A 119,413-nucleotide genomic window follows, 5' to 3' on the forward strand; every position below is an offset into this window, starting at 1 on the left:
CCTGTGGCACCTTATAGACTAACAGACGTTTTGCAGCATGAGCTTTCGTGGGTGAATACCCACTTCTTCGGACGCAAGCAGACGTCCGAAGAAGTGGGTATTCACCCACGAAAGCTCAGACGTCCACTGCTTGCGTCCGAAGAAGTGGGTATTCACCCACGAAAGCTCATGCTGCAAAACATCTGTTAGTCTATAAGGTGCCACAGGATTCTTTGCGGGTAAAAGAAGGTAAATTTGGGTCTAAAGTCAGGAACAGCTGAAGCAGGGTGCCACTATACTGAATGTTACTCAGGACCAAACGGAGCAAGATGCCCGCGAGCACACAGTTACTGTTATTGGAAGCTTTCCGTGTATTAAATCAGAGTTGTTGACATTCCTCTTCTATGGAGCAATATCTGCTCAGAGGATGAGAGCAACACTAATGCTGACTTCTGCACAACAAACCGTCAAGCAAACCACAGTTCTCTTGGTCCAATTCCATCTGACAAGCAATCCAGCGACACAACAAAGACACATCAGCACCACTACATAACTGTACACAAGCCATGTCAAACCACACAAGCAGAAAACAGGTATTTATAGCTAGGCATTTACGACCATGGTGTCTACTCCTAATTCATTAGTAAATCCTCAATAAGCCCAGCTGCATCATTTTGCAAAGAGACCACTCTCTCCCTTCACTAGATAAATTATTTACAATGAAAGAAAATTAAGGTGACCCATGCGGGAGAGCTAGTTAGAATAAGGGAGATCATGGGGATAGACATTTCTGCAAGATTGCATTTCAGCTTTCACATGCATCCTCTACTCAACTGCTAAAAAGGTATAATCAGGAATCCTATTTACTACCAAAAACAGATGGAGACGCCAAACCTTGATCCCTCTACCAGTAATTATTTACTTTACATTTTTATTTCCCCTCTGCATCTCTTTCTTCTTGTTAATTTACATTTTACAACCCATCATAGGTTGTAATTGTGAAACTTTAAAATACACACTAGAAACAACAGAATTACAACCCTTTTAAAGTTTTTCACAACAAAATTTATTAGAAGAATAGTGGTTTTGAAAAGTCTAGCATCCAGTGAAAACTACCATACACAACGTTACAGCTGGGAATGTGTTTCCAAAATGACATGGTCAAATAATACAATGGAGCCATTAAATCTTACACATGCACAACAAGAGAATTAGCGCTTCTGACATACAATGCAAAAAAAAAAAATGGACCACATGAATTAAAAATTTAAAAGTACTTATCACATACATTAAGACACAGCTTATTTAGTCCAGTCAAAAAATCAGAACTGCATTAAAAAAATTAATGTAGTGCAATCAAACCAAAAACCTTAATTTGTGATCATAAGTGCTCTACTACATAAACGTTGATCATAGCAAGGAACAAAAGTTCAAATCACACAGTACAAAAAAATCTGTAAATAAATATAAACTACAGTACAAGAGAAATATTAAATTATACAATTCCGTCAAACTGTAAACAGTATATTGAAATGAGGTCCATAAGAGTAAAGGGGGGGTTCCTGTTTTTTTTCCCATGACACTTGAACTTCTAGAGGTCAGAGAGAAATGCCATTTTCCATACTCGTCAAAGACGATGGGTCACATAAATAGAAAGAGAACTCTTTTCAGATGTAAAGTATCAAATAATAAAGCAGAGGTGTTGCTGACTTGCAACTGCAGCCAGATTACTACAGGTGCAGAGAAGCAGATTTGTTTCTTAAAATTTCACCCCCGGTGCAGATACAGCAGACAGGCCCATCACTACAGCTGTTAAGCGCCAACACATTCTGAATTCGTGCTCAGCATTAGAAAAGAGACACCTGTCAGGGGCTTAGTCTTTCCAATTATGTGGTAGTGATTATATAGACTATTATAGACTTGTACCTCTGCTGATTATCTGACAGGTTTACATGCTTGTCATACAACACCGACTTTGGCAGAACAATTACTAATAAACTCAAAGCACTTCTGGCCCATTGGTTTCCATCACAGTGGCCAGTGCACAGAATTCTCTAAAGACATTGCATAACTAGAATGTAGAGGTCAGACACCCAAGGACCGGTGCTTGAATTTAGAAGTAGTTACGGTGAAAGAGAAGCAAGAGCCACATTAAGGAAATGCTTCTGTAGAGTTTACAGAAGCAGCTGGGAATGTATTTTACTTTAGCTGCACTGGCTAGTAGTGGCATTTTAAAATATATACGTTTAAGATTACATATATAATATATATGTATATAATATAATACATATTATATAATATATAGAGAGAAATTTCTTACAATACATCGTTAACAGGAACCCCCATGCGATCTGCTCAGTAGTAACTGAATATACAGAATGCCACTCTAAGTGTCTGAGGCACTGTGTGCTGGAGAGTAATATGCAGCTTTAAAATCCGTTTGGCTGAGTTATACCTGGATACCTGAACTGAGTTTTAAGTTGACATTCATCAAAGATGTGCTATCAGCACGTCAAAAGAAAAGCAAAACAAAAGACAAGTCACTGCTAGGTTTAAGAATAGAGTACAAGTACCTGAATTGAGTGAGGATAGTGTGTAAACTGTCCCTGAGGGTTTTTAAACAGTGTGTACAAGCTGGATTCCTAAGAACATTAGTTTAACTTACATTGCGGACTGATCAAATACCAACATCTGACAATTTAACAAGTGGAGGTTAGAAAGAGTTATGAGCAAACACTCCAAACATATTTGATACATTTTTTAAAGCAGCAGTAAGCTGCTGTAAGCATACATCCCATCAGTACAAGCAACACATGGGACTCAGATAAAGGTTTCTATTTGCAAAAAGCCCATCACATATCAATAAGTAAAGAATAGTCACCTGCTAAATTAGAATGCACCTAATTACAGACTAGCAATTCAAGATTAGGTTTTTAATCAAATACTTTGCTATTACATACTAAAATTCCTTAAGCACACGAATGCTGGTATTCTAATCTAGTTAGTATTTTTAAAATGTTCCCCCTTCATTTAAGAAATAGACCATTCCACAACTTAAACATTAAGATCCATTTTCAGTCCTCAGACGTAAAAATCATGTCAGTGAGTTTATATTAAAAATTTACATGGTAAAAAGGCTTGAATTTCAGCCAAAAGATTCTAAACACTGCTCATTCCCTGAAGGTGTAAGGGAGAGAGAATCCCTACCCATTTTTCTAGTGATATATTTTTCAAACTGAACACTACACAATGGTTTAAAATGATTTTTCGTTTTGGGAAATTTCCCTCCTTCCTCTCCGTTACCCCAGATTCCAAATCTCAAGCCCTGAAATGGTCTGTGGAAATGATTTGTTAAAATATCAAGCATATACATTTAGAAGTTGCCTGAACATTATAAAATATTGTAGTAGTATTATTTAAAGACAGATTAGTATCTCAAGAGAACTTGTGATCTGACATGAAAAGTGGTTAATAATAATCCTAGATTGTAACATTTACAGTATCTAAGACTCTGAAGACCAGATAAATTAAGACTTTAGTATTATACACAAAAAAGTGCTGATGTATCCCTTTCCCGGTATTGTACAATAGGTCAGACAAGTGCTTTCAGAATGACTGTAAAGTTTACTGTACTTGCTTCCACCAAGCATAAAAATATCACCTGCAAAAACATTTGAGATGTAGCACCAAGTATTTGATAAACTGTATTAGTAACTCTAGTGGTGTCTTCATTATTTTAGGTGGATAAAATATCTAGATCTGATTTCATTTGGCTAGAGACCACAGAAAATTCTCTTCTGATGGATCTGTCTGTATCCTAACCCCAGCCACCATCATATTCACCCAGACAGACATATCTGCAAATATATTATCTTAAGAATCTTGCTAAATTCTACTCACCCATTCAATACAGACAAGTAAAATATATTTTTAGAAAGAGAATGAAATTTTCTGGACAGAATTTAAAAAAATCCTTAATTGTTGTAAAAAGAGTGGGGAAATCGATTTTGCAACTGGGCTAGGAAATTTTCATGAGGCTACTATAAGGCTATTTTAAAATGAATGTTTTCAGGACATTACCTGAGTAAGGGTATAATTTTGTAGGACATGAAATCCAAGACGGCTGTAATACTGGTACACAGATTTTGCCTAAGTCAAACCCCGAATCTGTGAAAGACAGATGTTGGAATGTATGCATGTAACTGCTTGTGGGTTTTTTTGGTATATGTGTAGTGTACCTGTGGATCATTTTTTGTGTCTACAATATTTCTGTTTAGTGATCATCAAGATATGATGAAAAATTCAATTATATATTACATACTTAAAGAGTAAATATAGTGATTACAATATATGATAGTTCCAAATGAACTTGCAACTAACTAACAGTGCATACGTTTAAGCTTCTGCAGGATCTAATTTTGAGTTTTCAGTACAATTCAAAAGCAGTGGAAACCTTAACAGTACCAAAACTAGTCACAAAAAGAGAATTTGATAGATATAATTTGTATACTAGCATTAGTCAATATAATCTTATTTGGGAAAAAAAAGGTGGGTTTACTTAAACCAGCATAAATCTCACTGCTGAAATTTCTATTAAGGATAGATATTCCTGATCCTCATGAAAATGTAGGCAACATACCAATGTTACCACTGTGTTTTGGCAGAGAATTTAAAACAAAACTCATTTTGTGACAAATAAAGCTTTCTGTACAGTGTGATAAATTCTCCTTCATACAGTTTGGACTTGCAGCTAGTGTACATCATCTTTAAACCAAAGCGTTAAGCATCTGTCTTTATTTAAACAAAAAACAGACCGCTCCATGTTATAGTTCTGGTAACACTGCATTTTGGGTAAGACAAGGGAATTGCACAGCATTCCCTTCACTCACAGGCCACATTCATCTACCACTCCTAAAACTCGAGGACAGCCAAGGAGAGAGACTTAATCCTAAAGAAACTGAAGAGAAAGACTTGGGAATTTGCTCTTCCACCTTTCACCAGTATAACTATCCTTTTCAGTACAGTTTGAAAAACAATTTGATATGAACAAATAAGTTATTACGGCTTGTACAGAGTTTAGTAAACCCCAGGACTGGGGGATCATTTTGCCAGTTATCTTCACAAAACCCTAAACAATTTCTTTAGGAAGCCAACCTACTCTTTAGCACTCCCCTGAAGGAAATGTTTACAGACTCTTTTAAATGCAGATCTGCCATGAAACACAGCACAAACCATAAGCGCTGGAACGAGGGGTTTTTGGGTGCAGCCACACCCCCTGGCTTGCAGTAGTAATAAGAGCCCATATACATGGTTTCCATGTGCAGCACCCCTACCACAAAAACTGTTCCAGGACCACTGGCAAAAATAATTCTTTGTCTGCTCCTGAACAATCTAAATGTATATGTGCAGCTAGCTACCTCTTGTGTGACAGGAGTGTCCTCAGGCATGTGACACAGGAAAGAACCACAAACAAAAGGGTACATAATAGTTACATCAAGACTGAGCAGCTGAATTTGTTACCACGCAAGAGGCACCAATCATATACATGTATTAAGAATCATTTCTGTTCTGAAATGGGAAATATCAGAGCTGGACTTCAGGTCTAGTGGCAGGCAGCATGGGCCAGTCAAAGTTTGGGTCCTGGGGCCAGTGAGAAGTAAGAGCACATTTTTTGTGTTGCTATTTAGGAACTTCACCTGACTAATGCAGAATTAACAAGGAGTGATTCCAAAGGAAGCTGTGACTTGAGCTTTTAATGGACTGCATTGGGCTCTGAGGACCTTCTCTCTACACCAGAAATAAAATAAGCCCAAATACTACATGCCCCTACAATATATAATTGGAATGTTCCATTCTTTATAGCTGGAGTCAAGTGTAACAGCCACAATAAGAATGCCTACTACATTGTGGAATGAGGATCCAACTGGCTGAAAGTGAGGTAATAATTTGTAATAGGTCACTAGAGTTCTAAAAAAGCACTTTTACATTTTACAGGTCCAAATAAAAAACGGATACATTTCATACATGTCGGGCTTGCTCACCAGAACTGTACGATAATTAACTCCACACCAGGACCCCTACCACATCTTCATTATATGCTGCAGCAAAGATTTACCAAGCAACATCTAAACTTCAGTACAATATGAAAATTGATTCTTAAAACTTTATACACACAAAATATAACATTACTTTTCTAGGATGGGAATAGGGAGAGGGATTCTCCTTCATGATAGTTGGACTGAAAAACTAGTTTTCAGAGACTGCCACAAATATGATTCACAGTTTCTTGCTGTCATCAGCCTCTTTCAGCTAAGTGAAAACTACATCATCAGTGTGCTATACAACAATACTGCTGAATCCAATGACTATATCTGATGGTTACCCTTGGGAACAAGAGAAAACTAGTGACTGAAAATACCTGAAAGGCCGCCTCCTACAGACTCCCTGATTTTCACAGGGTAGCAGTTTGTCTGTGTTCTGTTAACATTGTGCTCCCACAAAAGCACCAGGAGGAACAAGGTCTAAGCCCTATCTCCTGTCCAACTGATCCAAATAACAGATATCAGAAATAACATGAGAAACAAAGCCTTTGTTATAAAGACAGCAGCGAACCACCACATCTTCCCACACCAAAATATGGTCAACTGGGAATGCTGGCCATGCAAACTGCTAGTCAGCAGAAAATTAAGCATGCTAATGGACAAACATTAATTCCAATTATATATTTAAAATGATCCCAAATACTACAAAGATAGCTACACTGAAAACGCCTGTAAAGAATATGTAGTGAAGGAAAGAAATTGAACATCAGTGGATCACTGCAGCACTAGAGCGATACCAGTCATGTGATCAATCACCTCAGAGAAAATACGTTAGATAGGACTTTGAAACAAAATTTAACATTAAAAGGTGCACCTGAATATTACAGACTAAATTTACAAAACCTACAATAAGGTAAAATATATATCTTTTGAATATTCAGCAGCTTTTTTTTAATTGTTTTTATTTTTTTGAGAGGCTCATGAAATTTTAAAAGGGACCACTAACTAATCTCAATCATGCTTCACAAAACGATAATGGCTATTTTATATTGCAGTTACCAATGTAATGCAATTAGTGCTTAAAAAATAATCTACACTTTTTTTTTCCTTTTTTCTTTTTAAACAGAGACCTTTGGAGGAAATATGGTTGTTCAAAAGCTTCTCAGAAAAGAAAGATTACCTGAATATTAAATGATCACAGATCTCAAGTGTAATGTTTAAAAGCTTCGCAGACGTGAATATTACAATCTTCAGGTCTCAGGACATTTAATCTGAGAAAGATGCGCGTTTGGTTTGTTTTTTAAAATTCACTTGCTAACCAAAGCAAATAATAAGAGGACTTCACTTTTCACTATCTATTTACAATTCTTAGCCTACAGTCTGAACTGATGCAAGACAAGTTTGCTTTTTAAACTGCAGCATTCAAGGGTAGGCACACCATTCTTCTGCTGCACGATTGTCATCCACTTCAACAGACACACACAAAATATTGAGGTGAGTAAATGAGCACTCCATGTGCACTGCAATAAAACTCAACTCATACACCACTTAAATAAAGACAACAGCAAAAGGTTAAACCTCTCTGAACAGTAAAACTCTATGCAAGTGTAACATTTTTAGCTTGCAGCAAACTTTCCACTATAACCTCCAACAGCAGATGAAATCACACATTTAACAGTGCACTTTTATTGCAATCCCCAGATAAACTGGACTATATTGCAGAGTTTATATACTGCTACTGAGCTTACAACTGCTTTAAATGGCGAGATGGCAGCTAGATCTCTATGAGGAACCAGCCTTTTGAGTTTTGACATTAAGTAAAAAACAAAAACAAAGCCCAGCTGGGCCAAAAGCCCAGCCCATCTCAAGAATGAGCAGTGCATATTTCAAATGACAGCAATGGTGTGCCTAACCTTTGAACGGCATAGGTTGCTGGAAAAAATATATATATAAACAAAAGAAGGCTAATTGAATTAACTGCTCCAGAATTCATTCAGTAGCCCTGGGGCTACGGAGGCCATCTTCCCATGAACTTTTAGTATCCAATTTAAATCAATAACAGTGCTTAATGCTCTCTCACACACAAATTCCAACACTTCTTTTGGTTGTGCAACTGGGGACATGGTGGTCCTGCAAACCTTTTGCACAAGTTTAAATTAAGACTAAATTGTTTCCACCTGAAAAACCAGCAATTCTGATTTTGTCAAATTGTAATAAGTCCAGTGAGCTTTATCTGGTGACTGATCACTCCAGCAGAACCGATCAAAGACAAGGGTATTGTACAAAACATATCCTGAATCTATATAATGATAAAAATATCACCACAATAAAAACGATTGGACTTGTGGTTTATGGAGTGTTTATATGAGGTTTAACTGCTAACACTAGTGTGTGTTAAACCACTATCAATCAACACCAGGTAAAAGTAAAAAAAGAAATGCAGGATATGACAGAACATTTCCTGCTACTGGCAACTGTAGTATTTAAAAAGGAAACACTCATTGGGTGTTCAACTCTGACAGTATTACAGCTAGATATGATGTGGAGCCTAAATCAGATCAGGCTACCTGTGTGTTTTTATTTCTTCCCTGAACATTAACACAGATCCTTCATTAATGTGGATATTTGGGCAGACTAGAGAGGTTGTAAAGTTCATGAGATCACTGTTTTGTTTTACGCAAGATCACAGTAATTTGTTACGTGTACCCCCACTCCCCAGTTTAGAGTCATTTAACCTAGTTGTTGGAACCGCAGTTTAGTAAACTTGGAATCAAGTCTGTAAAAAGTGACAGGTTACAAAGAACCATAGTTTTGTTAAAATGAGGCATACCCCAATACATCATTTAGTGTACCCTGACTGCTCCCGACTAAAAGGAGCTTGTCTTCCGTGAGATAAGGCTACATCCTCAAACAGGTGAGTCTAAATCTCACCTTTGTAAAATATCAAACAAAATTACAGCGAAGGTAGTGTTACAAAGTGGTTAACCAGAGTATTCTGAAGGTAGTGTATGTAAGTTTCCCCATCCCTCCCCTCTGGGTGAGCACTAAGCAGACTTCTAATGGTAAATTAATTTAGAAAGAAAATGGCAAAAGCCTTATTAGACCCAATTGATTACCCATCTCCAAGTTCAAGAGATTTGCCATTCCTAAAGAGCTTGTGTTAGTTTAATCCTTCAATCAACTGGATCCAAGAAGGGGGGAAAAAGAGTTCTCAAGAATTTGTGAAGCTTTTCAAATTATTATAAAAAATAGTTTGATTCTCATTCAAAAATGTCTGGCATTAGAAAGAATCAGTTTCACAAAGTGGACTTGGTTTTGAAAGGCAAATAAGAAGGAAAAAAAAAAAGTCCAGGCTCCACAAGCAAGGAGTCTACTTCCACATGTCTGCATTCTTTGTGAGGTAACTCAATTCTCCATGAACAATAGAGAAACATGCAAAAGAAAGAAAGAAAGAAAGAAAAAAAAAGATCTGAGCCATACTGGGCCAGAAAATTTACAACTATGCAACATTCGGAGCACACCTTTCACCTGTGCCCACAAGAGTCTTATGCTAAACTGCAAAGGAGCAAGTGTCACAGTAAACAGAGGGGAGTCAGGTGCACTCAGTAGTAGCTGAACAATGCAGTAGTGCTCACCCAGTCTGTAAAGTAATTGGCACTCTACAACACCCCTACTCATCTTTTGATTCATTCGCACTTTGTGCTGCCTCTCCCTGGGGATCTAATTCCATCTTTATTGAAACATCCTGCCCCTCCGACCTCATTAATTTCATTTTTTTCTTTGGAGGGTTTTTCAAAGTGCCCAGCCTCTCTTTCACTTTGTACTCCAGTGTACTGTGGGGAATCCCATAAATACTCTGAGCTTTGGAAACACTCATTTTCCCACTCATAACCACAGAGATTGCTTCCTCCAGTATCTCGCTGTTGTACTGTCTGTATCTCCCTCTTTTCTTCCTAGGTTGCTTGGAGCCAGGATCTCCCTCTTGATCAGAGGTGGGATATGGCTGTCCAGAGGTAGACTGCTCAGCATCTGAGCCCCAGGAATCTGGTCCAGCATCCAGCAAACTTCTCCTGTTTTGTTTTGGAAGGATAGCCCTTAACTTTTTACTAAGCGCGCTCTCCGTTTGTGAACCCATTACCAAAGAGCTATAGCTGTACTGGTCACCAGTGCGGGACTCCCATGAAAGGTCCATGCCTCGAACTTGTGGTATCTTTAAATCCACAGGAGATGAATGGCTCACATCCTTTTTCCCATCCTGTTTAGTATGAAGTGCCATTTTTTGAAAGGCAGAGTTTTCTGTAAGAAAAGGAAGGTCACTGATGTTGTTGAGTGCACCATTTCCCCTGAATTTCATGCGGCTGAAATTGAATTCATAGTGTGGTTTTGCCCAAGAAGCCTCCCTGGATAATATTAAGTGCTGTCCATGATTCTGCAGTCCAGATGGCCCATGGCTGGCAGCTGTAGAAAACTGGTTTCTGCTCAGCAGTTCTTCGCTAATCTGTAGTGATCGAGCCAGTGGAACTTTAAGAGATGTGGAGTGGCCATAAGCTTCCCTGGTTCCATCTTGCAAGCTTCTTGGAGGTACCCCATCACCACTCCGAAGTCCCTCTGGATGGTGCTGGCTGGGTCTCCCAGGTCGCCTAATTGGATGGAAGGAAACTGATGTGAGCAGGACTTGCACAGGTAGGGAGGGATGGGTGAGGGGGCCACTCCTTTATTAGAAGGCCTTGCTTGGGTAACATCACTTTTTGTGTTATTTATTTTTGTCTCTATTTTTTTTTTTTTTTTTTTTTTTAAGTCTCAGCATCAGTCAGTTTTAAAACTTGTTCGCAAAAAAAGAGAAGCTTTTTGGGCAAAGAAAAATGAAAGCTGCTGCCTGGTCTCTGGTTGGGTTCACAAATTCTCGGAGTAGAAAAGGCTTCGCGCGCAAGCGTCTGAAAATAGCACCTTAATTATAAATTACAAAGTAATAGTCAGTCTTCATAGATCTATACACGACTGTGTTACTATTGTGACGTTACCACTAAACAAGTACAGTAATAAAAGAGTGATACAAAAGTGATACCAAATGCAACATATTCAACACACACAAACCCCAGCCACCTGCAGTATCTACACATTGGAGGAACCTTGGAAGTTGTTTGCTTACACCACATACAAGCAAGAGTAGCTGCTCAATGTAAAAACACTTAGCAGGACTCCAAGGAATTTGCTTAACTTGCAGTAAACACTAAATGTAAGAACTGGGATATTGCAGATCACAAAGAAAAACCCTACATTACACCAGACTTACCACACTGATTCCTTTTAAATACACCTCTACCTCGATACAACGCTGTCCTCAGGAGCCAAAAAATCTTACCGCGTTATAGGTGAAACCAAGTTATATCGAACTTGCTTTGATCCGCCGGAGTGCGCAGCCCCGCCCCCCCAGAGCACTGCTTTACCGCGTTATATCCAAATTTGTGTTATATCGGGTCGCGTTATATCGGGGTAGAGGTGTACAACTAGCTGCATAAATACATGTTCCTGATTCTCTGTTTGATATACATCAAGGCGAGAAGAAATGGTCTTTTCTTACCTCCAGAACAGTTATTCAGGTTCATGCTCTACAAATTTTAGTCCAGATCAGGGGTTAGTGATAGGAAAATCAGTGTTTTTTAAATATAAACGTGTTAATTTAGAATATCAAATCAAAACATTTGTTTTTGTTTTTAAATGCTTTTTTTCAAAGAGCATTCCTGTAGCAATGAATGCTTATTTAAGGTCATTTTTAGAATATTGTAAACCAAATTATATTGGTCCACGATAAAGTATCTAAACAAACACACAAACCCTAAAACCTTTCCATATTCAAGACAGATATTAGTTGAAACAAGAGACTGCAAAAGCATGTCAGGAGGAAGCAATTACATTTGGAAGCTCTGGGATATTAACGTGGTGTGAAGCCATCCAGGTTCAGAGCAAGAATGGCTTATTCAAGGACAGGAAATTCTATAGAAAAGCTGCACTAATACTTTTGGAACGTTGCATTTTAGATTGTCCTTACTCTAAATATCTCTTACGTTATTCCCTTTTAGCTGACAATTGCAACCCACATGGTGCTTAAAAGGTATACTGCGAATCTCCTTCCAGAATCTGACAGGCCTTAAAAATTATAATCAGGTAACAAGAGTCCACATGGATTCTGAGTAAAATCCATCACTCTCAAAGAACTGAAGAAGATACAGCCACTATTTCTGATGGACCTTCAGATAAACAACGTGCGCTCCCCACTGGCTCTGTAGCAATGAACTAGTAGTAAACCACCCCTGGAGATGCCCCAAACGTTTCCCAAAGTTAAGAAAGCATTGGCAGCTTGCTAAGGAGACAGAGCTAATTTGCATTAAACAATGCAGACTGCACTCACCCTCATTTGCAACACAAACGTTCAGGAAACTATAGGTGTCAGTATGCAATGCTGCTTCTTGATTCCAATAGCTCTGACCAGGACACAGCATGGGATGTTGGGGCCTACAGTCTCCACATGCTGTATTCTGGCTACCCTTTGACGCACAACAAGGAAGCAGGCGGTCAGAGCCATATTGGCTTCTGATGCCTTCAAAATAGGAGAACAGAGATTGAAATAATCTTTTCTGAATTGAAACAGACGAGTTGCTGAGAGAGATTTATTTTAGAGTTAGAAAAAAGTTTAAAACTACTAACATGGTAAATGGGGAACTATACAAGCAAGTACTTAAGATTATTCCTTTTAATACCTAGTAATAAGTCGTTAAGAGGAAACACTGTAAATGCAACCTTCATCGAATGACACAGTTTAGGAGGTTAGTCACGACGATGGCTGCCAGTACTAGTTTTTTTAGTAATTAAAAATCCAGCAACTTTCATAAAGCTAAATCCAACAATTAAGTATTCTTTAGGCAAACTGGCTAAAATACTTGTTTCTATATTCCACTATGTAAGTGTTCCCTGCTCATGGCAAGTTCTCGAGGCAAAATCCCATTGTTAACACCCTGTATCCCCCCTTTGACTCCCAGCCTACCACCTAGTGCAAGTGCCTGGTTCCTATCTGAGCATACAGGGTCACTAGACATATACAGCCATAATCATGAGAAATCTGGAGTTTAAAACTAGATTTGCTGATAGAATATTTTCTGGTATCTAGAACTAATTTCTGCAAGAGTGCTGTTTAAACTGACTTTCTGGGTGTCCTCATGTAAACTGCACTAATGCTAGCAGCATTGTAGCCCTCTTTGGTCTCAGGATATCAGAGAGACCAGGTGGGTGAGGTAATAGCTTTTATTGACAAACTTCTGTGGGGGAAAGAGACAAGCTTTTGAGCTATGCACAGCTCTTCTTCAGGTCTGGGAATGGTACTCAGAGCGTCCAGCTAAATACAAGACAGAACAGATTGTTTAGCGTAAGTCGTTAACACATTCTAAGAGACCATTTAAGGTGAAGTAGCCCATTAAACAATTAAAACCCATACTTCCTGGGGACCACTCCCTGAGAGAAATCTTTCCCAAATCCCCTCTTCTGGCCTTCAAGCAATGCCCCCAACCTGACCAAAGGAATGATCATCATCCGAAGCAAGCTCCTCACAGACCAGGAGACACCAACTTCAATGCAGCACCAGACCCTGCCAGAACAACAGATGAAACACTTGCAGCCATATCGTCACTATACCCCCAACAACAACTATGTGCATGAAACCAGACAGACAATCACTATGCTCTCCAATGAAATCACACAGAAAAATGATAAAAACAGAAACACCCTATCACGTGTGGGCGAACAATTTTCACAAAACCATCACTCCATAACTCACCTCCCAGGCCTCATCCTCAGAGGAAACCTAAACTACACCTTCAAAAGACGAGCTTGGGAGCTTAAATTCATAACTTTTTTAGACACCAAAAATCATGGTTTTAATAAAGACACTATAACCCACTAACCCCACTTTTTTTGTCCTATGACAACAGTGGTGTTAACAGGCCACTTCACCTTGAATGGCCTCTTAGAATATGTGTTAACTACTTATGCTAAACAATCAGTTCTATTTTGTATTTAGCTGCCACTCTCTGAGTACCATTCCCAGACCTGAAGAAAAGTTGTGTGTCACTCAAAAGCAAGTCTCTTTCACCAACAGAAGCTTGTCCAATAAAAGATATTGCCTCATCCAGCTTGTCTCTCTCATACTATAAGGCAGTTACAAGTTACCTCTCCATAAGACGTATCAACAATAACTAATGACCCACAATTTATGTCTTCTAAACTGCTAAACATTTTTAGTGCTGTGACAGCAATTTGTGCTAGAAGAAAGTACCAAAAAAAAAGAAAAATGTAGTAAGTCTTGTCTAATAAAGTTCAGTTTCATTCACTATCCAAAAAACTCCCCCCCCCAAAAAAAAAACTTTCAAGATTGTTGTGTTAAAAGCTCCAATCCCTAAATTATACTGCAAAAATGCAGAGTCTTCCTAGCTTCAGGGGAGAGTGAGTTTGCACCTACACTCACACTGCTAGCCACTGAACCCAACAAGAAGGTGAGGGGAAATCTTTCGTCAGATATTAAATTGGCCAAAAGAACCAGCAGTACTGAATTCTAAAATTAAATCTTTTTTTTTTTAAACCTGTCCTGGTTAACAATCAAGCTTTTATTTGGCAGGTGGGAAGAAGGTATATTTTTGCAAAAGGCCCATAATAAAATACTAGTTACTCCAAAAGGTTAAAACCAAAATTAATCGGTAGCAGTTACCAGGAGGCAACTGGTATAAATTTATGCTAAATCAAATAAAATCAATTATTTTAAAAAATGGTAGTAAGTTGTTTTCCCTTACCCATTCCCTGCAGTACTGGAGCTGGCTGGAGAATGGCTCAGAGAGGTGCTGCCGGCACAAGGACTTTTCTTAGTGGACAGATCAAGCACTCCGTCTGCAGAGACATAAGAATCACTTGAGGAGGAAAAGAAACAGGAGCAAGCTGTGATTTCTCTTAGGTAAAATAAACATGTTGGGGAACTAGACAGTACAGTGGCTTAACACACTGGCTTTTCATCACTGGAGAGTTGGAGTCACTTCCCAATTTGTTTACATATGGTGGCTTCCTTTTAGTCCTCATCGCAGTCACTACACAGACGGGCAGAGTTTGGCAGAACTGACTTCTCTTTGCTAGAAGAGGAAAAGGACTAGAGCACCAGATAATGTTAACAGTCAGATGCATACTGCAGCATCACCAAACACAAAAGGTTCCAAAATCAAGAATAAGACTCCCAAAAAATCATATCGGCTTCAAAATAAAGGTTAAAAATTCTTTGCTTTTTGGTCTGACTCTGGATTTCCGGCCCATGGGGAATTTGCATGGGCTAATTCAATCTCAAATGAACACCCAGAAATGCAAGCTCCCTGTTCCACTGCTCCCAATGCAACTTTACCTTTCTCTCCTACTCCATGATGAAGTGTCCCAGTGGTGAAGCTGTCAGCCTCTCCCTCCACATGCTCCATGCCCCAGAACAGTTTCCTGCTACAACCACATTCTTCTTCCTTCCCACTCCCAGGCCTCCCTCCATATTCTCTTGCCCTCCCACCTCAATCTCCCTCTCTGTTCCCCCACTAGCCGTACACATTTCCTGACCAGTTCCCAGACCACAGAGAATGGGGAAGCCATCTTTGCTAAGGAAAGCCTGACCTCAATCCCATTGGAAACAATGGGAGACTCTGGCCAATTGTAATAAAAACAACTTTTTGTGAGACAAGCCCAGATGCCAGAGGTTACTGGCAACTCTGAAACACGGGGTTTCTGGGCAAGGCAAAGAGGAGAGTTACCAAGCTTCTTGCCCATGCTATGTCTAGCTTGAATAAGTACCATCAATTCTTATGTTCATGATGAAACATATTAATATGCAGGGGAGTTCTCAGGTTGTCTCCAACTGCCCATGTGACATACATGTATTTTGATTTATTTCCCAACCCCCCCTCTTTCAGCACACTGTTCTATACACTCTGCTTGGAAATGTAGCATAATCCAAATTTAAGTAAACAGGCTTCTAGTTTTAAATGCAGCAATACCCAGACACAATGTGTTTATAGAAGTACACTAACATAATGAAACTGCATTCCCTTCTCAAGCAAATATACTACGGGCTGGTCTACACTGGGAATTTACATCGGCATAACTGCGTTTCTCAGGGGTGTGAAAAATCCCCTCCCCAGAGAGATGTAGCTATACTGATCTATCCCCCCATGTAGGCAGTGCTAGGTCAATGGAAGAATTCTTAGCTACCACCTCTCGGGGAAGTGGCTTCCCAGCAATGACAGGAGAACCCTCCCATCGGTGTAAGTTGTGTCTACACTGAAGTGCTACAACACTGCAGCTGCACCACTGTCGTGTTTTAAGTGTAGTCATGGAGCATGACTGCTTCAAAGGAAGCCACATCCACCCCCGCTCTGCCAGGACGGTCACCACGACATGAGGAGCCTTTGAGAGTGAGGGGGATCCTTCAGAGTGTTCCCGTTCATTAGCCACAGGGGGATAGCAATGAATAATCTAATTTCCCCCTACACTCCTTCAAAACAAAGATATACCAAAATGGCACCACTGGAACTGCTCCAAGAGAGTCTGTTAAATACATCATTACAACAGGGTTTTTTACCACATTCATTATCTGTCATGTAGCAATGTAAACTATAATACATACTTGTATGGATTAATCACATAACTGCAAATAATTATGGAATTACAACATGCATGCACACAGTAAAAGCGTTATGAACATTTATAAATTCACTTGAAGTTTTTCTATATCTTGGCAGATAAAACAAACAACAAAAACAATTCATCCATTTTCTGAACAACCTATCAATAAATACTTTTGTTTTTCAGCACACATTTCTGTAATTAAAAGAGCTAAGACAAAAAACCCTCTGTAACAGTCTTTTAGGAGAGGGACTAGTGGGAAAAACAGACCTTGTAATGACCTGAATAGTTGAACTCATTTCTCTATAATTTTGCAAGACGATCCATTCACGTGATTGAGATTTTTATACCAAATTTAGCCCAGAGCAAACTTCTGTTGGCTGAGTTACAATGTATTGGCACTACCACAATCTTCATTACAGCAGCTCTTTGCTGCCATGTTTAACTTAAGAAGTGACGTGATCATTTACAGTAAGTGACATTAATGGTATTTGTTCATGACACTGTTTCCAGGATGTGTTTTGTTTTAACCTTCTTACCAAAACCTCCATAAACGTCTCTCTCACAATGAATATTAGAAAGATGTCTGCAGTACCCAAAATTAATTGTACATAAAAATAGCTAGGCTTTAAACATGAATCCTTTTTAGCAGGTGTATTTAAAGGCAGTGATTTTCAAAATAACCTTTCCCAATATGGAGTACCCAGGCCTACTCTATTTTTCATGCGATCATTTCAGACATCTTTTATTAACACATTCGCACGAAGTTCAAAGGGTTAATCTGAATCCTATCAGTCCTGTTAAAAGCTCCTTTGCATTGGACACAAAGATCCCCTCTATTCAATACAGTTTCAGGAACGAAGAGACAAAATGTTCAGATATTACAATGCTGTGCAGAGAATTTGTTCTTTAAAAGCAGTTTGACGGAAAGCAAGGTTATCCATTTAACACAAGCTCTGCAGCACTGCACTATAGAAGAGATTCAGTCTGTACTCTGCAAAGTATTTTTTATGTACAAAAATAAACTTCTGCTAAATACATAAACAAGGAAACCATTGTATAATTCAGGGGTTCCATTTTTTTATCCTGCATTCACCAAGGAACGTGCCATACAGTAACTAGCATTTCAAAAAAATACTGCTTCTAATCCAAGCCAAACACGATTCAGGACTACTGTTCTGACCAAATAAAATAAGATAACATTATACATAAAGCTTCCTAACTCTCTGATCTTGCCTTATCAGCAGGTACATATACAAACACACTACACATGTTCACAGCAGAGCTCTCCTTGTAACAGTACCCTTGTTGCCAGAGACAGTTGGGAGCCTTGTCAACTCCTCTCCTCCTCTTGCATTAAACGCACGTAGATTTTTATAGCCTCCAATTTTTCAGCAACTCCCTTCTCCCACCCCATCACATCCAATTAGTCACTACATTATGCACTGCATTATGGGGTCTACAACTTTGCCATTCTGTGTTTCATTTAACAGTTTCCACTTCTAATTCTTCCCTGCTTTGTGCCAACAATACCTCTAGCATATTGGAACTGAATGCAAGCTACTTTTGGTAATAGTCATACCTTGTTCACTAGGTTCTGACTGAGACTTTCTGACAGTAAGGTCCAGAGGTGAGTCTTGGTCAGCCATGAGAAGTTTGCTGAGCACAGGGTTCTGAGCAGTTGCAGCCGTGGGAGAGGAGGCGACCAGAGATGCTTTCAGCAGGCTTTGGTTCTTTGTGCTATTGGGCTGGCTGGAGTCCTGAGTAGAGCTATTTTTTGAGGTATATTCAGCAGCAAACTGTCGGATCATTCGCTGCATGATCTCCCGGGCCACTAGGGGAATATTGGGGTCAGAGACCCCAGGACTGTCTGTAAACATTAGAGAATTTTTTTAAAGGAAGAATTTTACAAGTAAAACTTTGAAATCAAAACATTACATTCATTCTCTAGATTTTCTTAACAATGCAATACTTCCTTCAAGGAGACACAACTTATTCTTAAGATACCTAAATAACAAAGTGTTGCTATTTATAACATAGGTCCTCAATATAACAACATTCCTACAAGATTTAAGTAATATTTCCTAAACTTTTTTTTCCAATAAGTATATCCCACGGACCTTTGAGAGGGCTTGGGGGTGGAAGGAGAACCAGAATCATGAAGGAAAATGTACAGTAATAATTTTAAACAGAAGTTTGTTACAAAAAACAGAACAGGTTTACAGTGGAAGAGTGGAGTAACTTACCTGGTTACCTGGAGTATGTTAGAATACAGATATTCAGGCCTGTATTTTTATCACTTAGCTAGTTACAGGGGTATAAAAACAAAGAATCAAAATCACAGTCTGCCTGTGTCTGGGCCTTCTCTCACGAGGCCTTGTTCTTAGGCTAAGGCCTTTGGCTAAGCAGCAGGGGCAGCCATAAGCTGGGAAGTGAACGGTCACATCCTCACATCCCAAACCCGTCACACTGAAATAAGGTGGGGTTGGGCTGTTAGAAAACGATCCTGTCCTGATAGTGCCCATCACCACCAGATAAAGAAACAGATCTGAGGATGGTTAAAGAAACCCTAGTTTGATAGCAGCCTGTCTGGCAAGAAATCATTTATTAGTGGTTGTGAAACCCTCATTTCTGTATGTTTCATCTTTATGGCCCCCACTTTTCTATTGTTAATCTGTCTGGTTCGCTAATTGTTTCTGTCTGCTGTATAATTAATTTTTCTAGGTGTAAGTTAATTAAGGTAGTGGGATATAAATGGTTAGAGAATTATGTTACATTAGGATTGGTTAGTTAAATTTCAGTAAAATTATTGGTTAAGGTATAGCTGAGAATATTACTATATAAACTGGGGTCAAACAGGAAGTGGGGGAAGGGAAATTGGAATCATGCTTGCTGCGGGGGGGAAGGGAACAGGGACAAAGGCAAGGCTCTGCGGGGTCGGAGCCGGGAGGGGGACGGGGTAAAGGCTCTGCGGGTCGGGAGGGGGACGCGGGTAAAGGCTCTGCGGGTCGGAGCCGGGAGGGGGACGCGGGTAAAGGCTCTGCGGGTCGGGAGGGGGACGCGGGTAAAGGCTCTGGCGCGCCGGGCCGGGAGGGGGACGCGGGTAAAGGCTCTGCGCGCCGGGCCGGGAGGGGGACGCGGTAAAGGCTCCGCGGGTCGGGGCCGGGAGGGGGACGCTGCAAAGGCCCGCGGGTCGGGGCCGGGAGGGGGACGCTGCAAGGCTCCGCGCGCCGGGGCCGGGAGGGGGGACGTAAAGGCTCCGCGCGCCGGGCCGGGAGGGGGACGCGGGTAAAGGCCCGCGCGCCGGGCCGGGAGGGGACGCGGGTAAGGCTCCGCGCGCCGGGCCGGGAGGGGACGCGGCAAAGGCTCCGCGCGCCGGCGCCGGGAGGGGGACGGGGGTAAAAGGCCCGCGGGTCGGAGCCGGGAGGGGGACGCGGGTAAAGGCTCTGCGCGCCGGGGCCGGGAGGGGGACGCGGGTAAAGGCTCTGCGCGCCGGGCCGGGAGGGGACGCGGGTAAAGGCTCTGGCGCGCCGGGGCCGGGAGGGGGACGCGGGTAAAGGCTCTGCGGCGCCGGGCGAGGGGGACGCGGGTAAAGGCTCCGCGCGCCGGGGCCGGGGAGGGGGACGCGGGGTAAAGGCTCTGAGGCGTCGGGGCCGGGGAGGGGGACGCGGATAAAGGCTCTGGCGGCGCCGGGAGGGGGACGCTGCAAGGCTCCGCGCGCCGGGCCGGGAGGGGACGCGACGGGTAAAGGCTCTGGCGCGCCGGGCCGGGAGGGGGACGCGGGTAAAGGCTCTGCGGGTCGGGGCCGGGAGGGGACGCAGGGTAAAGGCTCTGGCGCGCCGGGAGGGGAGGGGGGACGCGGGTAAAGGCTCTGCGCGCCGGGGCCGGGGTAAAGGCTCTGGCGGGTCGGGAGGGGGACGCGGGTAAAGGCTCTGGCGCGCCGGGCCGGGAGGGGGACGCGGGTAAAGGCTCTGCGCGCCGGGCCGGGAGGGGGACGCGGGTAAAGGCTCTGCGCGCCGGGGCCGGGAGGGGGGACGCGGGGTAAAGGCTCTGCGGCGTCGGGGCCGGGGAGGGGGGACGCGGGGTAAAGGCTCTGCGGCGTCGGGGCCGGGGAGGGGGACGCGGGGTAAAGGCTCTGCGGCGTCGGGGCCGGGGAGGGGACCCTGGGGAACAGACCCTATCAGCATATAGAGATAAGCCCGAGTGGTGTGAAGGGCTTTGGAATATGCTTGTTTGGAAACTAATCCCAACAAACATCGCATTGTTTGCACTTCAGACTTCTGCTTTCTGTCTGCATGACAAGAACCAGGGGAGAGGGTGAAGGGAAAGCCCTCTCACAGAGTAACTTCCCCAAAAGCACAGTGGTACCCAATAAATATCCCCACGAGTGGGGCCTTATTTCTCTGAGCCACAGACTCCCAACTGATTCCATCTAAAAAGCCAAGCAAAGTTCTAGGAATCCTTTCCACTCCTTCCTACACAGTCACCGCAGCATGAGGTTCAATACTGAGTGAAGTCCTCTAATACAAAAGGTGCTGAATAAAAACTAAACACTATTTTTAAAATAGGTGCTAAGCAACTAATAAGGAATGTGATATTGGGAAAATCAGGAACACATTTTATTTATTTATATTAAAAACACTAGTGTTTCTACAGGGCATATCACAACAAAGCCCCAGTTCTGTCTGGGGGTTTGGGGACTAGTTCAATACAGATACATTTTAAAATATTATTACTGTTTTAGATTAGTCATGCTTTGTGGACAGGCAGCAGATCCACAACTACTGCATCAGCGAAACTAAGTCGTCCTGCTACCCCAGCTCGCAGACAGCTCCTTGTGTTCAATTTGGCCACAGAACAAGTACTCCTGGTGATTTCTGAAGCTTTTAAGACTTGATTTTCATTATATTATCGTATGTAATATTCAGATAAGTCTGTGCAATAGAAAAACAAGGTTTTAAAACTTCAAAAAGGGCTACTTGTAGCCAATGTAATGAATCTTCAAATGGAGAAAAAAATAAAAATAAAACAGTAAGTGCTCATTTCCCCTTAATAGCTGCAATCTGTTTTAGTTGTCAGCCTAGGTTAAAATGTTTTTGTTCTAGAGAAAAAGGAGAGGGGGGAAATATTATGTGCTGCATATTTCAATGAATAGACTGTTGCAAGCTTTCCTCTTCCACTACCTTTTCTTATCATCTCTTGTATTAACAGTAAAAGATTCATGGGGCAAGAACCTGCCATTTTATTTGTCTGTAAAATACCAGTATGTGGACCTGAACCAGGGTGGATAAAAATCATTGATTTAAAAATAAATAAATAAATAATATATTTTTTTAAAATTTAAATCAGATTTTTTCTGATAAAATGCTTTTTGAGGAAAAAGCCTGTCTAAAGATAGTTTGAATTAAGATACATTATAGCTCAAAAGAGATCTCATCATGGAATAGGGATTATAAATTCTAGTTCTATAGTCTGAGACAATATATTCATGTCATGTTTAAGAAAAGTTTTGCAAACGAGTTCCAGTAGTTCATGGATTAGGGACCCAATCTTATGGGGTTCCAGGGGCTTCTGTATCGACTATTTAGGTTAATCTTTCTATCTACTCCATGGGACTCAGTGCTCAGTCTAGAACAGGGGTTCTCAAACTGGGGGTCAGGACCCCTCAAGGGGCCGTGAGGTTATTACAGGGGGATCGCAAGCTGTCAGCCTCCACCCCAAACCTCGCTTTGCCTCCAGCATTTATAATGGTGTTAAATATATGAAAAAGTGTTTTTAAATGTATACGGGGGAGTCACACTCAGAGGCTTGCTGTGTGAAAGGGGTCACCAGTACAAAAGTCTGAGAACCCCTGGTCTAGAAGATACCATCAGAGATGCTTAATTTTGCAGTTCTCAAACTGTGGATTTGTGTCTCCAGAAGTAACATGCTTGTTAACAGCAAAAATGTTTTAAAATAAATAAATAATATATAGAGGTGAGAAATAACAGACCTCACACCTATTGTCCCTCTGCACATTTGTGTACACAGAGTCAATCCCTTACCTTCTCTAAAAGTGCAAAGTTTCAAAAAGTTCACTAAATAGAAGATTGTTGGGGGCGGAATAGATCTGGACAAGGAGAAGTAGTCTGGGGATAAATGTGAGAAGGGAGGGACAGGCAGTAGAAACAAAAGTGAAACTGTTTGAGCAGCATATTCCAGAAGTCTTGAGGTCTTTCTGAGTGAAGCCTTCATTGATTTGAGATCTACCATACCGTTCTCTCACTAGAAGAGAAAACCTATAATGGCAATAGGCCATAAAAGAGACCCAGGGTATGTCTACACTATGGGATTATTCCGATTTTACATAAACCGTTTTTTTAAAACAGATTGTATAAAGTCAAGTGCATGCGGCCACACTAAGCACATAAATTCGGCGGTATGCGTCCATGTACCGAGGCTAGCGTCGATTTCCAGAGCGTTGCATTGTGGGTAGCTATCCCATAGTTCCCGCAGTCTCCCCCGCCCATTGGAATTCTGGGTTGAGATCACAATGCATGATGGAGCAAAAACAGTGTCGCAGGTGATTCTGGGTAAATGTCATCACTCAATCCTTCCTCCATGAAAGCAACGGCAGACAATCATTTTGCGCCCTTTTTCTCTGGATTGCCCTTGCAGACACCATAGCATGGTAACCATGGAGCCTGTTTAGCCTTTTTTCACTGTCACCGTATGTGTACTGGATGCTGCTGACAGACGCGGTACTGCAGTGCTACACAGCAGCATTCATTTGCCTTTGCAAGGTAGCAGAGACAGTTACCAGCCCTATTGCACCGTCTGCTGCTTTGGAAATTGGCGATGACGGTTACCAGTCATATTGTACCATCTGCTGCTGTCATGGGTGCTCCTGGCTGGCCTCACTGAGGTCGGCCGGGGGCGCATGGACAAAAATGGAAATGACTTCCCAGGTCATTCTCTTCTTTATGTTTTGTCTAAAAATAGAGTCAGTCTTGCCTAGAATATGGGGCAAGTCTACTAGAGAACCAGAGAGCACAGACGCTCCGGGTCAGAGCCCCAGAGATCCCGCAGAAATGATGAGCTGCATGACATTCTAGGGGGTGCCCCTGCAACAACCCCACCCATTGCTTCCCTCCTTCCACACCCCTCCTGGGCTACCGTGGCAGTTATCCCCCCATTTGTATGATGAAGTAATGAAGAATGCAGGAATAAGAAACACTGACTTTTTAGTGAGATAAAATGAGGGGGAGGCAGCCTCCAGCTGCTATGATATTCCAGGCAGGACATCTCCATTACTCATTAAAGGGGGGGAAGGGGGGGAGGAGCACAGCCTCCCGCTGCTATGATAGTCCAGAATCTCCATTAGACATGAAAGGGGGGGGGGGGAGAGGAGCTCAGCCTCCAGCTGCTATGATGAGGACGGTTACCAGCCCTATTGCACCATCTGCCAGGACTGAATCTCCAGGACACAAAGCTTAAAGAAGGGAATGACCGGGAGTCATTCCCATTTTTGCCCAGGCGCCCTCGGCCAACCTCACCGAGGCCAGCCAGGAGCACTCACAGGATGATGACGAGGATGGCTATCGGTCATTTTATATCGTACCATCTGCAACCGGGGAGGGGAGGGGAGAGGATGCTACTGTTTAGCGCTGCAGCACCCCATCTACCAGCAGCATCCAGTAGACATATGGTGACATTGAAAAGAGTTGAGAAACGATTTTTTTCCCTTTTCTTTGAAGGGGGGGGGCGGTAAATTGACGACATATTCCCTGAACCACTGGCGACGAATTGCGGCCATACTAACCCTAACCCGACATGGCAATACCGATTTCGGTGCTACTCCCCTCGTCGGGGAGGAGTACAGAAATCGGTTTTAAGAGCCCTTTATATCGATATAAAGGGCTTCGTTGTGTGGACGGGTGCAGGGTTAAATCGGTTTAACTCTGCTAAATTCGGTATAAACGCGTAGTGTAGACCAGGCCCCTGTTTGGGAATATTTTAATGAAGTTCCTCTACTATGTAAAAGCAACAAAGAATCCTGTGGCACCTTATAGACTAACAGACGTTTTGCAGCAAGAGCTTTCGTGGGTGAATACCCACTTCTTCGGACGTATTCACCCACGAAAGCTCTTGCTGCAAAACGTCTGTTAGTCTATAAGGTGCCACAGGATTCTTTGCTGCTTTTACAGATCCAGACTAACACGGCTACCCCTCTGATACTCTACTATGTAAGACAGGCATGCGTGCAAAATGCAAACAGTGCAACAAAGAAATGCAAGGCCTGGTTGCCCGAATGAAATAACATCATGAGAAGTGTTCTTTCTCAGGAGGAAGCTGCTTGAAGATGATGAAAGGAACATGTCTGAACATGCAGGATCTTCAGGTTGGTAAACTTTTTTATTTCATACTTCTTTCTTAAGGACTGCCTGTCTTCCTTCTGGACTATTCTTGAATTCTCATGTTTGAGCAAAAAATATAGTTGTTACTCTATGGTACTATCATTTTAGATTAAGTTGTGAGGAAAAAATAAACAGCTGAAATAGGCAGATCTTCCTTTTACAATTTCACCTTTAAAGTAGTACTGAGTGTCAGTGAATGCAATGAGTAATACTAAATGAGCAGTGTGGTAATAATAATAATTAAATAACTGCACTGACATATTTTGTTTATGAGAATCCATCCTCAACATACAGAATTCTGAAGACTATCCACCTTCAAGATCACCATCATTTTCTATAGTTTCAGAGTTATCTGCCAATGATAGAGTTTCAGTCACATCATGTATGTCACATAGCCACAATATATCACCTGTAGCAAAAAGAAAAAAAATCTCCATCATCCAGAAACAACCTAAGTTTGTGATAAGAACCAGCATATTACAAAAAGAGGCAACTGATGAAAATATTGCCTGGTTTGTTTATGCAACAAATTCTCCTTTCCGTATGATTGAGAACCCACACTTCATTAACATGGTTCAGTCATTAAGACCAGGACGACAGTCCACCCAACAGAGCAGGGTCACAGGCAAATTCCTGGATAAAGTGTATGAAAGAGAAATTGAGCAGTGTGCAAAAGGTCTAGAGGGTGAAATTGTTAACCTGAGTCTTGATGAGTGGAGCAATGTCCACAATGATCCTGTTATATGTGCTTGTGTGACAATAGAAGAAGGGAATGTCTTCCTTACAGAAACAACTGATACATCAGGAAATGCACATGCAGCAGAATACTTACAAGAAGTAGCAGTAAAAGCTATAACAAATTGTGAAAAAAATTCAAATGTCTAGTACGCAAATGTATCCAAGATGAGAAGAAATTATTTAGAAGAGAGTGAAGAGAGTCCCAAGCTAATAGCATACGGTTGCAGTGCTCATCTGATGCACCTCCTAGTCAAAGACTTCAGTGTTCCAGAAATAAAGACTAATGTTGTTGAAATTGCAAAATACTTCCATAACAACCACTTTGCAGCTCCTGCTCTGAAAAAAAGTGGGAGGAACCAAGCTAACTCTCCCACAAGATGTGCAATGGAACTCAGTAGTGGACTGTTTTGAGCACTATATCAAGAACTGGCCTAATCTGATGACAGTTTGTGAACAAAATTGTGAAAAAATAGATGGCACTATCACAGCCAAAGTTCTCAACATTGGGCTTAAGAGAAATGTTGAACACATGCTGAGTACCCTGAAGCCTATTTCTGTAGCCTTGAACAAAATGCAGGGAAATAGCTGTTTTATTGCTGATGCTGTTGAAATTTGGAAGGAATTGAGTGAGATGTTAAAAAGAGAAATATGCAATGAGAGAGTTAAATTACAAGCATTAAAAAAACGAATGGGACAAGCACTATCTCCAGCTCATTTTCTTGAAAATATTCTCAATACTCCATAGCAGGGTCAAACCTTAACTTCTGAAGAAGAGGAGTCGGCTATGACATGGACATTCAGCAACAACCCCTCCATAATGCCAACTATAATAAACTTCAGAGCTAAGGGTGAACCATTCAAGAAACGTATGTTTGCTGATGACGTTTTAAAGAAAGTCACACCAGTGACCTGGTGGAAGTCATTTAAGCACTTGGATTCAGAGACTGTTGAAGTGATAATCTCACTTTTAACAGCAGTAGCTTCTTCTGCCAGTGTAGAAAGAATATTTTCTTCCTTTGGACAATTCATTCCAAACTGAGAAATCGTTTGGGACCTGAAAAAGCAGGAAAGCTTGTTTTTCTTTTCCAGATTATGAACAAACAGTAAAAACGAAGGTGAAGACGACTGAGTTAGCTGCAGAAACCAATATTTTAAGTTTCTCATGTTGACCTGGCTGAAATCGTCGATTTAAATTTTTTTTTAATAGTTCATTTAACTATTTTAATTAAAAACAATTTTAACAAAACAAACCTGATTTTAAAAAACTTGAATGTTTAACTAAATTCAAAAAATCATATGCTTGTTTTATTAAAATATTATAAGTCTGCTGTTGAGGAAAAAAATCCACAATACATAATGTTGTTTTAGTTAAATAAAACAATGTAAATGTCTGTCTGGTGATGTTCTCCTCCTAATACAACATGGCAAGAAAATCCTCCAAATATTAATGATTAACCTGTTGAATTGGGGATAGTTCACCTCCCAATGACTTCATAAACATCTGCTTCAATTACCTTTGGCAAATGAAATAACCAAACAATCATTCATTTTCTGATATAGCTGTAAAACTAATCTGAAAAGTTTTCAAAATAAATCACTTTAAAAATGTATAGTGTGTACCTTCTAAAAATGAAACCTACATCGACTTCTGAGTTGTGAAAAATATGTATTAAGGTTATAACAACCAACAAGAATGCACTTTTATGTAGAAATCCATGATTAAATCAAGTCTTCCTGATTAGTGATTTAAATAATAATTTAAATCTCCTTCTTTAGAGGTTTTTAAAGTCAGGCTTGACAAAGCCCTGGCTGGGATGATTTAGTTGGGGTTGGTCCTGCTTTGAGCAGGGGGTTGGACTAGAACCTCCTGAGGTCCCTTCCAACCCTGAGATTCTATGATTCTATGATGCATATAGCAAGCCACAATCTAACTCTAAATAAATAATACCAACATCATCTTACTCCCTGTGAAGTTTAGGTCACTATACAATCACATTTCATAATCTTATACTGGTATAACAGTCAAACTTCTGAAAGATTTATGTAAATATTTAATGAATTTCTATACATTATACTAGCCCTTCATGGAAGTTTTCCTGTTAAGGGTAGGGCACAACCCGAGTTTATCTTTTAAATAATTGTTTACAGTAGAAGCACACCTCTAACAAAAGCCTAGAATGGTCTCAAATAGAAAGGAAAATGCTAGAGCCTGGTGCACTACAGAAATGCTCTAAAGCACAGTCCATGAGTAAGGCTAAGTTGTTAACATGGTTATTTTTAGTAAAAGTCACGAACAGGTCACGGGCAATAAACAAAACTTCACGGCGCCTATGACTTGTCCGTGACTTTACTAACAATAACCAGGGGGCAGGGCTAGGGAGGGGGAGGAATGTAGTCCCCTTGGGAGCTGCGGGGGAACTGACAGCCCCAGCTCCAGTGGCCGCAGCAGGGGTGTAGCCACAAGGGGTACACAGCCCCCGTTCCAGAACTGGCCGCAGCTGTGGGACAGGGGTGCATGGTCCCAACTCCAGTCCCCGCTAAGCCTCAGCCACGGCAGGGGGCATATGGCCCTGGGAAGCTGCAAGGCGGGCACATGGCCCTCAGTGCAGCAGCCGGGCAGGGTGCGTGGCCCCAGCTGCAGCCCTTGGCAAAAGCCGCAGGGCTGGAACGCACGGCCCCTGCTGCAAACCCCACCAAGCCCAAGATGCTGCGGGGTGGGGAGCAGCCCCTGCCAAACCCAGAACACCATGGGGCTAGGGCGCATGGCCCAGCTGCAGCCCCCGCCAAGCCCAGGACGCTGCCAAGCCGGGATGCACAGTCCCTGCTGCAGCCCCCAGCGGAAGCTGCGGGGTTGAGGTGTGCAGCCCCGGCTACAGCCCCTGGTGGAAGCTGCGGGGCAGAGGCATTCAGCCCCGGCTGCAGGCCCTGCCAAGCCCAGGATGCTGCCAGGCAGGGAAGCAGGCTGTTACTGTCATGTAGCTCAACAAACCAAACACAAACAAACACTAAACAAAGGCCAAGACAGACAATGAGCTGCATTCTTCAGTCTGCTTGAGCTACAAGTTGACTGTGGCAAATTCTCTTTGCACAGGGGACCTCTTTCTCTCTCCTCACTATAGGGGAGCCCAGGTGCTCAGAGCTCTGCCACACCTCTCCTCCACTAGTGTGGAGGTCCAACGGTAGCTTATGGCAGTGGTGTAAGTTAGAGCAGCCCCTCTGGCAATGTTACTAGGACTTGGCAGTTCAGTATCAGAGAACTACAGGTCAGATGCAGGGAAGAACTAAGCCCTCTATCAGTAAATACATCTCAGTGGATACTTTCACGTCTATTTGGATATCCACACTCTGTCTATTTAAATCTGTTACCAAAAAAAAAAAAAGTATTGCACATACAGAGCACATTATTTTCAGTGGCTAATATTTTATTGTATTAGCCAATCGTTTTTTCAAAATTAGGAGGTGCTCATTCTTCATTGAAACCTATGTGCATGCCACATTTGAAGTTTTCAATTCAATCTTACTTATCTAAGTGCAAAGCACTTGAAAAAATACCTGTTTCCATCCCAGTATAACTCAGAAGGGGGTTAATAGGTTTCCTCCAGGCTAATTTTTTTAAATTATTTCTGGATTGAGAATGAACATGAGAAATTTAAACCCAAAAAGCAATTTTTGCCTTTAACAAAAAAGTCAAAGCCACTGAAAAGAGGAGCTTGGAATTAAACTTTATCTCAACTGTGTCTTTGGTAATGCAATAGCCAACCTTCATATCATCCTACAAGACTTCTGTATTTTATGCGATAGATCATTATATACAATTCATATTTATTCATCTTTGGTAATAGTCATAAAACAGAGGCTAAAATACGGTTATCTATTTCAAATGCCTTAAACAGATGGTTAATAGAAGGGTAGGATGTTGACTGGCGACAGCAACTTCTAATTTGGTTATTTTAAACATAGGCCCTGTATTGTCAGCCACCCAGAGCCAATGTGGAATTATTGATTTGGCAGATATTTGCACACATGGGTTATGCTGAGAAGTACATTCAAGACATGTTTAGAGGCACCTTCTGGCCTCCTGTTTCCCAGGTTGGCAGAGGATGTGGAAGTGAGTTTCCAGCCTTCCAGGGAGAACAGCATAATCTGAATACCTCTTTTACCACAGTGATTCTTCATCTCTTACTGTGCTGATCACTACATGGTTCTCAAAGCATTTAATACTGTGGATCCCTGGGAAAGTCACCACAGACCACAGTTAGAGAACCACTGCTTTAACAATGCTGACTGCAGAACAGAGACAGCACTAGAATGGATCGAATGACCACTTATTTTCCATCAAACTCCCCACTCACTCTGGCATTGAGCAAATATTGAACACGGCTCCCTCAAAACACAAAAAACCCAAAACACCCCAGTGCTCCTGCCGGGGTGGCTTTACGGCTTGTAATAGGTGTCCCTCCCAGCCCTTCAGAGAGAAGACAGTTTTCTCTTTACCCCTTTCTAAAATGAAACACATTAAAGGGGTAAAGTAACTGAAAACACTGAATGAATGTACAGCCCGTCTTTGAGACACTGGTACTGCATGCAAAGGGCCAAGTCGGAGGTGCCATTCTTTCACTAAGACCAACCTTTTCTGTAAAAGACCGCATTGAGGAACTCTTCTGCTTGCCTCTCAAACCGAATGATTTTTGCTTGCTCTTGTCTGAGTAGAGCTTCTTGCCCAGCTTCTGAAGCTGGCTCATCCAGACTGAGTAGGTGTTCCTGAAAAAAAAATAATGAAATGAAATGTTTGTAAGCTCTCCCCACACCCACATTAATAAATCACTCACAGCTATCAAGCACTCTTTAAACCAGCACCATTATAAAAAGAGGTTTTTCAACAAAAACTTTTAGTTATGCCATGACTGCCTACCCCATAGACCCATCTTGATAATTAAGGTTTAAACCTTAAGTCACATCAACAACAACAACAGCATGAAATGCAGTACGTTGGAAAGGCCAAAATATTAAATATAAACCTAGCGGGTAACTAGGTGCTTTTCCCAGTATGACAGCAGTAGCGGAAATGAGGATACCTAGGAAGGAGAAAAGGCTGAATATTTCACCTTGCATTTGGCCAAGAAATTGGCTTCAAACTCTTAATCTTCATTGAGGACTTTTAGTTCTCTATGAAATATAAGATGACAGAATACACAGAAAATAATTCTCATCCCACCCCCACATTTTGCACAGCTTCCAGGCAAACTGAGCATGGACTGAGCACTGTCCGCTGCAAGACACATAACACCAACTTTTAAATGGAGAATAACCTTCTAGATTCACAATATTGCCATTGGAATGAACAGAAGAATCACAAGCTCTTGAAATCCTTCTCACAACTCAACTGAGAGCAACTGGTTGGTTTCAAGAACATTCCAAACCAAAAAGCTTCACTACGATAGAGAGAGAGAGGGGTGTGCACACGTCACTACAATTTTTATTTAAAAAAAAAAAAAAAGAAAACTGTAGAAAACCTAAAGTCAAAAGTCCAGAAGTGTATTTGTTCGTTTATTTTTAAAAGTGCAGTTGGTATGAATTATTTGGCAAATCTTAATTCTATCAGTTGTAATATAGTATAGTCTATTAAATCTTTGCTATAAAATGGGTGGAGACCACTGGATTTTGCAAATTACCAGGTTTTCAGTTTAGCAAAGTAGGAATTAGCTAGGTTCTCCTATAAATAACAATGTTCTCTACTTTGTCTGAGTAGGTTGGCTGAGTTGGAAAGGCGTAGTCCCTTTTGTGTACATCCGTGTGCGTGGCGTGTATAAGACAGTGGGGTAGCTCTTTTTAAATGTCAGTTTTGCAGATTGTAAATTTGAGTTGATATTTGTTCATGTTATATTTTACATTGTTTGGTGCAAGGAAGGTGTTATGACAAATTAATTTTAAAAAGTGTGAAGTGCTATACAAATTAGGTGCTACTCTTTGGATTCTGGGAAGCTGCCACTGCCAAAGATTTTGGAAGACCTTTCCCAGTTATCTCCACTATATACAATGGCACTTTAAACAAAAGAGGCAGTGCAGCTTAGTGGATAGCGCACTGGAGAGGCACTCTGGAGACCTGGGTTCCAGTCCCAGGTCTGCCACTGGCTTGCTGGGTAACTTTAGGCAAATCACTTCATCTGTGTGTGCTTCAGTTTCCCACTCTGTAAAATGGGGATAAAGATACTGACTTCCTTTGTAAAGTACTTTGAGATCTACTGATGAACTGTGCTATATACAAGCTAGGTATTATTATATTTGTGTATTTCATTATTCCTTCCAAATGACTCATTTGTACATTTCATTATTTCAGGCCATTTCTCCAATTTAACAAGATTGTTTTATTTTTGAATGTTCTCATCCAATGCATTTGCTATCCCCCTATGAACATCATGTAATTCTCAAATTTCTGTAGCGTACTCGTCACTCCATCCTCCAAAACAACTGCTACAAATACATTAAACTTTTCAGTATACTTCAGTTAGAAAGATTGTTTTCTCTCCTTTTAAAAAATGTGTGTGAATCTGACTGCTTGTGAAAGCAAGACACTCAGCACAGACTAGAGCCAAGAGCAAGGGCGGCATTTCCCCTAAATAGCTCTGCTAAGGCACCTCAATCTTATTTTATTTATTGTCCCATCTAGTCCCCCAGACAGAAACAGTAAGGAACCATAGTGATGGGAGATGAGTGAGGGCTTGGAAAGGGGAAGACGGTACTGACCAACACCATAAAGCTGGACAGTGTTTGCAATTGTTTCCTCCAGGCTGCAATTTCAATTACACAACTCTAATTCTGTAACTACACCAAAACAGCACCAACTGAATCCACCCTGTGCTGCCCAGCTCCCTTCCTAACACCGTCAAAAGGAAAGATGTGAACTGAAGGAATAGAACTACTGTGTAAAGCAGTCAGGCAGTACAGGGAGCATTCAAGCTGACTGAAATCTCATATCTGTGACAGAAGTACAGAATAATTACAGCACTGTTACGGAAATTGTAACCTAGAACTTCCTAAAAGAAGCCAGATAAAGATACAGTTGAAGTAGTTTATTAGAAGGAAGAGAGTTCAAACAAACCAGTACTATTCATAATTAAACTCTGTCCTTCCACTGAAGACATACACACATGCGCCATTGAAATGGCATCCTTTAAAATTTAATTAACAATGTAATCTCCAGGGAGTTTTTACCTGAAGTAATATAATGTATATGGTTATATACCACACTGTCTGCAGCCCCCTCAAAAATATCCCACTTGGTGTTACCTATGGAGCTAAGCACACCAGCAAGGGTTGGAATAGATCCATATTTCCATGGGAAAGAAAGCCCTTCACATTGCTCACGTCATTTCTCTGGAGTGGCGTTGCCCTACCACATCCATCTCACCTCCAGAGGGATGATCTTCATGACACACAGCCATCAGGAAAGGAAGGGAGGGATAAGCGGGAAATCCCAAGGGTTCCAAAAGAGGCTCTAATGTTTAAACCCACAGTGGGCAGGGGGAGGAGGAGAACCTACTAACAGGATTATTTTTACTGCATTAACAGGAAAGTTAAAAGTATGATCAGACTGATTCCTTTGACACTGTGGGAGAGACAGCAAGAGCTACTTTTTAAGAAACACAGCAGGTACAGGGAGCCTTCCCAGCGGCCTCCCGTTATTGCACTACCAGTTATGAATTCATACCCATGTGAAGGTCAGACTAGATCAGGGGTTCTCAGGACACATTCTTTGGTGGTCTCAGAGTGCGGCCACCAACTCTTGCTGGTGGCCACTCTATCACTTGTTCCTAAAATACTTAATTAGCTTGAAGAAAAACAAATAAATATGCATATATACACATCCAAATTATTGTAATTTATTGCTAGCTAGTAAATCTGTTGTGAAAAGTGATAGTAACAAACATATAAGTATCACTTTTTGTAGCAGACTTACTCAGCCCCAACAAGCCTGGGGACAAATTAAGCCCTGGATGGGGGGGCCAGGGGAGGCAGCAGGGGGCTAGAGCCTGAAGCCCCACCACCAGAGTCTGACGCCTGCTGCTGCACAGCCGGAGCCTGGGACTGGAGCCTGAAGCCAGAGCCTGCCACCCCACCACCCCAGGACTAAAGCCCAAAGCCTGAGCCCCACTGCCCTGGGAAGGTGGAGAACCCACTGGGTGCCTGCTTCTCCAGCGTTGTGCCCCACGGGTCTCCAGAGGGTGGCAGGGCCCAACACCTGCTGGTGGCCCCAGCAACCAACACCAAGGCAAGGCATCCAAGAGCAACAGGGAGTGGGAGTGGCCACTACTTTGCCCCCACCCCCAGCCCAGGAGGCTGTGGCTGCAAGAAAAGTCCATGGTGGCCGCATTTGAGAAACGCTGGACTAGATGACCATAATGATCTCTTCTGGCCTTGGCATCTACACATTTCTGTTACTGCAGCCACTCTCGCCTTCTTCCATCTGTTTAACTCTTTTGATAAATAAAGTCTGTCTAATTCTATGATGACTGACACTCAGCTTAGCCTTGGCACATCTCTCCTCTCCATCATATTCAGAATCTTAAATCAAATCCTCCTTGAGCCTAACATGTTTGGATAATGAGGAGCCTCATGTCCCTACGTTCTTTCGAGTGTTCTTTTGCTGTATTCCCCTCCTGCGTGCGTACTTCTAAAATTTCCTTTGACCAGTGAGAGCAGAACTCCACCCAACAGTCCAAATGTGGCCTGTCCTGCATTTTTCCTACTCATTTGTTTAAAAATGCCACACAGTATAAGGGATACAGTAAGTGCAGAGCTTAATTTGTAATGGAAGAGGTGCCAGGGCTCAAACAATTTTTTACTTTCACAACAGACATGCAAGCCCAGAGATGCTGGGGCTATGAACTGCCAGGCCCAGAGATGCCGGGGCTATGAACTGCCAAGCCTGGAGGTGCCAGGATTCAGCCCTGGCACAAATTAAGCACAGAGTAAAATGACCCTAAAGAGTTAACATTTGCTGCATGTTAACATCTATACTTTAAGGTTTATCTCACTCAATGTACATGGCAGTCAAGTCCTGTGCACAACTGAAACCATGTGTTGATACTAGGAAGACAAAGCTAGCATGCTATATTCACAATACAGCAGGGACAGCCCAGCTTTCGGCTAAGGGCTCTATTAGCAATGGGACAGGAACAAGAGGACCACACCTAATTTGCACAAAATGGACCAAATTGCAGATGCTCTTGTCTTAGATTTTTGCCCTGCACCTAGCAATACCAGACCTTTCAGTACCTTTATTTTCAGTGGGACTGTTTGTCTAAATAGGCAATTCGGATTCACCCAAATCCTTCTCAAATCTGCCTATCTGCCATCTGATTCCACTTGCACAGGTGGGGCCTCCCAGCCTTGTATCAGTTCCTGACAACACAGCCAAGCTCATCCTTGATGTAAATCCATTGGCTTCAATGGAGCTACACCAAGGATGAATTTGATTCACGGAGTTTGCATTTAGTGCGTTTTTGGAACAAATTGATAAATTAAACAGTACTAAGTCACCAGGAGCAGATGGGATGCACCAAAGAGTACTAAAGCAACTCACACATGAAATTGTAGGACTACTAAATGGGATATGTAACCTATTGCTTAAATCAGCCTCGGTACCAGGTGACCGGAGGATAGCCAATGTGACACCGATTTTATAAAAAGGCTCCAGCGGCAATCCTGGCAATTACAGGTGGTAACTCTACCATCAGTACCAGGAAAACTGGTTGAAACTACAGCAAAGAACAGAATTATCAGACACATAGATGAACATGATTTGTTGGGGAAGAGTTAATACAGCTTTTGTAAAAGGGAAATCATGCCTCATAACCTATTAGAATCCTTGGGGGAGGGGGGAGGGAAATCAAAAAGCATGTGGCCAAGGGGGATCCAGTGGATAAGGTGTACTTGGACTTTCAGAAAGCCTTTCACAAGATCCCTCACCAAAGGCTCTTAAGCAAAGTAAGAGGGAAGGTACCTCTCATGGATCAGTGACTGGTTAAAAGATAGGAAACAAAGGGTAGGAATAAATGGTCTGTTTTCACAGTGGAGAGCAATAAATAGCAAGGTCCCCCAAAATCTATACTGAAGCCAGTTTCTGTTCAATGATCTGGAAAAAGGGATAAACAGTGAGAGGGCAAAATTTGCAGATGATACAAAATTACTCAAGATAGTTAAGTCCAAAGCAGACTGTGAAGAGCTACAAAGGAATCTCACAAAACCAGGTGACTGGGCAAGAAAATGGGAGATGAAAGTCAATGTTGATAAATACAAAGTAATGCAAATTGGAAAACACAATCCCAACTACACATACAAATGATGGGATCTAAATTAGCTGAAACCACTCAAGAAAGGTCTGGGAGTCACTGTGGATAGTTCTCTAAAAACATCTACTAACATGCAGCAACAGTCAAAAAAGCGAACAGAATGTTAGTAACCAGTAGCAAAGGGATAGATAATAAAAGAGAAAATATCATAATGCCCCTACAGAAATCTACAGTACACTCACACCTTGAATTCTGAGTACAGTTCTGGTCACCCCATCTCAAAAAGAAACTGGATAAGTTCATGCAGGATAGGTCCATCAATGGCTATTAGCCAGGAAGGGCAGGGATGGTGTCCCTGGCCTCTATTTGCCAGAGGCTGAGAATGGGCGACGAGGGAAGGATCACTTCACGATTACCTGTTCTGTTCATTCCCTCTGGGGCACCTGGCATTGGCCATTGTCGGCAGACAGGATACTGGGCTAGATGGACCTTTCGTCTTACCCAGTCTGGCCGCTCTTATGTTCTTAAAAAAAGATATATTAGAATTGGAAAAGGTACAGAGAAGGACAACAAAAATGAGGAGTATGGAACAGCTTCCACCTGAGGTCAGATTAAAAAGACTTGGACTGTTCAGCCTGGAAAAGAGATGACTGAAGGGCAATAGAGGTCTATAACATCTTGACTGGTGTGGAGAAAATGAATATGGAAATGTTATTTACCCCTCGACATAGCACCAAAACTAAGGGTCACCCAATGAAATTAATAAGCAGCAGTTTGAAACAAACATAAGGAAGTACTTCTTCACGCAACATACAGCTAACCTGTGGAACTCATTGCCAGGGGATATTGTGAAGGGCAAAAAAAATAACTGGGTTCAAAAAAGAATTAGATAAATTCATGGAAGATAGGGCCATCAATGACTATAAGCCAAGACAGACAGGGATGCAATCCAATGCTCAGGGTATCCCTAAACCTTTAACTGCTAGAAGCCAGGACTGGATGACAGAGGATGGATCACTCAATAATTGCCCTGTTCAGTTCACTCCCTCTGAAGCTAGATGGACCATTGATCTGACCCAGTATGGCCAGATACTGTTCTTATAATAGCAGCTAGCACAATAGTACAGCATTACTCTAACAAAGAAGATCATATTCAGAACTCACTGTGTTGGTCAGGGGGGTCTCTTAAAGGAAGACAAGGTTCCCCTCGCAAAACAGTTCTGCGGCTGTTCTCCCCCTTCTCTCCCCCCCACCCCCTGAGAGCCTTAATAAAAACCTTAATATAAAAATAAGTGGAAGGTGGCAATGTCATGCGCATTGTGGCTGACAGCAGCTAGGAGCCAGCAACATACAACAGTAAGGCACTTCCTGTCTGCACAAGCCACATTGCCTTGAGCTGTTGCACAGAAGGCTTTGTCATTTTTTTTTGAAGTGTGCTGGGAGAACCTGCTAATAGACCACATGGTATATTACATTATGTGATCACTTCCTGCAGAAAGAAGTCGGAGCCGAGAGGACCAGCTAGCCAGATTTCACTGAGGCAGTTCAGCCCTCCTGTCTACATTACAGAACCACATTTCTGCACATGGACTGAGCAGTGACCATGTGCTAGCACTTGTTGCAAGCATGGCTACAGTCTGGTTACAAAACTTGTGTGTGGACACAACTGTGCTCCTCCACATCCAGGCTGTGACTTGGTTACAAATGTGGCAAAAAAAAACTACTATGTAGATGAGCCTTTTTATTCAGAGAAAAGCAGGTCCCGGGATATGGAACAAGACTGCATGCTGGAGCTCTGCATCTCTATGCCAAAGAGGAGGGCAGTCACTGACTGCAGTGTAGATGTGCAAGCCGCAATGCTTACAACGGAGCATGTGAACCATACTTTCTTTCCTAATAGTCCTTTAAAACAAAAACAAACAAACAAACCACACAACATACACCACACACAGAGAGAAGTTACACAGAAGAGAGAAATCTTTGCCCATTAACTTGTATTAGGTTTACCAATGGAGAAAAATTTTAAGAGGGAAAGGGGAGTGTTAGGGTAATGACAGATCCTCCTCCAGTTACATAATTATATTTCTATATAACTGGGACAAGTGGGAAAAAAGCACAACCTACTAGCTTTACACATCTGCATTGTTACCTTCACTTTTTCTCTTCTCAAGCAGCAGAAAAGACAATTTTCATCAAAAGACCAATCAGAAACACCTTCGGGCTCACAGTCTGTAAATCAGAGGAATAGCAAATTACTTCATATTCATAAACCACAACTTGCTGATGCCAAAAGACAAACCAATAAATACCTGTTTCACAACATTCTTCCCTAGATTCTGCAGATGCAGATTTGGTTTCTGACATGTTTTAAATCCCAGAATATTACAAAACTATATACAGTTGATCTACGCACAATGAACCTGTTTTTTTCTAAGCAACGCCAAACACACTGCCAGCTACATAAAGATGAACGCACATTCATTAGTAATTTTAGCCAATATGAAACTAACTGTGAGCACTGCCTGGGGGGAGGGAAAAAAAGCACAAATCACCACGGTAACACACATTTTCTAGAGGCAGAGCTGAAATTGCTTCTGTGGTTAGAAATGCAGAACAAGACACAAAAATAAAGACTGAATACCTTTAAACAAACTGAGATCTTTTAATAATCCAGGTCCAAACAGCCCTTCTAGAATACTTTCAAACCCTAAAAGCAAAGAAAAGAATTGTTAGCTTTCTAGATTAAGTACGTCACTACCAGAATATTTACAATAGCAGTTCTATTCCAAGAACAGATGTGAACGTGTTTTCTCCTAGTATTCCCAAGATCTATAGGTCAATTGAAATGACTGAACTACCAAAAAAATCATAACAGAACCTAGAGTCCAGTTTCATTATGGTACTTTTACAGATAATTGGATTATAATATAAAACCATGTTAGATATAATGGAAATGATTTTGGAAAGATAATGTGAAGTTTTAGTTTCTACAATGTACCTCTCAATTCAAGGCACTTTCCCAAAATATTCATTCCTTAAGCATCAAAATTCAATTTCAAAGGATGTATATTTTCCCAGTGAAAAGTCCTTTGGCCGCTTCATCACAAATGATTTTGTTCTAAATCTCAACATTCTGAATTTCAACATAGGCTAGAGTCAATTTTCAAACTTCCCCCTTGTAACTTCTTGGGGAGGAGGAATCCTAAAAGGAAGAGAATTTCAGCAATCCTATACCACATAAGAAACAAATTCAAATAATTATATATTCAATGTCACAGGCCTACATCTTATAGATATAGTCCGATTTACCCTCATGCAAGGTTCTATGCCTCCCTTAAGTGCTAATCAATTTTAGCTCCCTCAGAAAAAGATTAACCCTCCCTCCGAAATTAGTGCCATTATGTAAAGTCAATATTAATCTAAATCCTATCTAGCAGCAGAGTCTTCAGAGGCATTAACTACCCAATATTGACCAGAAGACAAGTTAAAAGGGAGTGAATACTGAAAGGGCAAAGAGTCAAAAAGGGACACTGTCAACTCAATCCTATTTCTGTATGAAAATGTTTTGCCCACTGCTGCCAGAAGTGACACCTGAGATTATAACAGGAAAAAACAAAAAACAAAGAAAAAATATTTATCTAAGTATGGTTACTCTGTGCATTTGATAGCACTTCCTGTACAGGCAGTTCATCAGTTTCTCCTGTCTTCTCAGTTTCTCCTGTGGGTCTTTCAAACACAGCAATAGAAGAGAGAGAGAAAGAATCATTTTTGCTACAGAGGAGAAAATGTGATTGTAAAACCAAAGAAACTGGCAGGTGGTTTCAGGCTTGAAACTACTTTCAGTTTTGTTTTTAAAATGGCTAGAATTCAAGTTGATGGTATCCCTTTAAAGAAACCAAGCTTAACGTTGGAAAATAGCAGAGTTATTTTGGAAGGCAGCACTGTTCCCTGTGCGTACAGAATCCTGACCTGATGTCACATGTCTTATCCTTTGGACAGCATGGTCGGTGTGTCAGTGGAGACCACCAACAGCACTACTCCCCTATTTGATGCTAGCTACAGTTCTTGTGCAACAACATTAGACATCAGATCTAAGACCCTGGAAGCACTTCTAGCATTTAATGCCATTTAGATGCTAAAAGCACTGCCAAGGCGTGATCTCAATGGCGGTAGTACATCTAGCATGAACACGGGGACTGATGCTAATATTTACTGCTACAGTGCTGGGGAGGAAAGCCAAAGTGAAAAAATGGCAACCGTGAAGAGGAAGAGGGAAGAGATGAGAGAACATAAGAGGAAGGATTATTTAAAAAAAAAAAAAAAGCAGAGGAGATAAAGAAAAAAGATCCCATCAAACAGCACTTTGTCAGGCAGACAAGCAGCACTGCCTCCAAAAAGGCCAATTCAGGCTTCAGGAAGTGGCAGGAACAATGGGGAAGGGCCAACCCAACTTATCTAAGAGAAGAAAAATGGAAGAATCAGGGTATTGACCCTTATGTTCCAAATTTTGACCCCTTTACTATTATTCATGGGACAATGACCCATAACAATTCACTTCTGAAATAAATCCTAAAATAATACGGCCAATCAACCTCACATCTTTTAACTTTTTTGTTGTTTAAAAAAAAAAAAATCAATGGAGCACAGAGATTTAACTCAAACTCACCATTCTTAAAATAGTAACTCACGATGACTCATGCCCCAGTTTGTCATGCATGCAACAGCATATTGAAATCACTGCCGAGTTTTACAGCCTGGATATCGTACAATCGTAGTTCGCTAGCCCACTGTTCTTACTGATGTTAATGCCACTCAGTTTTTATTAATATTAAATATTGGATTTAGCAGTTGCATAGCAACGGCAGAACATCTTATGTGCAATGCTTGACATTAAAAATGGCAAATAAGGGAAGAATGAATGTATTCAAAAATTATACTAAGGACCTGGCAGAAGAGCCCTGTAGCCCAACAACAAAACAATAAAAAATGTAGAGTGCAACATAGCAAAGGTGGAATAAGACTTGCCATGTTATGTTCAATCACTCAGGACTTCAAAAAAGCATTTGTGCAGAATGAATCATGCATAATACACTAAAAACAAAATTTTGAAAAAGGAACTGCCTACTTTTTATAGTATTTTTTCTCTCCATTGTCACTGCTCTTAGAAGCTTGAAAAGAACATTTCTTTTCCCACCGATTTTGTCCTTTTCCATTTGGAAGATGATTTTTTCCCTGCATTTCAAATGGAATAAAAATTAACATGGCTGCCTTTGTTAAATTCCTTGTGTGTATACTTTCATCATCTACCTCAGTATTTGATAGTTCACAGCAGCTAAAGAGCAGGGCCAGTGGAAAAATCACAGAAGTCACAGACAATGAGAGGAGAGGGAGGGGAACGAAGATCACATGATTTTGGAGGGTTCTGCAGTTTTTAACATTTTCCACAGAATCTAAGCTTCTGTACTGTTTAAAGCTTTGTCTATTGTTTAAAATGACCTGCAGAGAGAAGATAGGGAAAAACAAACAGAATTTGTCTTTTTATTCTTTACAATGTATTAATAATGCTCAAAGAAGTGCTGGGGGGGGTTTAGGGGGTTAGGAGGATTTTTTTTGCTTGCACATTAGAAGTTGGACCTTGTTCACTCTAGAAGGCTCTATGATGTCTGGAGAATTAGTCAAAAACCACAACCACTGACAGGGGAATGTATTTCTATATTCAGACTATTAAATAGTTTTCAATATTGTTAACACCCATTTCCCTCAATACCTAAAAAATGGTACTTTAGGTGCAAGAGTTAACAACATGTCCTCCAAGAAGTCCCTAGCAAAACCTGGGGAGAGGAGACTTCACATTGACCTTCCTGATGTTTGTTTGTGAGGTTAAAAACCCACACACATATGCATGTCAGGCCTTCTTTGTCAATCATAAAGAAACTATAGGTAAAAATCCCAATTAAAACAAAACCAAACACAAACTTTTGTAGGTCATCCCTGAGACCCTACCCAACATACACCTACAAGCTGCTGCCCCATTACCCCAGCCTTGGAAAAGAGTGTGAATTCTCTTCTCCACAACTATGTTCACCTTCATGAAGTGCTGGCTTCAAAATCTGGATGTGCCATTTACCCGCTAACAGTAGCGGGCTCAATAAAGCAGGTTGATTATCCAGGTTTTCATACCATGTTCACATAGTACCAGAGTGCCTTTGCAACTGTAAAAAGAGAATGGACACTTTGTCTTCCCCCCTCAACATATGAGCTGGCAAAGAGGTATTGTGGAGCAATGATGCTACAAACAGTTTTCCTGGCCCATATTCAACAAAATGGTGGCTCAATACTTCAAGCTTTGCAAAAGATCTAATTAGGATGTAAGCACCTCAGGTCTTCTTTGAGACCCAATAGCTAACAACATTTGCAGTGCTTAACCAATAATAGGGCTGTTTAAAATATTCATGATGAAAAAAAATATTAGTGAGGCCGGTAAAGGGGGAAAGCCTCACCAAACTCAGGAAGTGCATACTGGTTTGGCTGTGGCCATTTCTCCTCTCCTACTCCTGCTTCCCCAAGGTTGGTCACTAACCCAGGTGCAGACAAGATCACTCAGACTTCAGCCCGATGATCTCATTCTCACACCCTCACAAATCACAAGGACTCCCACTAAAGTCAATAAATGGGGCTCTACATGGGCACAGGGATTCACTCATGCAGGTTGCAGGATTGAAGCCTGTGATTATTTTAAGGCAAACAGTGGGCACTGGATCAAGAACACCACATTTAATTAATGTGTAGAGCACTGTGTATACAGTTATGACAGAAGTAACACTGCAAGTCTGTAGCACGGTGGTCACCCGCTCCTGCCCGGAGGGGGCCATGGCTGGCAGCAAGCAGCTCCCAGGCTGATTGGGGAAGCAGGCACAGCTGCTGCCACGCCCCAAACAGACCTCAGCTAGTCCTTATAAAAAGGCTGTGAGCCAGAGCGTCTCCTCTAGCTGTGGAGGGAGACAGGCCTGGCTGCTGGGGAGTGTACCTGAGGTGGAGCAGGGCTGGGGAGCTCCTGCCTGGCAACTGCCCAGACTGCTGGCCTTGTGCAAGGCCAAACAGGTCCTGGGGTTGCAGGGGGCAGCCCAAGGGTAGGTGGAGGCAGCAGATCCAAACCCCCTTGCCTGTGATGAGTGGCTTGTACACTGCAGTCTGCCCCAGTGAACAGGGGCTAGATGGTGACTGGCAGTAGCCTGATACTGAGGCAAGGTGGGGATAGTGGATGGTGTTGGAGAAAAACTTAGTTTTTGCTTTTCGTTTGGGTGCAGCAAAATTAAATACTTTATTTATTTTTTTTTAGTAATTACAACAGAGGGAGGGAGTGCCCTAGGACACAGGGTCGCCCCAGTCCCGGACAGGTCTCTCAACTGGTAAACAATTACAGCAAGCCTTTATACCTTTGTTACAGACAATAACTAGCAATAATACAGACGATAATGAGCAACAACTGCATTTTGTTTATACATAAGTGTAGCAGGGTGGACCCTGCTCCTGCCCTGAGGGGTTTAAAAGCAGCCTGGCAGGGCTTGAGAGCTGCTGCTCTAGGCTGGGCTGATTGGGGAAGTGGCTGCAGCTGGGGCCACGCCCCAAACTGAGCCAAGGGCCTTATAAGAAGGCCAGGGAAGCTAGACGCCAGGACAGTCTTCCTCTGCCTGAAGAGGAAGAAGGGCCTGGCTGCAGGGGCTATAGGCAAGGTACCTAGGGTGAAGCAGGGCTGGGGAAAGGCTGGGGAGCTCCAGCCTAGAAAGCCCCAGGCTGCGGCCTAGTGAAGGGCCAACTGGTACTGGGGGTTGCAGAGGGCAGCCCAGGGGTAGGCCAAGGCAGCAGGTCCAAACCCTCCTTGCCAGTGATGAGTGGCTGACACTGCAGTCTGCCCCAGAGTGTGGGGATGGACAATGATTGGCAGTAGCCAATACTGAGGCAAGGTGGGGATAGAGGGTGGGGGTTCCCTGAGGAGGGGAGACCCTAAGAGAAAGGGGTTACTGCCAGGGGGCAGCATCCCATGTCAAAGGGCACCGGGTCCAAGGAGGGACACGGGGCCCAGAGGACAGGCGGATCACCAGCCTGCAGAGGGCGCTCCAGCGCTGGAAAAGAGCTAATTCCCGAAGTCACCAGCAGGAGGCGCCGCAGGGGTGAGTCCGACCCATCTACAATAAGCCATTCTGCTATTTTATTTTTTTTACTTTTAGAAGACACCAGTCTGCATATTTGGTTATCAGTTACAAGGTCGTAATAACTTTTTACAGGGTTTTTTTTTTGCCTTACACTATCCTTGCTTTTACAAGTTTCACGTTATTAGGGTTACAGCTGGCCTAACTTTTTTGCTAACTAACTAACATGCATTAAAATTTCCTTTAAATTCTTGTTAATTCTTTTCCTGCTTCCACAATGGGGAGACCCAGAAACTGTGGGGGTACTGCCAGGGGTCAGCCCCCAAGAGAAAGGGGCACTGGGGTCTGGGAGGGAAATGGCAGCCAGCAAAAGGTAAGACACCAGCCAACAGAGGGCGCTCTGGAGGATAGAAAGCTAATTCCCTGGATAACCATCAGGAGGCGCTGCAGCAGTAAGTCTCGCGCACCCTTACAAGGTCAAACAACCAAGATAACCAGCCTTCTTAAAACTGCTACTTTCCTTAATTGTGTACCATGGAGACGACTATGATAACTGCAAGGTTTGGGTCTCACTTCACTGCTTAACATAGGTAAACAAGAAACATCTTCTTGCTGCTTAGCCAGGCAAGTTTTTGCCTGTAACAGCTTAGGCATTTTAAGAAAAACTGTAACACATCAAACTACTCTAAGAAAGTAAATTTGTTCCAGTCTGAATTACCATAACATCTTAGTTAAAAACAAAACCTTACAAAGGATCCAAATGATAGGAATGCACCCACCATTTATTTACAGGGGCCCTAAACCTTTGTCTCAGGCATTTGGGAAGAGCCCATCGTTATTGTGTTGGGCCAACCCCTGAAGTGCCACTAAAGGGAGCACAAAAAACCACACACAAGCACTTGGGGTAGAACCCGAAAAGTGTTTCTTAGTTGTGTTTTTTTTTTTTAAACTTTCTGCAGGTTTTTTGAAAGTAGTATAGTTTGTTTATATTGGGTTAATGTAGGGGCCTACTCAATGGTCTGGTTGCAATATAAAACAATGTAACGTACAAAGAGTTGGGGAAGGAGAGATCAGCTCATTCAATGACCAAAAAAAGTTAATGCAGAGTTACAGTTGTGTGGTGGTATGTCGTCTCCTTGCAGTTGGAGTTGAGCAAAACTCAAACTTCTGAAAATCAGGAAAAGCAGTTCATGTTGGCCATGTAACCTTAACTCTGCCCACCTTCAGCAATGCCCCACTAGCCCCTGTTAACACATATACCTTTTACACTGCCAACCCCACAGTTGCTGAACTGCATCAGCAGTTCACCTCCTTTTACAACCCATTCACTCTCACCCATTACAGATAACAATTTCCTAATTCAAAAAGTGTTACAGCCAAGACGGGGGAATTTTATATTACACTTCATCTGTCAAGATGAAGCACTGATCCTAGAACTAAAAATTAATGGCAGTTTAGGTACAAGTGATTGTGACTTGATCATATGTATGATGTGCAAACAGAATAAAGTCCAGACCAGTAAAATATATAATTGGTGCTTTAAAAAGGGCCAATTTCATAAAACTGAAAGCAATTATGAGCCAATTCAGTTGGGAGAAAGAACTTAGAGAAAGATCTGAATGATGCTTGGGAACTCTTAAAGAGCATTTTACTAGATGCCCAGAAAGCCCCAATCCAGAAAGAAGGTTGTGCTGGTTATAACAGCAACCTGGCTTACGGGGGAAGTGATAGCAGCTATAAAGTATTATACATGTGTGTAGAATCCATTACTATATGCAAAGAGTAGAACTGTCAATAACACAGAAAAAAGACAAGTGTTCAATAATTATTTCTGTTCTATATATAGAAAAAAGCAGGATTATGTATCATATCAGATTATGCTGTATTTTTTTGGTCACTGAATGAATGATCTGATCTCTCCTTCCCCAACTCTTCCCAAATGTTACATTGTTTTATATTGCAACCAGACCATTGAGTAGGCCCCTACGTTAACCCAATACAAACTAACTATACTACTGTAAAAAAACAAACCTGCAGAAAGTTTTAAAAATCAACTAACCACTTTTCGGGTTCTACCCAAAGTGCTTGTGCTCGGTTTTGTGCTCCCTTTAATGACACTTCAGGGGCTGGCCCAATACAATAACGATGGACTCTTCCCAGTAACTAAGGAGGATGCTGAACAGCTACTCAAGTAAGACAGCTTCAAATCAGCTGGTTTGGATAACTTGGATGCAAGAGTATTTAACAAGCTGGATGAGGAGCTCACTGGACTGTTAATTTTTTAGTAAATTTTGGAATGCTGGGAAGGTTAGGACATTAGGACAGACATCAGGAAAAACTTCCTAGCTGTCAGGGTAGTTAAGCACTGGAATAAATTGCCCAGGGAGGTTGTGATTGAAGGTTTTTAAGAACAGGTTAGACAAACACTTGTCAGGGATGGTCTAGTTATTACTTCCTCCTGCCTTGAGTGCAGAGGACTGGACTAGATCAGCAGTTCTCAACCAGGGATGTGGGGCCCTCAGGGGGGCCACGAGGAGGTTATAAGGGATAGACTCACTAGGGCTCAGGGCAGGAAGACAAAGCCTTGCCATGCAGGGCTGACGCCCAGCACCCTGAGCCCTGCCACCTGGGCCTGAAGCCAAGGCTTGAGCAACTTAACTTTGTGGGGCTCTCTGTGGCATGTGCTCCGAGCCAACTGCCCTGCTTGCTATCCCTTAGCACTGGCTTTGATATGCACAAAACCAGTTGTTGTGGAACAGGTGGGGCGTAGTTCTTGTAGCACATTGAGAGGGCCTCAGAATGAGAGAGAACCTCTGGACTAAATGACCTATTGAGATCCCTTCCGGTCTAACACTTCTATGATTCCACAACAGCCAGGTGCTCTCTCATGCCAATAGCGCTACAACCCCCAATGTCTCCAACACCCTAACATACACAACAGAACCCCCCTGCAGAATCCCCCCCGGGAGGTGGATAGGCAATTACCCAGTACAACTCTCTAGAATCTAGACATATTAGGTACTTATATGGCCCCCATTACAATAGTATCTGAATGCCTCATAATCTAACGTACATATCTTCATAACAGCCCACGAGGAATGGAAGCACCACTAGCCACACCTTACAGATGGGTAACTAAGGCACAGAGACACTAAGTAACTACGGGAGCCTGTGACAGAGCAAGGACTCAAACTCAGTCTCCTAAATCCCAGCACCATAACTACTTAGCTAGCCTTCCTGTCCAGGCAGAAAACGCATCGGATCCAGTGTGAACTCATCAATTCTGCTAGAGTCCACAGTAAAATTGACTCCCAAGGTGGTACTAATAGTGTCAAAGATTATGGGTAGATTCTTAAGTCTGGACAGTTTTGTCTAGAGGAGACTCAACCACTAGTCAACACCATGTAGTCTCCATGCCATCTCCAGACGAAAAACCTGATAGAAATAAAAAATATCCAAGGATTGCATCAAAGTGGCAGTTACCTCATAATCTTCTCATGAAGTGGCAATTGCTCTGGCTGACTGAGCTTAAATATTTTAGGGGTTTGGAGAGGATGGGGGTAGGAAGGAGAGTCTGCCTTTATATGTTACCTCTCTTTTTAATCTGCCTTGCTGCTGATGCTTTATATCAGGATTTCACAAAGCTTTTAATAGTATGGACCACATACCTCCCCTTCCTTTGTGACCCTTCTCTTCCATTCATGAGGACATAACATCTTTGCAGCAATTGTTTACTTAGAAACGCAGTATTAGGAAAGTGACATTTTATCTACTGTAATGCATCTTAGCATCTGGAAACCAAGACAAGCTGGCCCCATGTGACCAACCAGCATCAGCTAGTGCTCCACCGACCAGACTCTGGGACCTTCTTCTTAGCTGTTCCCTCACACCAACCCCCCAAAACGCAGGATGGTAAAGAATGAAAACAGCAGAGAGATTTTCTGTAACTGTCTATTTACTACATGTAAATCTTTACCTTTAAATGGGTCATTCCATCTTGGGGGAAGGGGGTTGGTTTAAAAAAAAAAAACTGTCACTCACCCTCTCGTAACTGTTGTTCTTCGAGGTGTGGTGTTCATGTCCATTCCAATCAGGTATGTGCACGCGCACATGCACGACTGCTAGAAGATTTTTCCCTTAGCAGCATCCACCGGGTCGGCCTGGGGGCCCCCTGGAGTCACACCCTCATGGCGCCTAATACATAGCCCTGCTGACCCACCATCCCTTCAGTTCCTTCTTGCTGGCTACTCCGACAGAGGGCTACTCCGACAGAGGAGGATTGGTATTGGAATGGACATGAACAACACATCTCTAAGAACAACAGTTACGAGAAGGTGAGTAACAGTTTTTTCTTCGAGAGCTTGTTCATGTCAATTCCAATCAGGTGACTCCCGAACAAATTTAGGAGGTGGGGTTGGAGCTGTCCACTGACTGGAGTACTGCTCTACCAAAGGCCACATCATCTCTGGCCTGCCTAGTAATTGCACAGTGTGGCGAAGGTGTGCATTCATGACCACATTGCCGCCCTGCAGATTTCCTGGGTGGGGACTTGAGCCAGGAAAGCTGCTGATGAAGCTTGCACCCTCTTAGTGTGCGCCATTATCGGGGATGCTGGGATTCCTGCTAGACTGTAGCACTCGGTAATGCAGGCCACAGTCCATGATATGTGCTGTGTCAAAACAAGCTGGCCCTTCATCCTGTCTGCTACTGTGACAAAGCTGTACCGGCTTCCTGAACAGCTTTGTCCTTTCAATGTGAAAGGCCAGCGCTCTGCGGACGTCTAGTGCAGAGTCTCTTCTCCCTGCTACTCGCATGAGACTTGGGGTAGAAAACCAGGAGGAAAATGTCCTGGTTGAGGAGGAACTGTGATACCACCTTTGGGAGGAAGGCAGGATGGGGCTGGAGCTGAACCTTGTCCTTAAACACTTTGTGTAGGGCGGTTCGGACATTAGAGCTCTGAGCTCAGACACCCTCTGGGCTGAAGTGGTTGCCACCAGGAACGTGACCTTGTAGGAGAGGCAGAGCATGTTGCTAGAGGCTCAAAGGGATGCCCCCGAGCCTAGGGAGGATCAAGTTAAGGTCCCAAGCAGGAACCGGTTCGCGGACATGCAGGTGCAACCTGTTGAGGCCCTTCAGGAAGCAACTGACCAAGAGGTTAGCAAAAACCGAGTGGCCTTGTACCCCACGTTGGATAAGCCAAGATGGCAGCCAGGTGTACCTTATAGAAGACCAGGAGAGCCCTTCCTGCTTTAGGTGGAAAAGGCAATCCAAAATCTGGGGCACTGAGGCTAGCGCCAGGGGAAAGTCGCTCTGAGCTGACCAGAGTGAAAATCTCTTCCACTTGGCCAGGTACGTGGCCCTAGTGGAGGGTTTCCTACTGCCTAAGAGAACCTGTCTGACTTGTTCGAGCTCTCCTGTTCAGAACGTATTCAGCCATGGAGCCTCCAGGCTGTGAGTGCAGCGACTGCAGGCTCAGGTGCTGGAGCCGCCTGTGATCCTGCATGAGAAGATCCAGGAAAAGCAGCAAGGTAATGGGGGATCCAACTGACATATCTAGGGGAGACGTGTGCCAATGCTGGAGGGGCCAGGCTGGCGCAATGAGAATGACCCAAGCCCAGTTTCTGCAAATCTTGAGCAGGACGTTGTGGACGAGTGGTATGGGTGGAAAGACATACAGAAGCCCTCCCCGCAATGGAGGAGGAACGCATCCCCTGTGGAGCCCAGACTGTGATTCTGTAAGGAGCAGAACTACTGACACTTCCTGTTGTGTCACGTGGCAAAGAGGTCAATCAGGGGACAGCCCCACCTCTGGAAGAGCGAAGATGCGATGTCCGGGCAAAGAGACCACTCATGTCTGTGAAAAGACCTGCTGAGGCAGTCCACCCGCTTGTTCTGGACCCCGGAAGGTACGACGCCTGTAGATGGACAGAGTGCTCTATACAAAAGTCCCATAACTTGAGGGCTTCCTGGCACAGGGGAGAGGAGCGTGCACCCCGTTTGTTGATATAGATCATCATGGTTGTATTGTCCATCATGACCGATACACATCGACCCGCTAGATACGGGCGGAATGACTGACGCTAGGTGCACGGCCCTGAGCTCCCTGACACTGATCTGAAGACAGAAATCAGTCTGTGACCAGAAGCCCTGCATCCTGCGGTCCCCCAGATAAGCTCCCCACCCCAAGTCTGACACGTCCATCACTAGCATCACAGATGGTTGTGGGGCAGCGAAGGGGACTCCTGAGCACACCTGCTGAGTGTCCGTCCACCACAGGAGCGAGTCGAGGATAGAGCGAGGCAGGGTCACAGTCCTGGCCAAGCTGTCCCTGGCAGGTCTGTACACTGATGCAAGCCACGACTGAAGCAGCCAAAGCCTGAGTCTGGCGTGCTGAACCACATATGTACAGGCTGCCATGTGGCCAAGAAGTTTGAGACAATTTCTCGTGGTGGTGGTGGTGGGGAACTGCCTGAGACCCTGGATCATGGCATCGAGGGTCTGGAATCTTGCCTGCGGGAAAAATGCTCTGGCTTGGGAACCAGAACTGCCCCTATGAACTCTGTTCCTGGTCCAGAGGATAGAGTTGATTTTTGTCTCGTTCAGTAGGAGGCCCAGATTCTCGAAGGTGGCTCTGATGAATGCTGCCAGCAGGTTGAGCAGGGCCAGCAGCTGGACCCCAGACCGGCAGCAGGCTGAGCAGGGCTGGTGGCTGGAACCCCAGACAAAGATCCCAGGCCCTGCTCAGCCTGCTGCCAGCTCATGTCACCCGGGATCCTGACCACCGGCCCCCCTCAGCCCGCTACCAGCCTGCGGTTCTACTCACCCAGGCCGGCAGGAGGCTGAGCGGGGCCAGCAGACAGAACCCTAGACTGGCAAGCAGGCTTAATGCTGCCAGTACCCCAGACTGGCAGTGGACTGAGCCACTCAGCCCACCACCGGCTGAGTGAATGGAACCCCAAGCCGGCAGCGGGTTGAGCGGCTCGGCCCACCGCCGCTCTGGGGTTCCGGCTGCTGGCTCCTGCCAGCCGGGGTCTCAGCTGCCGGCCTGATCAGCCCACTTCCAGCCTGGGGTTCCCTGAGGGTCCCCAGGCCAGCAGCGGGCGCTGAGTGGGACTGGCAGCCAGGACCCCGGCTGGCAACGGGGCAGCAGCCGGAACCCCCAAGCGGCGGTGGGCTGAGCCGCTCAACCCGCCGCTGCATGCCATCAACAATCGGCACGTGTGCTGTAGGTTGCCAAGCCCTGCACTAGACTAGAACTGGAGTAACTATAGACACGGAATAGTGAAGAAACTTGCTGAGCAAGAGCCAAGGGACGCACCAGCCACCGTCACTGGCGGTAAGAAGGAACTGAAGGGGTGGTGGGTCAGCAGGGCCATATAAGGTGCCATGAGGGCGCGACTCCAGGGGGTACCCAGGCCGACCTGACGGATGCTGCTACGGGAAAAATCTTCCGGCCATCATGCATGTGCATGCACACACACCTGATTGGAATCAACATGAACAAGCGCTGGAAGAAGAATGTGTATCACACTTTGAAATGAAAGTGGGGTTTGATTTTTAGTATTGCATTATACAGATGTAAGCTGAGGCCAGAACTCACAAGATACAACTTTAGATGTACTAGAAAAAATAGAACCTCCTAGAAAGCCGCCAACAAGAAAAGACGGTTACTCACCTTTGTAACTGTTGTTCTTCGAGATGTGTTGCTCATATCCATTCCAATTAGGTGTGCGCGCGCCGCGTGCACGTTCGTCGGAAGATTTTTACCCTAGCAACACTCGGTGGGTCAGCTCGGTCGCCCCCTGGAGTGGTGTCGCTATAGCGCCGAATATATACCCCTGCCGACCCCTCCGCTCCTCAGTTCCTTCTTGCCGGCTACTCCGACAGAGGAGAAGGAGGGCGGGTTTGGAATGGATATGAGCAACACATCTTGAAGAACGACAGTTACAAAGGTGAGTAACTGTCTTTTCTTCTTCGAGTGCTTGCTCATATCGATTCCAATTAGGTGATTCCCAAGCTTTACCTAGGCGGTGGGGGTTGGAGTGAGATGTCGCAGAATGCAAAACTGCTGAGCCAAAGGCTGCATCATCTCTGGACTGTTGTACCAATGCGTAATGTGAGGCAAGGGTGTGGACCGAGGACCAGGTAGCTGCGCAACATATCTCCTGGATAGGTACACGAGCCAGGAAGGCAGCGGAAGAAGCCTGAGCCCTGGTGGAATGTGCAGTGAGGTGGCTCGATGGAACATGGGCCAAGTCATAGCAGGTGCGGATGCACGACGTCATCCAAGAAGAAATCCCCTGCGAGGAGACAGGTAGGCCCTTCATTCGGTCTACCACTGTGACGAAGAGTTGGGGCGTTTTACGAAAGGTCTTTGTCCACTCAATATAAAATGCGAGCGCCCTACGGACGTCTAGGGAGTGCAATTGTTGCTCCCTTCGCGATTAGTGTGGCTTCGGAAAGAAGACTGAAAGGAAGATATCCTGGTTGATATGAAAGGCCGACACCACCTTACGGAGGAAGGCCAGATGTGGTCGCAACTGCACCTTGTCCTTGTGAAACACAGTAACGGTGGGTCAACCGTGAGAGCCCGAAGCTCGGAGACTCGTCTGGCCGATGTAATGGCTACGAGGAAAGCTGTCTTCCAGGACAGGTATAGCAGCGAGCAGGTTGCCAGTGGCTCGAATAGGGCAGTCATAAGTCTGGTTAGAACCAGGTTGAGGACCCAGGTTTGGGCGGGGCGGTGAACTTGGGGGTATAAGCGCTCCAAGCCCTTGAGGAACCTAGAAGCCATAGGGTGCGAGAAAACGGAGCGGCCACTCTCTCCTGGGTGGAAGGTAGAGATGGCTGCCAAGTGCACCCTCAATGATGACACCGCCAGGCCCTGCTGTTTGAGAGACCAGAGGGAGTCCAAGATGGAATGGATCGGGACCTCGCTGCGAGTAACATTGTGCGTTTTGCACCAGCTGGAGAAACGCTTCCACTTGGCCAGATATGTTAACCGAGTGGAAGGTTTCCTACTACCCAGGAGTACCTGTTGTACCGAGGCAGAGCAACGTAACTCGGATCGGTTTAGCCACGCAGCAGCCATGCTGTGAGGTGCAGGGATTGCAGGTCTGGGTGGTGAAGTCTGCCGTGATCCTGCATTATGAGGTCTGGGCGAAGAGGCAGGGGAATCGGGTTGGCTATCGACAGGTCTAGCAACATGGTGTACTAGTGCTGCCTGGGCCACGCTAGAACGATCATGACCAGGTGCGCTCTGTCCCTGTGGAGTTTTAGCAGGACCCTGTGAACCAGCGGGAACGGTGGAAAAGCGTACAGCAGATGGCTCGTCCACGGCATCACAAAAGCGTCCGAGATCGAGCCCGGGGAAAGGCCTTGGAATGAGCAGAACATCTGGCACTTCCTGTTCTCGCGAGACGCGAAGAGGTCTCTGCGGGGAAAGCCCCACTTCCGGAAAACGGAATGGATAACGTCCGGACGAATCGACCACTCGTGAGACAGGAAGGATTTGCTGAGGCGATCCGCCAGAGTGTTCCGGACCCCTGGGAGAAAGGACGCTACCAGGTCTATCGATTGGGCTACGCAGAAGTCCCAGAGCTGGATGGCTTCCTGGCAAAGAGGGGTGGACCGTGCTCCTCCCTGCTTGTTTATGTAATACATGGGCGTTGTGTTGTCTGTGAACACTGAGACACAATGGCCTTGTAGGTGCTGCTGAACGCCTGGCACGCAAGGCGGACTGCTCTCAGCTCTCTGACATTGATGTGGAAGGCCAGCTCTTGAGCTGACCAAAGGCCCTGAGTGCGAAACTGACCAAGGTGAGCACCCCACCCGAGAAACGAGGCGTCCGTCATCAGTGACACCGAGTGGTGAGGCGGATGGAACGGCATCCCTGCACACACCAGGGAGGGTGTCGACCACCAGTCGAGGGAGCCTAGGATGCTCGGGGAATCGTGACGATCATGTCTATGCTGTCTCTGCTCGGGTGGTACAATGAGGTGAGCCACGATTGGAGTGGACCAAGGCGAAGCCTGGCATGTTTGGTTACAAAAGTGCAGACAGCCATGTGACCCAGGAGACCTAGGCAAGTGCGAGCCGAAGTTGTTGGGAAGTTCCGTAGACTTTGTATAATTGTTGCCCTCGCCTGAACCCGAGGCTGAGGTAAGCAGGCTCTGGCAAGATTGGCGTCCAGGATGGCCCCAATGAAGTCTATTCTCTGTGTGGGAATCAGTGGATTTCTCTATATTGATCATCAGGCCTAGACGCAGGAATAGGTCCTTGACGATGCCCACATGATGGGTAACTTGGGCCTCGGAGGTCCCTCAAATGAGCCAATCGTCTAGCTATGGAAAAACATGTATCTGGCGGCGGAAGGAGGCGGCGACTACAGCCATGCACTTTGTGAATACTCTTGGGGCTGTAGAGAGGCCAAACGGAAGGACCGTAAACTGGAAATGTTGACGGTTGGCCACAAACCGGAGGTACCTTCTGTATGGAGGATAAATGGTGACGTGAAAATACGCGTCCTTCATATCAAGGGCTGCATACCAGTCTCCGGGATCCAAGGATGGGATGATGGTCCCCAGGGATACCATGCAGAACTTCAGCTTTAACATGAACTTGTTGTGTTCCCGCAGGTCTAGGATAGGTCTCTGATACCTCCCTTCACCTTGGGGATTAGGAAATAGCGGGAGTAGAACCCCTTTCGTCCTTTGGTGGTACCTCTATAGCTCTGATGGCGAGGAGCGTCCGCACCTCTTGCAAGAGGAATTGCTTGTGAGAGGGGTCCCTGAAGAGGGACGAGGATGGAGGGTGGGACGCGAAATAAACTGGAGGCGGCACCCAAGTTCCACCATGCGTAGGACCCAACGATCTGAGGTTAGATGGGCCCACGCAGGGAGGAAAGAGGAGAGGCGGTTGTAAAAGAGAGGGAACAGATCCTGGGTAATAACTGGTACACCGTCCTCGGGTGTGCCTTTGAAAGTTTGGCTTTGGCCCCGCTGGTGGTTTAGAGGGACCCTGATTTTGGCCCCCTTCGGGCCCTGACTAACGCCTACAATCGCCTCGGCCACGCCTGCTGCCAAAGTCCTGTCTTTGTCTAGGCGCAGGGTAAGGGCGGTGGGGCTGGGGATGGAAAGGCCGGCACTGAGTCACCGGCGTGTGCACGCCAAGAGAACGCATAGTGACCCTGCTGTCCTTTAGGCTTTGCAGCCCAGGGTCAGTTTTTCCAGAGAACAGGCCTTTGCCATTGAAGGGCAAGTCCTGTATAGTATGCTGCAGCTCCGGGGGAAGGCCCGACACCTGGAGCCATGAAATGCGCCTCATGGCAACACCCGAGGCCAGAGTCCTGGCAGCGGAGTCAGCTCCATCCAACAAGGCCTGGAAGAAGGTTCTCGCCATTTTCTTCCCTTCTTCCAGGAGGGCAGCAAACTCTTGACAGGAGTCCTGAGGACCTAACTCTGTAAATTTGCCCACCGCAGCCCAGGTGTTGTAATTGTAGCGGCTAAGCAGTGCTTGCTGGTTTGCTACGCGGAGTTGCAGGGCCCCTGCCGAGTACACCTTACGGCCCAGTAAGTCCATTTGCCTAGCCTCCTTCGATTTAGGGGCTGGTGCCTGCTGGCCATGGCGTTCCCTCTCATTGACGGACTGGACGACAAGGGAGCAAGGGAGAGGATGTACATATAGGTACTCGTACCCCCTGGAGGGTACCATGTACTTGTGTTCGACTCCCCTGGCCGTGGGCAGGATAGAGGCTGGAGACTGCCAGATGGTATCCACATTGGCTTGGATCGTCCGAATGAACGGTAGGGCTACTCTAGTGGGGGCGCCAGCCGACAGAATATCTACGACCGGATCCTCTATCTCCGAGACTTCCTCCACTTGAGTTTCATATTGAGTGCCACCCATCTCAGGAGGTCCTGATGGGCCCTGAAGTCGATTGGAGGAGGGCCCGAGGAGGACATTCCTGCCACCGCCTCATCTGGGGAGGAGGAAGAAGAAAGGCTGGAGACAAGCGGGTCCTGTGTGGGCTCGTGCTCCTGGACGACCTCCTGTTCCGGTGGGATCTGGGAGTCCGGTGGCTGAACCGGGGCTTCCTCCGTACCGATCGGAGGGGGACGGTTAACTGTCGCCTCTGGCACCCGGTGCTCTGATGGAACAGAGCGGGATGGGATCACAGGTACGCCTTGGGCCTGGAGGTATGCCCAAGGTGTCCAGAATGACCACTGATGGGGGCCAGGGTCCTGGGCCTGGGCCTCCTGGAAGACTCTGGTGGGCACATCCGAATCACAGTCCTGCGCGTATGAACTGCCCGCGTAGGACGACACTGATACATGTCTGGATGGCCATGGAGGAGCTGAAAAGCCCTGGGCAGTCTCCCTCTCTAGCTGGCGTTGCTCAATGCGGCACCGGGGATCGGTACCGGGAGGTATACCGGTACCGGGAGGAGATCGGGACCTGCGACTGGAGCAGGGCCGGGAGGTCGAATGAGATCTCAAGGCTCGACGACGGGCGTGGCTATGAGAGTCACGGTGCCTGGAGCTGGATCGGTGCCGAGTGTATTGGGCCAGCGAACAGGACGCTGACCGGTGCCGCGAGTACAACCGGTACCAAAATGGAGAACGGTGCCGGGACTGCGAGCGGCGTCAGGACCTGGATCGGCGACGGGACCTGGATCGTGAACGGTGCCGCTCTGCAATGCCGACGGAGGGTGGTCTGATCAAGGCAGGCTTGCCGATCGACTGTATAACCCGCACCGGCGGTGCCGGGGGTTGAGGCAGCGCAGACTCCGTCATTGCAATCAACTCCCTCGCCGTGGAAAACGTCTCTGGCATGGAGGGAATAGTGAGCTCAACCATGGCTCGCATCAGGGAGCTTTCAGGCACCGGACTCGACGGCTCTTGCGTGGCCAGAATCGACGGTGCCGATATTGTCGGTGCCACAGCAGGTATCGGTGCCAGGCGGCCCGACTTAGTAGAGTGCTCGGGCTGTGGAGCAGGCGGCGCGGATGCAGCAGGAGTCTTGTGCCTCTTCGCCCTCAGGGAGAGGGATCAGTGCCGAACGGACGTCGGTGCCAGCGACGGCCGGTGCCAAGAGGCCTTGGCGGTACCGGCGCGATCCAGTGCCGAGCGCTTCTTGAAGACTGTCCAGCGCTCGGTGCTGAGGGCAGAGGAGTGAGAGCTGCCTCCATCAGGAGTTGCTTGAGACGAAAGTCCTGCTCCTTTTTTGTTCTCGGCTTAAAGGCCTTACAAATGCGGCACTTATCTGTTAGGTGAGATTCCCCGAGGCACTTAAGACAGGAGTCGTGGGGCTCTCCTGTCGGCATCAGCTTGTGACAGGCCGAGCACGGTTTGAAACCTGGTGAACCAGGCATAGGCCCCGGCACCGGGTGCGGGGAAGGGGATAATCCCTGAACCCCTCTGAACTATATACGTTAACTATACTATAAACGAATAAAGCTAACTACAACTATATAAATCTGAACTATATACACAAGAATTAATGAGAGAACTACGAGTAGCTAGGGAAGTGGTCAGCTAAGCCGCGCTCCACTGTTCCAAATACCGACACGGGCGGTAAGAAGGAACTGAGGGGCCGTTGGGTCGGCAGGGGTATATATTCGGCGCTATAGTGGCACCAATCCAGGGGTCGACCCAGCCGACCCACCGAGTGTTGCTAGGGTAAAAATCTTCCGACGAACGTGCACGCAGCGCACGCACACCTAATTGGAATCGATATGAGCAAGCACTCGAAGAACCTATGTGTTGGCAAGTGGAATTGAAGCCTGGTTTACGATTTCCTACAATGCTCACTTTTATAGAAACGTGCTTCTTCAGCATGACTACTTTCCATCTGAGACAGAACCTAACCAAAAGACATTCTAGAGTGTTTGACACACACCTTGTGAAAGCAGTATCTGCATTAGTTCCAAATGCCATTTTGCTAGTGAATTTTTGACAAGTAGCTAAATATCTTTAACTCTAGAAGACCACGCTAATGATTCAATTTCCAAACTAACAGTGTGGCTATGCTGAATTTAGGTGCATGACTAGATACAGACTGGAACTGCCCTTTGGCAACAGCAGGAACACCGAGGATATGTACTGCATCTGGGTGAGATCCATGAAACACAGCACATGTCTGAGGTGCTATTATTGAATTCCCAAATAAAAACTACATTACAGTGGAGTTAAGTTTGAAAGTACATATTGGTAATTTAAGGTAAACTATATTACAGGGATGTTATAATTATCTCAAAACTAAGCATTCTATATCCAGGAAATTCACAGTTGGGGTTAAATTTAAAGACATCCAAAACAGGTTAAGGAATGTAAATACATAATCAGAGCATTCAAACCACCATAGTGCTGTCATGGGGCTTGTCTATACAGTGGGGTAATGTGCACTATAGGGGTGTTCCAAATTAACAGGATCATGCTGGTGTGTTCTCAAGGTTCTCTAGTGCACTTTAATGTACCTTTAGTGAGCATCAGTAGGGCCTGCATGGACTAATGTGCAACATGAGTGCACTTTAAAAATCACACCCCCACATGTGCACATTACTCCCATCGTGTAGACACGCCCATAATCTCTATCGGTGTGCTGTTGGCCACTGTTAGGCAAGGAGCATCTAGGACAGGGGTCAGCAACCTTTCAGAAGTGGTGTGCCGGGTCTTCATTTATTCACTCTAATTTAAGGTTTCGCATGCCAGTCATACATTTGAACGTTTTTAGAAGGTCTTTTTCTATAAGTCTACATACAACAATAGTTTAGTTATATATTATAAAGTAAATAAGGTTTTTAAAATGTTTAAGAAGCTTTATTTAAAATTAAATTAAAATGCAGAGCCCCCCAGACCGGTGGCCAGGACCCAGGGAGTGTGAATGCCACTGAAAATCAGCTCGTGTGCTGCCTTTGGCACACGTGCCATAGGTTGCCTACCCCTGATCTAGGAGCTAAGCTGAGTAGGCCTTTCTGCCTCAAATTCATGTGTTGTTTTTGTTTTTGGATGCAAACAAGTACAGAACTAGTTCTCTGAACTTTAAGGTAAATTTTATTGAACGCAGACTGACTCAAGCTTATTCCACTCATCTTATCTTGACCCGATTCAACCAACTGGCATTGAAATGAAAGTTTAATACAAAATGCTCAGAAAAAATATTTGAGACGTTTAATAATTTCAATAGGAACATAAGATTTTATTCTTTTTCATTGGCCTTGTATTGCTGATCATAAAAAACGGTTACTTACCTTTGTAACTGTTGTTCTTCGAGATGTGTTGCTCATATCCATTCCAGTTAGGTGTGTGCGTGCCGTGTGCACTTTCGTCGGAAGACTTTTACCCTAGCAACCCCAGTGGGTGCTGGCGCCCTGGGGTGTGCACACGCGCGCATGCATATATATACCCACCCCGACCCACCTCCCTTCTTGCTTGCCGGCTCCTCTGTGTGGGGGGGGGGGGGGGTGTGGAATGGATATGAGCAAACACATCTCGAGAAACAACAGTTACAAGGTGGAGTGATTGCTCATATCCATTCCAGTTAGGTGATTCCCAAGCCTTACCTAGGCGGTGGGGTCGGAGTGAGACGTGGCGGTATGCAGGACCGCAGAGCCAAAGGCTGCGTCACCTCTCGACTGTTGGACCAGGGCGTAGTGTGAGGCGAAAGTATGGACGGACGACCAGGTCGCCGCTCGGCATATCTCTTGTATAGGTACTTGCGCCAGAAAGGCAGCAGAGGACGCCTGGGCCCTGGTAGAGTGGGCGGTGAGATGGCTCAAAGGGACATTAGCCAAATTATAGCAGGTGCGAATGCACTCTATGAGCCACGAGGAGATTCGCTGCGACGAGACAGGAAGACCTCGCATCCGGTCAGCAATTGCCACAAACAGTTGCGGGGATTTGCGGCACGGTCTTGTCCGATCAACATAGAAAGCCAACGCTCTGTGAACATTGAGGGAGTGAAGTCGTTGCTCTCGCGGAGATGCGTGAGGCTTCGGAAAGAAAACTGGCAGGAAGATATCCTGGTTATTGTGGAACGCGGACACTACCTTCAGGAGAAACGCCGGATGTGGACGTAGCTGCACCTTGTCCTTATGAAAAACGGTGTACGGAGGGTCCACCATGAGCGCTTTGAACTCAGAGACCCGCCTGGCGGATGTGATAGCCACGAGAAAAACAGTCTTCCATGAGAGGTACAGCAAGGAACAGGTGGCCAGCGGCTCAAAGGGCGGAGACATGAGCCTGTTGAGGACCAGATTGAGGTCCCAGGTGGGAGTCGGATGACGCACCTGGGGGTAGAGACGATCAAGGCCCTTTCTGAAGCGAGTAGTCAGCGGATGAGAGAACAGCGTATATCCCCCCTCACCGGGGTGGAAAGCGGAGATGGCCGCTAAGTGCACTTTGATGGAGGACAGTGCAAGACCTTGCTGTTTCAGCGACCAGAGATAGTCAAGGACCATCGGAAGCGGGAGTTCCGAAGGAATAGCGTCACGCGCTTGAGCCCAGCAAGCGAAGCGCTTCCACTTGGCCAGGTAGGTAGATCGAGTGGAAGGCTTTCTGCTGCTCAATAAAACGTGCTGCACGGGAGCAGAGCAGCACAACTCCGTCTGGTCTAGCCACTCAGGAGCCACGCCGTGAGGTGGAGGGCTGGCAGGTCCGGGTGACGGAGAATGCCGTGATCTTGTGTTATAAGATCTGGGTGAAGCGGCAGAGGAATTGGGCTGGCTACCGATAGATGGAGCAACGTGGTGAACCAGTGTTCCCTGCGCCACGCTGGTGCAATTAAGATGAGACAGGCCTTGTCCCGTCAGAGCTTCAGCAGGACCTTGTGTATGAGGGGAAACTGAGGAAAGGCGTAGAACAGGTGACAAGTCCATGGAAGGAGAAACCCGTCCGACATAGAGCCCGGTGCCAGGCCTTGAAAGGAGCAAAACTCCTGGCATTTGCGGTTCAATCGGGACGCAAACAAGTCTACATGGGGAAATCCCCACTGTTGGAAAATGGCATGAGCGATGTCTGCTCTCAGCGACCACTCGTGGCAGAGAAAGAACCTGCTCAGGCGATCCGCGATGGTGTTCTTGACGCCAGGAAGGAACAACGCCACCAGATGTATCGAGTGGGCTATGCAGAATTCCCACAGTAGCATCGCCTCGTCGCAGAGGGGGGATGAGCGGGTCCTGCCTTGCTTGTTGATATAGTACATGGCCGTTGTGTTGTCCGTAAAGACTGAGACACAACGGCCATGGAGGCGAGTTTGGAATGCCAGGTGTACTGCCCGGAGCTCCCTGACGTTGATGTGCATGTTCAATTCCTGCAGCGACCAAAGGCCTTGAGTCCGAAGATTGCCGAGATGGGCTCCCCATCCAAGGGACGAGGCGTCCGTTGTCAGGGACAGGGAAGGTTGAGGAGCCTGGAATGGGACCCCCGCACATACGTGGGAAGGGGTCAGCCACCAATCCAGGGATTGAAGGACACCCGCTGGGATGATGAGTAGGGTATCCAGAGGGTCCCTGTGTGGGCGGTATCTGGAGTGGAGCCACAGCTGAAGCGGGCGGAAACGGAGCCTGGCAAACAGAGTGACGTGTGTGCAAGCCACCATGTGACCGAGGAGGCGGAGACAAGCACGGGCCGAGGTCATCCGAGAGGCCTGTAGGTCGCGGATTAGCTGCGTAAGGGCCTGGAACCGGAGCTGCGGAAGGAAGGCTCTGGCTAGAGAGGAGTCCAGGGTCGCGCCAATAAAATCCAACCTCTGAGTTGGAACTAAGGTAGACTTTTCTATGTTGAGAACTAGGCCCAGGCTCGTGAATAAGTTCCTGATCTCTGCAACCTGATGCTGGACCGTGGCCTGCGAGTCCCCCCTGATAAGCCAGTTGTCCAGGTAGGGAAAAACGGAGATGCCGTGTCGACGGAGGTGGGCGGCGACAACGGCCATGCACTTTGTGAACACCCTTGGGGCCGTGGAGAGGCCGAAGGGGAGTACGGCAAACTGGAAGTGTAGGTGAGCGATTGTGAAGCGGAGAAAGCATCTGTGCGGTGGGAAGATGGCGATATGAAAATAAGCGTCCTTCATATCGAGGGCGGCATACCAGTCTCCCGGATCCAAAGTAGGGATAATGATCCCGAGGGATACCATGCGGAACTTCAGCACGTATGCGTTGAGGTCTCGCAGGTCGAGGATGGCTCGAAGGCCTCCTTTGGACTTGGGAATCAAAAAATTAACGGGAATAAAACCTCTTGCCCCGTTCCGCGTCCGGAACCTTCTCGACCGCTCCGATGGCTAGGAGCGAGTGCACCTCTTGTAAGAGGAGTTGCTCGTGAGAGGGGTCCCTGAAGAGGGACCGGGAAGGAGGGTGGAAAGATGGAGGTGAAACGAATTGGAGTTGGTAACCACGTTCCACAGTGCACAGGACCCAGGCATTGGTGGTCAGCCGAGCCCACGCTGGGAGGAAATAGGAGAGGCGGTTGGAAAAGGGTAGGGAGGGATCTGGAGAGAGATCCGGTATGTCGCCCCCGGGCGCATCTTCAAAAGGATGGTTTAGGACCCGATGGCTTAGAAGGGGTTCGCCCTTGGGACGGTTGGTTGCCAGGCCGTCACCCACGGCCCCCGCGACCGACCAGAGTCTTGCCTGTAGCGAGGCATATAGTAAGGGCGGTTAAACTGGGGACGGAACGGACGCTTCTGGGTAGCCGGGGTATGCATCCCCAAAGTACGGATGATAACCCTGTTGTCCTTCAGATTTTGAAGCTTGGAGTCCGTCTTTTCTGAGAAGAGCTCCTTCGAATCAAAAGGAAGGTCCTGAATGGTGTATTGAACTTCAGGAGGAAGCGTCGAACTCTGGAGCCAAGAGATCCGGCGCATGGTAACACCCGAGGCTACAGTACGTGCTGCCGAGTCAGCCGTGTCTAAGGAGGCCTGTAACGAGGTGCGTGCTACCTTTTTACCTTCCTCTATGAAGGCTGCAAACTCCTGTCGGGAATCCTGAGGCAGGAGATCTTTTTATTTCTCTACTTCAGCCCAGGTGTCATGGCCGTAACGGCTTAGCAAGGCCTGCTGGTAAGCCACACGGATCTGTAGGGCACCGGCAGAGTAGACCTTGTGACCAAGCAAGTCCATGCGCTTGGCCTCCTTCGACTTAGGAGCCGGGCCTTGCTGGCCGTGCCGCTCTTTGTCATTGACAGACTGCACCACCAAGGACGAGGGGGCAGGGTGCACATACAAATGCTCGTATCCCCTGGAAGGGACCATGTATCTGCGTTCCACCCCTCGGGCTGTGGGCGCAATAGACGACGGAGTCTGCCATAAGGTATCAGCGTTCGCCTGGATGGTCCTTATGAAGGGGAGAGCTATGCGGGTTGGAGCGTCCGCAGACAAAATGGTCACTATCGGATCACTCACTTCCGATACCTCCTCAGCCTGCAGATCCATTCGCAGTGCCACCCTGCGAAGGAGCTCTTGGTGCGCCTGTAAGTCAATTGGCGGGGGACCCGCTGATGACGAGCCTGCCACCGCCTCATCTGGGGGAGAGGAGGAGGAAGAAGTGCCGGGCAGGATAGTAGCCTCTGGGATGCGTGACTCGTACGGTACGCATAGGAGGCACAGGAGGCCCTTGGCTTTGGTGGTAGGCCCAAGGGGTCCAATAACCCCACTGATTTGGGTCCTGGTCCGCGGGATGGGACTGCCGGAAAACTCCCAAAGGGACCTGAGAGTCATGGTCATCAACATAGTAGCTGCCGGCGTGTGAAGAGGCCGAGGCGTGTCGAGAGGGCCAAGGAGGAGCAGATAAGCCTTCCGCCGAAGTGCCCACGGATCTCATTTCCCGCCTTTGTGGCAAACAGTGCCAGGAGGCATCTCGATATCGAGAGCAGGAGCGAGAATGGGACCTGCGACCGGCGCGGTGCCGGGAGGTCGACCGGGATCTCCATAATCGGTGCCGGGAACGACTCTGCGAGCAGCGGCGGCCATATCGGTACCGAGAGCTTGATCGGTGCCGGGAGTGATGAGTCGGAGAGCGAGAGAATGACCGGTGCCGCGAGTCTGATCGGTGCCGCGTGGTTGAGCGGTGCCGGGACTGCGAGCGGCGGTGCGATCGGCGCCCAGATCGGGATCGGCGCCGAGAGTGGGAGCGGGTTCGGTGCCGGTCAGAGTCGGTGCCGGCAGGTGGCTTAAACATGGACGGCTTGCCCATGGAGCGGGGCGCCCGCACCGGCAGCGCCGGGGGCGGTGGCACAGCCGGTTCTGTCATCACGATGAGGTCCCGTGCCGCCTCGAAGGTCTCCAGAGTCGATGGCAGTGGCATCTCTACCGCGGCCGGAGCCGGGGAGGTTACAGGTGCCAGGCTCGACGGCCTCTCAGGGGCTGGAGTCGCCGGTGCCGGCAGAAGCATCTGCGGCAGAGGAACCGGTACCGCGGCAGGTTTCGGTGCCGGGCGGTCCGGACGGGGCACACTCTGGTGCTTTGGAGCCGGCGGTGCCGTGGAGGCAGCGGCCTTTCCCTTCTTCGCCTTTGGCGAGAGAGAGCGTCTTTGGGCCGGTTTCGGTGCCGATGGCGCATTCAGTGGCACATCACAGTGGCCCGGCGCCGTGGCACCGCTGCGAGAGTCCGTCGGGACAGCGGCCGGTGCCGCGGCCGGAGGGGTTAAGGCTGCCTCCATTAGGAGCTGTTTAAGCCTAATGTCTCTTTCCCTCTTAGTGCGAGGCTTGAAAGCCTAGCAAATTGGGCACTTAGTAGATAAGTGCGACTCTCCTAAACACTTCAAACAGGAGCTATGAGGATCTCCTGTAGGCATAGGCCTGCGGCAGGCCGAGCATGGCTTGAAACCCGGGGAGCCGGGCATACGCTCCAGTCCCGGGTGCGGGTGGGACTAACCGCCGAACCCGCTAACTATCTAACACTAAACTGATTTTAAACTATCAAAACCAAGAAAACTTAAGATAAGAACTATGTACACATTTTAACAGAGAAACTATGAGGAAGCTAGGGAAGCGGAGGTCAGACAAGCTGCACTCTGCTGTTCCAACGACCGACATGGGCAGTAAGAAGGAACTGAGGGTCGGGTGGGTCGGCTGAGGTATATATGCGGTGCCGTTATGGCGCCACTCCAGGGGGCGCTCAGCCGACCCACTGGGGTTGCTAGAGTAAAAGTCTTCCGACGAAAGTGCACGCGGCGTGCACACACCTAACTGGAATGGATATGAGCAATCACTCGAAGAAGAACAAGTGTTTTTGCCCTGAATATTATCATTCTTGTTGGAAACTAAATTCCACACAGGAATTCAGAGAAATACGCTTAACTGACACTTCTGGAATTTTTCTTGTTTCACTTTGAATAAGAAAATTCCCAAAACACAGGAACTTTCATCAGCTCACTTTGGCTCCCACATGGGATATCACTCTGTGAACCTGTTAGAATAATCTCCTGGTCAGTGACAGGGCTTCTGTTTTGGATACCAAGAGATCGATCTTTGGCCATCTGAAGTTCTTTGCTAAGGATGGAGGGGATCTGTTGCTGGCTTACTCAGTCTATTGTGCAGCTGAGTTTCCCCTTGCTATAGAGAATATAGAAGGTAGGTGTTTTTGAGATCCTGTTAGGAAGGTGTGTGGTTCCATGTAACAGAGAACCCAACCTAGTTCTTCCACATCCCTTGGTCTACAGCATAGTTCTCATGGTGCCCAATGAATACAATGTGATGGGCCTCTACGAACTGATGTAGATCTTTGAAAAGTCCATTCAGTGTTCCTCACTTGAGAGGCTGATGGTGTGTAAAGATGCTCACTCCAATTTAAACAGAGAACAGATTATTTTATTATGGTATGGTGCTTCCCTAAACAAAAGCTCACTGTTGTAATAATATTTGTCTCTGATAGTTACAGGGCAAGGATTTGCAAACCTGTTAACTTATTAAATAAATAGAGACGCTTATGCTTTGGTGGCTCAGGGAGACAAGGTACCAGGTTCTCTGGATGAACTGCAAAGAGCTTTTCAGGCTGTAATTTGTGATCGCCAGAGATCCTCACCCTCGGAGAACCTGTTCTTAGTAGCCCATCAGTTGACTAGTCTCGTGAAAAATGGAATATATCCTTCAGTCTCCAGGTAGCTAGCAGTGCCCTGAAACATGTTACAATGATGTATGGGAAGGTATCTTAGCTAGGTCAAATGCTAAAGGCATTAGGTCACCACTGCTATGAGCAAATCTTAATTTTATGTGAAAGACCATGAGGCAGCCTATTAAAAAGGAGGCTGCCAAGGATCTCTAAAGAGACATCTGCTTATTGTATAATTTATGCTCTACCGGTACATAACCTACCTGCTTCCATATTTGTATGTTCAGAATTGCAAACTCTCAAGCCACCTAGTATCAGGTATTTTTTTTCCCCATGTGCAAGTGCTTATAGATAGGAATCAAGTCCACTCTTAAAATAAGAGGAGACTTCACCCTCTTGCTTTTGGTGCAATATCTCGACACAAGGTGGTTCTGGTGAAACAGAGAAGCTGTTGAAACTCAGGAATGAGTCTATTACAATGATCTACATACTTATATGGCCCCCTCACTTAGTACTGAAACACTCAAACAGTGGTTTGTTTGTTTTTTTTTGTTTTTAGGAACAAGTCCCCTTCTGACAGGATAACTGTCCTTACAGTAGGCCACAGCTGTCTCTCTCAGACAAGACCCCATATTTGTATATTATAAAACTCTGTACTGTCTAAACAGATATTGGATTTAATGGGTTCCTCACATCTGGATCTTATGATGTTCTCTCATGCTGAATGGGAGGGAGGGCTGGAGGTACTGGATAGTTCATTGACTTTAAGGTCAGAAGGGACCATCATGATTGTCTAGTCTGACCTCCTGCACATCGCAGGCCACACAACCTCATCCGCCCACTCCTATAATAGACCCACAACCTCTGGCTAAATTACTGAAGTCCCCAAATCATGATTGTAAGACTTCAAGTTACACAGACTCCACCATTTACACAAGTTTAAACCTACAAGTGACCCATGATACAGAGGAAGGCCAAAAAAATCCAGGGTCTCTGCCAATCTGACCTTGGAAAAAATTCCCAGGTGATCTGCAAAACCATTTGTGGAAAAGACCCAGGAAGTCTCAGCAACTACCTCTCCTTCCAGAACCAGTCACAACAGCTAGGAATGTCCAGCACGTGGTGACCCACGGAGCTCTGGGATAAACTTTTGCAAGCCAGTGGCAGAGCCTTCTTGATCAGGGCCGCCCAAAGGATTCAGGGGGCCTGGGGCAAAGCAATTTGGGGGGCCCCTTCCATTAAAAAAAATTGCAATACTATAGAATACTATATTCTCGTGGGGGCCCCTGTGGTTTCTACCTGAAACAACTTACAGGTGGCCCAGCTCCTCTTTTGAGAGAATCCCTCATTCCGGTAATCATCCTGAGGAAAGCCCAGGATCTGGCTTTCATGGCTAGACAGGGCTTTAGCCATTTTGAAGGAAAATGTTTATATTTGTCTCTGATATGACCCCCTCCTTTTTTTTTCCACCCCTCCAATCATACTACAGTAGCCACTGTTTCCATTTTTTATGAATCAGAGCATTGGGCAACATTCTTCTGTTCTGCCTTCCCCCTTTTTCCATTATTTTGCAAAGAGGAAAACAGAGCTCTTTCCCATTTAGCCCCATTCTCAAAGAAACCTCTTGAGAATATGGAAAAATATTTCCAGGTCACTGACACGGAGGGAGAATCTATATGGACTAAGTCTAAATTCTGCAGGTGAAAGTGTCTAATTTCTTTTCCTCTTATCTTTAAAATATTAAATGACCTCATTTTAATAACTTGAGTCTTTATATTTATGCTTGAGTTATGGGTTCCTAGTGACCTTACAGCAGGTCTTCTTACCACAGAATGAATCTGCTTCCTCATCACCCTCTTCTAAAGGAATCAGAGCTGTAGAACAGGGTGCTGGAGCATGGGGGTGGAAAGGAAGTATTCCAAACTACAGAGTTTCATTTGTAGGACTGAGTCAGTAAGAAAAATGGACAATTTCTGTTAGGAAGAATTACCCCTTAATATTCACTAGATTACTTTACTTTATTTTAGTCTTTCCTTTGAGCGGTGGGCCTTCCAGTCTCTTGTAACAAGGGAGGGTGGTCTGGGGAAGGAATGATCCTAAGGGTTCAGAAAGGATGCAGAATATTCAAAAGTGGAGTGGGTAATTGGGGGATGAACTGGAGTTGCTCATAGTAGATGATGAGGTGGTCTTCCTACCGAGAAGCATCCACTAAGTATACAGAGCACAGCATCTGCCCGGGCATGCAGACATACCCCTGGACAGGGGTGTACAGCAACATGTGATAGTTCTTTGTAAAAGTGTAGGTTGAGCTGCAGGGCAGCCGTGCTATGGCAGGACCAAGTAAACCTAGACCATCCCCGAGGAGTGTTTGTCCAACCCCTTTCAAAAATTTCCAATGATGGAGATTCCCCAACCTCCCTTGGAAGCCTATTCCAGAGCTCAACTACCCTTACATTGGGAGGTTTTTATTAATATCTAGTCTAATCTACAGTAAGAGAGACTTAAGCCCATTACTTCTTGGCTACCTTCAGCAGACATTGAGAACTGATCACCGTCCTCTTTTTATAAGAGCCCTTAGCATAGTGAAAGACTGTTTTTCAGGTCCCCCTCAGTCTTCTTTTCTCAAGAACAACCAGTTTTCTGATGGTTCATCAGAGGACAATTTTTTCTAAATCTTTTACCATTTTTGTTGCTTTTCTCTGTACTTTTCCCAATTTGTCCATATCTTTCCTAACACATGGCACCCAGAGCTGGACACAGTACTCCAGTGCCAAGTAAAGTGGGACAATTACTTCCTGTGTCTTCCATGACATTCCTGTTAATACACCCTAGAATATTAGCCTTTCACAGCTGCATCATATTGATTCATATTCAGTTTGTAGTGGATCACAATCTACAGCAATATCACCTAGCCAGTTATTCTCCAGGTAGTAGTTCCTAAGTGTAGTATCTTGCACTTGTCTTTATTGAATTTCATCTTGTTGAATTCAGATCAATTGTCCCATTTGTCAAGGGCATTTTGAATTCTAATACTGTCCCAACAAAGTGCTTACAACCCTCCCAATTTATAAGCACACTCTCCATCTATTATCCAAATAATAAATGAAAATACTGAATAGTATCAGACCCCAGGACTGACCCCTGCAGAACCCCACTACATATGCCTTCCTAGGTTGACAGCAAACCATTCATAACTGAGTACAGTCTTGCAATCAGTTATGCAACTACCTTATAGTAATTTAATCTAGACATTTCCCTAGTTTGTTTGGGACTGTGTCAAAAACCTTATCAAAAAAAAAATCAAGATATCGCATCTACTGCTTCCCCCATTTGTAGGCCAGTAACCCACTCACAGAAGGAAATTAGGCTGGTTTGACATTTGTTCTTCATGCTGGCTATTCCTTACAACCCTATTAGATTTAGATTTTTTTTCTACATTTTCATATATAGATTAACAGAATACAAACTAATCAAATGTAATACAAAGTGAGCACTGTACAATGACAAACAATAGTATTTTTCAATTCCTCATACACATACTGTAGTGCAATCTCTATCCTGAAAGTGTAACTTACAAATGTAGATATTTCGTTACATAACTGCACTCCATAACAAAACAATGTAAAACTTTCAAACCTACAAGTCCACTCAGTCCTACTTCTTGTTCAGCCAATCACTAAGAGAAACAAGTTCGTTTACATTTATGGGAGATAACGATGCCTATTTCTTATTTACAATGTCACCTGAAACTGAGAAAACGCGTTTGCCTGGCACTTTTGTAGCCGGCCTTACAAGGTATTTACAGGCCAGATACACTAAAGATTCGTATGTGTCAGCCACCATTTCAGATGACAGGCTTCCATGCTGATGATGCCTGTTTAAAAGAAAAAAAAAAAGTTAGTTTAAATTTGACTGAACCACTTGGAGGAGAACTGTATGTTTCCTGCTCCATGGTTTTACCCGCATTCTGCCATATATTTGTGTTTATGGTAGGCTTGGATGACGACCCAGCATATGTTTGACTTAACAATTTTCACTGCAGATTTGACAAAACACAAAGGTTCTAATACAAGATTTCTAAAGACAGCTCCAGCACTTGACGCTAAGTTTAAAAAATCTGAAGTACCTTCCAAAATCTGAGAGGGACGAGGTGTGGAGCATGCTTTCAGAAGTCTTAAAAGACCAACACACTAATGCAGAAACTACAGAACCCAAACCACCAAAAAAGAAAATCAACCTTCTGCTGATGGCATCTGACTCAGATGATGATGATGATGAATATGCATCAGTCCACACTGCTTTCGATCATTATCGAGCAGAACCTATCATCGGCATGGACGCATGTCCCCTGGAATAGTGGCTGAAGCATGAAGTGACATAACTAACATCTGGCACGTAAATATCTTGCGACACCAGCTACAACAATGCCATGCAAAGAGCTATTGTCACTTTCAGATGACACTGTAAACAAGAAGCAGGCAGCATTATCTCCTGCAAATGTAAACAAACTTGTTTGTTTGAGCAACCGGCCAAACAGGAAGTAAGACTGAGTAGACTTGTAGGCTTTAAAGTTTGATATTTTATTTTTGAATGCAGTCTTTTGTACATAATTCTACATTTGCAAGTTCAACTTTCATGATAGAGATTGTACTACAGTATTTGTATTAGGTAAATTGAAATACTATTTCTTTATAGCACAAATATTTGTAATAAAAAATATAAAGTGAGCACTGTACATTTTGTATTGTAATTGAAATCAATATATTTGAAAATAAAGAAAACATCCAAAAATATTTAAACGGTATTCTATTATTTAATCACATGATTATCATGATTACTTTTAATTGCTTGACAGCACTAACGTAAACTTATCTAAATATACTTTAACCTATTCCTTCCCTATTTTGGCTTTCCCTGTATTCCTTCCTCATTATTATTAATCGTGTTAAGTATCTGGTCACCATCAACCTTTTTAGTTACCTTCACTATTAAAAATTTACACCTCGTTTCCAGTCTGGATTTGTTTTCCTTCAGCTTCCACTGGATGACATTATACCTTTGTCTGCTAGACTAAAGAGCACATCATCAAATATTTGTTATCCATGTTGGTACTTATGTAGACTGTAATTAAGTTGTCCGTTTAGTCTTCTCTTTGCTAAGCAAAACAGATTAAGTTCCTCAAGTCTATCATTATAAGGTAGGCTTTCTAGTCCTTCAATCATGCATCAGGCTCTTCTCTGAACCTTCTCCAATTTATCAACATCGTTCAAGAACAATGGACATCAGAACTGGATGAAATTTTCCAGTATCACCCACACAAATAGAATAACCTCTCTATTCTTACTCAAGGATTTCCCTGTTTATCCATCCCAGGATCACATTAGCTCTCTTAGCATACTGGGAGCTCATTTAGCTGGTTACCTATACATCCCCAATCTTTTCAGAGTCACTGCTTCCCAGAATAGAGTCCCCCAATCCTGTAAGCAGGGCCTACACACACACACACAGATTGCTTGCACCCAGCTTACCACGTGATCCAGATCACACTGAATCAGTGAGCTATCCTCCTCATTATTTACTATTTCCCCAATTTTTGGATCACCTGCAAGTGTCATCATTGATGACATTATGTTTTCTTCCAGGTCATTGATAAAAATGTTAAATAGCATAGGGCCAAGAACCGATCCCTGCAAGACCTCCACTAAAAATACCTGCTTAATTACAATTCCTTGTTTACAATTACAGCTTGAGACCTATCAGTCAGCTGGCTCTTATTTCATTTAATGTGTGCCATGTTGATTTTGTATCATTCTAGGTTTTTTAAACCAAAATCATGTGGAACCAAGTCAAATGCTGTTCAGAAGTCTAAATTTATTACATCAATACTAGTACCTTTCTCACCCAAAAAACCTCTTCAAAAATATCAATCTGTTTTCCATAAACCCACGTTGATTTTACTTCATATTACCCTCCTTTAATTCTTTATTAATCAGCTACTGTATCAGCCACTCCATTATTCTGAGGATAAAAGAACCCTCATTAACAGGCTGAAATCTGTTGTTTCAATTTCACTAGATGTCATTTCTTAGGAGTATAAATGAAAAGGCATCCAATTTACTTTCACCTTGTTTATTTTGTGTACCTCTTATTTGCCTCCAACTAAAAAGTCCCACTTTTATTCAAACTCACCTCATACTTTTGCTGGCAAGTGCTTTGGCTATACGTAGACAAATCACTATATTTAAGAGGAGGTGATCAGAACTGAAGACCATATTCAAGGTCTCCATTTGCAAACTGATGGTTACTCACCGTTGTAACTGTTGTTCTTTGAGATGTGTTGCTCCTATCCATTCCAGTTAGGTGTGCGCGCCGCGCGTGCACGGCTCTTCGGAAGATTTTTACCCTAGCAACACTGGCGGGCCGGCTGGGCGCCCCCTGGAGTGGCGCCGCTATAGCGCTAGATATATACCCCAGCCGGCCCGTCCGCTCCTCAGTTCCTTCTTGCCGGCTACTCCGACAGTGGGGAAGGAGGGCGGGTCTGGAATGGATAGGAGCAACACATCTCGAAGAACAACAGTTACAACGGTGAGTAACCGTCTTTTCTTCTTCAAGTGATTGCTCCTATGCATTCCAGTTAGGTGATTCCCAAGCCTTACCTAGGCAGTGGGGTCGGAGTGAGACGTGGCAGAGTGCAAGACTGCTGAGCCGAAGGCTGCATCGTCTCTGGATTGCTGCACCAGTGCGTAGTGGGTAGCGAAGGTGTGGACAGAAGACCAGGTGGCCGCTCTACAGATATCCTGGATGGGTACATGGGCCAGAAAGGCGGCAGACGAGGCTTGCACTCTTGTAGAGTGAGCGGTGAGGTGGCTAGCTGGAACATGAGCAAGCTCGTAACATGTTCGGATATAAGATGTTACCCAGGAGGAAATCCTCTGAGAGGAGACCGGCTCGCCTTTCATGCGATCAGCAACCACTACGAACAGCTGGGGCGAACGCCGGAAGGGCTTCGTCCGCTCTATATAAAAAGCGAGGGCTCAGCGGATGTCCAGGGTGTGAAGCTGTTGCTCACGACTTGAGGCGTGCGGCTTCGGGAAAAAGACCGGAAGGAAAATGTCCTGGTTTAGGTGGAAGGCCGACACCATCTTAGGGAGGAAGGCCAGGTGTGGTCGAAGCTGCACCTTGTCGCCGTGGAAGACTGTATACGGTGGACCAACCATTAGGGCACGGAGCTCGGAATCTCGTCTCGCTGAAGTTATAGCGACGAGAAAGGCCGTTTTCCATGAGAGATAGAGCAGGGAACACGTGGCCAAGGGCTCGAAGAGGGCTCCCATAAGCTTGGCCAGAACTAGGTTCAAATCTCAGGATGAGGCAGGATGCCGTATCAGCGGGTACAAGCGGTCTAGGCCCTTAAGGAAGCGGGAAACCATCTGGTTGGAAAAGATGGACCATCCTCCTATGGATGGACGAAAGGCGGACACGGCTGCCAGGTGTACCTTCAAGCGAGACCGCGAGTCCTTGTTCCTTAAGGGACCAGAGGTATTCCAGGATCGTAGGAATAGGGACCAGGAAAGGATTAAGGCCTCTCTGATCGCACCAGAGCACGAAACGCTTCCATTTCGCGAGGTAGGTTGAGCGAGTGGAAGGCTTCCTGCTTTCCATCAGGACTTGCTGCACCGCCGCCGAACAGCCACGCTCCGCGTGGGTCAACCACGCAGGTACCAAGCTGTAAGATGGAGGGACTGTAGGTCCGGGTGGCGGAGCCTGCCGAAGTCCTGCGTTATGAGGTCCAGCCATAACGGAAGGGGAATGGGATCCCGAACGGAGAGCTCGAGCAGCAGGGTGTACCAGTGCTGCCGTGGCCAGGCCGGAGCGACGAGTATGAGGCGGGCCCTGTCCCTCCGAAGCTTGAGTAGCACCCGGTGTACGAGTGGGAACAGAGGGAAGGCATAGAGGAGGTGATCTGTCCAGGAGCAGAGGAATGCGTCCGACAGGGAGCCTCGGGAGCGACCCTGGTAAGAACAAAACTGGTGGCACTTCCTGTTCTCCTTGGAGGCAAACAGGTCTATCTGGGGAAACCCCCACCTTCGGAAAATTGTGTGCACCACATCTGGACGAAGGGACCACTCGTAGGAGAGCAACGACCTGCTGAGATGGTCGGCCAGCGTATTCTGCACTCCTGGAAGAAAGAACGCTGCCAGGTGAATCGAGTGGGTTACGCAGAAGTCCCACAGGAGCATCGCTTCCGTGCACAGCAGGGAGGAGCGAGCCCCGCCCTGCTTGTTGACATAAAACATCGCCGTCATGTTGTCCGTGAACACCGCCACACAGCGCCCTTGAAGATGGGCATGGAAGGTCTGACACGCCAAGCGGATTGCTCGCAGCTCCCTGACGTTGATATGTAGGGAGAGCTCTCGGGGCGACCAGAGACCCTGGGTGTGTGGTGTGCCCCCCATCCCAATGCCGAGGCATCCGTGGTCAGGGTGACGGATGGGCGAGGAGGGCGGAACGGGATTCCTGCACACACGACCTCTGGGTCCAGCCACCAGCTGAGCAAACCGAGGATTGGTTTCGTGACCTTGACCATCATGTCCAGGGGTCGCGGTGCGGACGGTACACCGACGCAAGCCAAGTTTGAAACGGGCGAAGGCGCAGCCTCGCGTACGTGGTCACGAACGTGCAGGACGCCACGTGGCCCAGGAGGCGTAGGTGGTCGATGGGACTCTCCGAGGCAGCGCAGGCAGGAGTCGTGAGGGTCACCAATCGGCATGTGCCGCTGGCAAGCCGAACAGGGCTTAAACCCCGGTGCCTTGGGCATGAGCCCGCACCGGTTGTGGAAAAAGAGGGGCTAGCCCCCCTAATTCCCCTTAATACACTAACAAAATTATTTAACTATCTTAACTAACTATGTACACTTATAGAAGGAGATACACTAGGGTTGTGGAGGTCAGTGGAGCACTCCACTGTTCCAACGGCCGTCACGGGCGGTAAGAAGGAACTGAGGAGCAGACGGGTCGGCTGGGATATATATCTAGCGCTATAGCGGCGCCACTCCAGGGGGCGCCCAGCCGGCCTGCCGGAGTTGCTAAGGTAAAAATCTTCTGAAGAGCCCGGCGCGCACACCTAACTGGAATGCATAGGAGCAATCACTCGAAGAAGAACTCAGTATTTTCTATCCCATTCTTTATACATTGTTTAATTTGACCATGTGTGTACACGGTGCACGTTTTTATTAACGTCAAATTATGCCTAGGTCTCTTTCATAAATTGATAGTTAATTTAGAATCACCGTATCTGTGCAGTTCAAATTATACCTTCCGGTGTACATTACTCAACTTGCATCTCCACTCATTTACCTGCTAGGTACCCTTTTGAAAGTCTAAGTAATTAACTTCAAGTTTATCACTTCATGAGAAGAAGAAGGGGGTGAACAGCTCACACCAGACATACTATAAATGCCCTGGATACATTACAATTAACCCTCTGAAGCTCTGAAAAGTGACCAGTCAGTCCTACTTTGCTTGAGTGGAGCCCATACTTTCCCCTGGGAGTAGTCCCATTTTGAGTCTGGTAGGAGCGCTCTCCCTGGAAGCAATGGAAGCAGCTCTGGACAGGGATGGTACAGAACAGAAGACTGCTATACAGCGCTAGGTTTCTTCTAGGGTTACCTTGCCACATGCGCCTCATCATGGTGGAGCATGATTAGCTGCTGCAGGGCCTCAAATGTTTTATCAAAGCCAAGCACGTAACTCTCTCCATCTGGGAACTTAAAACTATTAGGAAGACAAGTGCTCACAGCTCTTGAGCCTTCTGAGACAGCTGTCAAAGTGGGGAAAAAAAAAAACTGGCTGGCACCTCAGAAAGAGGGCTTCCTACTAATCAGCAGAGCTGGTTTTGCCCCAGATGTTCCTTGGAGACTGAAGGAACACGGAGGATTAGTGGGCCCAAAACTGAACAGCAGGATTTTCTCCTTCCTTGCCAGGAAGGTATCAACAAGGTAACAAACACTGCCCAAGCCCTCCGTTAAAGTCTGCTTGACACAGACTCTTTGGCTTGAAGTCTGAATTTTAGATTTTCCCTGACCTTTCCCACTGAAGAGTGTATCCTATAAATGTGACGCAGGAGCTACCATTGACCACAGGAAGGCTCAACTTCCACTGAAACTGCCTGTGTATGACTGAGCCAGTAGTGAGCACTATAGCCACTGAGTTGTACTATGCAAGAAAAGCTTGTTTGAGACCTGGTGCAATGCTACTTCCTGTCTCCACAACAACTCTGTACACTAGCTCCCAGCAGAATTACAGGAGCCTTACAAGAGCTATTGCAAATCAGAATGTGCATAATAGAATGGGAGACAGTCAGCAGCACCACACAGGGTGGAAGAAACAGACTCAAGCAGCTGGACCTACAAATGGTAGAGGCTGAAGTACCACTGCCGCCCCTTGCCTAGTCAGACACAAGTGATAATATTACCACTATGTATGTGTGCACAAATGCCCTTGACTTTATGTAAGCCTTCTTTTCCTTACACCCACACATATGTTGGTCATTTCTCCCTAATACAATTCTTACCAGAGTAAGCTCTTTGGGACAGGACCATGTCAAGCTGTCCATAAAATGCCCCACACACCTATTGAATCAATACTGGCACAGAATTTTGAATTTTAAAAGACCATATAGGTAAGTTTGTACAGCAAGCCTACACAGCACCACCTGACTCACTGTTCTCAGTGCTAAAAGATTTATTTTGTAAACTACAGGGCATAATACAGGGCAGTTTAGGCTACGCTAACTTTTACTAAGTAATTTGTAACCATTGTTAACAAGAGTTTCAAAAGCTCGGTTTAATACCTCTGAACCAGTACCCAAGTGTTCCAATCTATCAGAGTTTGGTAACAAGAGAGCTAGACTGTCTATCCCCAATGAGCTCAAAATCAGGAAGGCCCAAGGAGTCTTCCATGCATAGCTCTGCAGTGAGGTGTGTGGGGGTGGAGCTCTCGCTCTCTCTAAATCCTGGTTTTCCACAAGGACAAAGGAAGCAACAGCAACAAGGACACTAGAAAGAGTGTGTCTATTCCCTGCAAAGAATGTAGCAGGAGAGACACACATCCAGGATCATTATGATTTTCTAGCCCAAGTCCTTGGGGAATGCTGATGCATGAGGAGGTGCAATGGATGTTGCAGACCCTCTTCAACTTAACCACAATTTTACCAAACTCATTACCCATGTATGGCTGTTCAATGGAAAGTGTAAAGTAAGTTTTAGGATGGGGCTAAACCTAGTTATTAATAAATAAAAAAATGTGCATCTTTGTTAGCAATCTCAGCAACGAGAAAAAAAAGTTTCATGTACCATTTACTAACATGATACTTCAAAAAGTGACTAGATGCTGAATACTCATTTTAGCATAGTAGGAATTTCATTGACCTTAACATTGACCTTTAGATTTGCACATCCAATGACTCAGTTGTCAGCCAACTGCTTTCCTAGCAGATGATGTGGTTATTCTTGGTACTTATTGCAAAGAAGATAACACAACTCAGAACACAATTTAGAAGAATTTACAAGCCACTGCTGTAGTTTGATAAGGCACAAGTTATAGCGTAGGCTATAACAGTGATTAGAAAGGTATTTCTTTTAAGAAGATGGAACAATATACTGCCATGAACTGCAGGGGTGCAGAATAAGCTCTAACATACATAACTAGTTTAGAACTAGCTGAAATCATGCTAAAAACTAGATGCCAATATGTCCATAAAACATTTCACAATTTAAAATATTTGAAGTCTCTACAGACCAGAACCTCATGCATAACCATGCACTTAGATGTTTAAAATGATTTGTAAAAGTATCCTGAACACAATCCAAAGATTTTGGATGATATTGGATTAATCTATAGTTGACTGTACTCAGAACAAAGGGCTAAGATTTTCAAAAAAAGGGGCCTAAAGCACCTACCATTGTAGCAGCTCAGGATACTTAGTATTTTTTAACACAAGCCAAAAATATTTAGGAGCATAGCTTTAGGCAACTGCTTTTGAAAATCCTGGCTATACTATTACAGCTCTACAAAGTCATTGCTGCTTCATGGTTAGCATTCTAAACTTGTACAATGCTAATGTAGCCAATTACAATCTAACAACCCATGTGCAAATAAACTGGCAACATTTTTAAGCAAATAAAATTATATAGGTATACTAACATCCTAGTCTTGGGATATCCAGTCAAGCTACGCAAGGAGATGTGTTTGTCCCTTGCATACTCCCAAATGTGGAAGTAGGATCAGAAACTGGATCTGGAAGAAAGGGTAAACAGCATGTTAGTTAAATTCACAGATGACACTACATGAGGAGAGGCTGCAAACATCAGTGAGGACAAAAATACAAATGGACCTAGACAGGTTATAGATACAGCAGGAACACAGCATGGACAGTGTAACTACATGAGAAAAATAATTGGAAACATTCAACGATCGGGATATAGAGTGGAAAGGAGTAAGTTGAAAGAAACCTAGGAGTGACAGTACACAGCTAGTTGGATACAGGCATTGCAAGAGGATTTTGAAGTACAGGGGCATCAAAAAGAGAGCAGGGTAGTGAAAATTCTTCCTTACGTGACCATTGAGCCACTAAAGCCATCAACTTGCACCACACCAGAGATCAAAAAATTCACTCACGCACAGCAAATAAAAAGCTTTCCTCAACAAATGCCATGGTGTTCTGAGGAACTGATTAAATTGCTAGCTATTATGATTCTGAAGATAGTCTGCATTTGTCAGGGTGAGCATTACTCAATGAAGCGGCGACCTCCAGTGCCGCCTAGCTTCAACTAGCAGCAGAGTGAAATTAACAAGATCGGTCAGTTTCATGGCAGCACTCTGAGGACACCTGTTAAACTAGCAAGAACCACATCAGCTTTAACAGCTGCTTTTGGGGAAAGCTCTGAGCAGCAACCAAAGTAGGTACTTCAGCTATTTACAGGGGAGAATAGGATAATTTCTCTGCACCTTGCCTGAAAGTTTTCTTTCTTGAAGTAATGTGATCCACGGACCCCCTCATAAGACAGGGTCTCTGCTCTGCTCTGTGCAGCCTTGGAGACAGATGAGACACCTGTCAGTCTATGGCCAGGGAGATGTGCCTCCTCCACCTCTGAGAAGCCCACACCATTCGAGAGACGTTCACAGCAGAGGAAATCTATAACCATAGTGTGTCCATGAGGAACATTAAGGATTAAGCACTAAGACTGAATACTAACAATTCTCCTGCAGAGCAAGGAATTTCAGTGAAGAACAAACTTGAGTGCCAGTTAATAATCCCATTTCTTTCCCAAGTTTAAAGCCCATTCAAGGTTGGTTGGATTTGTGGACCTCATTACCTCAAGCAAATATTTTTTCAGATAATGCACAGATACAGATAAAAATAAGGAAACATAAGGAGGTCCACAGATCCAGAGACACTAGGAATTTCATAGCAGTGATCTTTCTGCCTATGAAGTTGCCACACCTAGGAAGGAGTACGGCAGAAAGGGATCTAGGGGTTATAGTGGACCATAAGCTAAATATGAGTCAACAGTGTGATGCCGTTGCAAAAAAAGCAAACGTGATTCTGGGATGCATTAACAGGTGTGTTGTAAGCAAGACACAAGAAGTCATTCTTCCGCTCTACTCTGCGCTGGTTAGGCCTCAACTGGAGTAGTGTGTCCAGTTCTTGGCACCGCATTTCAAGAAAGATGTGGAGAAACTGGAGAGGGTCCAGAGAAGAGCAACAAGAATGATTAAAGGTCTTGAGAACATGACCTATGAAGGAAGGCTGAAAGAATTGGGTTTGTTTAGTTTGGAAAAGAGAAGACTGAGAGGGGACATGATAGCATTTTTCAGGTATCTAAAAGGGTGTCATAAGGAGGAGGGAGAAAACTTGTTCACCTTAGCCTCTAAGGATAGAGCAAGAAGCAATGAGCTTAAACTCCAGCAAAGGAGGTTTAAGTTGGGACATTAGAAAAAAGTTCCTAACTGTCAGGCTGGTTAAACACTGGAATAAATTGCCTAGGGAGGCTGTGGAATCTCCATCTCTGGAGATATTTAAGAGTAGGTTAGATAAATGTCTATCAGGGATGGTCTAGACAGTATTTGGTCCTGCCATGAGGGCAGGGGACTGGACTCGATTACCTCTCGAGGTCCCTTCCACTCCTAGAATCTTTGAATCTATGAATTTATATTTTGAGAGCTCTGTTGAAGGACAGTTTCCTGAGCTCTATGGAACCTCAAGATAATATTTGGCATGAAGGACGTTAGTTCTGAATACCTCTATCTTTACGGAAGATACTGTACTGGAGAATCCCTGTAGAGAGAGCTTCCAACTCAGAACCTTCAAGCTGAAGAGACTGCTTTAAAAAAAATGCCACTTCAATTGGTTAGGAAGTATTGAGAGAGACTTTCCTGACTGGTTCAAATGGAAAGCCAGTAAAGCACTGAGAACCAGATGTATAGGCCATGGAAAAACTCTTGTGTACTTCAGGACCAGATGCAGAAAAGACTTCTTTCCAAATACAACATTGGAAATCTGGATAAGATTACATCCACATCTTGCCTGCTGCATGAAGGACACTAGACAAAAGCAGCTACTTGACCTCAGTGTCTGAATCACCACAACTGGCCTGAGTCCAATTTGAAGTCAAGAATCTGTGGTACTGATGCAGATATTGGGGGATGAGACAGGACTGGGAAGAGATCCTTGTCCTGCCAGCTATGGGAAAACCTCAGCCAAGCTCATGAATTAGCTTGACTTAGAAGAATTCTTTCTGGAAGCTAGAAGCAAGGATATTACCTCTTGACTTGAGACTGTTCAAGAGCCAGGCACCCCCAGTCTGTCCAGATTCTTATGCATTATTGGCTGCTTTAAAAGCAGATTCCTTCTGGATAGAAAGCTGATGGAAGGTCTTTGTGCTACATCGAGGAGGTTGGAGAACCAAGGCCTCCTTGGCCAGAATGGGCTACCAGAAAATGCATATAGAAATCCCTCTGGCCACTTGGTCAACAGGGCCTCGGCTTTGTAATCCTGCTGGCAAGAAAAGAACCCTGGAGCTGTATGTTTCAGATGGGAGGCCCAAATCTATTGCTGGGAGACGAAATTCCTTTACCAGGAGATGGAACCCTCTGGATGTAATTCCCATTCTGAATGTTCTTTCTTGCCTGCTGAGCCAGTCTTAACATTCATTCTTCCTGGAATGTTAAGGAAGCAGACTGGCAGCAGATTCTCCTCTACTCAAATCCTCAGGAGGGAAGTTTCTCTTTGAAGGATTGTGGACTTAGAAAGGGGGGGGGGGGGAGAGTAACAATCAAAATATGGAATGACTGAGGGGTTGTCTGTTATGATCAATGCATGAGGGAAATCCAGATATGGTTCAGAGCCTTGAAACCATATCAGATTGCCCTCTAGCCAGTTTATGCTATGTTTATTTTTGTTTGGACCAGATCCCATAGACCAGGGGTTCTCAAACTGGGGGTTGGGAACCCTCAGGGGGTCACGAGGTTATTATATGGGGGGTTGCGAGCTGTCAGCCTCCACCCCAAACCCTGCTTTGCCTCCAGCATTTATAATAGTGTTAAATATATAAACAAGTGTTTTTAATTTACGGGGGGCGGGTCGCACTCAGAGGCTTGCTATGTGACAGGGGTCACCAGTACAAAAGTTTGAGAACCACTGCCATAGACAGTCCTTGACCCTCCGTGAGCACCCAATCCCTCTAAAACAGTATCTATAGAAATAACTCCCCTGACTAGCTCACATATTGGGAAGCCTGATTCACATCTGATGGATCATTCAGATGGTGAATGAGTCAAAGTGTTCTCTCAGATGCAGAGAACACTATTGGGAGAGGAATAGGAGGAAGCTTTGTAGTGGCCCCATGGAACCACAGGCCCACTGAAGACCATCCACCCAGGAGGCCACTGATCCCACAAAAGATGGCTGCCATGAAGGGGAAGACCTGGATGACCTCCTGAGAGCTGCTATTAATATTAGCAGCATTTCAGAAACACTTGGTGCTGTTGTTAAACCAAAGGGCAGTAAACTGTACTGGTAGTGTTTTGCTAGGAAAGCAAAGCATAGAAAGCATCTGTGAAACTGCCAAGTTGGGCTATGTACTCTCAGCCAGTCTGTAAGAAGGGAGATGTAGGATAGATGGCTACATGCCCTGTCTTGTCAAAGGATCCACAGACATGAGAGATCAGCTATTCAGGGCATGGACATATGCTAAGAGATCCAAAAGGTATCCCCATTGAACAACTTCCAAAACCCAACTGAGCAAGGTCACAAGAGACCAAAATATTGCTAACTGAAAACTACCACTGGAGCTCCACCCCAGACCGTGCTGCCTGCAAGTCATGTTTGCTTTGAGGAACCTGAGGTCTGATCGGAAAATTTACCTGCCCTGCCACATTACCCTCCCCGCATCTGTTCTATTTTCTTCTGGTGTAGTTGGGTCCTTTCCTGTAAGATTTTCTAGACTGGCCTGCACGGAAGGACTCCCAGCTTTGGACTATGGCCTGTTGTCTCTCCTATATTGTTTGCTGGGGGCAAAGGTCTCATTTTTCCTACTAGTGGCTCTCCAACTTGATTCAAGGTATTGCTGAGCAGCTTGCAATCTGTGGAAGTGGCTAAAAGCAGTTCAGCCTGTGAGCCTGCCTTCCAGCCCTGGAGCCACAGGTCAGCATGCTACCACCTTGCAGCCCCTGGCCCTAGCTTAATAGCTGAGGGCATCCAGGGAGGAGTCGGATACAAATGCAGCAAAGGACATCTTTTTAGAGAGACATGTCCAGTTTAACAGGCTTTCTGTGCTTTAGAGGTACTGTCAGCCACATTGTAAACCCATGCCTGGATTGCTCTGGCAAAACAAGTGGGGACAGCTCAAGCTCCAGAAATGTGTTGCCAATTCAATTCTCCTGTCTATGGGATCCTCTACAGGAATGGCGGTATCCTTAACTAGAGAGGCAGGTCTTCAGCCACCTTTAGAAAGGAGGCCAGATTTGATTTTGATTGGGTGGACATCTGTAGCACTATTTAGCCACCCTGCTCTGGCGTTTGGCCTTGTCTGGAAGCTCCCACTCCTCCTTGATAATGTTCTGAAAAGGGAAGATTTACAGGAATATACGGTTCTACCTTGGAACTAGAGAAGTACTATCACCCAGTAATCTCACTTTATCAGACAGGCTTTTCCTTTTCTCCTTCATAGGGAGTTCCTCTAGAGGCATATCTAGTAAAGATGTTGGCCTTTACAAGTATAGTGCTAAAACAGATCAGAAGGAAAATGCTTATCCTAAATCTCTTCTTTCTGATCTGGGTCAGAATCAGAGAGCTAGCCTTCCTCCCAAGAAGTGTATTGGATTCATGCTACTCATGGGAAGCACATTTCACTTGGTTCCTCTTTGCCTCTCATCTTACTCTCTTTTCCAGAAGTCTCAGAACAATGACAGTGAGGAAGACTGTTGGTCCAGAGTACAAAGGCTTGTGTGCTTTTTGTTGAAGCAACTAAAGAGAGCTGAACATCAGAGACTTTTTTCTTATATTTCCCTTGATCCTCCTTGGATAGAGAAGGAGGAGGAAATTTCAGTCCTAGTGTCCCCTGGAGACCACTTTGTGGTGGCTCTTTCAAGCAGCTGTCTTGCCATGAAAAAGGGAAAATTCTTCGAGACGTGTCCCTCTATGGGAGCTCAACTGTAGGTGCATCCCTGTGCTGCTGATCTGAGAACTTTGGTAGCAGCGTCCGTTCAGCCTGCGCATGCACTGCTTCCCCCTTGTGCTTTATCACGAAGCTAACCAGCCTTGCACAGGCCAACCCTCTTCGGTTCCTTCTCTACCACAGAGTATTGACAAGGACTCCAATGTAAAGGGGAGGAGGTGGGTCATGGGGCACCTTTACGGACACATCTCAAAGAAACATAATTACTGCACAAGGTGAATAACTACTACTTCTTCGAGTAGTGTCCCCTAGGATGGCATAGTGCTCTACAAAGGTATGTGCAGATGCCCAGGTAGCTGCTCTGCAGATTTCTGATAGAGGGATACCCTTGAAGAAGACGACAGACAAGGAGACCCATCTCAGAGTGAGAAAGTATTGAATATGGGGGAGTTAAATTGCAAATCTGATAAGAGTTTGATACAGTTCAAGACCCATTTGGAGAGTCTTAACTGAAATAGCAGTGCCTTTTGACCCATCTGCAATGGAGACAAAGTGTCTCGGATATTTTTTTAAAACTCTTGTCTTGTCCAAATAGAAGGCCAAGGCTCTCCTTACCTGGAGCGCATGGCTTCCCTATTATCCTGATGAAGTTTGGAATAAAAGGTTGGAAGGTGGATGAGCTAGTTCACATGAAATGTGGAAGTCAGGTTGGGGGTGAAGTTCAGATATGTTCTAAGTGTGACTTTGTCAGGGAAGAACACTTTGTGGGGGGGGGGGGGGAGGAAATGCACTGCTATCACCTCTATCCTTCTAGCCAAGGTAATGACGACCAGGAACACCACCTTCATGGAGAGGTGAGTTAAAGGACACATGGCCATGGGGTCAAATGGCAGTCTAGTCAGTCCTTTTAGTACTAGGTTGAGATCCCACTGTTAGGTAGGAAGATTGCATTGAGGAAAGAGGTTCACTATACCTTTGAAAAACCTCTTCATAGTCGGGTGGGAGAAAACGAAGTACCCTTCAACCTGCTGATGGAAGGTTGCAATTGTTGCTAAGTGGACTTTTAGCGAGCCAATCGTTTTCCAATTTCTGGGAGAGTCAATAGGTCATCTAGGCTTATTGGCAGAGCGTCTGTATCCGGGGTGACACATTTGGGTTGGCACCAGATTCAAAAAATCTAGTCCACTTTTCTGGTTGGTACAATGGGTAGCTACTTTTCTACTGTGTGATAACCCTTCCTGTACCACCTCAGAGCAAGATGTCTCGTGCTAGAACCATGACAGAATCAGGCTTTGCACTGCAGTGTCTGCAGGTTGGGATGAAGAGTGTCTCTTGTTCTGCGAGAAGCGGTAAGTAGTAGTTGGAAGAGTCATCGGTGGACACAGCCTCAGCTGTGACAGGTAAGGATACTAAGTCTGTCTGGGCCACGTGGGAGCAAATCAGTATTATGTTTGTTTTTTCCTTTTTATTTTCAACAGGACTTTCAGCAATAGAGGGAATGGGGGGGAAAAGGTGTAAAGATGACCCCAGTCCCATAAGAGGAGAGCGTCCCCCATGGAATGTCGTCCAATCCCCGCTCTGGAGCAGTACTGTGGAAATTTCTTATTCTGGTAATTGGCAAACATTGTCTAAATAGGTCGGGGAGTATCACTGAATCTATCTCCTATTTGTGGTCATGCGGGAATTTGCGGGTGAGACTGTTCACTATCATGTTGTGCACCCTCAGTAGGTAGGCAGGCTCCTGATATTGTGAGAATGCACCAGTTCCAGACCTTTAGTGCTTCCATGCACAAGAAGTGTGATCTGGCACCTCTTTGTCGGTTTGTAATACATGCAGGCCATATTGTCCATGACTTGTGTGTGTGCGCCTCTGATCAGCAGGAAGAAGTGAGCACGCACATTTCTGACCACTCCGAGTTTGAGCAGGTTGATGTGAAGGTATGTCTCGGATGGAGACCATTTGCCCTGCACTGTGAGATCGTTGAGATGTGAGCCCCAGCCTACGAGATCAGGAGTAGTGATGGGGAAGGCTGAACAAACGGGATTCCCATGCAGACATTTATTGGGTCTTTCCACCAACTAAAGGATTGTTTAATCTTGGTGGGCGTTGATAGTAGTTTATGTTGTCTCTGTTTAGTATTTAAACTGAACCAAACCATGCTTGAAGGCATCCCATGTGCAGTCTGGCACGAGCTATACTCCTGGGGGAATTCTGCACCACTGCACATGCACAGAATTTATGTCCCCCTCAGATTTCTTTGCTTCCCCACAGAAAAATGACTGATGGGGAAGCAAAGGGAAGCCACAAGAGCGTTCATGCGACCCTCCCCAGCAGCATGTTTCAGGTGCCCAAGGCAGCTGGCAGAGAGGTAAATCACTGTGGGGCAGGAGGCGGGACTGGGGAAGACCTGGATAGTGGCTCCTATCCTGCACTGGGCTCAGCTACTAGTCTGGGCTGGGGAGAACGGGACTTCTTCCCCTGCATGGCATCCAGGCCTGGGTCAGACTCTCCCCCCGATTTCTCCTCCAGCTGCAGGAACCTGTCTCCCCCGCTCCTGCTTCCTGCACCCATCGCTCCCCTGCTGCAGGAGCAGGGATCCCTGTATAGGGAGCCACTTCCCTATCCGCCCAACCCACCTGCATCCAGACCCCCACATACCCAGACCCTCCTGCCAACCCTCACCCCCCACACTCAGAACCCCCCAATGAGTCCCACTCCCCCTTCCCTGCACCACCCTGATGAGCCACCTGCTATCTGAATCCCCTCCCCACCCCACCAAGCCCCAACCAGTTGCACCTCCATCCCTGCCCCTGTGCATCCAGATCCGGATCCCCCACTGAGCCGTCTGCACCCAGACTGCCCCACACAGAACCCTCTCAACCCGCACCTGGATCCTCCCACACTAAGCCTCTCCACACTTGGATCCTGCCTTGCTGAGCCTGCCTGCCCACCACCTGGTGCACCTGGCATAGAGGGACAGAGGCCCTGGGATGTTTCTAGGGAAGACCCGGTCCTTGCACTGTGTCAGGGTTGGGTGCAGCCTCAGCAAACCTGTCAAAAACTGTAGCTTTGAGGACGTAGGTTGAGATCCCAACTGTTTCCATCTGGGAAATCTGGACTTCTTTCTCTGAGGTTCATATCACTTACGATGGATATTTGCGAGGAGCAGGGTTTGAATGACATCTGAGGGCTATACTTTTTCTTATACTGAGATGTGTGGATCCTGGAGTCTCTTAAGGTGTGGAGGGAAGTGTCTGTCCTTTCAACAAACAGTTTTGTCCCTTCAAATGAAGATCCTCCGCAGTTGTTTGAACCTCTTTTGGGAAGCCAGATAGGTGCAGCCACGAGGCTCGTCTCATCACGAAGGCAGTAGAGATGGAATGTGCTGCCATGTCAGAGGTGGCGCCTGCAGACTGGAGAGATGTCTTCATCTCCCATTGGCCTTCAGTGACAATGGCCTTGAATTGTTCCTTGTGAGGATCTGGGAGCTGCTCGATAAGGGAGTTGAATTTTGAGTAGTTCTGGTCATCATATTTACGTGGAACTGAATAGTGGCTGAAGAGTATATTTTCCTCCCAAAAAGATCCAGCTGCTTCCAATCACGGCCATAGAGGGTTTGATTTGAAATGGTGCTGGTGGCCCTTTTGAGTTGACCACATCCACTATGATCAAATTGGGTGGCGGATGGGAGAACTCCTCCATGTCTTTCACCAGCACATAATATTTTGTATCACCTCGCTTACACGTTGGTGGGGCCGATGCTGGGGTCTGCCACATGATTTTGGCAGCATCCAAGAGTGCTTCATTAATAGGGAAGGCTATACTGGACAAGGTAGAAGAATGTAATATGTCCTCTAGCTTGTGGTATGACTTGGTCACTTCCTGTAGTGCCTCTGCCAACCACAATGACAGTTCTTGAAACAGTTTAAAGTTATCTACCATCGATGGCAGAGGGGGCATCACCATCTCATCTGGTGAGGATGAGAAGTGAGCCTGAGGAGTAACTTCCTCCTCAACTTCAGCCTCTTGTTCCTCCTTCATCTGTTGAGGTGGAGTTCCGATGCCCTCAAAAGCAGCAGCTGAAGGAGGGTGGCTCCTTGGTTGCTGGTAGGCCACACTAGAGCTTTGGAAGGCATATTCTCTGAGCCTGATAGGGCCACTGTGAGGGTGGGAAGGGGCCCGGTGGTTGTTACCATGGCTGCCCAGACCATGTGGACAGTATGGTTGTGGTTCACAGCAGAATTGGGCACCAGACAGAGGGTGAGAAGAGTGAGGGGAGACCACGTCCTCTTCCTCACTTTCTGACTTGGAGAATTAAAAAGGTGGTGCATGACAAGAGATTGCTGGTGAGTCTGGATCTCCAGGTGTACTCGGTATCGAGGCCCCAGTACTGAGCAGAGGCGAATCCGGCATGTCACACAGAGAGATTCGTCGCATACCGGAAGTCCAGCGGCGGCAGAGGTGTCCATACTGGCGGTGGTTTCTGGTGCAGAGATGCCTGTGCCAAAGGAGTCCATGATGTGAACCTGACAGTATGGTCTGTTGGTGTCTGGAATGCCACAAGCTGTACCAATGTCAATATCTGTACCACAGGAGCCTTCCTTGGGGCAGATTTTCTCTGTTTCTCATGCCTAGACAGTACCAACGGTTCCTTGCCTGTGCCCACTGTGTCCTTAGGCAACCCAACACGCTCTGTTGGGATGGTACCACAAAAGCCTGGGATACCAGATTTAAACAGCTTCAGTGCCATTGGTACCGATGATACTGATCAAGCCAGAGACTGTTTTCAGGTCAATCAGGGCTTGCTGTGGGCACTCTCAGCCCCTTTTTTAGCAGCCTTACATGAGTGGCATGTGGAAATCTTTTGGGGCTCATTTCCCTTAGTAGAAAGTTGGGGTGAGGTTTCCCACTGACCAGGGTCTTGATGCAGCTCAGATAATTGAAAGCCTGACTCCATAAGTAGGAGTTTGAGCCTCAGTTTTCTATGCTTTCTGGATCTGGGCTCCAGTAGCTGACACAAACCACACTTCTATTGAATGTGTTTTTCTCCCAAGCAGCAGATGCACTGAGCATGTCCATCAGTCACTAGGATAGATTCCTTGCAACCGAGACATTTCTTGAACCCTAGGGGAGCTGGGCATATCCTGATACCCTGTTCAGACAGGGGGTCAAAGAAAGAACAAAATCCTTCTCTTTTTATTTTATTTTTTAAGGCAGCCATATAAAAGATAAATGAAGAAAAGCAGCTTGAACAGGTAGCTAAAGATTAACAATTCTACAGAGGCTAACCAACGGCTAAGGGACAGCTAAAGCTCTGTCTCTAGCCAGGGACCGTTGAGAAGGAACTGAGGCGGGTTTGCCCACAAACAGGAGCATCGGAGGAAGAGGGGGCTGTTCACATCTAATCTGTGCATTTTTATTTCCTTAGGATATTTGGATTCAACCAGAAGAATACCACCCACTGTATGAAGACGACTGTGGTGTCCTTAAGGATGGAGGCCCAGTTAATGCACACTATTACCACAGTTGACAGACATGTAACAGAGGTTTAATTGAGAGCAGTCTATGCCCCAAAACCCTCTTGGGCAAGGTGGCGGCAAGTAGGCAAGATACTTTCAGAGAAAAAAAGGAAGAGACCTACAGTTGTGAAACTGAAAGGAGGTTCATTAGGATTTGTAGCCCATCAATCAAGGTCATGACCAGAACTTGAGTACTGCCAGAGGACTAAGAGTGGCGGGCCTCAGGAATCCATTAAGTAACAGTTGTGTGGGTTTCTTACAGAGCAATCTATCTGCAGTCACTGACTTGTTTCTGCAAAAAGTGTTGGCCTTGAGGCCCATGGTTAGCCCATCTTGTTAAAAAGCCATTAGACTGTCCTTTGCTTCAGCTGACTTTGCCCTGATGTGTGTCCTTTATAATTCTAATATCTAAACCTCAGGTGAAAGAGACATCTGTCACTTTCCTCTGAGACTTTGCCTATACTTGCAGCGGCATATAGGGTACATGTAGCTAGTTAGTGAAAGGCACACTATATCCACACTCACTGTGAGGTTACATGCAGCGATTAAAGGGGCCAGCAGGGGAAAGTCCCACTCCACCTTAATTACACCCTCAAACCAGGGGAGGAAGAATTATGCAGCTCTTCAACTTTGCACGTTTTATTTTTTGGCGTTTCATATATACACACACATATATACATATACACACACATATACACACACACACACACACTTTGCACTTTTCTGGGTAGCTTAGTTGAGAGTCTATGGTAACGGTCTCAATGCTCCAACTGAAGAGAGATCTCCTTTTTGGAGAATCTAGAGAAGTTTAAGAGCTTAAGTCTCTTTAAGAGTAATTGTGAACAACATCCTTCACCAGTCCTTAGGCCAAACCCGTAAGAGAAAAGGGTAGGGAGCCCTGGGATGGGTAGTGAGAGTTACCAAGGAGATTGAAGAGACTGTCTGCAGGTATGTCTTCCTTAAAAAAAAAAAAAAAAGTAAACCCTTTAGTATCTCCTTCAGGACCCCAGAGACTGGAAGGGGAGATTGAGTCTCTGAGGGGCGGGGGATCAATCACTTCACCCCATGTTCCCTGCTGCTGGGTCCTGGCTGAGTGAGGACTGGACACACAGAATGAGAAGCTGGAGCCACTGGAGACAATTTGTTTGTAATAGAAAGGTTGTAGGAGCTCACAAGTAAATAGTGGGATCCTGTTGTCTCAACTGTCTCAGCATGGATCTTGTCTAGTTGCTGGCTGGGAACAAGAATTTCTTCCTCCTGGTTGCTATGGGGTACCTTGCCTCTCCCTGAGATTCAGGAGTGATTCAGTGAAACTTTCCTGCTTGCTCTGCAAGCTGTGGGAAAAGGAGTCCCAATATCTATGGAAGAGGCCGGGGAGGCTTATGCCCATAGTTCCATATCACTCATTCTGGTGTGGTCTCACCAAAGGAAATTCCCATGCAACCTGCTCAACCAACCTCCTCAACTGCATGCAGGCTGGGAGCCTTTTACTGCAGCCTGATGCCTCTGCCCTTTCTGAGTGGGAAAGCGGGGAGAGCTGCTGTTCTTCAAAGCTTTTTTATGGACTGGTTAGACAGAATGCTGAACGCAGGTTGTCCTGGTCTGCAATAACTTAGGTCATGGTCAGCATTGTATCAGCTAGCTCCATTAGTCACAATCACATCCAAAGGAACATTTTATTGTAGACCAGTGCTTAGTGCAAGTAGATGGGAGAGCGAGGGAGGTGTGCATTGACAGGAAGAGAGAAAGAATGGTAGAAAAATATTGTATTGAGAGAAAGGTTTTTGGTTTTTTTTTTAGGGAGGGGGACAGAAGAAGAAAGGAGGGAGGTAGAGAACACAGTGTAGGAAATGGAGATAAAGGCAGAGAGAGGCTGAAGACAATTCAGGAAGAGATACATCATATATATAAAGAAGTGGAGTGAAGCCAGGGAGAGAATAGTAGTAGAAGAGGTCCAAGTTATATTTATTTAATACAATTAAATGAACTTCTTTTAAAAGTAACATGTCAGTCATGTAAGCAGTACCATATGCCTTTATGCTGTAAGAGATGTAGCTTTGCTGCAGTGTGGCTAGGGATGGAAAGATCCGGGAGCAGAAGGTGCACTGAAGTGTAGCATAGGTATCTTTACTCAACGCTACTAGTTAGGGTAAATCTTCAAGTCCTCTGTACCCTCCTCTTATTCTGAATAGGGAATTCAATTCAGGGTACATTAATAGCAGAAAGATGAGCAAATTTGAGGCAGTAGTCCTTAATCTGTTCATCATAGTCAGAGACCCATACGCACTATCATAAGTTGGACTTCAATTCTGAAAGTCTAATTTAAATTTTAAAAAAAGCATCTTTTAATCAAATATTAAACTGATTAAGTCATTCGATACAATCACCCTATGCTCCTTTTAGATTGTTAATATAAAAATGTAGAACAATGCGTAAGTGTGCTGCAGAAGTTGTCGGAGTGAAGCTGGAAGTTTGGGTAATTGGGCTTTTGACATATGGTAGCAAATAGTATCTATTCCACAATCGCAACCTAACTGAACATCTCTGCTAAAACCATCTGTGAAACGCCGACATTTAAAATGATCTTTAGGTTAGAAAGTCAATATCCCTTTGTCGAGCCATTGCATCTGGAGGTAGTTTAAAACAAAGTGATGACACTCCATTGGTTTAGACTCAGCTCAGGTTTTCTATGCAACCATAAGGGATAAGTTTTAATGAAAGCTTTAGATTCAAGAGCATAATTCCATGGCAAGGGGTGGATGCCACGGAAAGTTTCACATGGAATACACGAGGTCCTCGTTACAGAGAGTACAGCACTGATCAAAGTAGTTATGGTTACATAAATACTTCCATTCTAACCTATGAGTCACTTCAGCTTGAAAGGTGAAACTTTCAGAAATTAAGTTCTCCACAGTTGGTCTCTACCCAAATAGGTGACTTTTACTGCAAAGTTTGCTCATAAGTAGTTCAGCTGTTAAAATACAAGGAAAATGGGATGTGCTTATCCCCTATTTAAAAATGTCCATTTTTATTTTTTTTTAAATTAAGTAAAAACCGCTCCAAAACAGCTGTGGCTAGAAAGTTTAAATTTGGCATGGAAATAGCCCTCATTGAGTGTTCTGATGAAAATTGGTTTCATTTTGACAGTTATGACTTGTTAAGGAAACATTCTATATGTGCTCAGTGCATTCTGTACAGAGTTCTTAGAGTTCAAAGTGCACAGCTAAGAAAGTGAGACAGAAAGACACAGTATAGCCTGCATTAGCTAAGACAAGAAAAGTTTTTAGTGTGCAATGAAAGAGAAAGGAACTTTTGCCTGACTCACTGTGCATCTTGTAATATAAAAGCTACAATAGATTCACAGGAGAGGGTCTTTCCCCACTGGACTTCCTAAGATGTTTAAGAGATGCGCCGGTGAGGTCTTTGGGACCCTGATTCCCATAACTTCTTACCATATTTCTTTGACAAGGTAACTGGTTTGGTGGATAAGGGGAATGCAGTAGACATAATATACCTGGACTTCAGAAAGGCTTTTGACAGTGTCCCAGGACATTCTGATAAATAAGCTGGAGAAATGCAGTCTTGACGGAACTACCATTAAGTGTATACAGAATTAGTTAAACAACCGCAAACAAAAAGTAACTATTCATGGAATGATGTCAAATTGGAGGAAGGTCTCAAGTGGGGTTCCACAGGGATCTGTTCTGGGTCCAGTGTTGTTAAACATCTTTATTAACGACCTGGATGTAGGAAGAGAGAGCATATAGATCACATTTCCAGATGACAAAAATTGGGGAAAGGGGGAGGGTTGCCAACACTTTGGGGGATAGAACTAACATTCAGAGGGATCTTGATAAATTGGAGAACTGGGCTATGGACAACAAAATAAAATTCAACAAAGACAAATGTAAGATGCTGCCCTTAGGGAAGAAAAACCAAATGCACAAATACAGAATGGAGGATAACTGGCTTGGCAGCAGCACTACTGAGAAGGATCTGGGAGTTGTGGTGGATCACAACCTCAACATGAGTCAGCAATGTGAGACTGAAAAGCAAATGCAATCTCAGGTTGCATTAACAGAGGCATAGCATGCAAGTTACAGGAGGTGGCAGTACCACTCCACTCTGGTCAGGCCTCAGTTGGAGAACTGTGTCCAATTTTGGTCACCAATATATAGAAAGGATGCAGAGAAACTAGAAATGAGTCAAAGGCGAGCGACGAAGATGATCAAAGGGATAGAATGCAAGCCCTATGGGCAAAAGCTGAAGGAACTGGCTATGTTTCATTTGGAAGAGAAGAGATTGAGGGGGAACATGAGATCTGCCTTCAAATACTTAAAAGGCTGCCATCAAAAAGATGGAGAAAAGTTGTTCTCTCTTGTCACAGAGGGCAGGACAAGAGGCAATGGGTTCAAACTACAGCACAGCAGATTTAGATTCAATCTCAGGAAAAATTTCCTAACTGTAATAAGAGTAGGACAGTGGAACAGACTGCCATGGGGAACTTGTGGAAGCGCCTTCCCTGGAGGTTTTCAAAAGGAGGTTGGATAGGAATCTGTCTTGGATGGTTTAGACACCACAAATCCCACATCTCAGCAGGGGGTAGACTAGATGACCCTTGCGGTTCCTTCTAATCCTATGATTCTATGATATAGCTCCACATTATGGATTCCCTCCTCCCAGAGAACACAGGAAATTCCATCAAAACCTAATATTCCATCAAATTATGGAATTCCATTAAATTCCATCAAAAATTAATATTCCTTAATACTAAGGTAGCAAGCACACCTAAGCACTCAATCAATAAAATGTTGTACATACTACTTTAACTCTGCTCCCTCACGCATATGTTACAACAGTTTTAACATATTTGCATGCTACTTGGAGTACACCACTGTATTTTTTCCAACAGTCTTAAGATACTTTATTGTCACAGTGATCCTATATAGCTGGCTGACCTCACACATCAAATTCCCTAAGCCTTGTCTTTAAAGAACTGCATAGCTCCGACACTGCCCACATCTCAGTCATGATTTTACACTACACTCCTTTTCAGACCCTCAGCTCTTTCATGATCCCTATACTCTGTAAAGCATAAGTTATCGTACCGAATGATTCAGAACTTGGTTGAACAATTAAGTTGAAGGAGATACCAGACGTGGCTGTGGTGTAAGAACCCAGTCATACCCATTTGATTTAAAGTATTTAAAGACTGCAACCCCAAGGAAGAGGAATTAAAAAGTAGTATAAGGGTGGATAATTAGGAGTAATAGGAACAAATTGACCAAGGGAAATCTTAGAATAAATATCAGGAAAGATGCTAGTGATCAGATCTTGTAAACTAAGATTGCCAAAAGAAAGCTGTAGATGTTTTCCGAAGAAGAACCACAAGCAAGAAAACCCCAACTTAAATTATCAGGTTCACTTCTCTTTTCCGATGATGCTACAAAGATATTTCTTAAAAGGATCTCACAAGTGATGTTAAAGACTCATGTGATCCAAGTTCCAGCAGTGCCTCTCTTCAGATTGGGGAGGGAGAGCCAGAGATCAGGTGACATCGCTATTCTGGTTTCTAGTAAGGTAGGGAAAAATAGGCTTGTCTGTTCAGAAAGATTAGGAGTATCTTTATAAGTCATAAAAACAGATGTAAAGATAAAAAGTGACTGCAGTTCATCTTTAGCTTCCTTAGTTTTGCCAAATGGTGGGGGGGGGGGGGGGAAGAGATGAGAGAAGCAAAAAGCAAAATGCAACTCAAGTCATTTCTGAAAATCTTCTCATTTAAGAAATTTGAGATTGCATCTAAAGAGGTTGAAAAGAAGATTTCTTCAGTTTTATCAGGATCATATTAATATACCACAACACAGGCGGCTTTCTAATGAGAGAGGTTCAAGAGTGCCAAGCATCACCTGAACTTGAGACAGAAGAAAGACTCACCAACATTCAGCTAGTTCATGACAGGCAATAGCTGCCAAATAAACTTGTCTGGATTAACCCAGACTAAGAACCTAGGCAAGCAGTTTGTTATGGGCATATAAAGGAATCCAACTGGGCCCAATTGCACAACACCATTGTTTTTTCTACTTCAATTTGTACATCTCCCAGTATGCTAGAAGCCTGGAGGCCTCAGATCATTGACTAAAAAACTAGAACAAGGAGTACTCGTGGCACCTTAGAGACTAACAAATTTATTTGAGCATAAGCTTTCATAGGCTAAAGTGGATTTTAGCCCACGAAAGCTTATGCTCAAATAAATTTGTTAGTCTAAGGTGCCACAAGTACTCCTCGTTCTTTTTGGGGATACAGACTAACACGACTACCACTCTGAAACCTGGCTAAGAAACCGTTCTTCTTGAACTCGGGAAACATGCTATCAGGGAGAAGGTTGCTGGGCTGGAATGGAGAAAGTTGTGCCAGCTCTGACTGATCTGTGGCTAGACTGAGAACACAACTCATATAATTGGTCTGTGTGGTAGTTAAGTTTAGGGGAGAGGAGGATGGTTAAAGAAACAAGGCTGACGGACTCAAAAGGAGTTTTGTTTGCAGGACTCCAAAGCTCTACTGGCCTGTAAAAGTGCGCCTGCCTTATATGCACATTCCATAATCTGGAACTATTTTGCGAGAAGACTATCTGAACGCCACATTACTTGATAAATCCACTTGAATCCAGCCAACCTTGAGAAAGGCCTTTTGAGCACCAAGGAAGATCTACTTCCTCAATCTTTATTGCCATCTTGTGTATTAAACACAAAAGAATGATAATATGTAACATGATTATCCACCATCAAATCACTTGGCACACTAACAAATTCAGCTAGTACCAATTAAGCAACAATAATCATTATTGACTACCTTTATGCTAAACTGATGTTCCAGAAAAAAATCCCAATAAACTGATGACTAGTGAGGTAGAGTATCAGAGGGGTAGCCGTGTTAGTCTCTCTTCTGTAGAGCAGCAAAAGAAATCTGTGGCACCTTATAGAACAGAGTTTTTTTGCATGAGCTTTCGTGGGTGAATACCCACTTCTTCGGATGCAAGCAGTGAGGTAGAATACTTCACCTGCACATGAATATACTTTGTAACAGTTGAACTTTGTCACACCTTTCATCACAAAGCACTTGATATGTTCCACACAGCACTAGCTAACTAAAGCAGACTGAGGTGAAGGGCAACAGTTAAAATGATGTATATTCTTCACAGCAGCAGCTGGGTAATAACATCAGGGCCAACCCTGCTCTTTGAAAACACCTCATCACAGACTAATGTCCACACAGCCAACCAAGATTCAGCTTGTAAGATACAGAATGAAACGTCTTCGGTGAACTACACAGAACTTGACTCCTCTGTCTTGAAGATGGAGACCTGAACCAGCCCTTGCCTAGATTTGCACTTAAGGAAGACAGTCAGCAGTGAAAATAAGAACTCAGGACCTTGTGGCTCCAAACCTAGTACAGTCACTAACAGCAACTTGGTGAGGAAAGCAGAAGGGGACCTTTTGCCAGACTCTAGACTATTTTAAGCTTTGTTCAGCCCAATTCAGTACTGAGTACTACCACCCAGTTCACAACAAGGCTAAGTTTGCTACAAACGCAAAAAGAACAGGAGTACTTGTGGCACCTTAGAGACTAAAATTTATTTGAGCATGAGCTTTCGTGGGCTACAGCCCACTTCATCGGATGCTTATGCTCAAATAAATTTGTTAGTCTCTAAGGTGCCACAAGTACTCACGTTCTTTTTGCGGATACAGACTAACACGGCTGCTACTCTGAAAACAGCTACAAACACAGTGTATGCGCTCAGTAGGGCTTGCAAAACTGATTCTCAGGCCCTGACTACACTAGGAAAAGCTGGTGTTTTTACAATGAGATCTAACAAGTTGTAACACCACAGTGTAAGCAGGACAAATTGTAGTTTTACCTCAAAGTAGCTGGTCAAAGTGAACCCTAAGACATGGTCTATCTACACTTGAAATTTACCATGTTAGCTATCATGTGTTAGCTTCATCATTATATAAAACACACCCATTTTTCAAGTGTAGATAAGGCCACAGGACAAGCAGAAATTTTACCTCAGGGTGGGCTTAACTGGGCCAAGAAGACACTTTCGGGATGGGAGTGAGAAAGTAAGGAGTGGAGCAGCCCAAGCCACTGTTGCTTGATCAGCAGGAGAGGAAACAGGCAGAAAGCAGAAAAGTCCTAAACTGCTTGTTTTTCTGGGAGTGGAGAGTGAAAATGCAGAGAGCAGAGTAGCAGGAACTGCTGCCCTTTTATAGAAAAATACAGAAATGAAGTAGCAGACACACCCACTTCTCTGAAGAGGAAAGTAGGAAACTTCTTACTGCTACTCCCAGAGAAGAGGGGGAGCCAGGAGCAAAGTGGCCCATGCAGAGAACAGTTGCTAAAAGGCAGGACTTCCCAGATGTCCTGGAGGACTAGCGTTAATTTATAGGCAGTGGGTTAATGAAGAGCCCAGTATTCATTCAGTGGTGAGAATCGAGAGGTATCCCAAAATTTGGGGGGCAGAGGGAGAAGAGAATGCATTAGGAGGGAGACAAGAGGACATCTCCAAATACATGTATTTAGCAGGATGGGGAGAATTCAAATCATAGAATCTCAGGGTTGGAAGGGACTTCAGGAGGTATCTAGTCCAACCCCCTGCTCAAAGCAGGACCAAACCCAACTAAATCATCCCAGCCAGGGCTTTGTCAAGCCTGACCTTAAAAACCTCTAAGGAAGGAGATTCCACCACCTCCCTAGGTAACCCATTCCAGTTCTTCACCACCCTACTAGTGAAAAAGCTTTTCCTAATATCCAACCTAAACCTCCCCCTCTGCAACTTGAGACCATTACTCCTTGTTCTGTCATCTTATACCACTGAGAACAGTCTAGATCCATCCTCTTTGGAACCCCCTTTCAGGTAGTTGAATGAGGGGGGATTTGATAGCTGCTTTCTTCTCTTCTGCAGACTAAACAATCCCAGTTCCCTCAGCCTCTCCTCATAAGTCATGTGCTCCAGCCCCCGAATCATTTTTGTTGCCCTCCGCTGGACTCTCTCCAATTTATCCACATCCTTCTTGTAGTGTGGGGCCCAAAACTGGACACAGTACTCCAAATGAGGCCTCACCAGTGCAGAGTAGAGGGGAATGATCACATCCCTCGATCTGCTGGAAATGCCCCTACTTATACAACCCAAAATGCCATTAGCCTTCTTGGCAACAAGGGCACACTTGACTCATATTCAGCTTTTCGTCCACCGTAACCCCTAGGTCCTTTTCTGCAGAACTGCTGCCCAGCCATTCGTTCCCTAGTCTGTAGCAGTGCATGGGATTCTTCCATCCTAAGTGCAGGACTCTGCACTTGTCCTTGTTGAACCTCATCATATTTCTTTTGGCCCAATCCTCTAATTTGTCTAGGTCCCTCTGTATCCTATCCCTACCCTCCAGCGTATCAACCACTCCTCCCAGTTTAGTGTCATCTGCAAACTTGCTAAGGGTGCAGTCCACACCATCCTCCAGATCGTTAATGAAGATATTGAATAAAACCAGCCCCAGCACTGTCCCTTGGGGCACTCCACTTGATACCGGCTGCCAACTAGACATGGAACCATTGACCACTACCCGTTGAGCCCGACCATCTAGCCAGTTTTCTATCCACCTTACCGTCCATTCATCCAGCCCATACTTCTTTAACTTGCTGACAAGAATACTGTGGGAGACTGTATCAAAAGCTTTGCTAAAGTCCAGAAATAGCACATCCATTGCTTTCCCCTCATCCACAGAGCCGGTTATCTCATCATAGAAGACAATTAGATTAGTCAGGCATGACTTGCCCTTGGTGAATCCATGCAGACTGTTCCTGATCACTTTCCCCTCCTTTAAGTGGTTCAGAATTGATTCCTTGAGGACCTGTTCCATGATTTTTCCAGGGACTGAGGTGAGACTGACTGGCCTGTAGTTCCCTGGATCTTCCTTCTTCCCTTTTTTAAAGATGGGCACATTAGCCTTTTTCCAGTCATCCGGGAACTCCCCCGATCGCCATGAGTTTTCAAAGATAATGGCCAATGGCTCTGCAATCTCATCGGCCAACTCCTTTAGCACCCTCGGATGCAGCGCATCCGGCCCCATGGACTTGTGCTCGTCCAGCTTTTCTAAATAGTCCCGAACTACTTCTTTCCCCACAGAGAGCTGGTCACCTCCTCCCCATACCGTGCTGCAGAGTGCAGCTGTCTGGGAGCTGACGTTGTCTGTGTACTTAGAAGGGAAATAGAATTTATTAACAAGAGTATGTCAGGAATGACTTAACATAGAAAGGCAGAAAGCTTCACTTCTTCCCCAATCCTGTGATTATGTAAGTTTAATAGGTCTGGGGGCAAAAGAGGGCTCATGGAAAAACAGGTACATTTTACCCAAACTAGCAGGCTTCGTCTTCAGGCGAGAAGATATTGGTGTTTTGAGCCCTGATGTTTAGTACATAATTGTCAGACTCACATAATTCCCAAATCCAAACTAGTTTCCTCTGGAACAGGACTCTGCACAGGTCCCCACTGAGGACTATTTGCACACCAGATTGTAACTTTCAAACCTCAGCCTAAAATGTAAAAGGAAAAAGGTGCTCCATTTTTGGTCAGAGTTGTGAGCATCTGAAAACAGGTGATTAGGGAAAGTGTTTTGTAACTTTAACCCCACAAAACCTTTACTTTTCAACCAGAGATCCTGAAGTACTTTAGATAGCTGGAAACAGAGCCCTCAACTCCTGTGCTCTAAGCACTAGACACTTCCTTAAAAATTCAGAACAGTGCCCTACTATTACCACTCTCTCCTTCTCCCAACTACTGAAGCTTTAACTCAGCTTTTTATTTAAATTTACCTTTGACCTGAAGGGAAATACAGGAAGTTTTAACCCAGGATTATTTTTTAAATCAAGAATGTCGTCACCAATTTAAAATAGGGATTATAATTTGGTAGCTAACATTTATCACCATGGTATTTATAAAAAAAATCCTACCTACCACATGCGCTTATAATTCAGCATGACAGCAAAAACTTCTTGTTAAAACTGTTCAGCGCACAATAAGCATGTAAGTACAGAGTAAGGGAAATGAAAATAAGATGAAGGGACAGAGGAAAAAAGGGAACCAATTAAAACTGGAAGACAAAAGCAAGGATTGAAAACTCACATAAAAAATGTAATTACTTACTGTATTGTTTCATATAAATGTAAAAAAATAGAGCTACGTTTCTTAAAACCATGCTAAATTCTTGTCTTTTTAAGGTCTTGTCTAGAATAAAAATTTCAGGGAATGCTACTCCCATCATTAGTCTACCATGGGGGGGCGGGGACGACACTAAAGTTCTCAGTATAGACAAGACCCAAGACTGTATTTGTCTTGATACAAAGTATTTTAAGGTGGCAGAACATTACTACTAAAGCCAACATATTTAACTAATGTGCAGTGGGGATTTAAAGATAATTACAAGGACCAGAATAGGGGACTAATCATCCATTTTTAGTTATAGCAAACTTACTAATTAAATCAGAAGATTATATTTCTATACATAATAGGTGTTGGGATTAACACTGCTATTTCTTAGTAAAAAATCCCATCAAAGGATGTCTTTAAAAATCAGAACATTCCATGTTTCTTGTTGGAGCTGTTCATTTAGAAGCGTATAGCAGCTGCTTACAGTCTTGTAAATCTTTACTGTATGACTGGTATGGAAGAGCAGGGCAAGATATCTAATTTTTAGAGTATTTTTCCAAGGTGTACAAAAATAGAATAATGTGATTATTTTGGAAATTCTATAGTAAATGGGGATGAAATTTATATTTCACCAACCCCTAGTTAAAATTAAACCTGAGACAAAGCTTTGCGTCCTGCAATGCAATCCTTTTCCAGCCTCACAACACCTCCCAAATTATAGCAACAACATGTATGAAAGTTACTTGACTTAAGATTTGGTTTTGTTAATATTTAATAAAGCAAGTTATTTGACCTGGTCCATGATCTGGGGTGAATTTCAGGACTTGCAACAGCCAGGAATGTGGGGCAATCATCATAGGACTCAAGAAGCAGACCACCTGTGTGAGAGGTTTTAAACCAGCTCAAGGTATCTTGCTGTAAACATGTTTTGACCCGTCGAGTGATTTTTCATGTTTGAAATACAGTTTTGAGGCCAGCGTGGGTTGAAAAGGGCACTTCTGAAGAAAATAATTTCCACTGAGAATGCCTTCTACCTTATGTTACATAGGTTAGCAAATTAAGTTTCAGCATCGCTGAGAGGCGAGAACTTGCCCTCATTTTGCAGATGAGGGAATGGATGCACATAGCTGAAGCAATTGATCCAGGATCATAAAGCAAATTTGTAGTAGATCTGGGTTTTATTCCTAATTCTAACTCCCAGTCCTGTTCCTTAGTTACATATCATTCTTCCAATCACACTGAAGGTTAAAACAGCTAGATAGCAAGATTTTTCTACTAACTCCACTGCTTAGGAGTTTTTGATGAAATATGAATAATTTTAGATCAGTATGCCATACATTTCACAAAAAGAAGTAGGTACAGTATGTCAAACTCTGATTATAAGGCAGAAGATCACCGTGATCATCTCTGTCTGACTTCCGGTATAACACAGGCCACAGGACTTCCCTCAATTAATTCCTGTTTGAACTAAAGTAGATCTTTCAGAAAAACAACCAGTGAGGGTGAACCTACCACAACCCTTGGTTAGTTGTTCCAATGATTCATTACCCTCACCATCAAAAATTCATCCCTTATTTCTAGCCTGAAGTTGTCTAGCTTCAACTTCCAGCTGTTATATCTTAATGTACCTTTTTCTGCTAAATTGAAAAGCCCATTAGCAATTTTTTGTTCCCTATACAGATACTTATAGACTTCTTGTTGTTAAACTAAACAAACTGAGGTCCTTATGTCTCTCATAAGGCAAGTTTTCTAACTCTTTAATCATTCTTGGTAGTCTTCTCTGAACCCTCTCTAATTTTTCAACATCTTTCTTGAATTGTATATGCCACACTTAGACAGTATTTCAGTAGCAATTGCACCAGCACCAAACACAGAGGTGCTATAAACCTCCCCACTCAATATTCTCTGTAAACTAGAACTAAAAATGTATTCTAATTACAATTAATAAACATTCTGAACCAAAGCACAGCATTAGAGAAATTCTGAAGGTTAACATATACTTCATACCTGAACACAGTGATCATTTCAGCAACTAATCAAACTAAGTTCTGCCTTTATACCAAGTGATAGCCATGGACTTGTCTACACTGGGGCTTTTGGGGGGGGGGCGGGGGGAGGGGGGATTTCTGGTGTATCTGCACTAATGCAAACTGTTAGTGTAAATGCATTGCACTGGTGTACAAAGTGATTTGCACCAGTCTGGGTTCCCCTAGTCCAGCGGTTCTCAAACAGTAGGTCGCAACCCTGGTTTAATGGGGTTGCCAGGGCTGGCATTAGACTTGCTGGGGCCCAGGACCAAAGCAGATGCCTGAGCCCCACCACCCAGAGCCAAAACCCCAGGGCTTCAACCCTGGGCAGTGGGACTTGTGCTTCAGCTTTGGCCCCCCTGCCCAGGGCAGTGGGGCTTGCATTGCCTCAGGCTTCAGTCCACACTCCTGGGGTCATGTAGTAATTTCTGCTGTCAGAAGGGGGTCGCAGCGCAATGAAGTTTGAGAACCCCTGCCCTAGTCCAAAGGTAGTATCGATGGACTGTGTACACTGTGCAGGGACGGCTTTAGGAACTGCAGGGCCTGATTCGAATACCCAGCAGCAGCCTGGGTCTTTGGCAGCAAGGGCGGGGGGAGGTGTCCTTCCCTCACTCCGTCCGCGGACCCCCTGCCGCCGAAATGCAGTCGAAGACCCAGAGCAAGGGAAGGACCCCCCCACCGAAGTGCTGCCAGGTGAGTAAAACAATTAAAAAATTTAAAAGGCACCTTAGGCGCAGGGCCCGATTCTGGGGAATCAGGGGAAGCGGCCTAAAGCTGGCCCTGCACTCTGGGGTGGGGAGGACCAGATGACAAAATGTAGGCAAACCCTAAGTTTACACTTTATTCTTACCCATATTCCAGCTGTTGATTAAAAGCAAATTATTCCATGAATTTTCCATCACTACCAGTGATATAACTAATGTAATTCTTCACTAAAAAATAAGCTGCAATTTTGCTTCACTTGTACTGGAACTGCACTAACACTGACAGTCAAATTACTTTCTAAACTGCATAAAAAACCTTAAGATGCTTCCAACTGTCCTATACTTTGAAGCAGCAGTTCATTAGTTCATCCCTATCAGTTGCGATATCACATATAGACACAAAATAAACCAAATATCTCAATGACAGGCAAGACTAGAAGCCATAAGAATTGTTTCAGATATTGTATATTTTCTCTTTATTAGTACTACTGGCTTTTAATGCTTTCCGCTGTATAATAGAAGGAGCATGTAATACACACCTCATAAAACCCATGCTTACATCTTAAGCAGCTAAACTTCCAAATGTCTACTGCTATGCAATCATATTAATATGTAGGAATTATAAAGGAACTTAGGTTGCAGCACTTTCCCAACAATAAAAATGGGAGTAAATTCAATTTAGCATACGAGCTTAGAATCCAAACAGCTAAGTTTGCTTTCAACACTGAAACACATACACAAGCCAAGATACTTCCACATCATAAATTCCAGATCAATTATTCTTATAACTGAAAATGTTTCTTTCAGGTTACCAATGTAAGACCACTGCTTAAACAGAACTAGTGGGTTTTCCATCTATTTCAAGCCTTGTATAGCAGCACTCTTATAGACTAACTCCTTGACTGAATTACAACCTAGTACTCAATAGGGGGGCCAAATGCACTGCTAGCCTCGTAGTGCTTTCTGGATGTCAGGCTCTGTGGACTGTTATCAAACTTCTCTCTTTTTGGATTGATGCTGCTAATAGAACACTAGTCCACATAAGATTCACTCAGCTACCAAGGTGACAGGTGCTTCAGAAACACCCAAAGTAGATATTTCCTCTTTTTTTCTCCAATAAAGCACTTAGTTCCTATAAAGATTATCATGGAATTATCAAAGCAGAATAAGATTGTGATCATTTAAAAGATCAGCTTCTGAACACAGGCTGTATACAACCCATTTATGGTTGGTAAGTTACCCCTACATGTATTTTTGTATTTAAAGTTGGGTTTGACACCTCCAGTGCAATTTCAGTTGGATATCATGGACAGCAGTGAGGCCTTCTACACTTGTAAGAAGGAAAAATAAAGGAATTACAATTTCTATTCATATGAATAGACAGAAATTATGCTAGGCACATGTTAGGAAAAGGGCAGGTCTGAGGTCTCATAAAATTGATCAATTTGAGGTTCAAACTATTTCTGGCATACTGCCATCAAGATAAAAGCCACTTCACACTGTTATACTTTGGACTTTTTACAAAATGTTTTTTGTACTTTAGCTCCAAAAAAACGCATCAACTTAGTAATTAACCATTTCCTCCATAGCCTCTCTTGTAAACAGTCACAGGGACTGGAAAAAACAAACAAACCAAACCACACTTATCAATTCATAAAGGGTGAGGGAGGACCAAGAGGGGACTGAAAGGAACCTATATTACCAATCCCTGAAGAATTTAAGTGCTTATTTTTTTAATAAGTTTCTACCACTTATGATTGCTAAGAACATTCTAAATGTGACCCAATGCTATGTTTTCTTTGAGTCTGCAGACAGCTCCATTGCCTCTGACTTCTCATAGCTTTCCCAAGCAGCAGCAGAATGAAACAGGCATGATTTTCAGCAGTCTCATTGAAACCCACAAGATTTGGAACTACAGCAATAGAATTGCCCAGACATTTCTTAGTTTCACTATGCAGCTGTTAAGGAAAGCTCTGAGAAGCACCTGAGAGCAGCACTGAAGCTAGTCAAGGATGATCCAAAAAATTTAAGATAAGGAGAGGAAAGCACTCCGCTCCCTCATACATGGTGCAGCCAGGAAGGAAGAGTATAATGGACCCCCAGAAGCCAGGCAGGTCTGAGGCAAAGGGAGAAGGCAGAACACATCCAGTTGAAGGAGACAGAGGTGGGTCACAGATTCATAGATTCTAGGCCAAAAGGGACCACTATGATGATAAAGTCTGACCTGCGTAACACAGGCCATAGAACTTCAGCAAGGTGGTCATCAAATGACAGACATGTTATCCAGGGACTGATCCAAAAGAAAGCTTCTAAGTAGGATCTAGAGACATCATTCTGGTAGAAATCCAAACATCCCCCTGTTCCAGAAGTCAGGAGTAGAGGTGACTTTGTCAGCAGCTAATGAACCTTGGACCTCCCAATTTAATCATCTGTACTAGCCACTAGTTAATAGGATCTGGTATATTCTCGAGCCCTGAACATTTTATTTACATAAAATACACTCACACATGGAGTCGGTGAGCAGGTATATACCAAACAGCTTTGTTAGGATTTTTAGTGTAACACATACTGATGTTTCAAAGCCCACAAACTGAACTAGGATGCTGAACCTACCTCACAATAAAATACATTTAACTCTGTTCAGTAGGAACTAAAGTAAATCGGAAAGTTTCACTACAGAATACATATACTGAGCAATCACTGACATATTATGGACATATTTACATATTGAAAGAATAAAAAAAGGATGGGCTGTGTTTAGAAAATGTGGGAGAATATATTAAGAATAAAAATATCAATTCAAGGACCAGGCTATAGAATTTCTTAAGGATGTTCTGGAAATACATAGTTTATCCCCCTTAAATTTACTTTCTTCACTATCTACCCAGGGAGCTCAGACAGATACAAACTTAACTTCTCAGTTCTTGCACTTTCTGCTGTTAGTATCTGTATTATGAAAGACAATCTCTAACTGAAAAATGAAGACTGCACTTTTCCTTCTCTGGAGAAGGTTACCCACAAAATGAAAAGGAACTGCTAGACTTTTTTTTTTTTTTTTTTAAGAAAAAAATTAAATATGAACATAAGAACAGCCATACTGGGCCAGGCCAAAAATCCATCTAGCCCAGTATCCAGTCTTCCGACAGTGGCCAATACCAGGTGCCCCAGAGGGAACAAACAGAACAGTAATCATCAAGTGATCCATTCCCTGTTGCAGTCCCGATGTGACTGTTATATAAGCACTATGTAACAAGAATGTTTACAAGCAAAAATTATATGTCCTTTTAACTCTTATGAGGACTATTAAGAGTCAGAATATATTGGGTCCAATCAAGGACTTTACAATAACCTTAAACAACTCACTCCATTCCTTCGCTCCATAATGTGTCCTTCTTTTACATAGTGATAGAGGGAAAGGTATGTTTTCGTTGGTACTTTTGACTTTGAATTCAAGTCACTCTATAAATAAAGGGACTAAATTCAGAATAAAAATTAAAACATTTTGTTGTAACAGATGCAGTTTACAATATGCTGAAGTCACTCTCTCTACATAAGATACATTTGGCAGTTAAATTTCAGGAATTCAATCAAAATCAGCATGAAACAGGACTAGTATTACGGTGCAAGGATAAACAGGCAAATTAGACAAGGATTCTGCTTCAGACACACAGTTGCAGGGCTCTAATGTTAATTTTGAAGTCATTTTCACTCTACCTTTCAAATTTCAAAAGGGTCCCTTGTGCAAGTGTCTAACACTGAGCTTCACATACACCAGGAACTGTATCTGCTGCCCAGTAATTTATGTTAAGCAAGGGAAGCAATGCGATCGGAATGAATAAGACAGGTAGCAGAGTCAAAGCAGATTGAAGACAAACTGAAAAATGACAGAAGAGCTGTTTCTTCTAGGCTAGAGCTAGTCTTCGGAGGAACTTCCAGTTTTGCTAAATCTGATTTTTAATTCAATGGCTCCTCCATTTCTTGCAAACAAGTAATGATGTCTCCCCACGGAACTCTGAAGGAACTCACTACAATTCGGGGTAACGTGGCAATCAAATTCGAGACCAAAGTTTTACAAGCTCCAAGAGCAACACACTATGAGGGTTTTTTTCTCCATGCCAAAAGAAACACATTTCAGCCTTCAGCTGCCCCCAAACACTGGGTGCGGTCCGCAGGAGGGTGCACGGGAGCCGCACCCCCAAGGGGACCATACCAAAAATGAGTGTCCTGGTCCCGTGAGCGAGCCGATCGGAGGGCGGGGGTAGCCGAGGTAAGGACCCCGCTCCAGCTCTTCCCGAAGGGGGGGGATCAATCCCGGGGGAAACACGTGCGAGCGAGTTTCGGGCTGCACGGGCGGTCCCGCGGCGAGGGAGGAAGGGCAGCAAAGGGCTTCGCCTGGCTGCGGCCGGAACCCCGTGGGGGCGTTAGCTGCAGCGGCGAGCGGCGCCCCAGGCCTCCCCCCACCGGCCCCTCCTCGACAAAGGGGTCCGGGAAACGGCGGCTGGGAAGGTCCCGGCCTGGAGCCGGGCCGGGCCTGCGGAACCCGAGGCGTGGGCGTTGGGGGACGACCCTCGCCGATGGCGGCGGGGGCTGAGGAGCAGAGAGGCCGCGCCCCCGGACGCAGGCTGCGCGGGCGGCCCAGGGAGGAGGCCCCAGGCCGGACCGGCCCCGGGTGAAGGAGGGGGCGGGCGGGCGGGCGGCGCACGGAGCTAATCCGGGCGGGAGAGGCCGCGGGGAGGGGCGCGCTGTGCCTGCGAGCGGGGAGGAGGGGCAGGGCGCCGCGCGGCGGGGGGGCGGCCGGGGCTCCCCCTCCCCGCGCCAGCCCTCACCTACACAGTGAATGAGCTTGTGTCGCCACGAGTCGAGCTGGTGGCGGAAGCCGCGCCTCTCAATGGAGCACTCCTGCCGCCCGCACCGACTCGCCATCTTCTGGGGGAGGGCCCCGCACCGGCACGCCCACGGCCGCGGCTGGCCACGTCATCGCGCCACGCAGCGCGGCGTCACGGCAGCGCGTCGCGCCCGGCCTGAGAGGGGCTGCCTCCGCCCAGCGCGGGGAAGGGGACCCGGAGGCCGAGGGATGGGAGGCCACGTGCTCACGCGCGCCCCCGCTGCCATGGAGACGGAGCGCGGCGCCTTGCCCCACCGGCAGGGCCGCGCTATGGAGGCCGGGGCCCCTTCCAGCCCCCGCGGGCAGCGCGCGCTCCCGGCTCCCCGGGCACGTGCAGCGCTGAGCCCCGCCGCCGGGCCGGCCTGGGCAGCCCCCGGGGGACAGCGGAGAGCTGGGCAGGGCAGGGGGCTCGGCTGCCGGGGCACCGCGGAGCACATCGGCGGGCCAGTAGCCGCGGTGACGCGGCCCCAGCGAGCTCCGTGCCTCCCAGCTCCCGGCTTCCTCCCGTCAGGGCCGGCGAGCCCCCGGCTCTTCGCCGCCCTCGGGAGTGAGTCAGCCCCGGCAGTGGGAGGCAGGCTGCAGGCTGCCCCCGGTCCCACAGCAGGAGCTGCAGCTCGGACGCCCCCGCTAGGTTGTGTAAGTGCCCCGGAGAGAAGTGACATTGATTCCTGTGCAGTACCTGAGTTCCTAGAGTGAGTTGGCTCTGGGTCTGGGGGCTCGCCCAGCGCTGTAATAGAACCACCTCGGCCAGGGGAATAGCTACCAGCGCTGTAGCGTTAGCTATGCTGCCACTGCCAGCACTGGACATTCCTTCACTCCGGGGTGTGAAAAAACACACCCCTGAGCAAAGAACGTTTCAGCGCTGGAAGTGGCAGTGTAGACAAGGCCTATATGTATTCTGGTTTTGGTGCACGTCTGCCCCATGCACGCGAGATCAGAATCTTTCGGCAGCAGTGTCCATTGGTCTGCGCCTGTGCTCTGCCTACCCTCATTCCCCATCCCCAGCTGAGGACATAAAGCGAGGAGCAAGATCGACCGACCCTCAGTTCCTTTGCTAGTATAGAGTCCAGATAGTATTAGATTCCATAGTAGGAGGGAAGGAGAGTGGGTCATGGAATACAATTAGACAACACATCTTGAAGAACTCGTTACTGTACAGCTAAGTAACTTCTTCCTTTGAGTGCTTGTCCATGTGTTTCCGCTTCTGGTGATTCCCAAGTAACCTGACAAAAGGAGGCAGGTGGTAGGAAGCTAACTAAATAGACTTCAGCACAGCCCTGCCAAATCTGGCATGAGAATGAGATGCCTCTACTACCAACATCTAATAAAAGTATGAGAGGTGTTCCATTTAACTGCCCTATACATGTCAATTATGGGGACACTTCTGAAAGAAGATGTGGAAGCTGCCTACACTCTGGTGGAATGAGCCCTAACCTGACCAGTAATCCTTGATTAGCTATTCTGTAGCAAAATTTAATACAATCTGAGTCCCAGTTAGGTAATCTTTGGGTTGAAATCCCTTGATCTTTGGATTCTTCACCAAAAGCAATGAAGAGCCTTGAGGAGACTCTAAATGGCTTTGTTTCATGCAAGTAGGACAGGTCCTAAAGATTTCTAACGAGTGGAGTGCAGCCTTCCCTGTGAAGGAATGCAGTTTAGGGGACTATACTGCTCCATGTATAACGTACATGAAAATCTCAAACAACTTTTGGTAGAAATATATGATGTGGTCCGTGTGTGTGACCATATCCTTATGAAAAGTGGTGTGTGGAGGTTGCACTACAAAGGCCTGTACCCTATGGGCTGAAGTGATCGCTATTATAACAGATGTCTTCACAGATAGAGGTAATAACAAGCAAGTAGTTAACCCCTTGAGGACAGTGTTTCGGTCCCAAGGAGGTGGAAGATCTTGTATTAGTGGAAATAGGTGCAGAAATGTTGAGTGGGGATATTCAAAGTGAGACCTAATAAACTCCTGTGGTACTAAACTAACTCTAGATGGCACAGGGGAGCCAAGTTTCCTAGCATGTTGTACTTTCCATGGTAACCAGTATGGCCATGAGTGGGAACCATTCAGATAATTAGCAGGTGGCCAGGGCATGTGGTTCCAAACCAAGGGGTCCTGTCTGAAGTCCCTGTGCTTACTATGACTCCTATGCCTGGAATCCCTATCTGAGAAATAGGGATCATAGTGTTGTGATCTAGGATAGTATGTGGGAGAGTCCCCTGTACTATGCTCTGAGGCAGAGGAGGGGAGTTAAACTTCTTTCTCCTGGAGGGTGGGAAAAATTATCTTCTGGGAATCTGAGGGCTCTGGCATCATGGAACCTGATCAGTGCTGAGTCAGAGTTTAGGACCTGAAGGAACCTCCTGTATCTCATAGGCCACCCACATAACCCAAAACCCATATCCTAAACCCAACAACCGAAAACAGACCAAATATTACAGCTTGCAGCTATGAGAAATCATTATGTGCCACACAGAGAGAAGAGGAGGGACCAAGGTACACTAGTGCCCAAGGCCCCTGCAATGGCAGGGAAATAATTAAGTGGTATCCAGATAATCCTGGCAAGTGGCCAGCACCCCACACTGTAGAGGAAGGTGGAAAAAAAAACAAAGTCACTGCCAATCTCAACGGGGGAGAAATGCCTTCCTGACTCCACATATGGGAATCAGTCAGATCCTGAGTATGTGAGCAAGAACCAGCCAGCCAAGCACCTGAGAGACAGAATGCTCAGCACCACCTCAGAGCAACTGCCCTCCCTATCTTCAGTGTCACGGAGTTCCCAGGCGATGCTCTGGAACTGCTCCCCACAAAGCCAGACAGGACTTTGGGGAGCCTCCTCTCCCTTGGAGCAGACGGTCTCCAGGGCAAGAAGCTCACACGGCTTCACCTCCTGGGTCTCTCCTTAGAGCATTAAGCATCTTCTGCCCCTCCGTGCACTTCCCACAGCAAGCCCGCCCCGGCGGGGTCCTGGGGAAGCCACAGGGTTCTGCACCCCCACTTCACAGTCAGACGTGACTCTCAGCCAGCCAGTAAAACATGTTTATTCGATGACAGGAACACTGTCTAAAACAGAGCTTGTAGGTACAGAGAACCGGACCCTTCAGCCAGGTCCATTCTGGGGCCCAGTGAGCCAGACACCCACATCTGCCCTCACTCCTCGTCCCCAGCCAGCCCCAAACTGACACCCCCTCCAGCGCCTCCTTCTCTGCTGAGTTCCTTTCCCAGGCCAGGAGGTCTTTGTTCTCCCACACCTTTAGCATCCCCTTGCAGGGGGAAAGGGCCTGGCCATTAGTTGCTAGGCAACAGAGGATAGGCCAGAAACTGAGGCACCCACACAGTATTCAGGGGAAACATTAAGAACAGTCCCACTTCATCATATCCAGTGTCCCAGCTCCAGCTGTGGCCATCTCTGATGTTTCAGAGGAAGCAGACACAAACAAACAAAAACAGAATACATTGGGATGGAGGGGAATCCCTTCCTGACCATGCAGGTGGCTGGCTGAAGCGTTGAAGCATGATCTTTTAGGAACACAAGACATAATCCAGAAGTGAGCCCCAGGACTGCTGAGCCTTGCCCTCTACCATCACAAACAACCCTGTCATACAATTTCACTCATAAATATGTCCCCTTCGGTCTTAAAACAAATTTAGTTCTTTGCAATCACAACTCCTCTTGAAAGGCTGTTCTAGAACCTCACCCCTCTGATGGTTAGAAATCTTCTGATTTCTAGCCTGAATTAGTTCATGGCCAGTTTGTACTGATTTGATCTTGTGCCACCATTATCCTTTAGCTTAAATAGCTCTTCAAGCTCCCTGGCGCTTTCACCCCAATGTAGAAAGCAATCATCTCCCCTCTCAGCTGCCTTTTTGCTAGGCTCAACACACCAAGCTCTTCCAGTCTCCTCTCATAAGATAGGACCTCCATTCCTCTGAACTTTCGAGTAGCTTTCTCCACACCTGTTCCATCTTGAATTAATCTTTCTTGAATATGTGCCAGAAATGTACACAGTATTCCAAATTAGGTCTTACCAGTAGCTGTACAGAGTGCCATTAATACTTCTCTCTCCACTGGAAATGTGTCGCCTAATACATCCTAGGATCGCATTTGCCTTTTTCACAGCCACATCACATTGGCGGCTTAGATTCATCCTGTGATCAACCCACATTTGCTATTTTATTTATTTATTTATTTACTTTATTTATTTCACATACCCAGCTCTCTCTCCTCTGTTGCTTCCAACTGATGAGCTCCCATGTTGTAGTAGAAATTCTTCTTATTAGAACTAGGTGCCTGACTTTACACTTTCTGCTAGTGAATTTCATCCCATTTCTGTTACTCCTGTCTTCAAGATCATCCAGATCTTCCTGTATAATATTCTGATCTTTCTCTGTATTGACGATGCCCCCTGCCTTTGTATCATCAGCGAATTTCATTAGCACACTCCTACTGTTTGTGCCAAGGTCATTCATAAAAATATTTAATAAGATTGGTCCCAAGACTGATCCTTGAGGAACTCCACTAGTAATCTTCCTCCAGTCAGATAGTTCACCTTTGAGCAGAACCTGTTGCCTTCTCCCTTTTAGCCAGTTCCTTGTCCAATTTACAGTGCTTACCAATCACTATCTTCTCTAATTTAACTCAAAATTTCCCATGTGGAACCATGTCAAATGCTTTGTTGATGTCCAAGTATAGTAGATTTACTGCACTTCCCTTATCTAAACAAATCAGATATTTTCTCAAAGAAGGAAATCAGGTTAGTCTGGCATGATTTACCTTTGGAAAACCCATATTGTATTACATCCCCTTTACTGTTTACCTCCATTAATGTAATTATTTCCTTCACAATTGTTCTAGGAAGGTCGGTACAGAAGCTGACACTACCAATGCCATTTTCACAGAAGAAGATAAGAGAGAATCAGGCAGAGCTAAGCCAGTTAAATCCACCACTGCGGTAAATCTCGGTACCAGTAGTAAGAGGTTCAAGACAATGGATGGCACCAGAAATGTTGGCACTGGTACAGAAAATTCCGTAATTGGTTACCACAAGAGTATGTGACCATACTGGGGACTCCATACCAAAGTCAGAGTGAACATTAGGCAGTACCGGAGTTTTACTAACAGAGAGTGCCAGTGCGACATGGATCACCCCTGAGCTGTCCTTTCAAAGTAAAGAGAGGGGATTTATCCCTTGCTGTCTTAGACCGTCTTTGGAATGGAGACCCACATCTGTGTTCCTTAGGGGAGGGGTGCTGTGACCTACCCTTTTCAGACTTTACAGGCACAGCAGCAGGGGATTGCCTGTAAGCACTAAAGGGTGATGCAAAAATAGTGCCTGCTGCAATGCTTTTAGAAGAGGAATTTGCAGAACTCATCTGGTCTTGTTTTCCTGGGTCAGAGGCAGAACTCATGGACATGTCTTATAGAAACATTTTAAGCAAGCATCTGTCACTTTCAGGGACTGCTTGGAGAACGAGTATCCATCATTAAGAGGAATTGCAGCCTCACATGATGAATAATGCTTAAAACCAAGGGATTTCTGGTCAGTCATAAGACTGAATTCCCCTTACCAGGTGAACAAAATAGAAACAAGGTAAAAAAAAGTCACCCAGCTAAGACTTATAAAAAAAAACTGTCCTAGGGCAGCTACCTGTATATACAAAAACCTTAACTAGATCGTAAGTGCAAGAGACAGAAACGCTGCTCAACATTGTGTCTTTCAGCCATGGGTAGTAAGAAGGAACTGAGGGTCAGTTGGCCTCGCTCTGATCTTTCTGCCCTTGGGTAGGTGGGGGCATGAGGGCATGCAGGGTGGAGGCATGGAACACAAGACACTGCTGGCCAAATGATTCTCATCTTGAGTGCAGGTGCACCACAAATGGAATACTACAGACAAGAACCGATGCTACTACCTCACACCATGACTAATCACTACTTTAGCAAGTGGAGTTTACTCAGTGAGGAAGAGGGAATAGTTCTCATACATTTTACCTGCTTCTTAGTAACCTCCTCTGCTGTTTTCTGATCCTCTCACTGCCTAAATCCAACCTGCTTCTCATCCCTCTGTTGCCTCCCAAGGTCAAACAGCCCCTCCCAAACTGTCTAATTCAAATCCATTCCTCCATCACTGTCCAAAATGTCATGACTAGCTGGTTCCTCACTTGGGACTAGCCCCTTGCACAGTTATTTAAAATCATCAGTCACCCCTGCTGAACCTGTCAAATCCAGTCCTTCCTAACCGTCACTCCCACTCAGACCTGCTCTGTTCAAACCACTGGTCTCTCCCCATTCCAGTCTGCCCAGTTTAAACCGTCACACTCATCCTAGCCTACCCCCTTCATACTCTTAACTCCCACTCCAGTCACCCCTCCTAGCATGCCCAATTCAAACTGACATTCCCAACTGTCACTTCTCCTCCATATCAACTGCCATTCCTAACAACTGTTACACCCAAGTGCCACTGCAACCCCATTCCAATGGCCATTCCCAACAACTGTCACTCCCCACCCAATCCCACCTGCCATGTCCAGTTGCCACTCCTGCTCCTAACCTGCCCCATCCCAACTGCCAATCCCAACTGTCACCCCCATCCCAATTGCCAATCCCAACTGTCATTGCACTCATCCCAGCTGTCAATCCCCGTCCAGATCAAACTGACAGTCCCAACTGTCATCCCCTCACTCCATCTGCCAATCCCAACTGCCACTCCCCTCATCCCAACTGCCAATCCCAACTGTTATCCCCTAACCCCATCTGTCAGTCCCAACTATCACTCCCCTCATCACAACAGCCAGTCCCAACTGTCACTCCCTTCACCCATCAGACAATCCCAACGCGCCCCCCCCTTAGCCCAACTGCCAGTCCCAACTGTCACTCCCTTCACCCATCAGACAATCCCAACGCGCACCCCTTATCCCAACTGCCAGTCCCAACTGTCATCCCCTAACCCCATCTGTCAGTCCCAACTGTTATCCCCTCATCCCAACTGCCAATCCCAACTGTCACTCCCTGTCCAGATCAAACTGACAGTCCCAACTGTCATCCCCTCACCCCATCTGTCAATCCCAACTGCCACTCCCCTCATCCCAACTGCCAATCCCAACTGTCATCCTCTCACCCCATCTGTCAATCCCAACTGTCACCTCCCTCATCCCAACTGCCAATCCCAACTGTCACTCCCCATCCAGTTCGAACTGCCAGTCCCAACTGTCATTCCCCTCACCCATCAGACAATCCCAACTGTCATCCCCTTTATTCCAATTGCCAGTCCCAATTGTCGCTCCCCTAACCCGATGTCAATCCCAACTGTCATCCCCTCACCCCAGCTGCCCATCCTAACGGTCATCCCCAAACCCATCTGTCAATCCCAACTGTCACTCCCCATCCAGATCAAACTGCCAATCCCAACTGTCAGCCCCCTCATCCCATCTGCTAATCCCGACTGTCACTCGTCACCCAGTTCAAGCTGGCAATCCCAACTGTCATTCCCTCACCCCTCTGCCAGTCCCAACTGTCACTCCCCTCCCTGTTCAAACTGCCAATCCCAACCCCAAATTGCCCAGTTCTATCTGCAACTCCCAATCTCTCCCCTCCCAATCTGCTTCTTGCAATCTCCACTCTCCAGCCTGCCTGCTTCCAACTGGCCACCTCAGACTTCCTGTATCCCAACTGCCACAGAACTTTCTTGTTCCAACAGCCCACCCCGTGCCCTGGCTAAAGGAGTATCACCCAAAACTGCCTGCTGGCTAGCCCACTCCACGTGCACCTGTTCCACATGCTTTCTGCCCTCTGGATTTTGCAAAGGGCCCCAAGATGTTAGCTAGCATGGAACTTTTGGCTGCTCTCCAAATGACAGTATCCCACTGGAGCTGATCAATGTGCTGTCAGCTAGCCTGGCCTTCCTTCACTGTGCCCTTGCCTTGGGGAACAAGAGTCCAGGAAGCCGAACCCCAGGGAATATTTCAGTTTGGTTCCTTGCGGGGTTTGGTTATACAAGGTGCAATTTAGTGGGGCTGTATTGCATGGACCTGACTGGACTTTCATCAGGCTGGAGTCACAGCATCTGAGAATTGCTGAGACAGAATGGGGAAGAACTGGTTCCAAACTAAGCTGTTACGTGTATGTGGTACCAGGACCTAGGGAATTCAGCAGTGTACTGGTTAAAACAGTACACTGAACACTCGTCTGGGTTACGTAGTACCTTGGCTGAAGGACCAAACTTCAAGCAGTTTGTTTCTGTATTTTTATTAGAGCTATTTTCTACATTTGTGTCTTTGATAAAAGCTCTCATGGAAGCAGGGCTTTGGAGCGGAGCCCGGAGCAGCTCCAGAGCAGTGGAGCTGCAGGTTTTTGCCTGAAACTGGAGTGGAGCCAGAACACAGCTCCAAAGCCCTGCATGGAAGCCTCATGTGCCTCAAGCAATGATTCAGAGAGGAGGTAGTTTGATATATAAGGGAGGACATTCCAGATGTTGAAAGCAACCTGGAGCAAGGAGGTTAGAGGTCAATGGGGAAAGGATACTAATGGAGCATGTAGGAGAAAAATCGTGGTGGAGCATAGAGAGCAGTAAGGGGGAATAAGAGGAAACAATATCAAAGGTGTATATGTGAGCTGAGTCATGCAGAGCCTTGAAGATGAAGACAAGAATCCAGACTTGATACGGAAGGTGAAAGAAATGACTCAAGCAGAAAGTGAAACATCCTCGCATTGGTAGGTAACCTCATTCACTTCCTTCTCTCCTGGTGAGTATCATTAACCTCTTTTGCCTTTTACTAGACCCAGTGCAAAAGTCTGCTGGGCACTATGCAAAATGCAGAAGAAACCATCCCTTGCCCCAGGAAGGACACAATGTAAACTGAAGGACAACACAGAACATACTGGGACACCGAGAGGAAAGGTCTGTCTTGGAGCATTTGGTTCTGTGTATCCACAGTTTTGGTTTTGGTGGTGGGAGGAAAAGATAGTGGATTTGTTCTCCTATGCTGGGTGTAACTGGAACCTCACTCTAAGCACAGTCAGTCCTTCACACTGCTCTAGGATGAATTTTGGCTGTTTTGACCACTCCACTGAATCATCTTCTGCTCTGGCTCTTTGGGGAATGTGATAGTGAAGAGGGGAAGCTTATGGTGTGACTTGAAGATGGTGAGGCGAGGACGCTTCCTTGGGTTTCTTTAGTAGATTACCAGAGTCCTGAGAACTCTCTCCTGCTCCTTCAGTCTATATGTGGGTTTGCACAAATGTAGAGTGCTACCCTCCAATAGCTGCTATTGAGGGTCCCACAAGGAGAGAGGATCTAGGTGTGTCAGACTGTGTATTGTATGAGAAGCAAATGCAGGCTGTTGGAGCACAGACAATATGCTGTCTCTCCAGCTCCTTTCACTCAGGCCTTGTGTAAATTAAGGTTTTAGCCATTAATATAACTAGAGTTGGTCTGAAACCAGAATTTCCACTCCATGGATATTCCAAAGAAGGTTTTGTTCCAAATCAGCCCGAGAGGTCAAAATTTCACAATTTCCTGTAGAACAAAAATTGTGCCTCCTCTGAAATGTTTAATTTCAATAACATCAATTCATTTTGTTTAGACTTTTATATTACAATATTAAATGTATCAATATAAAGTAAAAATGTTTCATTTCAGCTTTCTTGTTTTGATTCATTTTCTGTTATAGTTGAAATTAAAAGGTCAAAAACAGTTTTTACTTTATCAAATGAAAAAAAATTATTTAAACTAAACAAGAAAGTTGAAATGACTCATTGTGACTTTTTCCTGTCCAAAATTTCATTGAAATTGACACATTCCTAAAAAATGTTTAGATTACAATGAAAATGCATTTCCCGGCAGAAAATTGTTCAGCCAACTCTAATTGCCCCTGATGGGACTATGCCACTGCAAAACTTTAATGTAGACAAGGCCTTAGATTCATAGATTTTAAGGCTAGAAGATTCCATTTGTGATCATCTAGTCTGACTTTGTGCACAAAGGCCAGATAGTCTCATCCATTGAGGAATCTGCATCAGACCCATAATTTCTGGTTGATGTATAGCATAATTTTTAGAAAATGATATCTAGACTTCATTTGTTTAATCTTCAGCTGATGGAGTCAAATTTGCAGATGAACAGGAGCCAGCAGTTTCTCTTTGAAGTCTAGTCCTAAGTTGTTCCAATGGCTTAGTGGCCAGGGTTGTGGAGGTTGTTCTCAGGTTTTTTTGTATTATTCTATATATTGCCATCTCTAATATCTGATCTGTGTCCATTTATAGAGACTGTCCAGTTTGGCGATGTACATAGCAGAGGGGGCATATTGCTATATATATATATATTATATTGGTGTGTGTGTGGGTGCATGAATGAATGAATGTGTAGCTGATCTGATCTGGGTGGGTCCTGTGTGTTGCTGGTGTAGATATGTGGGCAGAGTTGGCATCGAGGTTTGATGTGGCATCAACTCTGCCCACATATCTACACCAGCTAATTACCCTCCCTATTAAAATTCTGCACCTTATTTCTAGTCAGAGTTTGTCTAACTTCAACTGCCAACCATGGGATCTCACTATGCTGCTGTCTATGAGATTCTCCTCCTTCAAATCTGTCCTCAAAATTCTCCTTTTCCATGAGGCCTACAAAAAAACATGACATTGGTTAGGCCCCTGGTGTGCTCAGACCACTACCTGTCATGCTGACCAATCCTGTCTCATTTCCTTGCACTTCCTCCCGCCCCCCATCTCTCTGTATCCATCTTTATCTCCTGTCATATACTTGAATTGTAAGAGAATTGGGTCAGGGACCATCTCTTTGTTCTGTGTCTGTACAGTGCCTCACACCATGGAGTCCTGGTTCATGACTATGGCTCCTAGTCAGTATGGTAGTGTAAATAAATAATAATTAGAGTAATTTAGAAATTAGTTGGATTTCAACTATCCCCATATTGACTGGATACATGTCACCTGAAAATGGGATGGAGAGATAACATTTCCTAAACACCATTAATGACTGATTCTTGGAGCAGCTAGTCCTGGAACCCACAAAGGAAGAGGTAATTATTGATTTCATCCTAAATGGGGCACAGGAATTA

At 45.2% G+C, this 119,413-nt stretch overlaps 1 protein-coding gene and 2 long non-coding RNA genes across 3 annotated transcripts; 1 reads left to right on the forward strand and 2 right to left on the reverse strand.

Moving 5' to 3' along the window:
* Positions 1–1,065: 1,065 nt before the first annotated feature.
* LOC120369016 (ligand-dependent corepressor) lies at positions 1,066–114,709 on the reverse strand. The gene is made up of 8 exons (XM_039481889.1): positions 114,333–114,709; positions 41,264–41,370; positions 38,780–38,845; positions 38,288–38,367; positions 30,475–30,607; positions 18,295–18,582; positions 14,858–14,951; positions 1,066–10,660 (listed from the first exon to the last, which is right to left on the reverse strand). The coding sequence occupies exons 1-8, from the start codon at positions 114,398–114,400 to the stop codon at positions 9,691–9,693; spliced, it is 1,806 nt and encodes a 601-aa protein (XP_039337823.1). The 5' UTR covers positions 114,401–114,709; the 3' UTR covers positions 1,066–9,690.
* LOC120369018 lies at positions 85,246–89,847 on the forward strand. Its single transcript, XR_005582893.1, has 3 exons — positions 85,246–85,352; positions 85,482–85,613; positions 89,433–89,847. It is a non-coding gene; the product is annotated as an uncharacterized LOC120369018 (long non-coding RNA).
* Positions 90,206–108,406, reverse strand: LOC120369019. Its single transcript, XR_005582894.1, has 3 exons — positions 108,282–108,406; positions 93,038–93,263; positions 90,206–90,481 (listed from the first exon to the last, which is right to left on the reverse strand). It is a non-coding gene; the product is annotated as an uncharacterized LOC120369019 (long non-coding RNA).
* Positions 114,710–119,413: the final 4,704 nt, after the last annotated feature.

This window comes from Mauremys reevesii, linkage group 7, assembly GCF_016161935.1.
Source record: "Mauremys reevesii isolate NIE-2019 linkage group 7, ASM1616193v1, whole genome shotgun sequence".
Taxonomy (NCBI): Eukaryota; Metazoa; Chordata; order Testudines; family Geoemydidae; genus Mauremys; species Mauremys reevesii.

Coding starts and splice junctions, on each gene's coding strand:
- LOC120369016 (XM_039481889.1), bottom strand. CDS start 114,400: ATGAGAAGCAGGTTGGATTTAGGCAGTGAGAGGATCAGAAAACAGCAG. Junction 30,608..38,287: donor TGAGAAGAGAAAAAGTGAAG/GTAACAATGCAG, acceptor TTTTTTTTTCAG/GAACACCTACTCAGTCTGGA. Junction 18,583..30,474: donor TGCGGTCTTTTACAGAAAAG/GTTGGTCTTAGT, acceptor TAATGTTTACAG/ACAGTCCTGGGGTCTCTGAC.